Genomic DNA, 144,179 nt, shown 5'->3' with positions numbered 1-144,179 from the left:
CATTTGAGACACATTTTTTTTGCTTTTTTATACATTTTCTAATCGGACATACAAGTATTGTGTTTTTTTGTTAACTTTGTTATTAGTTGTTGATATAACACTTCTAAAAACTAGTTATATTTGATATAAATCTATATTTATGTGGTAATATAATTATAAATTAATACAAAATCGCCACCTTACATCACGCCTTGAAAAACGCAATGGCTCGCCATGGATCATTAAGCTTGAGGCTTGGCATTGCCGCCACGCCATGCCTCATGCCTTTTAGAACCTTGTCAGGTACCATGGTTACAACCATGATACAAGCTACCTTTGTTGTGTCGTTATAGTGTTGCTTGTAAGTGGCAAGCTCCTTTGGAGTTACAGTTGACTCATCGACTTCGATTAGAGGTTTATCGAGAACATATTCTTTACCCTCATATCGAAGAGTCATTTTGAGATTTCGCATCCAGTCCATGTAGTTTGTACTAGCTAATTTCTCATTGGATATGATCGATAGAAGAGTGAAGTTCGAGTTTTTGGTGGAAGATTGAGCAGTAGTAGCATCTCTAAGAGTAGACATCTATATAAGAGAGATAGTTTTAGTTAGTTGACATAAATCCTTAATATTTTAACCCAAGATAAATATTCAAGGCTAGGATCCAAAATACAATTCACAATCAATAAGAGTGATGCCGTAGTCTTATTGCGAATTTATGAAGGTAGGTAAGACAATTCAACAATTCCAATCTATGAAATTCCTAGATCTTTTGAGATTCATTGAATCTTATCAATGTCATGTTTAATCTCAGATTATGATCTTCTATTTGTGACTAGGATATCGATGATCACAAACAGAATGTGAATAACCATGCAAACACGCTTGACAACCTCGATGTCATTTATCATCTCAAATTAATGTGTTGCAAAACTGCACACGGTTCATTAACAATGATAATTTTTGAGTTGTGGCACCATATCAACTTTATAGTCCCAAATTAGTGTGTCTATTAGCCACACATACTCGACTAATGACTTATAAAGAATGATGTGTGTTTTCTTGGATTAGCATACTTTTCACATTTTCCTAAAGTAACTAGATTGGGATTTTAAAAGAAGGTTCTAGTACTTGTATAGCATTATAATTTTAATGAGATTATGTCCTATCAAAATCGTTCAACTAACGACCCTCCACCACTGTGAGAACAAGAATCAATGTGCAAGGACAAGGTTTGAAAACTCAAACCTTGAGTTAATCTTTAAGATCAATGTATGCTCTTAATTAATGGTTCCAGTCAAGGCTTGAATGAAATATTCAGCAAAGTACTTAATATTAAATGAAGTAAACTAGGATTATAATCAATGTAAAGACATTAAATGAACAAGAAGAATGTTATGAAAGATCTTGACTTGAGAGAAAATTGAAAGAGAAGTTAATAGAATTTTTGCTATCTTTGGAGTAACTATAGATGTATTGTTGTCATTCAAATCACTCCTTAGATAGACTAAGCAGGAACATCGAACAAACTTGGAAACATTCCTAGGACTGGTTAATAATCAATCACTGACAACTGATTATCTAAAAGATAAAAAAAGGAAAAGTCCTATGAAACGTTACATCACTAATAAGACAAGAAACATTAAATGCTTTGAACAGACAGCTAATCTCGGATCTTCAATGCATCTCGAAATGATCTCCATCTCGTACTCCATCTCTATCTCGGACTTCACACATCTCAGACTTTGCTGACTTCGGATATTTATTACTTGTGATTGCTAGAGGTTCACTTTTCATGTTTCAACAACCACACAGGAGAATGGTGGGTGAGAGTGGACACCCATTCAACGACCATTTTATAAGTCGTTTTCTTATACCCTCTTTATAGCATGGCTTCGTGAATGATGCTTACTAGCGATTCGACTGAATTTTCTTATACATGTAATATATTAAAAATTTTAATCATATATATTATAAGGTGTATTTTAAAACTTTTTAAAATATGAGGTTTAAATGTTAATTATCTAGATTAAACTTTTAATCAATTAAATTTAGACCAAGTATGATTTAATCTTTATATTTTAATTAAACAACTAATTAAATTAATTTAAATCATTTAGGTATTAAATAATTATTTTCTATTAAAAATATAATAAAATAATTCTAATTTAATCTTAATCCAAACCATTTTAATTTGTGAAAATTAGGGTTGGGTTTATCGGGTTTTAATTATTCAAATTTTAAGGAATTTAAAATAATAATTAAGGAAACAAGATAAACGCTAAAGGAACTCCCCGATTTTAGAAAATAGGGTTAGGGAGGCTAGGGTTTCAAGAAACCCTAGCAAATTCGAATATCTCATGAGCTAGGATTTATTTTCGATAAACTCTAATTCTTCGATTTATTCATTTTATGCAAAATCAACAGAAAACTATGGATCTGATACCACTGATAGGTTTTATAGGTTATAATTCAAAGCACGATGCGAAATAACTTACCCCTTAAGTTCACATGCAACCTATTTGGATCTAAGTTTTCTTTATTGATAGCTATAATCTAATGAACATCAATAACCCTAGCAAACGCTATGTAATTTCAAAATTACAAGAAAGTTAGGATTTACGTGCCTTTTGATTATTATAGAAAATAATAAAACCAATTCCTTTCTTCAAATGTATTAGAAAGAAAGCACCATAAATCCAATGTATCTAATGGTGTGTACCTAAACCATGACAATTAGAACACTTGAGGAGAGAGGAGAGGGAGTTGGAATTTCAGCTATTCCTTTGGTATATGTGATGGACAAAAATGAGGACTCCTAAGGGTCCTATTTATAGCTGATAGGAAAATCCTATAAATCTTAATTTTAAATAATATACTATTCTTTCATGTAGGGTTTCAAAGTACTCCATGGATGATGGCAATGGGCCCCCTTGATGAAGTGGAGGTTAAAAGCCCAATACTTGTCTTTTCCCTATAAATAGTCATGTATTATTCATAATTAGGGTTAAGAGTGAGACAAAATGTAGCCGGTACGTTGTGAGGTTTCTTGTAGAGTTAGATTCTTATTCTTAAAGTGTAATCTGTTCCTCATAATTCAATAAATCGAGTGATCATTCGACATAATCTTCATATTTGTGTTTGTTCTTATTTTCCGCATCTTGTTCATCAAATCTCAATTAGGGTTTTATTCCCAACAAGTGGTATCAGAGCGGGTCTTTGAAGATCTATTGATTTTTGAAGTATCGGTTCTTGGTTTGATGATTTTCTGCACAAGATTTTGAAGATTATTGGTGTTTTGGCGTCTTGGAATCAAAATTATGTTCAAGTTACTGTTCATGAAAATTTATGCTGTTCATCTACTGTTCATCTGGGTATTATTTCAATCCAAATCGTATTTTGTTCTTATTTTCTGTTGGATTTGATCAATTTTTTTGCTAAATCTGTCAATTGCCTCGTAAATCAATTTCTTTTGATTTGGGCCAACGTTTTTGTTCATTACTGTTCATGATCCACTCTTGTGAGCCCTAATATTATATCAAAGAGTTTCCGTTTGCGTCATTTTCTTTTCTACATCATTTGTTCCTTACATCCATCTGTTCGATCGTTCTTGTAGAATCTCGATTATCTCATAATCGATTTCTTGATGAGATTCCTTTGTTTCCTTCAATTTCTGAGTTGATTCATGTATGATGACCGGATTTGACTTATTCGAAATCCTTATCACAACGTTTTTTTTGATCCCACAGATTCATTCTTCATTTAATTGATTTCATGATTAATTCAATAATGGTCAGAAATTGATGATTATTTAGCTATTGTTACTGGATTGACGAATGAGGATGATGTTTTCGGCTGAAAATCGGTGATATGCTTGAAGTTTTATTGAAGAACGATGATAAACGCAATAAAGTTTTATAGATGATGTAGTATTTGATCTTGGAATCGGATTAGATGGTCACGCAATCGGATTGTGTGTAAGTCTTTGTTCTCAATCGTTAATCGAATGAGATTGCTATGAATAGTCAAAGCAGAAAAGTAAAAATTGGAGCAAAATTGGATCATCAAACAAATGTAATTGGATTTGCGTCAGTAGAATGATGATTGGAATGAAGGAGATTGAACTAAACTGGGATGTGTTATGTTCGCAATTGCCAAGTCAAAATTGGTCAGAAAAGTCGTCACCTGCGAATGAAATCAGAAAACAATTGGTATGAACAATGGTCAAACTGAAATGCCAAAGTTGTGATAAGACAAACATCATACCTGCGAACGTTCAGATGTGGAATTGATTTATGGGCTCGCACTAGCATTCGTTGACATGGATTCGCTTTGGGGTGTATTCGATCGAATCGGAATGGACCTGGAATGATCTTGGTGTCGTATGTTAGTGGTTGGAACGAAAGAAGGGAAAGCGAACCTGTGATTGGGTTCGTGTTTGAAATTGGTTCGCTTTGGGTGTGATACTTGGTGTTTAGAACTCAGGGATCGGTATGAAGGCTTGTGCTCAAAACGAACATGGAACGAACTTAGGTTCGGTTGTTAGCACTTGGAACGAAAGCACTTGGAACGAAAGAGGGGAGAACAGAAAGCGAACCCATGTCTTGGACTCGTGGATGTCGTTGATTCGCAGCGAACCTTTGAACCGAGTTTCGTAGCGAGACTGAAATTGTTCGTGATGGTGAACTCACTTGCAATTGTGACTGCGAAAGGCTCGAATTCACATTTGGGCTCGGAACGAAAGTACAAATCGTGGTGGTACCATTCCAGTCGTGTTTTTTAATTCAGTCGCATATATTGGGGATGAAGACATAATGTTACATTTATGGTCCCTGCAACTTTAGCGAATTGACACTTGTGGTCCCTATTGTTTTCACAGCTTGGCAGTTTTGGACCATTTCCAGAAATTGTTACAAATGAAAGAGAATGTGATGCAGATTTATTATTTTAATCTCTATCTTTCAGCAGTGTGACAGTTTCAGCCCATCTTACGAAAAGTTTGCAAATTTAAGGGCTGGTGAACAATTTTGAATTTTTTTAAACGCACATATTTTTCCGTGAACAGAAAATTAAAGATTCCATCAAGTCTTGGCGGTTCGGAAAGTCGTTTTTCGTGATCACGTCAAATTTTCACGACTTTTTCGGATTTTATACTTCATCGTTTATATCATTTTGTCGCGGGGGGAGCATAGTAATTTTTTATCCATTCAAGATCATTCTCATGACCATATGAAGGCTTTATAATCATGTTTTTGATTATAAATCGGGGGAGAATTTGGTATGGTCATTCGAAATTGGATTTGTGACTTTTCAAATTTGAACATTTTTGATAAAGCTTGTGGTAGAATTATGAAGGTAGCTTTTACAGTAGCAGTTCTTCATCGAACTCTTCTAAAGCTTTTACAGAGAAGTATCCTTTACAGTAGCAGTTCTTCATCGAGCTCTTCTACGGACTTGTTATATCTCTGACTTCTAGTATTTTCTCGATCAAGTGGCGTTACGAATCTTAAAATTTGGGTTGTTACATGATAATTTTTGGTGGCTTATATCATTATCTTATTTGAAGATCATTGTGACTTGGAAGGGGAGCTCTTCAAAGACAAGAAGTGATTTGGTTTCTTTGTTCTGAAATGGGTTTTTATGGCGGGTTTGGCTTTATTGAAGATCTTTGGGATTACATTCGAAAATGAAGTTTAAAGACATTACTTCAGTGCTTGGTTTATATATCCTAGAGCCCGTTTTTGAAGACTATTGAAGAATCAAGATTTGTGGATTGCTTCAAATATTCCACGTTGCGAGATCTTTTCTTATTTTCTAGATGCTTGTTTAGGAAGTTGAAGCATTGTCATCCATTCCATACTTTTAGGGGGAGATTGTAGGGTTTCAAAGTACTCCATGGATGATGGAAATGGGCCCCCTTGATGAAGTGTAGGTTAAAAGCCCAAGACTTATCTTTTCCCTATCAATAGTCATGTATTATTCATAATTAGGGTTAAGAGTGGGATAAAATGTAGCCGCGACGTTGTGAGGTTTCTTGTAGAGTTAGATTCTTATTCTTAAAATATAATCTGTTCCTCATAATTCAATAAATCGAGTGATCATTTGACATAATCTTCATATTTGTGTTTGTTCTTATTTTCCGCATCTTGTTAATCAAATCTCAATTAGGGTTTTATTCCCAACATTTCAAATTCAGAACTATCTAGTTTCATAATTATGTACATTTGTTAGTACATGAAAGTGTTCTATAGATAATCCAAGATGTGAAGAGATTCCGAGATGACATAGCGATTCCAAGATGGTCTCTCATTCCGAGATGAAGCATTCACGAGTGAAGACTCCGACATGGAAAAGGGATTTCGAAATCACTTCTCAACCGAGATAAAGATGATGTTCCGAGACAGTTTGTTATCCGAGATGTGAAGACTCTGAGATCATTCCTCATTTCGAGATGGAATGTTGTTTCAAAGGTGAAGTGATATTTAGAGACCAAGACTCCGAGATGACGAGTTCCGAGATGCCTTGGATTCGACACTTTGTCAACTTTCCCTGACAAGAAGAAATTTCTTTTTGTTGTATTCCATTTTAGTATAATGTAGATTCAGAGAAAATCCACTTTATCAAGATTTTTTTCTTGATGCAAGTTCGCTCTATTCTATGTATTTGTCGTGTATTGATTCCTTTTCCTATGAAAGGAGTGTCAACCTTGTACTGAAAACATATCTTTCAGACCTCTTTTGTGCATCAATAGAATCCTTCAATTCACTCTCAAATTTCTATCGATCATCTCTATTAAATTCTTCTTGTTCTTGATTTCTTTACTTTATTTAATCTTCTAGAATACTTTGTTGAAGTTATTTATTTCAAGTCTTGACTGGATCTTAATTACTAGTAATCTATGATATTAAAGATTACTTCAAGATTTGTGTTTGAAAACCTTGTCCGCGCATTTAATATAGTTTAAGCTCTCTCAATTGGTATCAGATCCTAAGTGGTTGTCCTTTGAATCCATAAGACCATATTATAGTTGGTTTAAGATTACCTTGGTATCTTAATCAATTATGTGTTCAGGATAAAAGTTCTTCTATATACCACTTCATATTTAATATCTTAATATCAGTGGCTGCTTCGAATCCTTCTCAACAAATGTATTTAATGCAAATCACAAATAGCATAGGTTTCCCTTCACGTGCCTGATTGATAGTTGTTGAGGAGTATGATCATTGGAAAGTTAGAATGAAGAGATTTTTGGTTGGAAAAGATAATTGTGAAGAGATATGGAGGTCAGTAAAAGAAGGTCCTCATGTTCCTGTAAGACAAGTTGTTAGAGATGTTGTGTCCGTTATCATGGGTCAAGAAGAAACACGACAATCACCTCTCACTATGAATGACATTGACAAGCTCAAAGCAGATTAGATCGCTTTCTCTGAAATGGTGTTTGGTGTTCCACCATCTCTCTTTGAGCACATTAAGTTGTGCAAGTCTTTTAAAGAGATATGGGACACACTTCAAGACTTGTTTGAAGGTTTAGAGAATATGAAGGAAAAGAGATTGACATCCATGGTGAACGATTTCGAAACTTTCATAATTACTCCTGGTGAATCAGTCGCATCTGCAGGTGGGAACTGGGATGACACCGACAGTGGTGTTGTCATCTTCAAACATAATCTCTTAAGAGAGATCTTCTTCAACATTAGGTGAGGAAACATCTTCTGAACTTACAAACTTTGGAGGAGAATCATCCGAGACAATTGGTTGAATCAGGAACATCTCCTTTAACAACAACATCATCATCACCTTGAGGAGTAGAAACAACATAATTCTTAAAATCCTTCATAGCATCGACGGATGGTTGAAGCTCCTGATTGATATCATTGGAAGGATACACGAATGGAATGCGACTGCTAATTGTTCGTTGGCACATTGAAATGAGAGTGAATTCAACCTGTTCATGAGATAACACTGGATGCAATAAGTGAGCCCTGTTAACAAAATCAGCCCAATCTTTGTTAATTATACATGATCGTCCTCTACCTGAACCAGGTATCAGACCAGATGCAACTTTCGAGATATAAGGGATTGGTTTTGTCTCAGAAAGCTTAGAATCAGTGGTAGGGCCTCTGATTGTGCTTGTGAAGCAACGAGAGGGATAATCAAATTGACTCGTGAGTATGTCCTAGGAGGCTCCAAGGGACTTTGTTCAATACCAACACCACCTTGTTAGGAAGGTGCGGTAGTTTATATGTAGACTCCTCGTGTGTATGTGTGTAGATTCTGATATTGAAACTCCGAATTACTGAGTTGGACCCCCCACCAAGCAAAATATCAATGTTGCACTTCTTGCAAATATGTTTTCTAATGGTATTAGTAACAACGTCCTCTGTAAGGGGAGTCCATCCAGGTTATTCGCCGCTTGGTGGATACGAGGTCGCTTCCAATCAACGCCTTCTTCTCTGCTTCATCCCCTAAGGACTGAACCAGAGGATCGTTACAAGAAACACCACGAACGGGTGCACCCACCAAACCTGGGTCAACCTCATTGGCAAAACCCTCGCCCATGACAGTATAAGAAATGGCAAGCGCCAGCGCCCGATCGAAGCTAATGGGTGGATGAAGGATCTCTATCAAGAGCACCTCACGGTACTGAAGATTGCCCTTATAGTTTCCCCGCAAAACCATCTCAAGGGACAATACCCTTTCGATACCCACGAATACAAACAACAAATGATTCAGCAACCCCTTCCGTTTTCTAAAAGTAAAAAAAGGGGGGGGGAGGAGAAGAGCAGTTAACCTCCTTCTCCGCGTAGAAATGAGGCATCATCCCCCGGGGCCGCCAGGCGGCGCTCATTCTGGCTGCTGCAAGGATACAATCCTCCCAATCCTCACCGACGATGCAGATATTCTTTAACGCATATGCCACGATCAGACGGGCACCCCACAATTATGGCGCCCAGGCAGAGAAGGTGGTTACCTGGGGATAACTAAAACTAACCAGGTTGCTATTGACCCACAACTATTTGTCTTGTAATTTCTTCTTAGGCACCTTCTGGTTGATGATGAACGCATGGACGCCTCACTTATGAGAGAAGGCGTGAACACCAGATTGTGTGGATAAGTTGAAGTAAGCCTTGAACACCCAAAATAGGAAGAACACTAAGGGCTCGGCAAGCCAGTTCAAACCACACAAACTTATTCACAACGTCCGGGTTCAGATCGTCCACTGAGAAACCAAATTCACGCATGATCTCATTGAGGAAATTAGTCATCGTTAACCGTAGTTCCGCTTCAAATATTGGGACTGGAACTCCGACTTTACCCAGCGGAGGCTGACTGATGATGGCTCCCTTCCTCGGAAAATGTACCTCATGATCTATCATTGTAACACCCCGTTTATTAAATAAATAAATAAATAAATTAATGATTGTATAGTAGCCTTAAAATAAATAGTTATATAGCAAGGTGTCATTTCGGGGAGTTAACTGGCATAATTTAGAAGTCGGGGGTTAAAAGTGTAAGTTCCGGATTGGTTTTGTAAGTATTTATGAAGGCAGGGACTAAATGGTAACTTCTGGGAATTTATTTGAAGAAATTTTGGAGGCAAAGGGGCTGTTTGGTAAATATTGTACCTAGATTGCAATGGATTTTTAATGTTGGGGTTTAAAGGGTAAATATGGGATTTATTTTGAAAAGATATTTCTGGAGAGGGACCATTTCTGCCAATATGGCATTGACTTTTGTAGGGCATCAGGTATATAGATCTTAAGGAACCCTAACCCTAGATGAAGAGGAGTAGCCGCCAACGCCGGAGGTCCAACAGCCTCCACTCTTGTGTCTCCCCCGACCGCCACCCTCTTGTTCCTCCGACCACCTTAACCACCGCCATGTTAAGCGTCGCAACCAATGTTGTTCCGAGGTTGTTGAATAAGAATGTCGACGTGGGAGGACGACGTTCAACAGAGATGGAGGGAGGGTAGTCGATGCCATCGCCGCCGCCATCCTCGGCCGACGACGCCACTGCTGCTGATGTCCCTTCGACGACAACAGACGAGACCGATGCCATGGTTGTTGTTGCTGTTGCTATTCTAAATAACATTTTCCTCCTGTTTCTTCTCCGCAACCAGTAACCGGCATCCGCCGCCTGCCGCCTCATGGGTTGATGAGCTCGTGGTATTCCTGTTACAACCGGAGAACGATGGCAAATTTCAGGGCTTGTGATTGCGATATGGATGCGTTATGTGGGAGTTATGTCGAGTTAGGGTTGTGAAGAACCACCATGGCGGTCGACCGTTGTGGCTGCCACCGTCAGTACCGCTTCTGTTGCCGTCGTGCGCTACCAGGTGGGTGGCTGGGGTCGTTTTGGGAACATATAGCGGGTGTGTGTGGGTATTTTTGTTAGTGCGTGTTTTGTCTAAACCGGAAAGCCAAAAAAAGGCACAGCTACCACGTGCCATCACCGGCCACCACTAGGGTGGATGTGTGTGTGTGTGTTGTATTAGTGTGTGTGTGAGTTAATTGGGTCTTTGATTTGTAATTGTAATTAGCAAAAAGAATAATGAAAAGAAACTCAAAACTACCATCATGAGGTGGTGGCTACTGCCTCCCGCCGCCACCAGCCGCCATGCTGGGTGGCGGTGTGCGTAGTTGTGCTTGGATTGCTTTTGGAGTGCTTGGACATGATTTGACTAGGACCATAACCACCACCGTAAGGTGGTGGCCGCCATCATGAGCCGCCATGAGACGCCGTTGACCACCACTACCCGAGGTGGTAGTGGGTGGTGCCCGACTAGTGAAACCCTAATGGGCCTAGTGAAACCCTAATGGGTCTAGTGAAACCCTAATGGGTCTAATGAACCCCTAATGGATCTAACGACTTAGCTATTGGGCCTATTGGGTTGGGAGTGGGTTGGAAACCCTAATTAGGGTTAAGAAAACCCTAATTTTGGATATATGGGCCTTGGACGTATCGAGACCCATATTTGGGCCATTGGAATAGAATTGTGAGTTACACCCAATCACACCATATGACTTATCTAGAAGAGTGATGGACTTAATGGATTAAGTCCTTAATGGGTTAAGAGAGAAACACTTAACCCTAATTGTCATTTTATGTGAATCCCTAATTTCGCTTGGGCTATTAATGAGCCATTCAAGAACAACTTTATGGACTAAGGATATATGAACGGGCTTTGGGGTAAGGCCCATATGAGGGGTTGGGCCCAATTTGGAAAATTGAGCCATAGATGGGCCATAGTTTGGGCCTTAATGATTGTATAATATTGGGCCATTAGAATGTCGAATGTTTGGACTGGACTAAATGGTTGGGCCTTATGGTAAGACCTTGTAAAGGTTTGGGCCCAATTTGAAAAATTGGGCCATGTGTTGGGCTTTGACTCATAGTTGACTTTTGGGCCTTTAGATTGGGCCTTGGGCTTGAATCAAGCCAAGATAAGGGTAAAGCAGTCTTTTACCCCAAGCATGGACTTATGGATATATGTTGGAACCCAATTACTGATTGGGTGTTTTTGATGATTGACAGTTCGAGAACGTGTCATCCAGCAGCTAGAGTTTTGTCTACGGAACTTCAGCAGTGTGAGGTGAGTTACCTTCCAGTAGAAGTGGGTCTACGGCCACAATGCCGGCCCACCAGTTGGAGTTGTTTGTTAGATGATTGTCTTTATGATAATTATCTGGTATGCCATTATCTGTTATGTTTGTGTGCTAGGATGCTCTGTGATATATATTAGTAGTAGTAGGGGTGAAATAGTCCCCGGATACCGGTTGAAAGATACCGAAGGGGTCGTCGGAACCCATGCATGCCTAGCAGTACGTTATGTTACGTTATTATGTGGTAGTGGTAGGGATGAAATAGTCCCCAGTTACCGGTTGAAAGATACCGATGGGGAGGTTAGCTCCCGGTTACCGGTTGAAAGATACCGAAGGGGAGGTTAACTCCTGGTTACCGGTTGAAAGATACCGAAGGGGAGGCCAGCTCCCGTATACCGGTTGAAAGATACCGAAGGGGTAGGTCGGGAACCCAGATATGCCTGACAGTATACTTAGGTATGTTATGTTATGTTACTATGTGGTAGTGATCGGGGGTGAAATAGTCCCCGGATACCGGTTGAAAGATACCGAAGGGGTAGGCCAGCACCCAGATATGCTTGGCAGTATGGTATGTGGTATGATGGGGGAAATCACTAAGCTTTGTGCTTACGGTTTTCAGTTTTTGTTTCAGGTACTACATTTTCAAAGGAAAGGAGTCAGATCGATCACAGCGCACACTATGTTTTCTGCACATGAAATCTTTGGGATTACACTCTGATATGGTTTTATGATAATATGTTTTGATTATTGACACTTTGGTTTTGACATGAGATATTATTATGAATGTTTTTATATTGTTGGTTTTATATAATAACTTAATTAAAATGAAATTTTTGGTCTTGAATTTTGGGATGTTACAAGTTGGTATCAGAGCCTTGGTTTGAAGGATTCGGGCACACTCTCGGGTGTGTCTGAACTCAAACTAAGGACTTGGTATGAAAAATTTTCAAAAGTAAAATCATTTTATAAAAAGAATTTGAAAGAGAAAAAGGAACTTTGAAAAAGAACAAGATGTGTGATGCGTGCAATCAGCCGAGCTCAAGTAAGTTTTCCCCAAGATACCCATACATGTTATGACATGTTATGTTATGATATGATTATGAGAACTGCGTGCTAGATTAGGGCTGAGGATCTAGGAGGATGCCTTATATGCCTATAGTATGTGCTTGTATAGTTGCATGCTAGTACTGATCAGTCGGTGATAGGATAGTCTGTTTAGGTTATGCCTGATTGTATGAGCCTTTGAATTGCATGTACAGATTCCTGATTAGAGGATAGAATGGTTTATTTGGAGTATGATGGTTAGATTTTCCATTGTCCGAATGTTTTTTTCTTTGTGCTTTGTGGGACTCTTAGTGATGTGAGTTAGCTACTAAGTGAATATGCTAAGTCACATGGGACACATGCCAGATAGTCTCAGAGTGATGGACTTGACCCTATTGCGCAACTCTAGTTTGAGTCCAACTGTTCTAGGGATGGGTCTTTTACTCGAAGGATTATCTGATCTGTGTTGCATATGGCTATATTCATGAGGTAGCTAGTTGACATTACTGGGAATCTTTTAGCAGCTGAGAACTGGGTGGGTTCGGGAACCTAGGAAAGCCTAGGATATGTTTCAGTGGGTTAGTAGTGAGGTTTAGTGAGACTTGGATGTGCATTAGTTTGAGGAAGTAACTTGGAGGATTCGGGAGGATTGCTGAGGAAAGTATGGATAGGTGTGGAAGGTAGTATTGGGCCCGTACTACTGAAAGAACATGATCCATACTCGAATCGGTGAGCGTCTTGGAGAATCTGAGAAGCTTCTGGGAGGAGTTGTGACCCGGTTTCGGGACAGAGGATGTTCCAGTTATTGCAGCTTAGCCATTGGCAAGTGAGCTAGTGAGCGTGACATGGTGTCCGACCCTGAAGGATATGATTTCCAAGAGTTTGTAGATGCGAGATCGATTTGGAGAACCCTTGGAAGAGAGGGTCGTGCTAGGTGTGTATAGTAGAGGGTCCCGGGAAGAGACCCATGACTTCTGATCATCGGATGAAAGGACAGCAGGGCCGGAGTCGGTGAAGCACGTGCGGGAAAGTACACAAGGGAGTTTGACATTGCAAGGGTTTAGGCTGCTACAAGTGTAACGCGGTTGGTTATGTCAGCAAAAGGAGTCAGGCCCTGGAGTGTCAGACAGGAGAAGTCAGAACTCCAGCAGGCAATGTTGCGGGTATGTAACCTTGCCTTCTTTCAATTTTATCTGCACATTGTTGTGGTAATTGTGATGTGGTTGGGATACTGTAGCGGGAGGAGTAAGTGTATCCCTGGTTTATTTCTTTGCTCCTGTTGGGTTAGATCATCAAATATCGTCATATGCCAATTGCATACCGTGGAATTACCGGTGGTCAGTGTAAGATCGTTTCCCTTTTGCTGGTTCGGGGTGTTTAGTGTTCTCTCGGTTCATAGTATAAAATTGTCGCGGGACAGTTAGGGGCTCATCGGAAGTCCAAAGCCTGTGAATCCTTAGAGTCCTTCAGGAAGGAGGATCCTATTGTTAGTTCCCGTCATCGGGATCGAAAGGGAGTTTCGCACCTTGATCTTAGGTTGATTGAAGTATCTCAGGAGGAGGTGATCAGGATTCCTCCAGATGTTGCAGGTATGTCATCTTCTACTACTACTAGGTGGATGTTGGGAATACGTATCGCTTTGGAATTGTGAATGAGTTTGGATAAGTCAGATCTCGGGTCGGTTTTCTGCTAGTGTCTGGGTTATCAAGGATCATATATGCCATCCTACATGCCGAAAAGTCCTTGATGAACCTACAGAGGGACGCATCTTGCGGAGTGGGTTCTGCGTGTACCGTTATCATTCCAGATCTTGTCGGGATCTGTGCAGGAGTATTAATTAAAGGATAGTCGGTCAGGGTTAGAGAGATAGTTCTTCAGTGAAGTCAACATCCAGTGGTTCTATCATTTGTTCGGGTATGGTTGACAATTCCCTATGGCAGAACTTTGGAGTTCAAGGCACTACCGTTGCTAGGAAAGGACTGGTAGCATGAAGATAGTGGAATCAGTTGCGGGTGTTAGAAGCATAAGTGGTTGGTCATTGGATGTTCAAGAGAATTGTATTTTCGCATGGGCTGTGTTCGGTTAGAGTTTAGTGGTGCTGCAAGATTGGAAGTGGGAACGAGAAATCATCAGCCAATGTGAAGATTAAGGTCTCCAGTTGTCAGCATGGGAGTGTTGGATTAATGTCTAAGTCCATAACTATATTTGGTATGTACTTGACCCGACCCGTCATGGTCCATTTATGTTGCACTTCACCGACACAATTTATATGGATAGTCTTTTGAGAATAGTATATTTATGATTTATATTAATATATTATAAGTTCTAATATATTAATATGGAATCATATTATTTAATTAGTATTGATCAAGAATTCATTTAGAATTAATTAAGTGATCAAAAAGAACTAATTAAATATGGACTCTTATATATATGGAATGGGCCAAGTTCATTTAGGTTGGGCTAAGCTTTCATGGATGGTCCATGGAGCTTTTAACCCATGGATCCTATGTAAATGAAAGGTCATGGGTATTAGGGTTTACATGGATGTAACCCTAATCCTCCATAATATATAAAGGGGTCATTGGCTCACAAAATAGGCACAAGTGTGTGAAAATAAGAGTGGGCCGATTTTAGTGTGCATACATATTCTCTCAAGTTCTTCCAAGGTGTTTTGCTGATTTGTGATTCCATTTGAGGCTTCCACACTATTGGGGCTAAGCTCTTCAAGCTTGAAGACATCAAGCTACATCAAAAGGTATGTCATCTAACTAGAACTTTGTAGTATAGGTGCTTCATAATATGCTAGTTAGGATGAAACCTTGAAATAGTTAATATTTGCATGTATAATAGAGAAAACATAGATCCAAGGTTTATAGGGTTGCATGTACACCATATGAGTGTTAGAATGCTCAAAACCCAACAGTGGTATCAGAGCCATGTGTTGTTTTCTGTTATATTGATGCAAATGTTTTATTTTCAAGTTGGAAAAAAAAGGAAAAAAAACATGACGTTTGTCAAATTTTAAGATAATTACTTGTTTTGTGAAAAACAAATTATTTGTAAAATTTCAATAATTTGTTATATGAGTTGAATTAGGTCAAATTTAGTAAAAGATAAAATGATATGATTATTTTATTAGTTTTAAAAGTTTGATCTAAATGTTTTAAGGAGTTACATATTTTGTCATAAAATTTTGGAGCTCAAAAGTTTTTTTTTAAAGTTGTGATCATAAGGGTTTTTGAAACTTCCATAAGTTATGGATATGAAAGTTTTTTTAAAAAAAAAAAATTTGATTCAAAGTTTTTATGGAGTTACAAAATTTGATGTTAATGTTTTAAGGAATTCCATAACTTGTTCTTAAGTTATGGAACATGGAAAGTTTCATCATAAAACACCATTAATTCCATAAGTTATGGAATCCAAAGGTTTTCAAGAATTACAAAACTTGCCCTCAAGTTTTGGAATTTGAGAAAAGTTTTTTATGAAAAAAAAGAATTGAATTCTAAAACTCTTGGGTTCATAACTTAAACAATTAATTAAATGGTTTTAATTTTGAGTTTAATAATTGGAATTATGATGTTTTGTTGAATAGTTCAAATTAACTCTTATGGACTTTATTAATAGTTAATTAAAGCGTTTAATTAAAAGAGTATTATTAATCCATAAATATATGGTTTTAGTTTAATTAAATTAAAAGTCTAGTTTAATTAATAGATTAAACCACCAAGTATTTTAAATGTCTAAAATACACCCTTATACTATTATAATATTAAAAGTTTAATATATTATACATATAAGAGCAAGTCGTCTTACCATTAGTAGGCCTCATTCACGAAGCCGGTCTATAAGGGGGGTATAAGGTTACTGCCTATAAAATGGCAGTTTAATGGGTGTCCACTCTCACTCACCGCTTCCTTGACCGGTGGAGGGTCGTTAACCGAACAGGTAGGACAAGGACTATAATTCTCCCTTCATTATAAGTATAATGATAAATACTAAGTAACTAAACACTTATAAATTCCCAATCTTAGTTACTTAGGAAAATGTGAATAAGGTGCTAATCCATGAAATTACACTTTGCACTTTGTTTAAGCTGTTAGTGGAGCGTGTGTGGTTAATCGGCACACTAACCTGGACTTAACAAGGTAGGCAAAGGGTAACTTAATGTTTATCATAGTATCGTTGGAGCGTGTGTGGTTAACCGGCACATCGATTGAGGGGTAAATATTAAGGGTACCAAGTATATTTGCATGGTTACTTCACACCTTGTTTTGTGATCCTCGGCATCCCAGTCACAAAACCTGAAGGGCACATTCGAGATTGAAACATGCCATTGAAAAGTTCAATGAATCTCAAAAGAATCTAGGAGTTTCAAAACCAATTAAAACCTAATAATACATTTCGTTTATCTTGGTGGAAATTGGTGAATCGTCATTCACCTACCTTCAAATATTTTATAGCTTGGATTACAGCATCCCTCTTCCAAGTTATAAAATAGTTTGTTGGGTCCTAGCCTTAATATATCATATTGGGTGTTATATTAAGGACTTAAATCAACTTTACGTGAATTTCTCCCATTGTTGATGTCTGGTTTAGACAACAATGATCTTCCCAAACCAAGCTTTCCTAATGAATATGACTTCCCGAGTTTGGCTCATGGAAGTCATACTTCTCTTCCTCCACCTCCTCCAACTATTCTCCCTAACCCACAAGTTCAAGGTCACTCAAGCCCTAATGGCATGCAAGGTCTATGTGTGATCACATCTTAGAGATGAAGTCACATATTGACAAGCCGGGAGAGTTGGGTGTCAAAGTCTTGAGAAAGTTGGATGTTCAATCACTTTCTAAGTCACATAGTGAGTTCCTTTGGGACTACTATGAAACAGACTATGACATGAACCTTAATGATCATATCTATTTGCTTGGTGCTGCTGAATCAGCAATGATTTGGAACGATAGTAAAGCAAGTTTGATTAGAAGATCAACTTCCCAAAAACTTTATGGACAGTGACAATGGTGACACTGGAAATCCAGAAAAAGCATTCTCTTCCCAATGGAAAGGGATTGGCCATAGTCAACCCGGTTGACCAAATGGTAAAGAGAAAGGCTAAGTCTGAGATAGTCCCATTACCAAAGGGTCCATATGTTTATTTTGCCAAAGGAAGGGGCGTTGATTGCAAAGCTGCCAAACTTACCTAAGGATGTTAAAGTCAATAAGTTTGACTCTACATCAGGTAGAGCCCATTATCTAACTCTGTTAAGTTCTATTCTGAGATCCTCATTACATGATGTGACTGGGTCACATGTTGATGTTTTAAGAATCAAAGAATAGAAAGAGATCTTAAAGGAAGTATATGCTGATTCTGATCGCGAAGGTGGATTTTGATCGCATCAGAATTTTGAGCAGTTGCTTAAGAAGTTATGATATATTGCTAAGGAATAGATAACAACAATTTCCATGTGGATTGTAAGGATAAGTTTTTCCGCAAAGTTTTAAAATAAAAGAAAATTGTTTAATTTTATTTATTTGAAGTATCCTTACAATGGCATTTGTGGAAAATTGTTGCTTATATGATTCCACTGACAGCAATATTGGAAAATGGATTTGATTCTTTCAATTGTGGTAGTGTCTAAATTTACCAAATCAGGAAAGTTCCTCATCACCTAAGTTTCAATTGGACCGAAACTTGGAATCATGCAAGTTGAATAGTATGATGAATGAGAACTTTCAAGCATTGGAAAATCAAGACTAATTACTTGTTCACATGGATGTGCGAGTCAAATGAAGGACTAAAGAGATCGAGTACATATTCTTGTGCACTGGTCATGTCCACCACAAAGCTCGTTAAGACTATTTGATTTACTAAATTTTAGTAAATATGGTTATACTTACAAGTTTAAGTATAATTCTGAAACATTGGAAAAGTCTCAATGTATGGTAGAACGAATGGGAAGAATCAAATTAGGCAGAAAGATAAAAGTTTCTCAAATCTGAAAAGATGGGAGAGTACTTTAGTATCATGTTTGTGATCATCTTAATGATTTAGAAATCATATCACAATTAGTCCTCTAAAGGTCATCTTAGTGCATTCTTATGACTAAGAAGAGGAGTCATGAATTGTCGAAATGGTTAGATCTGGAAGATGAGTCATACTTCGTTCCAAAACAATTCTTAGAGTCATACTCCAAGATTGTAACTTGAGTGACATATCTTAAAGAAAGGTTTAAAACACTTGTCAAATGTAAGAGTAAAAGTGTCCTACTCTTGTACATTTGAAATTGGTAAGTTGTGATGTTTTGGATAAAACAAAGACCAACTAAGGCCAATTGTGTGAAGTGTTTGTCTTGATAAAGAATCCGCACTATCTCTTGAATATTTGGCAAGATAGTCTTATATGTCAAGAGGATAGTGGGAGTCTTAAAGATCCTAAAAAGAATTTCAAGAACTAATCAAGAATAAAACCTGAGGTTCTTCACTAGCACACGACTTGAGGTTTATAACCTATCGTGTTGACATATTCTGTGCCCATTCCAGTTAAAGTTGGCTTTGCATAGGAGTTCTGAAAGTTCTCAATTGGTTGCATAACAACTTGGAAGCAATGGCAGGCCCTGTACTGCCAGGTGGCAAGAAGTTAAGATTGCATAAGTTCAATCCATATGAGTTTGGATTTATCATTATCCTTGTCTTGTGACTATGGTTTTGACGATTCACATGGATAAGAACACATACACCATAAAATCTAAGGGTCATAAGGTTTCTCTCCGATTCATGAAAATGATGGTGAGGAAACACTTCCACCAAGTAGATTTGAAGCAGATGGAAAAAGGTCTAAACAATTGAGACTATGATTACGGAATCCCTTTTCATAGTTCTGAAATTGTTTAGACACACATGCATACTATCTAAGGAAAGGTGTATGATTTTGATAAAGTTTTATCAAAGCATCTCGTATCAGAAATCTGAACTTTGGTAAGAAAGTCAATAAAGTATTGATTTCTAGAAGTCCAGCTAATTTCTGAGTACATGTCAAAGCTAGTGGGAGCATAAGTGTTATGCTAATAATCATCATGTTATTGGGAGCATGATAATTATTGTTAGTGTTGCAATTTAGCAATTTTAATTATAGAAAACAAAAGTTTCAATTCGTGAGGCTGCAGGGATTGAAAAAGTTGTTTTGCTATAATTAAGGGAGAGGATATACTTCATTTCAGTTCTAAAGGCTTAGATTGAGACCTTAATCATCTTTAGTCAAGAATATATATATGAATTTCATGTTGGATTGGTTCAACTTAAGGAAATTCTATATATTGCGTTCTCAAAATTCGATTATGATTACGGCATCCCTCTTCATAGTCAAATTTTGAAAACATGGCAAATAAAAATATTGTAGCAAAAGACTGGTCTAGAATCATGTCTTTATGTGAGACATCATGAATCATGTACCATTTGCTTTGGGTACAGGATCGATTGCATGTGCTATAATATTTGTCATTTCTAAATTTTTCCAAATGCCCAGGGGCATTAAGAAGGGAAAAGGTCTAGAATTGGATATGACTAAAATGATTAAGCAATTGTCGAGGACAATATGAGGTTTACCAAAGATTGGTTGCTCAGGGACAGTTGGAAGTATAGTGCTAATTTTGGAAGGACCATATTGACATATTCTGAAAAGAGGCATCTCTTATTCAGAAGTGATAGTCAAAATGAGAATATGGAGTTGTCTCCATAGGTGGAAGTTATCTGTGTAAGATTAGAAAACTTAATGCAAGAAGCATGTCCAAAGCAATGTACTTTGAATATGAGACTTAGTTTCCATGGAGTTGATCTCCATTGGAATACCTTATAATGACTGTTGACAAGTCTTTGTGACTTTGTACATATTCATTACAGGAGGGTCAGTGCATATAAGTTTAAAATCTAAACAGATTTCGATAAATGATAGGAATTTGAAATTCTCACATTTTTCGATAAGGATTTGGGAGTGTGAAATTAGAATCATTGAAATTATGTTCAATTGGTTTATTTCACAAAGTAAGGATCATAGACAAACATAGAGTGCATACTTGGTGTATGGCAAAGCTATTGTTTAAGAAAAACATAGTGTACATGCTTGGAGCATGGGACAACTAGTGTTTTTAATTCAAGTATAAAGTTGATAAAACCGAAACAATGAATAATGAGTAATCAGTATGGTGATAAATAAAAGTGTTTATTTATATTCATAGGGTTTGATACCATATTTGATTCATTTATTCTTGTGTTTCACTTTGCATGTTTTGACTTCCAGAATAACTAAGTCGCTCTTCCTGAATGATTAAGTTATTCAAACCATCCATGGTCGGTCATATGTTGGAAGTAGATATGAATCAAGACTGTCAAGGGTTGGTTTGTAGAGGTCCAAGTTGGTGGACAAAGTGGTGCTACAACACTCATGAGTGCTCATAAGTTATGAGTATTGGATTCAACCCACGCTCATTTGAATCACTTCATGGATTTTATCACGAGTGATCATGAGACGATAATATCTTATATTCTTAAAACCTAGAGATATGAGTTGTTACTATGAGTTGGTTATACATTGATTGCACGAAAACGCATTGGTAACTCGATGTTATAAAACGTGCCTTTGTGTATGATTCAACAAGTAGTAGAACAAGCCATATGAGTCGAAGTTTATCCATTCCTTTTACCTTCGGGATAAAAGCGATATCTGTGGGCCCCTCGATGATTTAGCGATGACACATGTGAGTGCTTGGCCAAGCCAGGATTGATTTGAATTGTTCAATCAGTCAGTCATCATAAATCGAAAATCGGGAAACAACAAATGGACAGAGAGAATGATTATAATCTATGTCTCAGTCCATATGATATCTAGAATGGAGGAATATATGATCCCTTATCTAATGGACAAGTCATTGACAAGGTCAGAGTTCGACAGCGGATTTAAGAGCTACGATTGCCAGTTAGGTTTTGAAGTCATACTCAATAATAGTTTTAGACTTATCCAAGTGGGAGACTGTTGGATTAATGTCTAAGTCCATAACTATATTTGGTATGTACTTGACCCGACCCGGCATGGTCCATTTGGGTTGCACTTCACCGGCACAATTTATATGGATAGTCTTTTGAGAATAGTATATTGATGATTTATATTAATATATTATAAGTTCTAATATATTAATATGGAATCATATTATTTAATTAGTATTGATCAAGAATTAATTTAGAATTAATTAAGTGATCAAAAAGAACTAATTAAATATGGACTCTTATATATATGGAATGGGCCAAGTTCATTTAGGTTGGGCTAAGCTTTCATGGATGGTCCATGGAGCTTTTAACCCATGGATCCTATGTAAATGAAAGGTCATGGGTATTAGGGTTTACATGGATGTAACCCTAATCCTCCATAATATATAAAGGGGTCCTTGGCTCACAAAATAGGCACAAGTGTGTGAAAATAAGAGTGTGCCGATTTTAGTGTGCATACATATTCTCTCAAGTTCTTCCAAGGTGTTTTGGTGATTTGTGATTCCATTTGAGGCTTCCACACTATTGGGGCTAAGCTTTTAAAGCTTGAAGACATCAAGCTACATCAAAAGGTATGTCATCTAACTAGAACTTTGTAGTATAGGTGCTTCATAATATGCTAGTTAGGATGAAACCTTGAAATAGTTAATATTTGCATGTATAATAGAGAAAACATAGATCCAAGGTTTATAGGGTTGCATGTACACCATAGGAGTGTTAGAATGCTCAAAACCCAATAGGGAGATGGATTGAGGTGTCAATCTGGACCATATCTCAAGGGTACTCTTCAGGATTTCAGAGGATGGGCGACCTTAAGGTTTGACTGTTAATTGATCGTTAGCATTGGTCAGCTCAGATTGTTGACAGTGGGATATTAAAAAGCGAGAAGGATTAGGAATCCTTCAATTCTCACATGCTGTGAAGACTTAGTCGAATCTAAGTGGGGGATAATCGATCAGGTATCCAGGAGCAGAAATAGGTGTGAAACTAGGATGAGTTTCGCATCCCCGTCAGTACGGAAGACGGTTGAGTGGTCATCTTGATTGAGGATTGGGTGAGTTGGGAGTTTAGAAAACGTTCCAACATTTAGTTCACGCTTTTCCTTGGCATCGGATAACAGGTTTAGGGAACCAGGTTAGAGGTCCAATTAGAATTCAAGTTCAGTTGAGTGTTAGGTCGAGTGCGTGTTCGACCCGGTACAGAAAGTGTTGTAAGACTACAGGGGTAGCCGTAGCATTCACTAGCAGTCAGACAGTATGGAAAGTGTTGTAAGACTACGGGGGTAGCCGTAGCATTCACTAGCAGTCAGATAGTATGGAAAGTGTTGTAAGACTATGAGGGTAGCCGTAGCATTCACTAGGAGTCAGTTAGCATGGAAAGTGTTGTAAGTCTGCGGGTGTAGCCGTAGCATTCACAAGGTTGACATATAGTGCTAGAGTGTTGTAAGTCTGCGGGTGTAGCCGTAGCATTCACGAGGTTGGCAGATAGTGCTAGAGTGTTGTAATTCTGCGGGTGTAGCCGTAGCATTCACGAGATTGGCAGATATTGCTAGAGTGTTGTAAGACTGCGGGTGTAGCCGTAGCATTCACTAGGTTGGTAGATAGCAGGATATCGTGTTGTTAGAATGCGGAAGGAATAGTAGTACCCACCAGTTCGGGTGCAACAGTGAGGGTATGGAAATCCACGGATCGGATTACGGAATTACCCAGATGGGTTAGATCTGGTTGAGCCAGCGATACGACCGTAGGAACGCCATTACAGCTATGGGATCAGGGAAGCAACAGACCGTATAAGATTGTTTGTGATATAAGACTACCATTGGTTAGGTAGCAATAACTTTTAGCCTTGGATTTGACGACGTCAAGACTCGACATATGAACCTGATCGGTTAGATTAGAAGGTTGTTAGAGCCACAGTGGCATGATAAATAGTGGCAACTAGTTCCAGAGAAGGATTTCGTTCATAAGTCGTGTGAAACGACTAAGTGGGAGTCCTTTGGCTCCGCAGCTAGGCCGGAACGCGATATTTCAGATGATTGGCGAACGAATTGAGACCAAGCAAGTCTCGGTACATTTTGGAAAGCAACCATGTGGCAACATACTGCTTCAAGCAGTTTAGTGTTTCGGAAATTTCAGCATTTGGGCAGTATTAGTAATTGTGTTTTAGGTTGCAAGAACGGACGAAATAACAGATTGCTTGGGTTATGCAAGTCTGTAACACCGTAAATTTTCAAACAAAATTTTCATTTTTAAATCACATAATTCTCATAACACATTTCACAAAAATCCCAATTATTTAATTAACAAAATGTAACTCCATAATTGTTTGATTAATAATCCAGGATCCTCAAAATCATAACTCTTTCTCTTGTGTGTACAATCAAGTCGGTGCCTTCCCGCGATCCCGAGGAGAACCTGAAACACATATCACATAACACGGTAAGCACGAAGCTTATTGAGTTCCCCAAAATATCGCATACACAAATAATAAGCCTCTCATGGCTATAACTCGGCATGGACCCTCCAGTCTCATGCGTCTTGGTGTGGACCCTCCGTCATGTGTCTCAGTGAGGACCCTCCAGTCTCACAACTCGGTTTGGACCCTCCGGTCCCACAACTCGGGTTGGACCCGTCGGTCCTGTCTCAGTGGAAACCCTCCGGTCCCACAACTCGGGTTGGACCCTCCGATCCTGTCTCAGTAAAACACAGAATATAGCATATATATCACACAGACAAAATGCATAATATCACATACCTCAAATAAGCACATAAGACCCTCCGGTCACACATAGATACCACTCATGGTAAGTATAGTGAGAAGACTCACCTCGTAAGAAATCGGATAACCTTGAACTCGAATCACCGGTCTAGCCTCCGCCTAACACATACGATAATTATCCCTAATTAGACTAACCCTTCTACAAGCTCCCAGAAGGGTAAAAGACCATTTTACCCCTCCTTGACCTTACTAGTCCACAAATTGAACAAATCCTAAAAGTCAACCAAAAGTCAACGACAGAGTGTACGCTGTGCGTACCAACTCTCTACATTGGGCGTACTCTGCTGCCATGCATGCATTGGGGATGCTCGACCCCTACGCGGCGCGTATTGGGATTACGCTCAACGTACATTCCAGTTCACTCTTCCTAGTCATTTGGTCTTAATCAGTTAAGACCTTGGCTCATATCACATATCTGGACTCCTTAATAGCTCTTACACCATAAAGTCAGTGACTTTAAGCCTGTGCATGGCTGATAAGGTCACAAACACACAAAACTCTCACTCTCTTATCTCAAAATGCTCATATATCATGCCTGGCTTGATTACAACGTCCAAGTCTTGATTTTTATGACACTACACCACTAAATACACTCAAAGGGGTTCATCATAGTCTATGGAGCTCAATTATCTCATAAAGTCTCCAACGTTTGGGACAAAACCCTAAAATACTCTACTATGATGCACAAATCAAAAGAGTGAGAAAGCTTGGAGCTTTATACCTCTAGATGAAGCTCCCAACTCAGATATGCTCAGATCCAAGGCCTGGACTCTCACTACTTCTTCTCCCAAAGCTCCTTCTTCACTCCAAGAACACACAAAATCACTTAAAGGCTCTCAAATGGACACACACAAGTTCAAGAACGAGGATTAGGGTTTTAGAGGGTTTATTGTTTGAGGATGGTGGCCAGGAATGAGGTCATCTTATTCTTTATATAGGGACACCCCCTCATTTAGGGTTTCATTCTGTGCCTAGTATGCCCAGCGTACCCTCTGGTACGCCCAGCGTACTAGGTGGCTCTACTAAAAAGTCACGCACATGAGTACGCTAAGCGTACACACACGTACGCCCAGCGTACTCAGCTGCCACCTTTTTCAAATAAGGGACCTATCTTGTCAAAACTTCAAAATTCCATAGTTTCATCGATATAAATCCGTTTCCAATGAACCTCATATCCACGGAAATGTGACAAGAAACCCTACGCTTCTAGCAACTCGTCGCAGCCCCGAGGCTTCCTCACGCCCAGGTGCAGCCCACGAACCCTAAACCACAGACGATCTGGAACAGGATGTTACAATCCCCCCCCCCCCACTTGAATTAGATTTCGTCCTCGAAATCGATCCTTATCAACACATAGATCGAATCCAATAACCCGAGAAGCACCACCGAAAGGACCTCATATCATACAACAATCTGTTCCAAAGACACCTGAACCCAACTGGAACTCCCGACCTCGAAGAAGGATAGACCCTTCTGCCGCTGCGGTACACGATCTGTCTCTCTAGAACTTGAAAACTCTAGTGGTCTGTCCCCCTGCCAGACCACCCTCGCAAAATATCATTATGTTAATCGCTCATCAAATAACATACTCTAATAACATTCTACCAATTCTGATTCTCTAATCGATCCCGGTCGTAACTCAAAAGGAACGGAAAGGTCATATCCCACTAAGGACCCACCGCCTGAACAGCTATCAGAACTCTTCTGAAGGAATGATCCTCAAAACTCTGTCCTTAGACACAAGAAAGCGGTCAAGCCAGCTCGAAACGATCCTCTGACACCCTTAATCATAAGCCCCAGTTCCTCTCAAATGTTCCTTCCGACACTTAACACCAGGTCAACTCCCTACCCAACGGTTGGACCTCCAAGGGCTACTCAATGCCCATCCAACAATCAACTTTATAATTCCATTTCGCAATAGCTATCTCAGCCCATCATGTGACCCGCAAAGTTACGAAGTTCGCATTACCTCAAGCGAACTCTACAATCCACTTCAGAAGTCGCCTTACCTCCGACCACTGTCGTCTACTACTCACTAGTTCCAAGCATCTCGTAGTCCTTCCCAAACCAACGAACTGGCCCACTCAAGTCTAAAACACCAGACGGAAACACATCCCTCTCATAATGAGTTCCACCCGAAATCCCAACCTGCTCGTCCTCCACACAGATAGAGCCAAAATCACCCATCAGAGTCTGGTCTGACACAGAATTGGAACCACTCGTTCCAATCTAGCGCTCAACTCATGACCCATGTTCCACGATTATACATATGCATTACACCTCGATCCGCCCGATTCGTGACAGCCCCTCTCTAACTCAAAACACAACGGGTTCCGACCACTGCCGAAACCCCAGTCTCACCCTTGGTTCGGCCCCAAGGCCCTCACAGACTCCTCAGGTAAGGCTACCCAGTCCTAAGAGCCCCTATGTGTCACCCCTGACTAGCAAGGTTGCAGCTCCCGCAGTTATACAACAATCTCTCACTGACTAACAATTGTTATGGCTCCCCGCAGTCTTACGATACTCTCTCTTTGACTCATGTATGTTACGGCTCCCCGTAATTATACGATACTCTCTCTCTCTGACTCATGTATGTTACGGATCCCCATAATCATACGATACTCTCTCTCTGACTCATGTATGTTACGGCTCCCCGTAATCATACGATACTCTCTCTCTGACTCATTTATGTTACGGCTCCCCGTAATTATACGATACTCTCTCTCTGACTCATGTATGTTACGGATCCCCATAATCATACGATACTCTCTCTCTGACTCATGTATGTTACAGCTCCCCGTAATCATACGATACTCTCTCTGACTCATGTATGTTACGACTCCCCGTAATCATATGATACTCTCTCTCTGACTCATGTATGTTACGGCTCTCCGCAGTCACATGATACCCTTTCTCTAACTCATGAAAGCTAAGGCTCCCCGCAAGCTTACGACACTCTCTCACTGACTCGTGAATGCTACGGCTCCCCATAGTTTCACAATACTCTCTCACTTGACGTGGGCTCACCCCATGGTTTTTCCCTGACAGTCCTAAGTGATTACTCCCACTCGGATCTGTTCACTTTCTTATCACTCCACATTCTCATCCACAAGTCATCACCATACTGAGTCCACTAGCTCATGCTCCGTGGTCCAAACGTTAATAGGTACACGCACCCACCCAAATTAAGCATCTCTACTCCTGACAACCATTGCCACAACAAGACACTTTCTTCTGCTAAAATTCACATTTGGATAGCTTCGTCCGATGACAATTTGCTGAAGGGTTCCCACTGGAACAATAGCCACTCGATACTCCACCTGCCATCTCACAAACTTAAGTCTCAAATAATCCCAAAAGTTTAGGGAGTCATACTCAGATACCCCGGTACACCATCACAGAACCTCACGGTGTCTTGTCTTATCCGCAGATCTTCCACTCACGACATCATACTAGGATACCGCAACACACCCTCTTAGAATCTCATAATGTATTACCTCGACCACTGATCTTCCACTCGCATAACTCGCAATCCTCGGAACACTCCAACTCACAAATTGAAACACGGAGGAATCGTTAATGTCAAGAACACGTATAACATGCATCATCCCGCTCTGCACCTTGCCTCATCCACCAATAACCCAAGTCTTCATGTGTCTGCACTGCAGATCTCCATAAACAGTGCTCTGACCGTCCCTGAACAGATCGTTGATCCTCTCAATGGAATACTCAGCTCTTCCCCCACTCATGGTTCGAACCTATCACCAATTGGCATACCAACGGTCTACTCCATAGGCTGTTCCACCAGATACATCACTCTTGACTCGTGGAATCGTACAACGTAGCACTCAATGATCCTTCCGAACGAGACCAAGCAACCCCAAATATCTAGAATCTCAGATGAAATCCTATGAGCCCTCCCAACGCGACTGCCTCTAGTCATCCCGAAATCTCATATTGACACACCGCCGGATACCCCAACTGTACTGAACTAGTCACGATTCTTACTCTGTCAGTAATGTACCATCACATATTGCGTCTCCGACCCCTCGACCAGCACTCCATCTAGTGGATCATCATAAAACAGAGACCTCACTCTCACAGTCGATACACATTGTGGACAACGAGGGCCACCGCCCCAGTATACTCCTCTTGATCACTTGATACTGCTACTAAAAGTATGCCTCCATCAATAAGGCACCTCCTTGTTCTCTTCCATATTATTCCCACTAAATACTCTCTCACGGTATAAGAATTACCTCGCAGCAAACATATTGCCCAAATACTCTGGTAAAAAGGTTGCAACCCAATGCTACCCCACGGGGTTTACCTCCATACCCTGAAACCGGAAGCTCGTTATCTCTTTTGCTTCTCCCAGGAAACGGGGACATCGCAACTCTTGTCACAGAAAGTGACGTCTCATCTATCGGTCGATTGCTCAACTCAGACCGCGATCCTCCAATAAGCGTCATCTCTACTCATCCCTGAGTCTTGCGACTCCAACTGGCATCTCACCAATAAAATCTCTCGGAAACTAACTCGATTTCCCTCTCAAGGTGTGCTCCATTGAAACTCATTCGACATGGCCCTCTGGCCCCACACTCTATCATATATATTCTCAATCTAATCAATCACAACGGGATAACTGGTAAAATCTGAAGCACTAACCACCACGAATCATGGTACTCCAACCATGTTATCACCTCTCAATCTGCCACAAATCATGGTACTCGAACCATGTTATCACCTCTCAATATGCTACGAATCATGGTACTCGAACCATTTTATCACCTCTCAATCTGCTACAAATCATGGTACTCGAACCATGTCATCACCTCTCAATCTTCTACTTATCATGGTACTCGAACCATGTTATCACCTCTCAATATGCTACTTATCATGGTACTCGAACCATGATATCACCTCTTAATCTTCTACTTATCATGGTAGTCGAACCATGTTATCACCTCTTAATCTGCTACTTATCATGGTACTCGAACCATGTTATCACCTCTCAATCTTCTACTTATCATGGTACTCGATCCATGTTATCACCTCTCAATCTGCTACTTATCATGGTACTCGAACCATGTTATTACCTCTCAATCTGCTACTTAGAACCTCTGGAATTCTCCCTGTTTCGAGTATGGGTCCTCTACTTATCACCTCTCAAAATACCACATACACAGATAATAAGCCTCTTATGGCTATAACTCGGCATGGACCCTCCAGTCTCATGCGTCTCGGGGTGGACCCTCCGGTCATGTGTCTCAGTGAGGACCCTCCGGTCTCACAGCTCGGTTTGGACCCTCCGGTCCCACAACTAGGGTTGGACCCTTCGGTCCTGTCTCAGTGGAAACCCTCCGGTCCCACAACTCGGGTTGGACCCTCCGGTCTTGTCTCAGTAAAACACAGAATATAGCATATATATCACACATACAAAATGCATAATATCACATAACTTAAATAACCACATAAGACCCACCGGTCACACATAGATACCACTCATGGTAAGTATAGTGAGAAGACTCACCTCGTAAGAAATCGGATAACCTCGAACTCGAATCACTAGTCTAGCCTCCGCCTAACACATACGATAATTATCCCTAATTAATAGCGGCTCTCAAAAAGCTAGACTAACCCTTATACAAGCTCCCAGAAGGTTAAAAGACCATTTTACCCCTCCTTGGCCTTAATAATCCACAAATTAAACAAATCCTAAAAATCAACCAAAAGTCAACGACAGAGCGTACGCTGTGCGTACCAGCTCTCTACGCTGGGCGTACTCTGTTGCCATGCATGCTTTAGGGATGCTCGACCCCTACGCGGCGCGTATTGGGATTACGCTCAGCGTACGTCCCAGTTTCTCTCTTCCTAGTCATTTGATCTTAATCAGTTAAGACCTTGGCTTATATCACAGATCTGGACTCCTTAATAGCTCTTACACCATAAAGTCAGTGACTTTAAGCCTTTACATGACTGATAAGGTTACAAACACACAAAACTCTAACTCTCTTATCTCAAAATGCTCATATCTCATGCATGGCTTGATTCCAACATCCAAGTCTTGATTTTTATGACACTACACCACTAAATACACTCAAAGGAGTTGATCATAGTCTATGGAGCTCAATTATCTCATAAAGTCTCCAACTTTTGGGACTAGACCCTAAAATACTCTACTATGATGCACAAATCAAAAGTGTGAGAAAGCTTGGAGCTTTATACCTCTAGATGAAGCTCCCAACTCAGATATGCTCAGATCCAAGGCCTGGACTCTCACTACTTCTTCTCCCAAAGCTCCTTCTTCACTCCAAGAACACACAAAATCACTTAAAGGCTCTCAAATGGACACACACAAGCTCAAGAACGAGGATTAGGGTTTTAGAGGGTTTATTTTCTGAGGATGGTGGCCAGGAATGAGGCCATCTTATTATTTATATAGGGACACCCCCTCATTTAGGGTTTCATTCTGTGCCTAGTACGCCCAGCGTACCCTCTGGTACGCCCAACGTACTAGGCGGCTCCGCTTAAAAGTCACGCACATGAGTACGCTAAGCGTACACACACGTACGCCTAGCGTACTCAGCTGCCACCTTTCTCAAATAAGGTACCTATATTGTCATAACTTCAAACTTCCATAGTTTCCTCGATATAACTCCATTTCCAATGAACCTCATATCCATGGAAAGGTGACGAGAAACCCTATGCTTCTAGCAACTCATCGCAGCCCCGAGGCTTCCTCATGCCCGAGTTGAAGCCCACGAACCCTAAACCATGGACGATCCGAAACCGGATGTTACAAAGTCACTCACAATAGGATTATCTGAGCCTTAGCCAAGTATAAGTGACCTGCAGAGATAATTGGGCTTGTAATCCTAATTTATAGTGGGAACCTCGAGTTACCAGAAGTTGAGTAGCCAGTTGAAGGATAAAGTGGACTGGGTTCAACATTGATGATCCAGTATGAGCGGTCTGCCAAGGAGTCAGACCACCTCGAGACTGCAGGTTTCAGACGGAGTAGATGTGATCATGTTGCAAAGAATTCGTTCATCCTCGGGTTTTAGAATCCTGCAAGGAATGGTTTTGGTTGCCTTGGAAAGACTAGGATATGCTCGGGCTTGTGGCCATGATTGTTCAAGTCGTCTGGCGTGTAAGGAATGGTAAGGAATGATTTCGAGGACGAAATCTAATGTAAGTGGGTTAGAGTTGTAACACCCCGTTTATTAAATAAATACATAAATAAATTAATGATTGTATAGTAGCCTTAAAATCAATAGTTATATAGCAAGGTGTGATTTCGTGGAGTTAACTGGCATAATTTAGAAGTCGGGGGTTAAAAGTGTAAGTTCCGGATTGGTTTTGTAAGTATTTATGAAGGCAGGGACTAAATGGTAACTTCTGGGACTTTATTTGAAGAGATATTGGAGGCAAAGGAGCTGTTTGGTAAATATTGTACCTAGATTGCAATGGATTTTTAATGCTGGGGTTTAAAGGGTAAATATGGGATTTATTTTAAAAAGATATTTCTGTTAGGATAAAATCCTTAATGATTGATAAGATTCAAAAACAGAAATCAAAGAAGAACACGACAATCAATCGAAGTATGCTTAATGTTTCAAGCTTCACAGCCTCAGAAGTGCTCGACAAAGAACTTCTACTGTAGAGACATGATTAGGGTTTACAAAAGATTTCCAAAGATAAAAGCGTTAACCTCCAACGGTGCATGCATGCACTATAAATACATAAACCCTAATAAATGAGACAGTTGGACAGCCCAAAACCGTGTACATATTGTACTAAATATTATAAGCCCAATGACGCAACATCTAATACCCAACAAAATCCCCCTTTGCATCAATTGAGGCGAGAGATGCTTCACTGCTAAGTCTTCTTAATTGTCTTGAAGAGTTTGGGTATCACAGCGAGTAGAGTACTGCGAAAGGCGATATACCACCGAATCATATCATTGAAGTTCTTCTTCGCAACAGCATCGTTCAGGCTACACTTGTTAATCGTCTCCAAAATGTGTTCTAAGCAGATCGTGGAGAACAAGTGTTTGTCGGGAAGAGGGAAGAGGCATTTTTGGAAAGCTCCAGGAGCACCAGTCCCACGCTGAACATCACCATCAAGTGGTCTGTATCAATCTTACCCATACGCATTTCACTCATGTCACTAGCTTTTGCAATCGGTTTGACAGTGGGCTTTCGTTTTAGAACACCAACTATTTCAATGTCAAGCTTTGCCACTTCATATATATATGAAACCAACATTCGCTTTAGGTGAGCCAGAATGGGTTCATATTTTTGCTCTTCAATCAACAGGAGGTTGAGCAACATAATCCAATCATGAGGATTAAGATTGGGCAGATCAGTAAGTGTGAATTCGTGTATAACATTTTTTAAGCCTCTTGTTGCCTTGTACTTCGCATTCACAAAGCTTCTTGTAGCGATTGGCCCTGTAACTTTGATTGTTGTTAACTTCTGAGCACTCCAGGTCAGATATTGAGGTTTGGCAAAAGCGAGATAAAAGTCAATTAAGGCTTTATCTACTTTCGCATCAAGAGAAGATACTATTGCAATTGAATCAAAGCAATGAAAGAAGAAGGCTTTACGTGTTATTGGCATGTCGAACTGGGATTCCTTCGTGTTTTCCAAATCAAAAGAAGTAACTGGCTCCAACCAGTGAACACTTGGGAATTCAACTACCTCATGCAACATTCGCTCCAATGTCCACAATGGAAAGAGCGTTTTTCTGCTCTCCAAAGCGTCATGAGCTTCTTTTTCTTTTCGTTCCTTCTCTTCGGCTTCTCTCACAATGCGGGCATTTTCGTTTAACTCATGATCATGATCCTTTCGCTTTAGGTGATCTTCTTCATTATCTTCATCAACATAAACCATTGGATCTTTCCCTTTCGAGCCCGAAGCTACATTAACCTTCGGTTCGTGTTGCTTTGATGATTCCCCTGCCTTTATAGATTGAACTTTCTTAGCTTCTCCCCCTTGTTTCGGAGGGACTGGTGCCTCAGAAACACCTTCTAGTCTGTTAAGAAGAGCGAAAGCAGGATAGAGCTTATTTGCCAAGTGTCTACGAACACTGATGGTCAGAATGGAATCATGTGCCTCAAGGAGATTGGAGAGTAGCGAATTAACATCTCCTACGCATGTTTTCATAACTGCTCGTTCAGACTTGAGCTCCTCAATTTCTTTGTTCGCTTGCTTGAGCTTGATGGTTTGATCTCGGAGTTGAGTGGTGCAAAGAGCAAGTTCGTCCATTATCTTATTTTCAACAGTCAGTTCGTCTTGGAGCTGGGTAAGCCGTGAAGACATAGAAGTGTGAAACACTGTGTTATCAGCGGAGATACCTGTATGACTCTGTTCTAGTTTCTTGTGTTCAGTGCGAAGTGAAGTGTTTAGTTTTGCAACCACATCATTCGCCTTGGAAGCATTCGATTCAGCTGCAGTGCGGAGCTCTGTCATAAAAGTCTTGGTTTCTGAGATTAGTTTATCGACTTTTACAGTCGCTTGTTGACATGAATGAGTGGAGTCTGAAACTTCCTGGTTTGCTTTTGTGAGATTGGCTGCATTTTCTTTGACAAGAGTATCAAGCATACTCTTAACCGCTGCTTCAGAATATGCTTGGCTTGAGGAGGCAGTAGAAGATGCAATAAGAGTATCCAGCTTGGCGTTTAGATCTTTGAGATGCTTCTGAGTGATAGGGGATCACTCTCTCCTTGGACAAAGAATGGACTATAATGAAACGTGTCGAAATCGAGTCAATCAGTACCGAGAAAGTCTTCGGAATCATGTTGAGGTTGAGGAGAAATGGGAGGTGTGGTAGAAGTAGTTGCAAAACCTGAAGTCTTTTCCCCCGCATCAGATGCATTGACATTAACAGGAGGTTCGCTTGTAGTGGCAGTCATTGTGGTAGTGGTTTCAGTGAAGATAGGTGATTATAGAGGAATGGAAGTAGGTGGTTGAGTGGTAACAGGAGGTGGGCAAGGAGCAATTGTCGTAGGAATAGAGGTGGAAATAGGTGATGGTGGAATAGATAAATTTACCTCTTGGTCATTTTGGTTGACATCATCCTCAGATTCGCCTCGATTTGCATCATCAGATTCGCTTTTCGATGAAGATGAGGAAGGGATGCGAGCTTTACGAACTGGCTTCTTGACTCGCTTTCGTTTTCGAGAAGAGGGAGCTGGCTTGGAAGAATCGCCTTTTGACTTTCGCTTTTTAGGAACCTGAGGGATGGCAGATGGACCCTCTTTCGGTTGCTTCAGTTTTCCCCCTTTCTTGACCTTATCGGCTTCATCAAGAGTAAGCTGCATCTCAGGAGTGATGGATCTGGGTCCTGAAACTGGAAGCTTCTGATATTCCCCAATGATCTTGCTTTCCCCAGACACACATCTATACATGGATTCAGGAATTAAACCCACAAAAGAAAACTTGGAGTTGTCAGCAACGATTATCTTGGTAGTGTGAAATGTTGGAATCGATGACATCAGAGAATCTGCCATGACTTGAATGTTGAGCTTCTCGATTGCGCGCTGTACCACGATGGTCCAAAATCGACCATAGGAAATCTCACTATGTCGAGTAGTGGAGTTTGTGCGTTGCACCAGTTGAGCCCATAAAATGGAACCATAATCTAGGTTGATCCCATTGTAAATGCCTTGAAGAGAAGGGTAAATAGGCCATTCCACTGGAGAGGAAGGTTAGATTTCTTGAACTTGGTGATGGAGGTGATGAGATCTATGTACCCCATCTAATAGAACATGTCGAAGATTTGAGCAGTGGAGATCGAATCTGGGTTTACCATTAAATCGTCATAGGCAAGCCCTAGAAGAGAGCAAAACCTAGCCTTCGTGATGGAAGTCTTCTTGTCAAGTAGCTCAAAGGTAATCCATTCCTCCTCCTTGACATAGGATGCTGAAGAGTAAGCTTTTGACAGTAACGACATCAGAACACTCTCGAACTTGGTTAGGGCAATGACCAACGGCGAGTACTTCAGACATTCGACGATCGGCAACATGAATGCATTGTATTTGAATGGAGCCAAATCGAGAATCAAGTTTTGATTATGTTTGATAGTGAGAAAAGATGACTGAGCCGACTGTTCTTGAACTGAGGAAGAGTCAGCCATTGTTGCAGGTCGGAGAAGAAGATGAACAGTTGTGAGAACAATCGCCTTTTAGGTTTTGTAAAATCTTTGAGAGTAGTAAAGATTGAATCATTGATAGAAAGCCCATAGTGAAAGAGAAAAACCAAGCGACGATTGTGTGACGATCCCTAATTTGACGCGTGGAAAAGTGGGATGTGACAACTATAGCGGCTGATAGGGTGTCAGGTGACATCAGGCGGCATGAGAAATGGAACCGTTTTAATTCCACGTGCCTTTATTTTGAAAATCTTATCTTCAATTGCCGCGTCAACAACGTTTATTACCAACGTTACAAATTCATCATAAGTGCATATAAAAGCGAATCTGCGAAACTGAAAAATGCCATAAGTGTCACGAACTAGACTTTTGGAAAATCATAAAGATCTTCGTGCAAGAGTGTGCCAATGATAGGGAAGTAAAGCAAATTATAACTGTGGGATTTAAGTGATGTCAATAAAGACATGAAACTGTGGATCCCAGGCACGAATCTCTTCCTTCTAAGTCAAGAGAGACTAAGAAGTGTCTGTGTGGTTTCCCGTTGAAGTACGATCAATTGTTTCTTAAGAAACAATGAAAGGCTTCTTTTAAAGTTAGGCTAGAAAAGGTGGTTTAATCTTCAATCCAAACTACGAAACGTAACATAAGAAAGAAAGTCAGATGAAGTACTTGTGTGACCGGTGTAGCCATAATCACAAGTAGGTTTGATATTATTTCAGTGACTGGGTGATTTTAGAAATCTCAAAAAAAAAACTAGATCTTATGGGTAGAAAAGTCTTGGTTTTAGAACTATTCTTAAAGATCACGCAAAAAGAAAAAAGAGATTTCATGGTACAATCCACAAAGGTGGAGTTACGTCATTTCCATGGTGAAAGCTAGAACTTTTAATTGTTCACCGTCAATTCATTTATGTGTGTTGAATGTTGGGTTTCACTTAGTTCGTGGTGAACGAAGCTAAGATCATTAACTCAGATGTTTTGTAACCATAAACCTCAGTGGTATGGCTGAGAGTCTCAAGGGTTACAATTATGAGTATGAAGGAAAATGGAGAAAAGTGAAGGTGGCTCCAGAGAAGTAAATATACCTCTGCTATGCGAATATGACCAAGCAGATAACTCTTAACTCAGGATGAGAAGACTATGGTACCTCGTGACTAATGTGAATTTAACAGCCTAGTTTGGAAGAAACGAATGGTAGATTCGGTTCATTAAGGCTTCACATTGAGTCTATTGAGGCTTCGGTCAACATGCAACAGCATGCTTCTAGGGACACTTAGCTAGTACAAAGATATGGAAATTATACCTGCCCCATCATTCGTTTTTTCAATCTAACCTGCAATGTCACTCAAAGAAACAAAGATATTAAACAAGAAAAGAAAATATTTTTGTATTTTGATAATTTCTGAAAAAGAAAGAAAAACAAAACAAAAATAAAATATTTTTGGATTTTAAATTTGGAAAAAACATAAACAAATTATATTTGTATGTATTTTTGAAAGCTTTAGTAAAAGATAAAACGAAACGAGAAAGCCTAATATACAAAAAGATCAGACCACGAGTGTTCGCTTAAAAAATTTAGGCGTGAGATAGGGCGAACGTGCGTCTCAATTCGTGTACCGAAAAAATCAGAAACGAAATAGAGCGAGCGTTCGTTCTATTTCGCTTGTCAAAAAAATAAAAGCGAAAGCGAACAGGTAACCCAAAAGCGAACGGGCTACTTTGAAAGCGAACATGGTTTTGGAACTGACTCAGATTCCATCATTCCCAGTCCTTGGAGTATTCTATTAAAGGATGCTTTCGGCAAGGCTTTCGTGAATATGTCAGCCAATTGGTATGCGGATCGAACGAAATGAATCTCAACGTTGCCGTCTTCTACATGATCCTTGATGAAATGATACCTCAGTGCTATGTGTTTCGTTTTTGAGTGTTGCACTGGGTTGTGACAGATGCGAATTGTGCTTTCGGAATCATAATAAAGCGGGATTCGCTTCATGTTCACGCCATAGTCTCGTAATTGACTCTGAATACATATGACCGAAGAAGTACAAGATGCAGCAGCAATGTACTCAGCTTCGGCTGTGGACAACGAGACGCATGTTTGCTTTTTGGACTGCCATGTGACAAGTTTTCCATCGAGAAATTGGCATCCTCCAGTTGTGCTTTTTCTGTCTAACCCGCATCCTCCAAGACCAACATCTGAAAACGCTTGTACGAAGAAACCTGATTTTATAGGATACCATATACCGAGTGAAGAGGTTCGTTTCAGATATCTAAAGATATTCTTAACTGCCACCATATGAGGTTCGCGTGGATTAGCTTGAAACCTAGCACAATAACAAACAGAAAACATAATATCTGGTCTACTGGCTGTTAGATACATTAGAGATCCTATCATTTGGCGATAAAGAGTCATATCAACTGCCGGTTTTTCCAGAGATGGTGTCAGTTTCGTTCTGAATGCCATTGGAACCTTCACTTTGGAGTCTCCCGTCATGCCGAACTTAGACAATAAGGTCTTCGTGTATGCTTCTTGATTTATGAAAATGCCTTCTGGTCCTTGTCTTATATTCAAGCCAAGGAAAAAGTTAATCGGGCCCCTAGAGCTCATCTCAAATTTAGTTTCCATCAACTTTCTGAATTCAGCTGTTAAGCTAGGATTCGTAGAGCCAAAGATGATTTCATCAACATACATTTGGACGATCATTAAGTGGTCACCCTCTTTCTTGCGAAAGAGGGTTGGGTCAACCAAACCTTGTTTAAATTTGGACATTTTAAGGAAGCGAGTGAGAGTTTCATACCAGGCTCTTGGTGCTTGCTTCAGACCATAGACTGCCTTGTCCAATATATAGCAGTGATCGGGATACTTCTCATTCACAAAAACCGGTTGTTGTTCCACGTATACGGTCTCTTCTAATTCTCCATTTAAGAAAGCTCACTTAACATCAATTTGAAATATGTCAAAGTTCTTGTGGGCTGTATTTGCCAAGAAGATGCGAATAGATTCCAACCTTGCAACAGGAGCGAAGGTTTCTTCGTAGTCGATGCCTTCTACCTAACAGTATCCCTTAACCACGAGTCTCGCTTTGTTCCTTATAACATTGCCTTCTTTGTCCATTTTGTTACGAAACACTCATTTCAGACCAACCACAGATGCATCCTTTGGAGTGGGAATCAATCTCCAAACCTTATTTCTTTCGAACTCATTTAGCTCATCTTGCATTGCCTGTACCCAATCAGAGTGATCGAGAGCAGCATTGACAGCTTTAGGTTCTATCTTGGAGACAAACGAATTAAATATGCAGTATTCCACTTGAGAGAATTAAGCAGTTTGTTTTGCTTTTAGTTGAGATCTTGTAAGAATTCCTGCAGATGATTCACCAATCATTTGTGTTTTTGGATGATCTTAGTCCATTTTGTTAGTGGATGGTAATTTGAATCATAAGATGGATCTAGTTCAGCATTCACGTCTTCGAATTCTGATTGAACGTCCGTATCATCATTCGCATCTGTATTCTCCCCCTCGAATGATGAGACAGTTTCAAAGACTGGAATCACTTCTTCCCCCCTCGACTGGACTTTCGTGTGTTACAACTGGACGCGAATCCTCCCCTTGGAGAGGTGACCCTGATGGAGATGATGAACTCTCCCCTGGGATGGATCATTCGATTTATGTGGAGTAAAAGGCTCCTCTTGAGGACTTGCAGTGGAGTTAGAACTATCCCCCTCGAGTGTAGTGCTCGTGTTTTGAGGCTTATACGCTGATGATGGCTGATTGTGCATGTCTTTCGCAGCGCCATCAATTATCTTCTCCAATTCATCTACCTTATTATCAGCTGCCTTTGCTTCAGATGTGATGGCCTTCTCAGGTTCGTCAAATAGAAGCATGAATTCTTCATAAAGATTGGCCGATGGAATGGTCACTTGGTTCGATTGAGGAAAGATCTCTTTAGCTTGACTATCATTCGCTTGTGTCTTCTTTAAGTAATTGTCATCGAACGTGACATAATAGGCTTCTCCAATCTTTTTGGATCATATATTTAGAACCCTATATGCTTTCGACGTTAGCAAATATCCCAAAAAATGCCATCATCAACCTTCGCATCAAACTTATTCCTTTGTTCCTTTGAATTGAAAATGAAACACCTGGAACCGAAAACATGGAAGAACTTGATGTTAGGTTTTCCTTTATTGATAATTTCATAGGGAGTGACAGCGAATCTTTTATTGAGAAGCGATCTGTTTTGTGTAAAGCAAGCGGTGGCAACAATATCAGCCCAGAAGTAAAGAGGCAGTGATGTGAATGAAAGCATAGTCCTGGCTGCTTCACACAATGAACGGTTTCGTCTTTCAACGACCCCGTTTTGCTGTGGAGTATAGGGAGCAGAAAAATTACGAGATACTCCATTAACGGTGAGAAATGCATCGAACTCTTGGTTCTTAAATCCATACCATTGTCGCTTCGAACATTGCGAACCACCTTTCACAGTTGTAACTCAATCTGCTTGATAAAGTCTTGAAGCTTAGGAGTTGCTTCAGATTTCTTCTTAAGAAAGAACACCCAAGTGAAACGAGAAATATCATCTACAATAACGAGAATATATTTGTTACCGCCGATACTTTCGATTGCAGATGGGCCACAAAGATCGATGTTTTGTAGTTTGAGTGGCTCAAGAACCTTCGTGTTCACTATAGTTGGATGACTTTTCCTGCTTTGCTTCCCCATTTCGCAGGCGGCGCAGAGATGATCCTTGTCATATTTCAAGAGAGGAAGACCTCGCATATGATCACCAACAACTAGCTTGTTGATATCTTTGAAGTTGAGGTGCGAAAGTCTCTTATTCCACAACCAACTATTGTCTAAAGCAGCTTTAGAGAGTAGACAGATAGAAGGCTTCCCTCGTATCGGATTGATATTCAATGGATACATCTCGCCTTTGCGTTTTCATTTAAACAGCACTGTTTTCGACTTCTTTTCGATAATTTCAGATCCTTCATCGTCAAACGAGACCTTTAACCCAGTACCAACCACCAACTGCGAAACACTTATTATGTTGTGTTGCAGTCCTTCAACATATGCCACTTTGCGAATTGAGAATTCGCCATTCGTTATCATGCCATATCCTTTGATTTACCCAAGTGCATTGTTACCAAACTTCACGAGACCACCATTCTTCAGTTCCCTATATTCTCTCAACTCCTCTCTTCTTCCTGTCATGTGACGCGAACAGCCACTGTCGATATACCATTCAGTGCCAAACTGTTCGTCACGTATAATCTGCAAAAATTAAGCAGATTTAGGAACCCAAAGGTGTTTGGGTCCTTGTGAGCCTTTTACAACAACTGGATAAGTAATAAAGAGATCAACCATAAAAGTTCATTTTATTAAGGTTGTTTGGTCTTTCTTCTTTATTGTGAAAACCTTGATACGATTATCTTTCTGGTTCGCTTCTTTCAAGTTAGTTTGGTTTTGTTTTTGTTTGTTTTTAATTTGATTTTTAACAAACTTTCGCTCTTCCTCTTTAGATTTAAAAGGAGTGTGGGATTCTGAAACAATCTTCGCCTTCCCTTTATCGTGTCGTGAGGAGGTGGAAGAGTGCGAAATTCCAGATTTGGAAACGAAGGTGGTTTTGGGAGATGACTTATGATTTGAAGGATAGGATGGTTTGGAGACAGAGGAGTTGTCACTGATTTCATCTTTGGTTCCACTTGAACTTCCTTTTTCATAGGTGGTATTAACCCTGTTTAAAGGTTCAACTACATACCTCCCTTTAACTCTCCAAGAGGTCTTCTCAGATAGACCTACTGTTTCGTCTGCATTGTCAATCGGGGTGGACCAGAAGTGCTCATCACACCCATCATCATTATCAGTTTTGACTAAGAATGTTAGTTCAACAGTTTGACATTTAGTTACTCCATTAACTGCAAAGACTTGGTTAAGTGTCGCTTGGACCTTTGGAAAGACAGTCGCAACTTCCTTTAGAACCTTTGGGTTATTTTGATAAAGATGTGCGAATTCAACCTAATTTTCTTAAATGAGAGTTTTCGCTTTTTCAGGTTCGTTTTTAAGGAAATGCGAGCAGTCAACCTCATCTTCTACAGAAATTTCACTCATTTCACTGTCCTCATCGAATTCAGAAACATTTTCAACATTTAATCTATTGTCTGAACTCAATTTCAAACTTAATAAATCAAATTTCTGTACAGTTTCGGTTTTGATCTTTAACCTGTCATTTTCATCGAGTAACTGTCTCAGCATGTCCTTGTGGTCTTTGGACTAAATATATGAGTAATTTTTGTCAAGTCCAATTTTATAAGCATCTGAGGTTTTGTCCGATAAGACGATGGATTCACATTGATAACAATCAACATCAATTTGATCTTCCTTTAATTCCAAAAATGGCAAGATCATTTTATGAATTTTCTTACCAATTTCACATTCCAAATGCAATTGAGTGATATTAAAATAAAGCCTCTTAGCAATCAAACAAAAAATGTTACGTTGTTTTAAAAGCTTTAAATTGTCTCGCTGTAAATAAATAGACTCGTCCCTAGACCTAGAAATCTCAGACTCTATCTTCTCTATCCACATCCTCCGTTCCTCACTTTTTGATGACACCCTACTGATTTGATTGGTTATGTTAGCGTTTGATAGGCGACTTTGTTTCAAACTTTTACTTATACTTGAAAAGGTGAATTTTAAATCGTTTAAATCAGTTTCGTAATTAGATACAGGAACATTAAGAGATTCAAGAATGGAATGTACATTATTAATCAGCTGATCACATTCGCTGATTTGTGGAAGAATTGGCTTCGCAGTGAAGCAGTTGTCATCATTTCTTCCATTCGCTTCTCCTTGTCCTCCATCTGTTACATACCCTCACATTTGTGATACGTCATTTGTTACCATAAAATACTTACCGCCCACATGCGAATCCCCTTCATTCACCATAAAGCTCTTTCCATGAGTAGGCCTTCTAACCTCTTCATCCTCTGAATCAGTGGACCATACCTCCACTCCACCGAACTCATCATCATCATTATTACCCTGCACAATCAAAGCAGGCATTGATTTATCAACTTTCCTTTTCTGCTTGATTTCCTCAAGCTTGCGAAGATAGTAGGCCTCATCATCTTCTCCCTCTTTCTTCTCATTAAATCGCCTCAGCATGCACTCTTTAGCCAAATGATTCTTGCCATGACAATAGTTGCAGTCATAGCCTGAATCACCTGCAAGCTGTTTCTCTTTCTTTTCTTCTTCCTTCTGGAAGCTATTCACTTTCTCCTCCTTCGCTTTTTCTGAACTATAGCTTCCCTGCCAGTTTTGGTTTTTGGAGGGAAACTTCTTCTTTGCGAATCTCCTGGGATTCGACACCATCAGAGCGAACTCTTCATTTGTAAGCTCAGTGTCAGAAAGATTAGTCTCATCTTCATCCTCAACAATTTGCTTCCCCTTTGCAACCAGTGCCAACGTACCCATGCTAGACACAACTTTCGCTTCTTTTGTCACCTCACTTTCGTGTGACTTCAGAATACCTACCAGCTTTGCTAAGGTGTAATTTCGGAACTGATCATGAGCCTTCACCGTTGATACCACCGCCATCCATTCAGACCTTAACCCATTCATAAACGTTACCTTCTGCTCGATGATTTCACGTCCAATGCCATGTTTTGTCATCCTGCTCAAAAGATTATTATAGCGATTAAACGTTTGACTAAGATTTTCTTCAGCCTTTTGCGCAAAAGCACCAAATTCAAAAAGCAATAGTGTTTGAGTAAAATGCTCTAGATCTGCATCTGTTGAGTAAAGCTCTTTAAGCCTGTCCCAAATGGCTTTGGTTGTGTCACAAGAACTAACAAGACGATAGGTATCAGCATGCAATGCGAATCTGATAATTCTCATTGCTTTGATGTTGCTTTGTAGTTTTTCTCTCTCATCTTGAGGAACTTCCTTGACATCAAGAAGAAGTCGATTGAGATCAGTTTGAGTTTTAATCACCCTTCTTGTTCCAGAGTGAAAAAAAGCTCCAATAGTGATAGCTTGCCAGATTAAATAACCATTATCTTCTAACCCTAGAACATAATCTTCAAAGTAAAGTGCCCAGACTTCATATTCGCTGGGAAAGAGAATGGGAATCCTTGTTGTTGACCTAATAGTGCTGATGGAATTGATCTGAGAATCGTCGTGCGACATTTTGACAAGATCTTTGTAACCTGTTTAAGAATCAGACGTGTAAAAATTTAGGGTAATATTGGGATCACAGTGTCAAGAACACAGAGATGACGACTAAACAGGATCCAATATTAACAGAAACCCTAGTAGCTTCTTTTAATAGAAGAGATGCGTATATATTACACAGTCTCCTTCTCTGATACCAATTGTTAGGATAAAATCCTTAATGATCGATAAGATTCAAAAACGAAAAGCAAAGAAGAACACGACAATGAATCAAAGTATGCTTAATGATTCAAGATTCACAGCCTCAGAAGAGCTCGACAAAGAACTTCTACTTTAGACGCGTGATAAGGGTTTACAAAAGATTTCCAAAGATAAAAGCGTTAACCTCCTACGGTGCATGCATGCACTATAAATACATAAACCCTAATAAATGAGACGGCTGGACAGGCCCAAAACCGTGTATATATTTGACTAAATATTATAAGCCCAATGACGCAACATCTAATACCCAACAATTTCTGGATGAAGAGGAGTAGCCGCCAACGCCGGAGGTCCAACAGCCTCCACTCTTGTGTCTCCCCCGACCGCCACCCTCTTGCTCATCCGACCACCTTAACCACCACCATATCAAGCGTGGCAACAACTGTTGTTCCGAGGCTGCTGAAGAAGAATGTCGGCGTAGGAGGACGGCGTTCAAAAGATATGGAGGGAGGCTAGTCGATGCTACCGCCGCCATCCTCGGCCGATGGCGCCACTGCTACTGCTGTCCTTTCGACGACAACGGACGAGACCAACGCCATGGTTGCTATTGCTGTTGCTATTCTAAATCACCTTTTCCTCATGTTTCTTCTCCGCAGCCAGTAACCGGCATCCGCCGCCTGCTGCCTCATGGGTTGACGAGCTCATGGTGTTCCTGTTACCACCGGAGAATGATGGCAAATTTCAGGGCTTTTGATTGCGACATGGATGTGTTGTGTGGGTGTTTTGTCGAGTTAGGGTTGTGAAGAACCACCATGGTGATCGACCATGGTGGCTTCCGCCGTCAGTATCGCTTCTGTTGCCGCCGTGCGCCACCAGGTGGGTGGCTTGGGTCGTTTTGTGACCATATAGCGGGGGTGTGTGTATTTCTGTTAGTGCGTGTTTTGTCTAAACCGGAAAGCCAAAAAAAAGGCACCGCCACCACGTGCCACCACCGGCCACCACTAGGGTGGCTGTGTGTGTGTTGTATTAGTGTGTGTGTGTCAGTTAATTGGGTCTTTGCTTTGTAATTGTAATTAGCAAAAAGAATAATGAAAAGAAACTCAAAACCACCACCGTGAGGTGGTGGCTGCCGCCTCCCACCGCCACCAGCCGCCGTTCTGGGTGGCGGTGTGCTTAGTTGTGCTTGGACACGATTTGACTAGGACCATAACCAACACCGTAAGGTGGTGGCCGCCGCCGTGAGCCGCCATGAGCCGCCGTTGACCACCACTACCCGATGTGGTAGTAGGTGGTGCCCGACTAGTGAAACCCTAATGGGCCTAGTGAAACCTTAATGGGCCTAATGAAACCCTAATGGATCTAAGGACTTAGCTATTGGGCCTATTGGGTTGGGAGTGGGTTGGAAACCCTAATTAGGATTAGGAAAACCCTAATTTTGGATATATGGGCCTTGGACTTATCGGGACCCATATTTGGGCCATTGGAATGGAATTGTGAGTTACACCCAATCACACTATATGACTTATCTAGTAGAGTGATGAACTTAGTGGATTAAGTCCTTAATGGGTTAAGTGAGAAACACTTAACCCTAATTGTCATTTTATGTGAAACCCTAATTTCGCTTGGGCTATTAATGAGCCATTCAAGAACAACTTTATGGACTAAGGATATATGAACGAGCTTTGGGGTAAGGCCCATATGAGGGGTTGGGCCCAATTTGGAAAATTGGGCCATACATGGGCCATAGTTTGGGCCTTAATGATTATATAATATTGGGCCATTAGAATGTCGAATGTTTGGACTGGACTAAATGGTTGGGCCTTATGGTAAGACCTTGTAAAGGTTTGGGCCCAATTTGGAAAATTAGGCCATGTGTTGGGCTTTGACTAATGATGAAGGTGTTGAAGAACAAAATAGGGCTTCTGAACAGAAGCAGAGGCAAGCATGTTGTCCGAATGAAGAAGAAGATAGGTAGGAAAAGAGGTTGAAAGGGGCTGGCACCATGCATGCTAGAGCCGAAGCCATGAAGCTGATGAAAGCCCACTCGAGTCCTCAATGTTGACTCCATATACCTTACTCTTGGAGAAATTGATTTCCAAAGGAGAGGCAAGTGGCACATGTCACTACTAGAAAAAATACTTTCCTTGACAGACAAATTATGACGTACAACAGTTTTATGACAGACATAAAAATGTCTGTCATTAAAGTTTGTCATATTTCATAAAATATAAATAGTCTATGACGGACAAAACTATCTGTCATAAATTTATGTCGTATGTTAATTTGTTAAATTTTAAATAAAAAATAAACAATGTGCATTTTAATGTATGAATTGATTTGTTTTTTATGAGTTAATAGGATACGCAAAAAACACTATATATATATATATATATATATATATATATATATATATTACTTTAATTCTTAACACAGTTAAGAACAATTTACTTCTTTTGTTTCATATTTTGACACATTACTTTGCTTCCTTCTATAATTTATCCATGTTTTTCGGTTTTTGATATTTTGATAACCTTATTTTGCTCGGTTGCTATAATGTATCCCTGTTTTATTATGTTTCATATTTTTGACCAAATTACTTTGCTCCCTTGCTATAATTTGTCCCTGTTTTTTAGTTGTTTATATTTTGATCATCTTATTTTGCTCCGTTGCTCCTCTGTTTGTCATGTTACTCGTTTCTCTCTAATCGATACTCATTTTGTATAACCGGATCAAGTGAGGGTGTATTTTGCTCATTTTATAAATGCAAAATGATTTTAGGGATTTATAAAAGGAAATCTCATGGAGGGACTGTATTTGTTTAAAAGACTAAATTAAGGAAAATTTAGGGCTTTTAATTGCCCTTGACTTCAACGACCGGGAAAGAAAAGGGGCATACAAACAGACGAGCTTATGAACGATCATAGTGAGGGGGAAAACACGAAGGAAACACGAAAAATGGGAGGGGTTCGATGGTTCTTCAACAATCGGTAGGGTGGCCGTCGTCGGCGTCTGGCTCGACCGGGGAAGAGAGGAGAGCGAAGGCTCGCAGCGGCTAATCCGGAAGCCCTAAACGATCGCGAAGAGGGAGAAGAGACGAAGGCAGCGAGGCCTTCTCTTTCTCGTCTGGCGATTTCAGACCGATCACACTCGAGTGGCGAGCTCCGGTGGTCGACTAGACCGAAGAAGGACGTGGGCAGAAGCAGTGACGCTGCTGTGGGGTTGACTTACGTATTGAATCCCATTTTCCTAATGCTCCAAACTAATAACTTCTTTTTTGTTTATTTGAATTAGGAAATGTCGATTGATACTCCAACGATCGATCAAATACAAAGGTAAGGTTCTATCGAATGTTCCTACATCCAATAATCTTTTAGTTATGCATTTACTTCATTTTTTTTACTTTTAATTTTCATGAAAATGCTATAAGTAGTTAGTGATATATTGATTAGGTTAAAGGCATATCGAATGATTCACTTGAAGGCTTTATCCTGCTAAAGAATTAGTCTAATAAATATGTCTTGCAAATTCTGTCCACTAGGTGTTCGATATAATGCCAAGGTGAGTTACAGACTTACAGTTTAATGTTTTGACTTTTTATTGAATAGGTTGAATATCATTGATCAAATAATTCGACTTTTTAGTGAATTCTATTGTTCTACATTGAATATTATCATTATTTATCTTTTTTTTGTTTAATTGTTTGGTTTTGGCTTATTTTAAAGCTTTTGCACCAAACAAATGATTTCTGATGGGGCCAATATTCTGCTTCTGTACAGGGCCATTCTCATAATAATGATTTTACCTGGGTAGAGTCATCTTGACTATTTTTAGCAGTAGGTTTGTCTTATACGCAACTATTCATCTTAGACGATATTTTCCAAAGAAAGTTTTGCGTGAAGCTATGCACTACATGTCGAAGGTTTCATACTCAGGTTGATAAAAATCATTAATTTGTTCTAGGAGCTGCTAGATCTTGCATTCTTAGGGAGGAAACCATAAAGTTAACTTCAATGAAGGCATTCGGATATTCCAGTTTCATCCCTACATGACAATCCTGTAAGTGTTGAGTATTTTGCTTTTTATAAGTATAAAATTATAAACACTTTTCATTGAAAACAGAATGATAGAATCAAATGGTGGCCAATTTATTATGAATAGAATGAATGGATTAGGAAAGTCCAACTTTCTATCAGCAGTACAATTGCATCTGATGAAACTACACACCTCAAGGTTTGAAATAATTAAATAAAATTAGTTGTTCACGAATGTTGATTTTTTGTTTTATAATTTATATTAAAATGACAATGTGGACCTGTGGTGGAAACACTCGCGTATGATATACTGTTGGAAGCTGCCATGTGAGCACAATGTTTCCATACACGTAACTTGTGGGTGGTTGAACCTTGGAAATGGTTACTCACAGAGTTTGCTGATTATTATGGAGTCTCAGAATCATAAACCAAACTCAGGTACTTCAGTTTTCTTGATTAATAATAATAATGAAACTATAATCTCTTATTTTTACTAAAACTTTATCATATAAAACGTTGTTTACGCATCTTTCACAGTCAAATACTTCTCGAACCTTTACCTTACCATTTAAGTACCTAAAATACACTTTAGTCAACATCAAACTTTATTATAACTGCATGTTTATATAGAATTCACATGAAACATATTTTTGTGCTATGTAGTTGAAGATATGCCCATGTTACATATTAACATAACTGTTACTCTTAACAGCACTCAGGAATGTTTCAAGGCATGATGGAGCTCTCATAAGTAAGTTCATTTGACAGCAAAGTTATCATCAGTTGGATCAAGCAATCCATGGGAACTTAATATAGCCTCACCAAGTGATGGTTGGCTTTACTGTGTCAGGGAAGGACATTCTGGAACAACACAGATTCCTCATTTTGATTGGACAGGGTATATTGTTTGACAAAGCTTCCTATTCTTTTTAACACATTCCTCAGTTTTATCTGAATTATCTTTTTCATATGTCCTTATATTTTTGCAGACCATTAAGGCCTTATCCCATATCAAAAAAACGTGTAATACCTGCATGAATTGAGCTACCTGATTGGGCAGTTGATGTAAGTCATTAACAATCATGATATGTTTGCAGACGTTTTAAATTCATTAGATGTATTTTTCTAATGATATTAAATGTGTAACTTTGTGAGAAACTCCAAAAATCGAGCTCAATAGTGATCTGCAACATCTTAGTAAGGCCAGTGAAAGTTTTGGGAATGATTTCCCAAAACCAGATATTGTCATATCAGGTTTTATTTTGACTTAATGACTTAATGTAAGTAAATCCATTAGTTAATTGATGGACTTGAACTGTTTTACAATATTTACATATATAATTGTTTAATAGTTTATTGCTAATATATTAATTTGTCTCAGTTTTGCAGGGAAGAATGAATATACATATGTCGAGCTTGCATGATAGGGTGCTTGAAAAATGGGATACTTATGTTATAAACTTTATTTACAAGTGATATGTATTTGACAATTACTTTTTGATGAATTTGGAATGTAATTTTGAATGACACTATAGTTCGTGTAATTTAGACAATAAATTTGTAATTTAGTTTGATTAATATATATATATATATATATATATATATATATATATATATATATATATATATATATATATATATATATTTATATATAATGTAAAACCATGACATACAAAGTATGTCGTAAAACTATGTCAAAAATCATGCTGTACAGAACATGTCGTAATTTGAAGTCGTAAATGTCTGTCATAATTACAAAAATGTTACGAATTATGACATTCAAAGCCAGTCGTAAATGTATGTCAAAAATGAATGTCATGTATGTATGTCATAATTGTTGGTCATAAAGGTCTGTCGTAAAATTTATGACAGACCAAATGTTTGTCATTTTCTTTTATGACATAGCTTTCAATGACAAACATTTGTCTGCCATGTATAGGCATTTACGACGGACATTGTCTGTCAAGAAAAGCCTCTTTTCTAGTAGTGTGTCATATGGGTTATGTAGTGATTTTTTGTTTATCTATGTTGATGTACATATGTTTGCGATGTTAGCATAACCAATATATTATTATTATTATTCTTATTATTATTATTATTATTATTATTAATAAGGGGGAGGGGAGGGGCCGGTGGTATTTATTTTAAAAATAAAATAGGCATTTATATATGATTGAAAATAATCAAAAATACTGATAAATCAATATTAACATGTCTAGGATGCAATTTTTATAAATATAAAATTAAAAGACTTTGACGGTAAAAAAAAACAGAATCATTGTTAATTATAAAACTAAGTTTAAAAATAAAATAAACATGGGAGTGAAGTTGGTCATTACTGTAAAAATCAACATTAAATTGTTTAGGCTGGGGGGAGTGGTGTCGACTGCATCGAGCTCCGCCTCAGCTCCGGCTAAGGAAAGAAGGAAGGAAGGAAAAAGATAGGAGGGAGTGGTTGTCGAGTGAGGAAGAAGAGAAGGAGATTGCAATGGTGAGAGGAGAGAGACTCGGTAAATACCCACCGAGTTTGGCCACCGAACTTGGCATGCCGAGTTCGTGGCCCAGTGTTCACCGAGCCCACGTCGGATTTGGCAACCGATGCCGACTCACACTCCATGAAGTCTTAGAAGTCATCTTTATAAATATAAAATTAAAAGAATTTAAAAGTAAATGACTATGATGAAACGAAATCACGTTTAAACTAATCATCAAGTTATGGAAATTTAAAGTAGAAACGAATTGAAGGGAGGAGAGTGGAATTGTTGATATGTCATTGTATACATGAAACTTGGAAGGCCCGCATCCAGAATGGATTGGATGCCAACTTTTTCTTTCTTTTTGTGGGTGAATTTGATGTTATGCCAACTTGCTTACTGCTTTATCCCATTTCTAAAAATGACACGCTTTTCCTTTCTAAACAAATAGTCTTTTCTAGTTTTAGTTTAACTTTCTTACAAAATAAATATGACAAAATATGAATATTAATTAAAGCTTATATTTCTATCCACCAATATTCACTGTCAAAATAACATTGATTTCTCTGATAATTTTTATAATTTATAATATAATATCTATTTAAACCGAAGAAATAACATATATCGAAGAAAAAAAAAGCAATAAGAGGATGACACCCCACCCGCACCAGGAAATTAAAGGAAAAGGTACAACAACAACATCATAAGTCTTCTCACCCACACAACTTCCATTATAATTTATAACCCTTTTCCTTTTTCTTTTTCAATTTTCTATATCCAAATACAACTTTCAAATGCATTAATTTTAATACAAAAATACATTCACCTTTTCATCTTCCTCGAAACACAAATCTAAACCTATATGTCACACTTGTTTTAACAAAAAAAAGAAAAAAAAAAAAAAAAAAAAAAAAAACAGTTAAAATGCTTGTTTATTAAATTATACTTCAAAACTAGGGAATCCATCTATAAAACCAATAAATTTGGGGTTTGGCCATTAATAGAATAAAAATGCTATAAATCTTTGTTGTCATTTTATGAATTTATCTCTTCCCTTATCATCCTAAATTTTAATTCCTTGCTCAATTTCATTTTTCCTAATACAGTCCAACAAATTCCAAAGCAAGCCAAGCGGTAATGTCATTTTGCGTAAAACAAGAATTCTTAAAATAGAAATAGCAATAAATACAAGTAAGTAAGGCCTTCCTTCTTTCATACGATAAACTTAACTTATTGAAGAATTAAACAAAAGTAATATATATATATATATATATATATATATATATATATATATATATATATATATATATATACAAAGACTTGGACGCAACAAAAATATGTGAGTTGAAGCCTCGATATCTCTAGAATGTGGTTGTAAAATTTGTAATAATAATAATATTTATTTGTTGATTGTGTCAATAGCGTGTTTGAAATAACAGAGTGTAAGGGTTGGTTCCTATCTGTGCTGCTGACATATTATTCCAATTATCCACCTCACCGATCTCATATCATCATTCGCTATTTCCGGTTTCACAACGTAAAACCCTTCTTCTTAAGCAATCCAACCACCATCTTCAATTCATGTGTTCTCATTCATATCAACAACAACAACAAACCTTATAATATTAATTAATTAATTAAACATCATATCATGTATTTACACTTTCCATATCCGTCTCTTTCTTTCTTTTCTTTTTCTCACATCCCAAAAAAAAGAAAAAAAAAATACAAATCATATGGTATACAATCAAATATAATTGCACCCGCTAAAACTTAAAATCAACAACAATCTTCATATATAAGTGTGGATCGATCGATCATGATCAAACTGCAACTGGATCAAGCTTTGAAGCACCAGATATGGTGGTGGTGGTGGTGGTGATGGTGGTGGTGGTGGTGGTGGTAGTTGTAAAAGAAATCGTCTTTCTTGATCAACCCTTCAACATTGCAGAACTGTTGAACGTCACAAGGTATGTTGATGGGTCCACGGTGATCAAAACCGTATTCTTCCTCAGCCTCCTTCAAGAGCTCCATGAAAAGCGGATGATAGATGTAGATTACGGGTATAACGAACCTCTTTTGCTCTTCTCCTTCATGACCCACCATTACAGCCATACATCCCTTTGGTATAGGAGTACTGTTACTCATATTCTGATCTTTCTTCATGGACTCCGACTCCTCGTGATTACGATGATGATGATGATGATGATGATGCAGATGCAGATGAAAACTCAAAAAATGCTTATCTCCACTACCCATCAAAATTTCCAAAACCAAACGACTAAACAATTGACAACTACAAAAAAAAAAAAAAAAAAAAAAAAAAAAAAAAAAAGCGAGAAATGAATTATGGAGGAGGCCGGGGTTAGGAAGAAAGTATAGAGAAAGGCCAAGGATCAGAAGCGGAAATCGCAAGCAAGAAGCTCGTCAAGCAAGAGTCTGTTAAAGATCTTGGAATGTTGCTCATGGCAGCATATATATGTATATCTGATCTCAAAAGAGTTTCTAGCTTTTCTTGTTGGTTTTGTTGATGAAGAGCGGAATTTGAAGGAGGAGTGGGTGGGTATATATAGAGGGTATAAGCTAAGCAAGGGGCAAGAAAGTGAAAGTACGTAGTAGAAGGGGGTGGGAACTGAGATATGGGAAGGTAGATTCTGGAACTGCCGGTGTCTTTAATCATACGCAAAGAGACGGATGATCTGAAACCGTCATAACTTGGGGTGGTGGGTTTATTAATAAATCGGCTATCTTTTTTTTTTAATTGTTAATTATTATATTTTTTCATGTCAAAATATGTTTTTGTTTGCCAATTGCGAATTTATTAATTGGTAAAATATTGATCTAACACTTGGTTGACACTTGACAAAGTAAATACTCTTAGCGCATACCCACCCCTAAAATATATTTTTCCCCTATTTCTTTCTCCGTTTTTTCTCCAATCCTATTCATTTCCATCTTTATTTTTTAAGATACAAATACTATTCCTTTATATTTTAGAAAAATACTATTCATATCTCAAAAAATATAGTTGAAGTTTTGGTTGTCAATTTTTGTCTCTCTCTTTTTTATTTTATATATTTCTAGTTTATTTTTATCTGCTAATTATAATTTAAATTCAATATTTAATATTTGTAATACTATGTTATATACTAATTTATATTAATTAATCATAAATATAGACTTTAATATTTATTTATCGAAATTATATAAAAAATTAAATATATATACTAAATATTTGAAACACGATAACATAACTTATAAAATATAGAAATTGAATATGATCGTGATATTTATATATTTATTATAAAATTAATCTTATTTATTTAATAATCATTTATAATTAATTAATAATTAATTTAAATTTATTATATATAAATATTTTATTTATGATAATATAATTTGTAATATTATTGTATTTAAAAAATATAGTATATATTTGTTAAAAACTAAGACCACCATTATACTTCAAATGTTGCGTCTAAGTCATATCCAAACTCAAAATAAGGTTTGACGAACTATTTATTTATTTATTTATTTTTATTGGAAATATGCATATAAACACATTTAAATGTTTATATACATGCATGCATGCACATTTAGTGTTTTTTTTCAAAATATTTCAAAAACAATGCAATAATGAAACTCTAATAATAGCATTTAAGAGAATCACAACTTAAAAACGTAAAAAAAACACATAAAACATAAATGTGCTTGGCATGCATATTTAGATGTGCATATATGCATATTTCCAAAAAAAAAGTTCGTCAAATCCTTTTTTTTATTTTTTACCATGGATCTCTCTTAGATGCAGCTATGGATAAGGCTCTACGCAGGGCATAGATCTAGGTGTAAGCCATGTGTAGCTCAACAGGAGTTTGACCGTTGACTTTTTGACCTGTTGACTTTTGGTCAACTATGAGGATTTAGGATTTGGAAGGGCAAATGGTCTTTTGCCCAAGTAAGGAATGAACTTGGAGTTGGACTTGTTGAGTTGGGATAATTACCTTAATTATTAATTAGGGTTTGACTTGATATGTATAGTGTGAGGAGGTACTCTGTAACATCCCAAAAACTCAAAATCAAAAAATTTTGTTTTTATATTAAATAAACCATCAACCAAACATGTCTATCAAACCATAAGAAAATCAGAGTATGTCAATATTCATTCAAAAGTACATCAGAGTTGAATAAGTTGAAATCATGATGTGTGTAATGCGATCATCCCGAGCTCTTCCATTTTGAACCGGAAGTACCTAAAACATTAACTAAAAACTGTAACATCCCGGGTTTCAGGTATCTTCAAATCCTTCCCTTGGTTTTAAATTATCTCAATTTGGTCCTTGGATTGTAAGGATGTAGCCCTAAGAAGCCCTAGTGGCAAAATGGTAATTTTGGAGCAGGAGTTGTACGTTGAGTGTACATGTGAGTACGCTAAGTGTACTAGGACGCGCCCTAGTACGCTGGGTGTACTTATGTTCGAGTAAAACCCTAATTTTTAGGGTTTGAGGGGTATTTAAACACCTTTTGGATCATTTAGCCTCATCCTTTCAACCTCTAATCCCTTGAGTCGTTTTTGGCAAACCCTAACCCCATAAGAGAGTGTGTTAAGCTAAAAGTGTGTTCTTTGTGTTCTTAAGGAAGAAGGAGTTGCATCAAGGAGATTAGAAGTTGAAGCAAGCTTGTGGATCTTGGATCATCACCTTCTTGGGAAGCTCCAGAAGGTAAACAGTTGCTACCTTTATGCTTGGTTTGCTTGGATCTCATTTTGGTAGCTTTATGATGTTCTTTTTGTCCCAAAAGTCCCATTGTTATGCATGTTTGGTTTTGGGCGTTTTGGGTTGTCCTTTCAGACCCTAGGAAGGGTTCTAAGCCATAAATGTACCACCCGGAATCCAAAAGGCCAATTAAGGAAAGAAAAACCCCAAGTCAAGAGGTCTACTCGTCGAGCCCGGGGGATGACTCGACGAGTATGGGTGAGTTTTGGGACGCGGGTTAAGTGAACTACTCGACGAGTTGGAATACCAACTCGGCGAGTTGTTCTGGGTTTGGGAAACCCTAAATTCAGACTTTTATCCTCTATTTAAGCATCTTATTCTCCTCCCATCAACCCCATTTTCAGTCTACTTTGCCCAAACCCTAATCCACGAAACCCTAGTGCCTCTCATGAGCTTGTGAGCCATTTATGAGTGTTCTTGAGTGCGTGGAAGCTTGAAGAAGAAGGAGAAACCTTGGGGATACAAGAAGAGGCTAGTAGATCCAGAAACCTCTTGCACTTCTCATCATTTCCTGGTAAGAAAGTTCCAACCTTGATCATTATGCACTTAGATCTCTTCTTTGTCACTTTATAAGGGTTTATGGTCCAAGTATCCTAGCATGTGAAGAATAGACGTCCCAAAGGCTTATACTTTCATATCTAGAACCATTAAGGGTTGTTATGGCATAAAGGTGCAAACTTTATGCCATAGGAGTCCCCATGCAAACAATAGAGTGTTCTTTTGGCCTCTTTAGCTCAAAAGGCCATGTATGGAAGGAAAAAGGCAGGAGCTTTGAATGTTTATGAGATGTTTGGGTCCAAATCTATGTTTGGATGCATTAGTTTGGTGTATGGTTGGCTTGTGGACCAAGATCTAGGCCCTTAAGAGTTAGGGTTTGAGTTATATCCTTTAAGTGAGGGTATTAACGGGTAAAGTTGGAAACTTTACCCTCCTAAGGTCATTTCCAGAGTGTATTCGAAGATTGGAGCTTAGATATTAAGAATAGTGGCTTAATCCATTAAGAAAGGCTTAACAGACTGAAGAACTCGCCGAGGGAAGGACTCGACGAGTTAAGATGGTAATGTCCCGATTATGTACAGAAGGAACTCGACGAGCCCGTGAAAGGACTCGACGAGTTGGTTCGTGGTTTCGCGACTATGAGTAGCATGGGAACTCAGCGAGTCAGGGGGAGTAACTCGACGAGTTGAGTCAACTCGGAGCGTTAACTTTGACCGTTTTTGACCAAAGTTGACCTTGTTTGACTTATGAAGGCAGTTGGACAAGAGTATGTGAGGTGTGGAACGGTCTTCTACCCCAGTGAAGACTTATGATTAAGTTATAAGAATCCCATACTTATTTAAGTTGTATGATGATCGGTAGCTCGGGGAGTCGCGAGATCAGCAGTTCAGGGATCTGCCAGCTAGCAGTGAGGGGTTTATTCGCGAGATTCGGCAGTCAGCTTGTGAGGTGAGTCTCCTCACTATTTGTATGGGTCTAAGGCCACAATGCCGCCCCATTTAGTTTATGTATGGTAGGAAGACCCGGGGGTTAGCCCTAGGCACTATGTATGAAAGACCACGGGGTGGCTCCTGGCATACAGTATGTTATTATGTATGATAGGAAGACCCGGGGGTTATCCCTAGGCACTATGTATGAAAGACCAGGGGGTGGTTCCTGGCACACAGTATGCTATTATGTATGATAGGAAGACCTGGGGGTCAGCTCTAGGCAATATGCATGGAAGACCAGGAGGTGGATCCTGGCACACTGTATGCTCATTAGCTAAGTATAGTAGTATGTATGCTAGTTATCTTTGTGATACTTGCATGGAAGACCAGGAGGCGGATCTTGGCACTTGTCGGTAAGACCCAGGGGGTGGTCCCCGACTTGCAAGAAAGACCACGTGGCGGCCCGTGGCATAACAACAAGACTCTGTGCGGCACATTGCACCTTATTTGATGTATGATTGATATGTATAGCTCACAGTATGTATGGCATGTTTGGCCCAGTTGATATGTATGGTATGTGGTATTTGAGGAACTCACTAAGCTTCGTGCTTACGGTTTACAGTTTTGGTTTCAGGTACCTTCAGTTTTCAGATAAGGAGCTTGGGTCGATCGCATCGTATTCACCCATATTATTCCGCATTATGTGATCTTTGGGATTAGACTCTGATATTTATTTTAAATGAAATGTTTTCAATGTGTGGGACAAGGTTACTAAGTGTTTTCTTCTGTTACAAATGAAATTTTGGTGTTGAATTTTGGGATGTTACAAGTTGGTATCAGAGCCTTGGTTTGAGGGATTCGGACATACTTTCGGGTGTGCCTGAACTCAAACTGAGGACTCGGTATGAAAGTTTTCAAAAGAGAATCATTTTTTTATATAAAAAGGGTTTTGAAGAGAAAAAAAGGGGTGATGCGTGCAATCGATCGAGCTCAAGTAAGTGGTTCCCAAAATACCAATACATGTTTGTTATGTGATATGATATGATTATGTGATTCGCATGCTAGATTAGAGCTAAAGATCTAGGAGAGAGGCCTTGTATGCTTATATGAGCTTGTAGATTTGCATGCTAGAACTTATCAGCCAGTGATAGGATGGCCTGTTGAGGTTATGCCTGATTGTGTGAGCCTTTGAATTATATGCTAGTATAGATTCCTGATAAGAGGATAAAATGGCTTGTTTGGTTAGATTTTCCGTTTGTCTGAATGTTGCTTTCTTTCTGCTTTGTGGGACTTCGAGTTATGGGAGTTAGCTATTACATGAATACGATAAGTCACATGTGACCAGGGTTGAATAATCTCAGAGTGCTGGATTTGACCCTATTGCGCAACTCTCGTCTGAGTCTAACCGTTGTAGGGACGAGTCCTTTACTCGAAGGATTATCCGAGCCTTATCACATTTGATGGTATTCATGTAGTGGTTAATTATCATCACGAAGAGTCTTTCAGCAGCTGAGGACTGGGTGGGTTCGGGAACCTAGGAGAGCCTAGGATATGTATCAGTGGGTTAGTAGTGAGGTTTTGTTAGACTTGGGTGCATCAGTTTGAGGAAGTGACTCGGAGGATTCGGGATGATTGCTGAGGAAATTATGGATAGGTGTGGAAGGTAGTATCGGGCCCGTACTACTGAAAGCACAAGATCCATACTCGAATCGGTGAAAGTCTTGGAGAATCTAAGAAGCTTATGGGGAAAGGACCCTTGGTTATATTTTGACTCTTGGAATGTCGTATTTCAGTTGGAGATGAGCTCTCAGGGAGATGGTCCAGGTTCGGGTTCTAGCTCAGGTGCAGATGATGATCTGATTAGCGAGCAGTTGCGAGAGTTCATTTCATCAGAGATCTCTCGCTGTGTTTCAAAGATAGTGGATGAGCGCTTGGGCGCATTTCGTACGGAGGTGATGACTCTCATTGGAGCTCGCACACTGACTTTCCGGGAGTTTCGTGCTTGTGGAAATCCTGCGTTTCATGGGGAGAGGGATCCCATTATCAGTAGGAGGTGGTTAGCAGATATGGATAATGCATTCAGGACGAGTTTTTTCCGTGAGGAGGCGAATGTCAGATATGCTTCGTGCATGTTGAAGGATCGAGCACGTAATTGGTGGGAAGAGGTCGGTAGTGAGTTGGGTGATGATGCGGTCGATGCTATGTCGTGGGATGACTTTTCGACCAGATTTTGAGATGAGTTTGCACCAGCGATCGAGGTACAGCAGTTGGCGCGAGAGTTTCTGGATCTCCGACAAACTACAGAGACTGTGGCAGAGATCACTGCCAAGTTTCGGGAGAGGGCACTATTGCTACCGCAATATGTAACAGACGAGGAGATGAAGAAAGTGAGGTACATGACATGCTGCGGGATGACATCGGGAAGTTTGTGAGTATTTCAGGGTGCAAGACCCTGAATGATATGATCTGTAGAGCCCGAGAGCGAGAGATTGATTTGGAGCACAATGAGAAGATGAAGACAGATCAGGTGCACATTTTGGAGGGTCCCGGGAAGAGACCCAAGACTTCTGACCACCATGCGATAGGTCATCAGGACCGGAGTCAGTGCAGCACGTGCGGGAAACCGCACAAGGGAGTTTGTCGTTCCAGGGGTGTAGGCTGCTACAAGTGTGGCAGTGTTGGTCACGTCAGCAGGGATTGCCCTCAGGGGGCGAACCCATTGTGTTTTCACTGTGATCAGGTGGGCCACAAGAAGGTCGATTGCCCGAAGATGAGGGGAGGAGCAGGGAGTGTGTCTGTTCCAGTTACTTTGAGGATTACTGATGGGTGAGAGGATAGGGCCTTGCAGTGACAAGCGAGGGTGATCAGGATTCTAGCAGACCATGTGGCAGGTATGTATCTTTTACTCGGTTCGGTTCTATCTGTACTTAGAATTTATTTTCCCGCATTGATTGGGAGTAGTGTAGCTATGGGTTATCACTCTGCTTGTATTTGGATTATATTTTCAAGAACATCATATGCCAATTGCATACCGAGAATTATTAGTAGTTAGAGTAAGGTCATTCTTCCTTTTGCTGGTTCGGAGGTGTTTAGTACTATTTTGGTGACAGTTGAGGTCGGTTCCGGAGCATTACGTGACGATCTGCGGTCAGGGTTCAGCAGGACGATTATTCACCAAAGTCAGGATTCGATGAGGTTCAGTCTTTGTGCTAGGGCTAGCTTTTAGAAGCATCAAGAGAAGCAGTCTATCGCTGAAGAAGTTGCCCAGAGCATCGGCTGATTGGACTTTAAGGTTGAGAGGGACATCAGGTTAAGCTCTTGGGGTCATTAGTGTTGGGATTTCAGAAAGCGTTCATCTAGTCTTCAGTAATTGTGCGATCTTTAGAATGGGATAGTAATGGATCACTAGCAAGACTGAGCGTTGGTAGTCAGTGTGTCTATCGTTTAAAGAAGGAAGGAATGGGAATCCTCCAACGCTCGCGTGCTGTGAAGACTTAGTCGAATCTAAGTGGGGGAGAAACAATCATGTTACAGGAACAGGAGCGGTTTTGAAACTGGGATAAGTTTCGCATTCAGGCTAGGAAGAAAGGTGGCCCAAGCGGTTGTGTGGCGTGAGGATAGTGTAAGTTGGGAGTTCGGAAAACTTGCCAACATTGAGGTCGTGTTCCGTGATGATTGATAGCAGGTCTTAAGAAATCAGGATGGGGATTTTAGTCAGGACATGAGTTTAGCTTGGGATATTAGATCGTGCATGTATGCTCGATTATGGGTGTGTTCGGATTAGTAGTCAGCGAAAGACCATGGTCAGCGGTTGAGTAGTAGGAAAATGATATAAGACTACGAGATAGCTGTAACATTCACTAGTAGCCGGTCAGAGTGGAAAGTGTTGTAAGACTGCGGGATAGCCGTAGCATTCACTAGTAGCCAGTCAGTGTGGAAAGTGTTGTAAGACTACGCGATAACCATAACATTCACTAGTAGCCAGTCAGTGTGGAAAGTATTGTAAGACTGCGGGATAGCCGTAGCATTCACTAGTAGCCAGTGCTAGCTGTTGTGGTATGAATCATTTGCAGCAACAATAACACCGATCGAAACGGAGTACACTAACAAGAATCACATGATACTCTATCTCCCTAACGAATAATTCGTATGAATACAACCTAACAAATGTATTACTAAAAAGATACGTTGTCGTCATTCGATGTCGATTGGTATAGTCCTCACTTTCCCGATTAAATGGCTACGAAAAGACCCTTCGCCTAACCCACTGAATATCGAAAACCTTCATCTCTCAAAAGCGCAAATCCGACACGGACCTCCGGGTCATCTCTCGCTACGAAACCCCAAAACACTCACCGTAGGAGTATTATACCTTCCGCACCTTCTTATTCCTAGTAAACCCTTCGAGAATAGCACACGTATAACAGGACAAGATCAAGCACAAAAGCTTGGGACGAATACGGTTAGTCTATCACTACTAAGTGTATACGCAAGGATAATATATAATTAAGATTCTATGGACATTGGATGTGTGTTTCCGCCCTACTTCCTGTTCCTTGTCTGGTTGTGGACTTGGGGCGGAGTCACCCATCCAACTGTCTTACCAATCCTAATTACATACGACCTATATGCGCAACTTAACGATAGATGGACCAGGTACGAGTCCTACCATGAACTTCGGGACAAGGCCATCCAGGAGTGTGAATGAACGTTCTACCATCCAAATAAGTCTAGTCTCGTAAACCGAACCCATATGCTCCCTACCGACCTAATCAAACGAGAAACACTAAAGCAGACCCTATGCAGCGCTCCGAGGGGAAGTTATTACTTACAACTTAGTATAGATTCGAGAAAGACTGAGAGCATCTCGAAGCCGACAAAAGAACTACACAGATAAGGGACGCAAACCCTCGGAATTGCAGGTTGGTGACCGAGTTCTACTGAAGGCCTCACCATCGAGAGGAATGGTATGTTTCGGTAAACATGGGAAACTAAACCCAAGGTACATCGGGCCATTCGAAATCCTTGATAGGATTGGCTCAGTAGTATACAAACTCCAACTGCCCCAAGAACCTAATAATGTACATCCAACCATCCACGCGTCAAATTTAAAGAAATGTATGTCCGACGAGACTCTTGTGATACCTCCCGACGAAACCAAAGACGCATCCCTGTTGTGAAGATCTGATTGGATCGTGAAACAAGGACCCGAGTTCACCTGAGAACACGAAGGCCAAATAAAGCAAAAATACCCACATCTATTCCTCAACCCTTGACGTCCCACTCAAAATGCAAATTTCGGGACGAAATTCCTTCTAACGGGGGGATAATGTGACAACCATCAAATTCAAGCCAAGGTCAACAAGTCAAACCTAATTTGTACTTTAATGTTAAAACTTATTCTATGTATAAAAATGTACATTTGTATGTCAAGGAATCAAATGTCTCGAAGAATCTATGTGTTATCAATGTAAAAACCCTAAAAAGGGAGTTAAACACATCAAAACACGACTAAGGACCCTTTCGGGGACTTAAAACAATCATAAACAAAGCATAACGGGGTTCACGAACCTTGCATTATGAGATTATAAGATAATAATGGCTAATGTGAAATCTCTCCCAAATCTCTCCAAGTATGTGAAATCTCTCCCAAATCTCTCCAAGTATGTGAAATCTCTCCCAAATCTCTCCAAGTATGTGAAATCTCTCCCAAATCTCTCCAAGTATGTGAAATCTCTCCCAAATCTCTCCAAGTATGTGAAATCTCTCCCAAACCTCTCCAAGAATGTGAAATCTCTCCAAGTATGTGAAATCTCTCCCAAATCTCTCCAAGTATGTGAAATCTCTCCCAAATCTCTCCAAGTATGTGAAATCTCTTCCAAATCTCTCTCAAACTTTTTATAGTCATTCGGGTCATCCCGACCCTTAACTTGGTCAAAAATCACGCAAAACGGAAAGATTTCTCGAAAAACAGCCATATAGAACCGAAACCCCTCTTAGGAACCGAAACCCCTCTTAGGAACCGAAAGTCCACTTAGGAACCGAAAGCCCTCTTAGGAACAGAAACTCCCCTTAGGAGTCGAAACCCTCCTGTCAGAACCGAAAGTGTCAGAAGACTCTCGGACCGAAACCTCAACGGACCGAAGATCAGCAGCGAGGACCGAGCCTCGGCTCCCCCTGCGAGACCCTCGCATCCCCTTCGGACCTTCGGACCTTCGGACCCTCGGTCTACTCTCGGTTCCTTCTTCTTCCCTTCTCTCGGTTCGTAACTCCTAAGAGCCGAACCTCGCAGGTTCGGTTCCTATTGTCCGGTTTTCGACTACTTTCGCCTCCTAAGCCCGTTTTTGACGGGATTTTTTCACCAAATTCATATTTTTATCATTTTTAACCCCCAGAACTAATATTTTAATTGTTTTTCAAGGATTTATTAATTAAAAATCATTATTTTATAATAAGAAGAATATTCTACCCCACAAGTGGGTCAAGTGTGCCCACTTGCCTCCCATGTGTCACTTTCTCATTGGTCCAACCTTATCCACATCACACAAACCAAGGCAAACATCCCTTCACCCTAGCCACTTGCTCCAGCAACCCTCCATATAAGGAAATGCCTGGGATTTCCTTGATCTTTTACTTCACCATCAAAATTATAGACTTCTTAAACCATCAAGAGGGCATCTTTTCTCTCAACTTTCAGCCACACTTTTGATGTATTCTTGAGTCATTCATTCACTTATTGGTAAGTATTTCCTTCTAACTCAAGTGTTATTACAAGATTTCATAACACTCTTTGATTAACGACTCATATCTTCACACCAAAAATCGTTCTTAGGATCATCCGAAACTTCGTGTGTTCATCAAGTGCTCTAGACTTGAAAACTCATCATCTTCAACCTTCCACTCTTCAAGAAATCACTCAAGGTGAGTTCATACCCCTACATTTTCATGTTTTCTTCAGTTTTCAGGGGGGGAATACAAGTTAAAATACCAAACACTTAACTAAATTCAAACAACAGCTTTCATTAGAAAAGTTGAGTCTTATTCACGGACTGTTTTGACTGTCTTAAACTTAATATATTTCAAAACTGTTTAATATTCAAATAGCTCAGGTTCATACCTTTAAAATGCCTACTTGCACATCTCTATACGATTTTCCTACGATTTATGGTGATTTTTACAAAACTGCCTATCATTTCAGAAACGAATTCGGACCAGTCTGTGAATATGAACATTTTAACACAAGTTAAAGACTTCTACAAATCATAATAAAAATTACGAATAAACTAGACACATTTTATGAACTCTCAGAATTTACGGATTCAGTTTTCGACTTCGTATGATTTTTCTATGATTTTTCTAAAAACAGTGCAGAAAGCTTAAAAACTAGTTAACAGCTTATAACTTTCATAACACTTTGTATTATGTTGAGCAAAGTGTATAACAATAAGTTCTAAATATTGAATGTGTTTTCTTGTTAGTTTATCATCATAAACTGAAATTTAGTCATTCATGATAAGATTCTTCATTCATTTAGAACACATATAATAAGCTATAGTAAGCATAGTTTATGGATTCATAGTACTAATGTATTTTCATAAAAGAGTTCTTTTACATTACAAACGTTGGATAAACTATAATAGGTATAGTTTATGTATCATTTACATTTCAAACTTATTTACCAAAGGTTTTCAATTCAGTTCACGTAAATCTGTTAATGAATAAATTTGTGAGATGTTCCCTTCGTGTTACCTTCATGGTAGAAAATCAAAAGTCCTGTAAATTGTAACCAGAGTCCCTTGTAGGGAGAGCGTGATAGTTATGTATAGATCTATATTGGGTCTGACAAGCCCGCACCTAAGCTGCTTGCAACAGCTAGACCGGCAGGTCTGTGGTGACAAATGTCATTTCGTTTCCGACGCCTGAAGAACGTCGTATTACAAGGCCGTCTGGGTCTTAGCATGGTTACAATAACTCACATGTGGTATTAACAAATCATAAGATTTACGGGTTCTTACTTTTAAATTAGCGAGTTATGTCGATTTAACTCACAGGAAATATCTTTAAGTATGGAAAAACACTTGTCTTCGGTCCTGGGATCTAGGACCACCTGACTTTAAAAAGGGTTTTATGCCGATTTAAAATCGCTTTTATATCTTTAAGTATGGAAAATACTTGTTTGTTTTCGGTCCTAGGAGTTAGGACCACCCAACTTTAAAAAGGATTTTATGCCGATTTAAAATCGCTTTTATATCTTTAAGTATGGAAAATACTTGTTTGTTTTCGGTCCTAGGAGTTAGGACCACCCAACTTTAAAAAGGATTTTATGCCGATTTAAAATCACTTTTATATCTTTAAGTATGGAAAATACTTGTTTGTTTTCGGTCCTAAGATTTAGGACCACCCAACTTTAAAAAGGGTTTTATGCCGATTTAAAATCGCTTTTATATCTTTAAGTATGGAAAATACTTGTTTATTTTCGGTACTGGGATTTAGGACTACCTAACTTTTATAAGGAAAATATATGATTTTCTTTGGAACATATTTCTATTAAAACTACATAAAGCTAGAATTGTTAGACTTCAGCTACAATTGTTAAGTGTATATAATAGAGTTATATAAGAATCTAGTCACAATCGACCTAGAATTGGTGGGCCCGCCTCATCTCCTGTTCCTTGTTTGGTTGTGGACCTAGGGCAGACCCATTATATTCAACGGTTTATTCAACTTAAATTTTATATAACTTATATACAATGGGCGATTATAGAAGGAATCTATGGGTACCTCTAGGGTTCATTATCGCATAACATAGAAGCATTCATTTTACTTAATAAAGAAAATATTGAATTTTCTGGAAACATACTTTGTCGCTTTTACAAGGAAAACGGTTTCTTTCTCAAACAAAACTCTTATGAACTCACCAACTTAATTGTTGACACTTTTTCAAACTACTTGTATTCTCAGGAATTCAGTGATAACAGGAAATCAACCGCTTTTGAGGATGGGACGTTAAATCGTCAAACATTTCATTTTTGTCATCATAAGTGTAATTGTTTGGAAACATGTAAACACATACTATTGTATAACTTTTTCAATTATATTTATGATGGTTGTATTCACTTTGGGCACTATTATACTCATTGTTGTGATACTATACATGAAGTCCTCCACCCCCGTACGTTTCCGCCATCCTTGGTTTGGGGGTGTGACAGATTGGTATGAGAGCATTGTTTATAGTGAACTAAGTATATTGAACCACATAAGATATACAAACTATAAATGCATTGGGACTTAAGTCTCTGATTTAAACATTTTCAAATAACTATACTTTTAGAAATAAATAGTTTCTTGTTAAAAGTATAAGTACATACATGCATACCGGTTTAGTGCCACGTCTAAGGAAAACACAAAAGTTAAAAATAGAAGAGTTGTGCAATGTGAATATGCCCTGGGATATGCAATCAAGTCTGGGAGGAATATAGCCTGATCAACTATATTCGTCCGAGAAGTGACTAGTATGTGCCGGGGGATAGTCATAGTGGACAACGAGTCTATCAACATACCAACACCCATACCAGAAAATCGTTAAACAACTAAACATAGTATTTAAAATACTATAGGAGTATTTTGTGGTAGTATAACTTATGTGAAAACTAAACTGATTCTTGCTAGTAGGTCTACAATCACTAAACGGATACGCTAAAGTTATATATAACCTGGATATGTAACTGGTATGCACCATGTCATCATAAAAGTAACTAAAGAGGATCAAACCCCTATAAGTATTTCTAGGAATATAATTATTATATGCCTCTTACCTCACCCCTATTATCGCACGGACATCATGGCAAGATTTTACTTACCAGGAGACCCCTACTTTCCGAACCCGGAAAGTTAGTGGGTGATGAGGAAAAGAGTCGAAGATAGAGCCAGAGGTCGACAACTCTCCTTACATAGCCAGGGCTCTCGTGAACCGCCTCGACTACATCGAACATGTGCCCCGTTGGGCAGCATTGATCAAGGGATGGAGTCGCCATCAGCAACAGCAATCGCCATTTGGGGACGAATTGTCGTGAGCAGAGTTCATTTTACTCACAAGACCTGGTAGATTAGGCCTATGAGTATGCGTTAGTGTTACTCCCCTCCATGTGTAGGCCCGACCCCGCGAGTTAGTGATTACACTAGTCGAGAGATTTATTTGCAGTCCAAACCTTTCCTTGCAATAATGTGGTGTAGACCTGCATCAGGCTCAAAACCTTTCTCTAAAAGCTAAATATACTAGAATCATACAAATGAAAGGGGCATGCGTATTATTTTCATTGGGAGCAATACTACTAAGAATTCATAAGTTTATTATATATAGACCCTCATTATGAATTGTTTTCAAAGGACACCAAAAACATTGGAACACGATACACTCAAGACTAAGATAAACTAAGTGAGATAACTCCTGACGTATAAACCCTTATTCAATACTCATTATCATCTCGCCTTTTTTTTAACCTCATAGTTGAAAGGTTCCGTAGACCTATAGGGTGCGATCATACCAGCACTAATGCATCGGGTCCCATCAAAACTCCTCAGCCAGGTGTGTTTGGACAAACATGATCCCAAGATGAGTAAAGCTTAACGCCCGTACAAAACCTACTTCTACCCACTACCATAAACTCCGTCTCCAGAACGTTAGCAGAAACATCAAGTATAGTTCAGTAAAGTGCGAAATTTATATATGTGTATATAAATGATAAGGGTATAACTAGAATCATCCCCACTCACGAAATCGTTTCTCCCCATGCAACAGAGTTATGTCTTCACAAGGAGGTAACCATCCAACAAGCGAGGCAACAATCCTGCAGATAGATCCTGCTACTTTTCAAGCTGCAGTCACGGCAGCCGTGACAGCCGTCATGGAGCAACTCAATGCTAACAACGCCAGCAGAGATGGAAGCGGTACCGACAATACAAATCGTTGTAACAATCAGGAACACCGGCGGGTGTCTGCTCATGAAGGCGCCTTAGGCCACAAACCTACGAACAAGAAGCGAAAGTTTTGGAACAAAAAGGAGCACAACCAATCTTAAGGATTCGCTAAAAGACAACAACCCATGGCCACCCCTGCCATTACAACAACAGTCACGACACATGCCTCGGCACTAGCCACAAGGTCTGTCACCCAATTACCGGCCAGACCATATAAGGGATCACTCCCAAGGTGTAACAAGTGTGGCTACCATCACCATGGAGTTTGCCGGGTGATGCACTGTAAAAACTGCAACAAGGACGGACATATTGCTCGCTTCTGCAGGAAACAGACCCAACACATCGCTTCAATCACCAACATCAGTGTAAGTCCAGTATGCTACCTATGCGGTGGAACGGAACACTTCAAGAGAGACTGTCCAACTGAGAGGAATGACGGGAGAAAAGGAGGAACGTGACAAACAAACCAGCAGGAGCAACAAGGAACCTTTTTAGGACTTTTGTAATGTTTCTAACGACAAAAACGTTTAAGTACCATATGTTTGTAATGAATTTGGTATGTTTGCTAAAATTACCATATATCAAAAAGTAGTTAAAATACTCTCTCGTCCAATCAAATCAACGAAACTTATATATGATCTTAGGATCATTACCAGTGAGCTGGGATAACTTGGTATATACATCAGGGTTAATCATAATCAAAATACTACAGACTTAAAGCAAATAATTCCGTCCTGACTCCTATTCCATGTCTAGTAGTGAGATTAGGGTAGAGCCACCCACTCGACGAGTTCATCAATACCAATTTACATACGACATACATATACCGATCGACCATAGAATGATCGGTCGGGGTTCATGATATAAGGAATCACTACTAGTATTCAGAACACACTTACTACCAGTGCTAGCTGTTGTGGTATAAATCATTTGCAGCAACAATAACACCGATCGAAACAGAGCACACTAACAAGAATCACATGATACTCTATCTCCCTAACGAATAATTCGTATGAATACAACCTAACAAATGTATTACTAAAAAGATACGTTGTCGTCATTCGATGTCGATTGGTATAGTCCTCACTTTCCCGATTAAATGGCTACGAAAAGACCCTTCGCCTAACCCACTGAATATCGAAAACCTTCATCTCTCAAAAGCGCAAATCCGACATGGACCTCCGGGTCATCTCTCGCTACGAAACCCCAAAACACTCACCGTAGGAGTATTATACCTTCCGCACCTTCTTATTCCTAGTAAACCCTTCGAGAATAGCACACGTATAACAGGACAAGATCAAGCACAGAAGCTTGGGACGAATACGGTTAGTCTATCACTACTAAGTGTATACGCAAGGATAATATATAATTAAGATTCTATGGACATTGGATGTGTGTTTCCGCCCTACTTCCTGTTCCTTGTCTGGTTGTGGACTTGGGGCGGAGTCACCCATCCAACTGTCTTACCAATCCTAATTGCATACGACCTATATGCGCAAGTTAACGATAGATGGACCAGGTATGAGTCCTACCATGAACTTCGGGACAAGGCTATCCAGGAGTGTGAATGGACGTTCTACCATCCAAATAAGTCTAGTCTCGTAAACCGAACCGATATGCTCCCTACCAACCTAATCAAACGAGAAACACTAAAGCAGACCCTATACAGCGCTCCGAGGGGAAGTTATTACTTATGACTTAGTATAGATTCGAGAAAGACTGAGAGCATCTCGAAGCCGACAAAAGAACTACACAGATAAGGGACGCAAACAATCGGAATTGCAGGTTGGTGACCGAGTTCTACTGAAGGCCTCACCATCGAGAGGAATGGTATGTTTCGGTAAACATGGGAAACTAAACCCAAGGTACATCGGGCCATTCGAAATCCTTGATAGGATTGGCTCAGTAGTATACAAACTCCGACTGCCCCAAGAACCTAATAATGTACATCCAACCATCCACGCGTTAAATTTAAAGAAATGTATGTCCGACGAGACTCTTGTGATACCTCCCGACGAAACCAAAGACGCGTCCCTGTTGTGAAGATCTGATTGGATCGTGAAACAAGGACCCAAGTTCACCTGAGAACGCGAAGGCCAAATAAAGCAAAAATACCCACATCTATTCCCCAACCCTTAACGTCCCACTCAAAATGCAAATTTCGGGACGAAATTCCTTCTAACGGGGGGATAATGTGACAACCGTCAAATTCAAGCCAAGGTCAACAAGTCAAACCGGTCAAACTTAATTTGTACTTGAATGTTAAAACTTATTCTATGTATAAAAATGTACATTTGTATGTCAAGGATTCAAATGTCTCGAAGAATCTATGTGTTATCAATGTAAAAACCCTCAAAAGGGAGTTAAACGCATCAAAACACGACTAAGGACCCTTTCGGGGACTTAAAACAATCATAAACAAAGCATAACGGGGTTCACGAACCTTGCATTATGAGATTATAAGATAATAATGGCTAATGTGAAATCTCTCCCAAATCTCTCCAAGTATGTGAAATCTCTCCCAAATCTCTCCAAGTATGTGAAATCTCTCCCAAATCTCTCCAAGTATGTGAAATCTCTCCCAAATCTCTCCAAGTATGTGAAATCTCTCCCAAATCTCTCCAAGTATGTGAAATCTCTCCCAAACCTCTCCAAGAATGTGAAATCTCTCCAAGTATGTGAAATCTCTCCCAAATCTCTCTCAAACTTTTTATAGTCATTCGGGTCATCCCGACCCTTAACTTGGTCAAAAATCACGCAAAACGGAAAGATTTCTCGAAAAACAGCCATATAGAACCGAAACCCCTCTTAGGAACCGAAACCCCTCTTAGGAACCGAAAGTCCTCTTAGGAACAGAAAGCCCTCTTAGGAACAGAAACTCCCCTTAGGAGCCGAAACCCTCCTGTCAGAACCGAAAGTGTTAGAAGCCTCTCGGACCGAAACCTCAGCGGACCGAAGATCAGCAGCGAGGACCGAGCCTCGGCTCCGCCTGCGAGACCCTCGCATCCCCTTCGGACCTTCGGACCCTCGGTCTACTCTCGGTTCCTTCTTCTTCCCTTCTCTCGGTTCCTAGCTCCTAAGAGCCGAACCTCGCAGGTTTGGTTCCTATTGTCCGGTTTTCGACTACTTTCGCCTCCTAAGCCCGTTTTTGACGTTTTTGACGGGATTTTTTCACCAATTTCATATTTTTATCATTTTAACCCCAAGAACTATTATTTTAATTGTTTTTCAAGGATTTATTAATTAAAAATCATTATTTTATAATAAGAAGAATATTCTACCCCACAAGTGGGTCAAGTGTGCCCACTTGCCTCCGATGTGTCACTTTCTCATTGGTCCAACCTTATCCACATCACACAAACCAAAGCAAACATCCCTTCATCCTAGCCACTTGCTCCAGCAACCCTCCATATAAGGAAATGCCTGGGATTTCCTTGATCTTTTACTTCACCATCAAAATTATAGACTTCTTAAACCATCAAGAGGGCCTCTTTTCTCTCAACTTTCAGCCACACTTTTGATGTATTCTTGAGTCATTCATTCACTTATTGGTAAGTATTTCCTTCTAACTCAAGTGTTATTACATGATTTCATAATACTCTTGGATTAACGACTCATATCTTCACACCAAAAATCGTTCTTAGGATCATCCAAAACTTCGCGTGTTCATCAAGTGCTCTAGACTTGAAAACTCGTCATCTTCAACCTTCCACTCTTCAAGAAATCACTGAAGGTGAGTTCATACCCCTACATTTTCATGTTTTCTTCAGTTTTCAGGGGGGAATACAAGTTAAAATACCAAACACTTAACTAAATTCAAACAACAGCTTTCATCAGAAAAGTTGAGTCTTATTCACGGACTGTTTTTACTGTCTTAAACTTAATATCTTTCAAAACTGTTTAATATGCAAATAGTTCAGGTTCATACCTTTAAAATGCCTACTTGAACATCTCTATAAGATGTTTCTACGATTTATGGTGATTTTTACAAAACTGCCTATCATTTCAGAAACGAATTCGGACCAGTCTGTGAATATGAACATTTTAATACAAGTTAAAGACTTCTAAAAATCATAATAAAAATTAAGAATAAACTAGACACATTTTATGAACTCTCAGAATTTACGGATTCAGTTTTTGACTTCGTATGATTTTTCTATGATTTTTCTAAAAACAGTGCAGAAAGCTTAAAAACTAGTTAACAGCTTATAACTTTCATAACACTTTGTATTATGTTGAGCAAAGTGTATAACAATAAGTTCTAAATATTGAATGTGTTTTCTTGTTAGTTTATCATCATAAACTGAAATTTAGTCATTCATGATAAGATTCTTCATTCATTTAGAACACATATAATAAGCTATAGTAAGCATAGTTTATGGATTCATAGTACTAATGTATTTTCATAAAAGAGTTCTTTTACATTACAAACGTTGGATAAACTATAATAGGTATAGTTTATGTATCATTTACATTTCAAACTTATTTACCAAAGGTTTTCAGTTCAGTTCACGTAAATCTGTTAATGAATAAATTTGTGAGATGTTCCCTTCGTGTTACCTTCATGGTAGCAAAATCAAAAGTCCTGTAAATTGTAACCAGAGTCTCTTGTAGGGAGAGCGTGATAGTTGTGTATAGATCTATATTGGGTCTGACAAGCCCGCACCTAAGCTGCTTGCAACAGCTAGACCGGCAGGTCTGTGGTGACAAATGTCATTTCGTTTCCGACGCCTGAAAAACGTCGTATTACAAGGCCGTCTGGGTCTTAGCATGGTTACAATAACTCACATGTGGTATTAACAAATCATAAGATTTACGGGTTCTTACTTTTAAATTAGCGAGTTATGTCGATTTAACTCACAGGAAATATCTTTAAGTATGGAAAAACACTTGTCTTCGGTCTTGGGATCTAGGACCACCTGACTTTAAAAAGGGTTTTATGCCGATTTAAAATCGCTTTTATATCTTTAAGTATGAAAAATACTTGTTTGTTTTCGGTCCTAGGAGTTAGGACCACCCAACTTTAAAAAGGATTTTATGCCGATTTAAAATCGCTTTTATATCTTTAAGTATGGAAAATACTTGTTTGTTTTCGGTCCTAGGAGTTAGGACCACCCAACTTTAAAAAGGATTTTATGCCGATTTAAAATCGCTTTTATATCTTTAAGTATGGAAAATACTTGTTTGTTTTCGGTCCTAAGATTTAGGACCACCCAACTTTAAAAAGGGTTTTATGCCGATTTAAAATCGCTTTTATATCTTTAAGTATGGAAAATACTTGTTTATTTTCGGTACTGGGATTTAAGACTACCTAACTTTTATAAGGAAAATATAGGATTTTCTTTGGAACATATTTCTATTAAAACTACATAAAGCTAGAATTGTTAGACTTCAGCTACAATTGTTAAGTGTATATGATAGAGTTATATAAGAATCTAGTCACAATCGACCTAGAACTGGTGGGCCCGCCTCATCTCCTGTTCCTTGTTTGGTTGTGGAACTAGGGCAGACCCATTATATTCAACGGTTTATTCAACTTAAATTTTATATAACTTATATACACTGGGCGATTATAGAAGGAATCTCTGGGTACCTCTAGGGTTCATTATCGCATAACATAGAAGCATTCATTTTACTTAATAAAGAAAATATTGAATTTTCTGGAAACATACTTTGTCGCTTTTACAAGGAAAACGGTTTCTTTCTCAAACAAAACTCTTATGAACTCACCAACTTAATTGTTGACACTTTTTCAAACTACTTGTATTCTCAGGAATTCAGTGATAACAGGAAATCAACCGCTTTTGAGGATGGGACGTTAAATCGTCAAACATTTCATTTTTGTCATCATAAGTGTAATTGTTTGGAAACATGTAAACACATACTATTATATAACTTTTTCAATTATATTTATGATGGTTGTATTCACTTTGGGCACTATTATACTCGTTGTTGTGATACTATACATGAAGTACTCCACCCCCGGACGTTTCCGCCATCCTTGGTTTGGGGGTGTGACATATTGTAAGACTGCGGGATAGCCGTAGCATTCACTAGTATCTAGTCGGCAAGGGAAGTGTTGTAAGACTACGGGATAGCCGTAGCATTCACCAGTGGCCAGATAGCATGAGAAGTGTGGCAAGACTACGGGGTGGCCCGTTGCATTAGTTAGCAGATAATGTAGAAGTGTTGTAAGTCTATGGGGTGGCCCGTAGCGTTCACTAGTTGGCAGATACAGTAAGAACGTTGTAAGACTGCGGGGTGGCCCGTAGCATTTGTATATTGGTATAGTAAGACTGCGGGGTGGCCCGTAGCACTCGTCAGTTAGCATTCGTATATTGGTATAGTAAGACTACGGGGTGGCCCGTAGCATTGATTAGTGGTCAGTTAATATGGGAGCGTAAGACTGCGGGGTGGCCCGTAGCATTCGCATGTCCCTATTCGGCAGTAAGAATGTATTAGATGAATGATCCACTTGTGGATTTCTTCAGATGGTTTAGACCAGGGCAGGACAGCCCGCGCGGATGTGAGTAGGTCACCGTACGATTGGATTCGGGAAGCGGTATGCCGTTGAAGACCAAGAGTGATGTAAGGCTACAACGGTTCTTGTAGCATTCACCTTTGTAGTAGGCTCGGTGACAACGAGTAGTTAGACGGTGTGATCGGGAGGATCAACAGGAATAATGGAGCCATGAGTGGCAAAGTGGATAGAGTAGTTTTCGATAGCCGAAGTTTCTTCGGAAGTCATTGGGAGCGACTGAGAAAGTGTTCTTTAGTTCAGTAACCGGTAAGAGTCCGGTATTCCAGATAATAACAGATCGGTGGGGACCAGGGTGGTATCGGTTCATCCGGAAAGTGGATAAGAGACAGCAGGATCATCGGACAGGTAGTGATAAGAGAACTCTGGAGTAGAGCAGCTAGTTGATCAGGAGATGCAAGGTCGTTAACATCAGGATTAAATAATCTAAGAGGTAATGATTTGACTATGTTGCGCAACTCTAGTATGAGTCTAACCGTTGTATGGATGAGTCTTTTAGTCGAAGGATTATTTGATCCATTTGCTGGGAGGGGTGTTCGACACCGGGATATAACAGGAGGAAGCATTCAATAGGTAACAGTGAAGTGACCGACACTGGGAGTGACTGGAGACTTAGTTACAACGAAGGATCTGTCCTTCACAGAGATAGGAAAGGGCGTTGTTTATGTTCAGTTGCCTTGGGAGGGCCATGGACTGCGCAGAGAAAAGGGGTGAACCCCTTGGATGTCAAGTGTAAGTACTCGGGGAGTACCGGAAGAATTATCGGATAAGTAAGAGCGATGTACTCAGGATTGTTAGTAATTAGGGTGCTCATGAGGTTTTACCTCCAGGGATTTGCTTTTGCGGAAAGACCGAACGAAAGGCCTATAGAAGCAGTCCTCTGAGGATTGGACCGAGCAGACGAAGTATGCATCTTATAGGAATGTTGTGAGAGGTTGCGGGGTAGTTGGCTATAGCGAACTTCGAGGACAAAGTCTAGTTTAAGTGGGGGAGAGTTGTAACACCTAGAATCCAGAAGGCCAGTTAAGGAAAGAAAAACCCCCAAGTCAAGAGGTCTACTCTTCGAGTCCGGGGGATGGCTCGATGAGTAGGGGTGAGTTTTGGGACGCGGGCTAAGTGACCTACTCAACGAGTTGGAATACCAACTCGGCGAGTTGGTCTAGGTTTTGGAAACCCTAAATTCGGGCTTTTGTCCCCTATTTAAGCATCTTATTCTCCTCCCATCAACCCCATTTCCAGTCTACTTTTCCCAAACCATAATCCACGAAACCCTAGTGCCTCCCATGAGCTTGTGAGCCGTTTATGAGTGTTCTTGAGTGCTTGGAAGCTTGAAGAAGAAGGAGAAGCCTTGGGGTTACAAGAAGAGGCTAGTAGATCCAGAAACCTCTTACACTTCTCATCATTTCTTGGTAAGAAAGTTCTAACCTTGATCATTATGCACTTAGATCTCTTCTTTGTCACTTTATGAGGGTTTTTGGTCCAAGTATCCTAGCATGTGAAGAATGGTCGTCCCAAAGGCTTATACTTTCAGATCTAGAACCATTAAGGGCTGTTATGGCATAAAGGTGCAAACTTTATGCCATAGGAGTCCCCAGGAAAACAATAGAGTGTTCTTTTGGCCTCTTTAGCTCAAAAGGCCATGTATGGAAGGAAAAAGGCAGGAGCTTTGCATGGTTATGAGATGTTTGGGTCCAGATCTATGTTTGGATGCATTAGTTTGGTGTATGGTTGGCTTGTGGACCAAGATCTAGGCCCTTAAGAGTTAGGGTTTGAGTTATATCCTTTAAGTGAGAGGATTAATGGGTAAAGTTGGAAACTTTACCCTCCTAAGGTCATTTCCAGAGTGTATTCGAAGATTGAAGCTTAGATATGAAGAATAGTGGCTTAATCCATTAAAAAAGGCTTAACATACTGAAGAACTCACCGAGTCCAGGGAAGGACTCGACGATTTAAAATGGTAATGTACCGATTATGTACAGAAGGAACTCGACGAGTCCGTGAAGGGACTCGACGAGTTGGTTCGTGGTTTCGTGACTATGAGTAGCATGGGAACTCGGCGAGTCAGGGGGAGTGACTCGACGAGTTGAGTTAACTCGGAGTGTTGACTTTGACCGTTGACTTTGACTTTGACCTAGTTTGACTTATGAAGGCATTTGGACAAGAGTATGTGAGGGGTGGAATGGTCTTCTACCCCAGTGAGGACTTATGATTAAGTTATAAGAATTCTGGTCTTATTTAAGTTGTATGATGATCGGTAGCTCGGGGAGTCGAGAGATCAGCAGTTCAGGGATCTGCCAGCTAGCAACGAGGGGTTTATTCGCGGGATTCGGCAGTGAGCTTGTGAGGTGAGTCTCCTCACTATTTGTATGGGTCTACGGCCACAATGCCAGCCCATTTAGTTTATGTATGGTAGGAAGACCCGGGGGTTAGCCCTAGGCACTATGTATGAAAGACCAGGGGTGGCTCCTCGCACACAGTATGCTATTATGTATGATAAGAAGACCCGGGGGTTAGCCCTAGGCACTATGTATGAAAGACCAGGGGGTGGCTCCTGGCACACATTACACTATTATGTATGATAGGAAGATCCGGGGGTTAGCCCTAGGCAATATGCATGGAAGACCAGGAGGTGGCTCCTGGCACACTGTATGCTCATTAGCTAAGTAGAGTATTATGTATGCTAGTTTTCTTTGTGATACTTGCATGGAAGACTAGGAGGCGGCTGTTGGCACTTGTCTGTAAGACCTAGGGGGTGGCCCCCGACTTGGCAAGAAAGACCATGTGGCGGCCCGTGGCATAACAGCAAGACTATGTGCGACACATAGCACCTTATCTGATATATGATTGATATGTATGGCTCACAGTATGTATGGCATGTATGGCCCAGTTGATATGTGTGGTATGTGGTATTTGGGGAACTCACTAAGCTTCGTGCTTACGGTTTACAGTTTTGGTTTCAGGTACCTTCAGTTTTCAGATAAGGAGCTCAAGTCGATCGCATCGCATTCACCCATATTATTCCGCATTACGTGATCTTTGGGATTAGACTCTGATATTTATTTTAAATGAAATGTTTTCAATGTGTAGGACAAGGTTACTAAGTGTTTTCTTATATTACAAATGAAATTTTTGGTCTTGAATTTTGGGATGTTACAATAAAAATAAGGTCCCTTTAGCTAGTTTGGCTCCATGCTTCTTGTAGAAGGTTTTAATGGATTAAGACCATGTATTAAGACTTTTTGGACGTTTAAAGTCATAAAGTTGGAGACGTTATGACTCTGGGGTGTATTTGGACCATGGAAATGAAGTTTAGGCATAAGTTCTTAAGCCATTAAGTACTTATTGAAGTTTTGGGCTCTGCGAGGGTACGCCCCACGTAGAAGGGAGTACGCCCCGCATACTCGGTCAATGTCCCCGTAATGCAGTCAATGCGAGGCTTGCGTACGCTGAGCGTACCTCCGGAGTACGCCCCACGTACTCGCATGGTTCAGCCATTTCGAGTTAACTCGACTGGGTTGACTTGGTTAGGTTGAATCGGCTGGGTTTATGGGTTTTGACCATGTTTGACCAAGTTTGATTTTTAAGGGTATTTTGGGTATTATTGGGTTTTGATGGAATTGGTCAGTTGGTAGTTATAGTTATTTGAGTAGAGAGTTGAGATTCGGAGTCGGGCCTTATCAGTTCTGTGCTACTTGTGAGGTGATTTTTCCTCACTATACTTTCGGGTCAAAGGCTCCAAGGCCGACCCATTGGTTTGATAACCTGATATTGTTGATATGTTGAGTATGGGATAGATATGCATGTTAGTTTTGATATGCTAGTCTGGTAGATCTGTAGGATTACATGTGATACTGTCTGTTTATCTGTATGTGATATTATCTGTTATATGTCGACATATTGTGTGGGTTGGGTTGAGGTTGTACTGCTCCATGTTGTAGCCAACAAACCCTGGAGCATACCATTTATGAGCTGAGGGCCAAGGAGGGCATACCAGACTCATACTGAGGGATCATGAGCATTCCATATACGAGCTGAGGGCCGGGAAGGGCATGGCAGACTCGTACTGAGGGCTTAGTGGTGTTCAGTTCGAAGACTGATCAGGACGGGGAGCAAGCCAAACATAAGCTGTGGGCCCAGGGGGCAAGCCAGACTTATGTTGTGGGATCAGGGGTAATCCAGTCTGTTAGTTGTGGACCCATTGCGTCCTGTTATTATGTTTATGCTATTTGCTTGTGTATTGGTATATTGGGGGAAACTCACTAAGCTTTGGGCTTACAGTTTTGGATTATGTTTCAGGTACCTCAGAGAACCGCGGAAAGGCGAAGGCATGATCGTGCACCTCATCATGTTTTGTTTTCATGATTTTCGGATTTCTCTGATATTGAACATGTTTTGAAAACTATTTGTAAACAATGATGATTTTTGGGTTGTTATAAAAGTTTAAATTTTTCATGAATTTTATGGATGTTACAAGTTGGTATCAGAGCCTTGGTTTGAGTGAATTGGAGGAACACTCGTGTGAATCCAGTCTCAAACTAAGGAAAAAGATTTAAAATGATTCTTTTTTCAAATTGTTTTCAAAATAATCAATGAGGATGCGATGTGTACGATCATCCGAAGCCAATAAGTAGACCCCAAAATATCATACTGTTATTTGATATTGTGATATGTTAGAACAAAATGCTAGTGATAGGCTATGGATATTCAGGATTTTTCAAGATAAATTTGCCTGATTATATGATGCCTGATAACCTAGGGTTCTTCTCTAATGGAATTGACATCATTACTGTAGTTGCTTAGTGTATGCATCATGATCATGCATAACTAAGATTTTATAGCCTAAGAATGTTTGGTCTGGCCTTATTTCATGTTCTTGTTTGATGAATGGCTTAGGGTAGGATCAGATATTCAACTGTCTATAGGGTCCAGTGTTATGTATGGCTAGCATACACGAGTGCTGCAGGGTTGGTGGAAGTTTCATGGTTGAGTGGTGTGCGGTCAGCCGACCAATTTTGAGATATATAGCCTTTCTCTAGGTGAGGATTGAGCGTATGAGTAGGCTTGTGAGTATTGTTAGGGTGTTGTGATGATCCTCTGAGACAGATACGGGTAGGTTTGGAAGGTGGTATGGGCCCGTGCTACTGAAACCATAGGATATGTATGCGTAACAAGGAAGTCACAACCCCTAGGACTATGTTGGGAGTTGGTTCCCCGTTATGATATGCGAGTTATCTGATACCCTCCTGGTTTATTTTCAGTATGGTGACTACACGTCGAGTTGAGGCAGGATCCGGTTTGGAATTAGGAGATGACCGTCAGGGTGAGTCAGCTGCGTTGGATGACAGGATCAGGGAGATCCTGCAGGAGGAGGTGATTGCTCGTTTCCGAGCTCAGTTTCCAGAGATGTTTGGGTCCATCAAGACCGCCATGATTGAGTACTTTAATGAGCGCTATGCTGCTTTGTATGACGCTACTGCTACTATAGCCACTGCAACCGTTGCGGCTGTAGGGGTTGGATCGGGTCGGGTTTTCCAGTATCGGGACTTCGAAAATATGAAGCCCCTGACTTTCGATGGAGTGCAGGACCCAATCATCACCATGAGGTGGCTATCTGATGTGGAGGGATGCTTCTTCACTTGTTCATGTCCAGCTGACCAGAAGGTCAGGTGTGCTTTGAACCTTCTCAGGACCGGAGCGAAGGATTGGTGGAGGCTTGCTACTAGTTCCTATTTTGCTGAGCAGAGAGCTGCTGTGTCTTGGGAGCAGTTCTCTGAGATGTTCTGCTCCCGATATATTCCACTGGTGGAGCGAGAGAGGTTGGTCCAAGAGTAGCTGGATTTGAGGCAGGGTTCTGAGACAGTGACGGAGATCGCCAAGATGTTTACGGAGAGGGCTATGTTCTGTCCTGAGTTTGTTGTATATGATCAGGCTCAGATGACCCGTTACTTGAGCATGCTCAAGACGGAGATCAGATAGTTTGTTTCTACTCAGCGCTATGGTACATTGTTGGAGATGCAGGAGGCCGCCAGGTGGCGTGATATTGAGATTGATTTACAGACGAGGGAGCAGAGGCTGGCCTCAGCACAGTCACAGCCTGCGCCAAAGCGGTTTAAGGCCGCTGATGTCAGATCTGGGGGCCGGAAGGGCCGTACTTGTGGGAAGTGCGGTAAGGTGCATGAGGGTGCTTGCCGATCATCATCTGGGTTCCAAAATTGTGGCCGGCAGGGCCATATGGAGAGGGATTGCTGCCAGCAGGCTCCAACACTCAGTTCCAGGATTTGTTATTATTGTGACCAGGTTGGTCATGTGAAGTCCAACTTCCCATCGCTTGCTGCTAGGCCGGCGCATGCTCCAGCGCCAGCTACTTTGAGGATCACGGATGGGAGTCAGGGTAGGGTGGAACCCCCGAGGGCTCGAGGTCGTGCTTTCCAGCTTACTACAGAGGAGGCCAGAGTAGCTCCTGATGTTGCGACTGGTATGTTTCCATCCCTTATTCTGTTGATTATGTTTTGTGTTATGCTTATGTCTGTACCTCTGTTAGGTACGTTCCTAGTGAACTCATTTCCTGCTCTAGTGTTGTTTGACTCGGGTGCGAGTCAGTCTTTTGTGTCTCGATCGTTTAGTAGGGAGTTTGATATGTCCATTGGAGAGTTAGAGTTCCCGTTGCGAGTCTCTATCTCCAACGAAGACGGGGTTTCTGCATCATCAGTATATCATGGTTGTATTCTGGAGATTTTCGGGGTGCCTTATCCGATCAATTTGATCCCTATGGACTGGCTGATCCGTTTCGGTGCTATGATTGATTGTGAGGGCCAGCGCGTGGTAGTTCGAACCCCAAGTTGGGGAAAATTGGTTATCTATGGAGGGGGCAACAGGATGGGTTCAGGGTTTTGTTCTGCATCCAGGGCTTGGCAGTATATTCAGCACAGGTGTGCGGATTATTTGGCTTATGTGGTGGATACGCGTGTTGGGGATCAAGTTTCAGTTTCAGAGGTCCCAGTTGTGAGGGAGTTTGCCGATGTATTTCCGGAGGAGCTACCCGGTGTGCCTCCTGAGAGGCAGGTCGAGTTCAGGATTGACCTTGTGCTGGGTGTGGCCCCGATTGCCAAGGTGTCGTACCGCTTGGCACTGCCTGAGATGCAGGATTTGTCATCTCAGCTGCAGGAGCTGCTCCACAAGCAGTTCATCAAACCGAGTAGTTCTCCGTGGGGAGCGTCGATTTTATTTGTCAAGAATAAGGATGGTTCACACTGGATGTGTATTGATTACTGGGAGTTAAACAAGCTAATGGTGAAAAACCGTTGTCCCCTTTCACGGATTGATGATCTCTTTGATCAGTTGCAGGGTGCATCTTGGTTCTCCAAGATAGATCTGAGGACTGGGTACCATCAGGTCAGGGTGAGAGAGGAGGACATAGAGAAGAATGCGTTCCGGAATCGTTATGGGCATTACGAGTTTGTGGTGATGTCCTTCGGGCTCACCAATGCGTCTGCGGTATTTATGGATTTGATGAATCGGGTATGCAGGCCGATGCTCGATCGTTCGGTTATTGTGTTTGTTGATGATATCTTGGTGTATTCTAAGAACAGAGAGCAGCATGAGGAGCATCTTCACGAGCTTCTGGGGGTTTTGAGGCGAGAACAGATTTATGCTAAGTTCTCGAAATGCGAGTTTTGGTTACGAGAGGTTCAGTTCCTTGGACACCGTATTAACCAGGACGAGATATTTGTCGATCCAGCCAAGATCGAGGAGGTGATGCAGTGGGAGGTTCCGAAATATCCCTCAAATATCAGGAGTTTCGTGGGGTTTGCAGGGTACTACCAGAGATTCATTCAGGATTTCTACAAGATTCCAGTACCCTTCACTCGTCTGACGAGGAAGGGAGTGGATTTCCAGTGGGGCCTTGAGCAACAGTCAGCATTTGAGACCCTTCGTCAGAGATTATGTGAGGCCCCGGTTTTGACCCTCCCATAGGGAATTGAGGATTTCGTGGTATTCTGTGATGCCTCCATCACTAGTTTGGGGGCGGTCCTTATGTAGAGAGGATGGGTGATAGCATATGTGAAAGAACCGAACACTAAAACTACCATAAAGCCAAACATGCTACATGCATATTCATAATTATAATTCACATTAGTGGTCTACATACAAAAGCATGGATACAAACCAACTAATAGGGTTTTTACAAAGTTTAATAACTAGTTGTATAAATACATAACTTCCCAGGAATTTATAATACATATACATATATGTATACCAAGTACAAACGTAGTAGTGCCAAGTACTCTAAGTCCTCCAACAAAGCCTGTCTCCTCTGGATGCTTATCACATGAAATAGTTAAACACTGAGAGGGATAAGCGGGTGTCGCTTAGTAAGTTCAAAAATAGATACAATATAACGCTATTCCATATACATAACAATATGACAGGAACAAAAAGAAACAAAGGACAACAAAGGCTTATATGTGTATCAAATGAAGGGCTTTCCAAATCAATCAACGGTTAGATTCAAGGGATTACAATCAATGAGACACAATAATTTAGGATCATAAACATCATAAATTCCAGCCCAATTAGCACATAAAACACAATTCCTTTTTATCATGTTGCTAGAATATACAGGCTTTCAGCCCTACCTAGCCCAAAGCCAATACCAAAGTGATACGAGTCATGCTCTACATGGCCAAAGGCACAAATCCAATACCAAAGTGATACGAGTAATGCTCTACATGGACAAAGGCATCAAAATCCAATATCAATTAATAACCACTTAGATCAATAACACAAGAAAGCACATTGCACATATAACACATAACATACAATTGTCCCTATATTGAACTCACTGTGTTGTAACCGAATGTGGCGATAGAATTCTGAATTCTGGTGAAATTACACCATCCCCAGGCCTCTAAAACCTTCAATTATACCCCTGGAGTTCATAATTCAAATTTCATAAGCAATTACTCAACTAATCTCAAGTTATGTTGTTTTCAATTTAGAAATTTTAGTTTTTGTTCTTTGTATAGCTATCACTTGCAGATCTGTTTTACCCTTCTTAAATATCAAAATAACTAACAAATTCTAAATATTAACAAAATAGAGGCTTATATATTTTCTAATGCCATTAACCTCACATTTTTATGATTTTTCTATAATTTACTATGAATTTTACAACACGACATCCCAAAGCTGTCAAAATGTCCCAAAGCTGTCAAAATTCAGCCTTACTGCACTGAACATATAACAATTTTCACCCATCTTAAGTCCGAAATTAGATTTTGGTGTTAAAACAAAAATCAAAGTAGACATTCTCATCTTTCCATGGATATATAGCACATATCCATACGATTTTTCTACAATTGTTGGTGATTTTCACAAAAATGGGACAATTATACCCTTTATGATTTCATTTTACCCTTTACATGATCAAAACTCATGATCAATATCACTAAGTGTTAGGATATTAATCCTTGAATGATCAATTCAATTGAAAAAAGATTATAAACAAGAACAAGACAATGATTCAAAATGTGCTTAATGATTATAAGCCATAGCCTCAGAAGAACTCGATTAAGAATTGCTACTGTAGAGGCGTGATTAGGGTTACAAGAATAATTGCCAAAGTTGTAAAACACGGTGCATGCATGTACCTTAAATACTCTAACCCTAATAAATGACGGGTGGACAAGCTCAAGCCCGTTTACATAAATGAACTATTAAATAAGACACAATGACGCAACACAAATTACCAACAATCTCCCCCTTTGCGTCCATTGAGGCGAGAGGCTCTTCACTGTTGTGCCTTCTTTGTAGTCTTAAAGAGCTTGGGAATGACTGCAAGAAGATGCATACGAAAAGCAATGTACCATCTTATCATATCATAGAAGTTCTTCTTCACAGCTTCGTCATTTAGTTTACATTGGCCTGTGATATCCAAAATGAACTCTAAGCAAACTGTAGAGAACAGATGCTTATCAGGCAATGCGAAGAGGCACTTCTTCAAGCTAGCTCCCGAACCACGATGAAACATCACAGTCCAGTTCTCTTTTTCAATCTTCCCCATCTGCATCTGATTGATGTCTTTTGTCTTGCCAGTAAGGGGATCAGTGGGTTTCCTCTTTAGAACCGAAGCGATTTCAATATCAAAGTTCGCCACTTCATAAATGTACAAAATCATCATTCGCTTTAGGTGCACCAAAATAGGTTTGTACTTCTTTTCATCTCTCAGGAGGAAATGCATCAAAACGATCCAATCATAGGGATTTAGGCATGGTAAGTCAGCCAAGGAGAATTCATGAACAACACTTTCGGATCCTCTTGCTGTTTTAAATTTGACGTTCACGAAGCTCCCTATTGCAATTGGCCCTACGACCTTCACAACAGTAATCTTCTGTGCACTACAGGTGAGGTATTGAGGCTTGGTCTGGGACAAGTAGAATTCTATCAACGATTTATCAACATTCGCATCAGATGCTGGAGCATTCACAGTTGCATCAAAACAACGAAAGAGAAACGCTTTCGGAGTGATGGGCATGTCAAATTGCGAATCTTGTGAATTATCCAGATCGAAGGAGGTTACAGGTTACAGCCAATGCATGCTCGGATTATCAACAACCTCATTTATGATTTGCCCCAAGGTCCATGGTGGAAAAAAAGTCTTTCGACTTTCCAAGGTGACCTGAGCTTCGCGTTCTGCTCGCTCCTTTTCTTCTGCTTCTCTCACAATGCGAGCATTTTCATCAAGAAGTTGATCGCGAGCCTTTCGCTTCAATTTGTCAGATTCACTTTCTTCCTCATCATCACTATTCACCAGTTTTTCTTTGCCTTTGGAACCTGAAACCACATTAACCTTCGGTTCACTTGAGACTTTCGGCTTTCGCTCATCATGAGCAGATGGTTCTTTTGATGAATCTCCCCCTTGTTTTGGAAGAACGGGAGTCTCCGAAACACCCTCAATTCTATTTAGCATGACAAGAGTAGGACGAAACTTCTCAGCTAAATGCCTTCGAATATAGATTGTTAGAATAGGGTCATGAGAATCGAGAATGTTGGAGAGCAAGGCATTCACATCACCAACATAGCTTTTAACAACTGCTCGCTCAGACTGGAGTTCCTTGATATCTTTGTTGGCGTGGGCAAGTTTGGCTACGTGAACTTTGATTGCAGTGGTGTGAGCAGCAAGTTGGTCCATAATGGTGTTTTCAGCTACCAGCTCGTTAGCAAGCTTGTTCAGCTTTGTAGAGATTGAAGCTTGAAACTCAACGTTATCTTTTTGCAGACCAGTACAAATTTGCACAAGAGCTTCCTTCTCCTTTCGTAGTGTGTTGTTAAGACCCACAATCGCCTCATTCGCCTTAAGTGTGTCAGACTCAGCAGATGTTTTTAAGGTGGTCATGAAGGCCTGAGCTTCAGAGAGGAGCTTTTTTGACTTTTTCAGTCACCTCAGTACACAAAGCAGCAGAATCAGAAACTGACTTATTTGCTTTGTCCAGATTCGCCTGATGTTCTTTCGTCATTGACTGGAAAAAGGCCTCAATTGCTGCTTTAGAATAAGAATCACTGGATGAAGCTTGACAAGAATTTATTAGCGAATCTAGCTTCTCGGTGATAACTTTGAACTGGTGTTGAGTTACACGGTCATCATCATCGCTATCCTCCTGAAATTTGAATGGACTAAACTGAAAAGATCTAAAAGCGAACCCATCTCCCTTGAAAAATGTATCTGAATCATCTTGCCTCAGAGGAGAAATTGGTGGTGTTGAATGACCAGTAGATAAACCTGAAGCTCCTACCTCCGCATCAGATGCGTTGATAGTAACAGGAGGTTCATTGGTCATGTTCGTCGTGGAGGTGGTAGCAGTAGAGTCAGTGGATATAGGAATGGAAGAAGCAAGAGTGGTTGGAACTTGCGAACTAACGGGACGTGGACATGGTGCAATGGGAGAGGGAATAGATGCATTTTCAAAGAAGTCATCAGTAATAGGAACTGAGACTGGAATCTAAAGAATTACCTATGGGTTTGTAGAAGTAGGCTGCGAAACCTCTGGTTGGGAAGTGGCAGTAGTATCTTCGGTTTGGATAGGCTCTTCCACTTCAAGGCGAACGTCTGATTGAGTGTCAGACTGCGAATGTTTGCTCTCACTTGGGGTTGGAGATTTGGTCTTGCGAGCTGCTTTCTTTGTGTTTTGTTTCTTGGTTGGAGGAGGAGCTGGTGCAGAGGAGCCAACTTTTCCCTTTCGTTTCTTGGGGGTTGCAGCTGCTGTTGAAGTACCTTCTTTCCTCCTTTCTTAGACTTATCAGCCTCTGCTAATATCGCTCTCATCTCATCAGTCGAAGGACGAAAGCCTGAGACTGGAATTTTCCTGTAAGCCTCAAGTATCTTGCTAGTAGCAGGAACAGAGCGAAACATGGCTTCAGGAATTGAACCTACGAACGAAAATTTTGAGTTGTCAGCTATGATGAATTTCGTAGTGTGAAAGGACTGAAATAGCAGAAATGAATGAATCTCGCATCACCGGAAGTTTAAGATTCTCAATAGCCCTTTGAACAACAATTGTCCAGAATCGAGCACATGAAATCTCACTGTGTCGGGTTGAAGAATGGGTACTTTGGACTAACTGAGCCCAAAGAACTGCCCCAATGTAGATGTTTTCCCCTATGTAGAGCCCATACATAATGGTCATGAACAGTTTGCTGGCACAGTCAGAGCCAGTCACACGCTCAGAGAAGCTCTTGAATAGTAAAGTAAAAAGCCCATTCCATTGAGGCGGCAGATTAGGTTTCCTGAAATTTGAGATGGAGGTTAGGGTTTCTTTGTAACCCATTTGGTAGAACATCTCCATGATAGCGGCGATTGTGATGGAATCAAGGTCTACCAAATCAACAGTGAGTTGAAGCCCTAACAGAGAGCAGAATCGAGACTTAGTGATTGAGGTTTTCCCGTCGAGAACTGCGAACGTGATTCTTTGTTCTTCCTTGATGTAGCAAGAAGATAAGTAAACCTTTGATAGAAGGGACATTGGAACAATCCCACACGTTGTCAAGGCTTTAACCAATGGTGAGTATTTCAAGCACTCGACGATTGGTAACATGAAGCTGCCGTACTTAAGAGGATCGAGATCAAGAATCAGGTTTTAGTTTTGCTTAATTACAAGAAGTGATAACTGCCCTGTTTGTTCTTGAACAGAAGGAGTTTCAGAAGATCCCGCCATTGATGATTTCTTGAAGAAGAAGACGATGAACAGTTGAGAGCTTTTCGATTGCCAAAATTCTTTGAGAATATTTGAGAGTGGTAAAGAGAGATGTAGCATCAGAAACTCTTTATACCGTTTGTTAGGTGAGAGAAATCCGGAGAGAGATTGTATTGGGCACTGAAAAGTCGCCTGTAAAAGCGTGATTTGACAATTGTTACGTCAGAAACGTGTGTCAGGCGGCGATAAAGGATACGTCAGTTCAAACTTTCACACGCCCATTTGAATTCTTATCCATTGGAGTGTCACGCCAGTTTTTCCTTTCGCATTTAAGAGTATACCACCTTTCGTATTGAGAAGCGAACTTTCGCCTTTAAGAAAAATTGAGTTGAACTGCGAAACTGAAAATGAGTGTAAGTACCACGAACCAGACTTTTGGAAAATCACAAGGATCTTCGTTCTAGAGTGTGCCAAAGATAAAGAAATAAATCAAAGCATATGTGTGGGATTTTAGTGATGTATAATTAAGACACGCAACAGTGGATCCCGGGAAAAGATCTCTTCCTTCGAAGTCAAGAGAGACTAAGAAGTGTCTGTGTGGTTTCCCGTTGAGTTACGATCACCTGTTTATTAAGAAACTGTGAAAGGTATCTTTTCTTTAGGCTTTACAGGGTGTCTTTAGCTTCAACCAAACTCCAAAACTTGATATAAGTACGAACGTTCGGAAGAAGTACTCGTGTGACCAGTGTAGTCAGTTGAACGAGTAGCTTTGGAATTATTTTAGTGACTTGGATAGATACAAAAATCTCAAAAAAAAAAAAATTGGATCCTTTTGGAAGAAATGTCTTGGGTCTAGAGCATTTCATCAAGATCTCACAAAATAAAAAAATATTTCTTGGTACAAACCACGAAAGTGGAGTTTCGTTAATTCCTTGGTAAAAAGTCTAGAACATTGAATTGTTCATCGTCAATTCATAAAAGTGTGTTGAATTTTGGGTTTCACTCAGTTCGTGGTTAAACGAAACAAAGATCATTAACACAGATGTTGTGTAACCATAAACCTCAGTGGTAATTTCTGAGAGTCTCAAGGGTTACGTTCATGAAAGCGAAAGTGATGGAGAAATGTGAGATGGTTCCAAAGAAACGAATGTACCTCTGCTATGCGAAAGTGATCAAGCAGACAACTCTTTACTCAATATGAGAAGAGTAAGGTAGCTCATGACTTATGTGAATTCGTAGCCTAATTGGGAAGAAACGATTGGTGTTATTGATTCATTAAGGCTTCAACATAAAGTCATCGAGCCTTTAGACAACATGCAACAGCATGCTTCTAGGGACACTTAGCTAGCACTTAGATAAAGAGTTTTATACTTGCCCCATCATTCGTGTTTAAAAAGTAAAGATTTTGCTGTCAAACCTACACAAATAGTTAATGAAAGAAATAAAAAAAATAAAAAAATATTTTTGAGTTTTGAGTTTTGCTAAAAAAAATAAATTGTTTTTGTATTTTGATATTCTTGAAAATAAATAAAATACGAGAGAAGAAAAAATAAAAATAAAGAAAATGTTTTTGTAATTTTGCATTTCTTAAAAAAAATAAAAAAAAATTAAAATAAAGGAACAGAAAAAAATAAAAAATAAATAAAATAGAGAGAAAATAAAATATACATAATGTACAAAAGGATATAAACCGATCCAAACCACGAACGAACAGTTGATCATCAGATATGCAGAGCTTTCGCGTGAAGTTGCACGATAAACAAGGGTTGCGAATTACTGTGAGCGTTCACACCAATTCGCATGGAAAAAGATAACTGCGAATTACTGCGAGCATTCACACCAATTGGCATGACATGCTCTGGACTACGAGTGCGAAAGTACATCCAAAAACGAAAGTGTCATTATGAATGCGAAAGTGGTTTTGGAACAGATTCAGCTTCTATCATTTCCAAGCCTTGAAGAATTCTATTGAAGGTTGTTTCAGGCAAGGCTTTTGTGAATATGTCAGCTAACTGATCAGTAGATCTTACGAAGTGTACTTCAACATTACCATCTTCCACATGATCCTTGATAAAATGATACCTCAGTGCTATGTGTTTCGTTTTTGAGTGTTGCACTGGATTATGACAGATGCAAATGACACTTTCAGAGTCACAGTATAAGGGGATTCGTTTCATATTCAGACCGTAGTCACGAAGTTGGCTTTGAATCCATATGACTTGTGAAGTGCATGAGACTGCAGCTATGTACTCTGCTTCAGCAGTGGAGAGAGATACACAAGTTTGCTTTTTCGACTACCAACTTACGAGCTTGCCATCCAAGAATTGGCATCCTCCCTTCATACTTTTTCTATCCAAGCTGCACCCTCCAAGATCAGCATCCGAAAATGCTTGTACGAAGAAACCTGAGTTTGATGGATACCATATACCAAGTGAGGACGTTCGTTTTAAGTACCTGAAAATGTTCTTGACAGCTACCATGTGGGGTTCTCGAGGATTTGCTTGGAACCTAGCACAATAACAAACGGAAAACATAATGTCTGGTCGACTAGCTGTTAAATACATCAATCCTATCATTTGACGATAAAGGGTCATATCAGCAGCTGGTTTTTCCAGAGATGGTGTTAGTTTCGTTCCGAATGCCATTGGAACCTTCGTTTTTGAGTCTCCCACCATTCCAAACTTAGCGAGTAGGGTCTACGTGTATGCTTCCTGATTTATAAATATACCTTCCTAGCTCTGTCTTATGTTTAATCCAAGGAAAAAGTTAACTGGACCCATTGAACCCATCTTAAATTTCGTTTCCATTAGCTTTCGGAATTCAGCTGTTAAGCTGGGGTTAGTTGATCCGAAGATAATGTCATCAACGTAGATTTGGACAATCATTCAGTGGTTACCCTCTTTCTTGCGAAAGAAGGTTGGGTCAACCGAACCTTGTTTAAATTTGGACATTTTTAAGAAATGAGTGAGAGTTTCGTACCAGGCCCTTGGAGCTTGTTTCAGACCATAAACTGCATTGTCTAGAATGTAACAGTGATGAGAATACTTCTCATTTATGAAGCCAGGTGGTTGCTCCACATACACTGTCTCTTCAAGTTCCCCATTCAAGAATGCACATTTGACATGCATCTGGTATACTTTGAAATTCTTATATGCCGCATAAGCCAGAAAGATGCGAACGGATTCTATCCTAGCAACAGGCGCGAAGGTCTCTTCGTAATCACTCCCTTCTTCTTGACAATACCCCTTTACAACCAGTCGCGCTTTGTTTCGTATAACGTTTCCTTCTTTATCAAGCTTGTTGCGAAACACCCACTTTAACCCTACAACGGATGCATCCTTTGGAGTAGGAATCAGTCTCCATACTTTGTTTCGTTCGAATTCATTGAGCTCCTCCTGTATCGCTTGTACCCAATCCGAATGATCCAGAGCAATCTGAACATTTTTGGGTTCGACTTTGGAGATGAACGAATTAAACATGCAATATTCTACTTTGGAGAATAAAGTTATTCGTTTCGCATTTTGTTGTGCTCTTGTAAGAAATCCTGAAGACGATTCGCCTATTACCTGCGTTTTTGGATGATCTCTAGTCCATTTAGTCAGAGGAGGATAATTAGTATCATAAGAGGGATCCAATTCAACATTTATGTCCTCAAATTTTGACTATACATCCGAATCATCATTCGTATTATCTTTCTCCCCCTCGAATGATGAGTATGTCTCTTCTACAGTTGTCGGATTCTCCCCCTGGAGTGGACTTTCGTGGGTATATTATGGAGTTGGGTGCTCCTCCTGAAAGGTTGCATTGGAAGTTGATTCAGAACTCTCCCCCTGGAATGTAGCATTCGTGTCATTTGGGTCATTCACACTTGGTTGCTCTTTGTGCATATCATTTGCAGCGTCGTCGATTATCTTCTTTAATTCATCGACCTTGTTGTCAGCCGCTTTGGATTCGGAAGAGATAGCCTTCTTTGTTTCATCAAATAGTAGCATGAATTCTTCATAGAGATTGGATAGTGGAATCGTAGTTGGGCTTGGTTTAGGAAAGATCTCTTTTGATGGACTATCATTCACTTGAATCCTCTTTAAGTAGTTGTCGTCGAACGTGACATAATAGGTTTCTTCAATTCGTTTTGATCGTTTGTTAAGAACCCTATATGCCTTAGAGGCCAGCGAATATCCCAAGAAGATACCTTCGTCAGCTTTAACATCAAATTTGTTCCTTTGTTCTTTAGAATTAAAGATGACGCACCTGGAACCAAAAACATGAAAAAACTTTATGTTAGGTTTTCGTTTATTTATGATTTCATAGGGAGTGACAGAGAATCGTTTATTGAGAATTGAACGGTTTCGGGTGAAACATGCTGTCCCAATCGCATCAGCCCAGAAATATAGTGGCAGATTCGCAAAGGAGAGCATGGTTCTTGCAGCCTCACACAATGATCGGTTTTGCCATTCAACGACTCCGTTCTGTTGTGGAGTGTAAGGATCCGAAAAGTTACGTGATACTCCTTTCGCAGTCAGAAATTCTTCAAACATCTGGTTTTTGAATTCCAGCCCATTGTCACCGCGAATATTTCGAACCTACTTTCGCAGTTGTAATTCAATCTGCTTTATGAAGTCTTTGAGCTTGGGAGTGGCTTCAGATTTCTGCATAAGAAAATAAACCCAAGTGAAACGAGGAAAATCATCTACAATAACGAGAATATACTTATTACCACCAATACTTTCAATCGCAGACGGACCACAAAGATCGATGTGCAAAAGTTCGAGTGGCTCAATGACTTTCGTATTCACTATCATAGGATGACTTTTCCCGCTTTGCTTTCCCATTTCGCATGCAGCACAAAGATGATCCTTGTCATTCTTTAGGAGAGGAAGCCCTCACACATGATCACCAAGAACAAGCTTGTTGATATCTTTGAAGTTAAGGTGCGAAAGTCTTTTATGCCATAGCCAACTATCGTATGTAGGAGCTTTTGTTAGAAGGCAAATGGCAGGCTTCCCTCGTATCAGATTTAATTTCAACGGATACATCTCACCTTTGCGTTTAGACTTTAGAAGAACTTCTTTGGTTTTCTTTTCTATGATCTCAGAACCTCCGTCGTCAAATGAGACCTTTAATCCTGTGCCAACGACCAACTGCGAAACACTTATAAGATGGTGTTGCAGACCCTCAACATAAGCAACTTTACGAATTGAGAATTAGCCATTTGTTATCATCCCGTAGCCTTTGATCTCTCCAAGTGAGTTATTCCCAAACTTCACTCTTCCACCATTTTCAGATCTCTATATTCTCACAGTTCCTTCTTTCTTCCTGTCATGTGACGCGAACATACACTGCCGATATACCATTCAGTGTCAAACTGTTCGTCACGAATTACCTGCAAAAATTAAGCAGATTTAGGAACCCAAAGTTGTTTGGGTCCTTGTGAGCCTTTTACAGAAAGAGGGAAAGTAATTACAAGATCAACCATATAGGTTCGTTTTATTAGAGTGGTGTTATCTTTCTTTGTAGTTTTAAAAACCTTGATTCTCTTATCTTTTGGGTTAGTATCTTTTGTGTTAGTTTCGGGCTTCTTGATTTGAGCTTGATGATCTGAAACCAGCTTTCCTTTTCCCTTAACATATTTCGATGTCTCGTTAGGATGCGAAGCATACTTGTTTTGTGAGTGTTGAGGTTTTGGATATTCCACAGGGCTTTTTGGCTTTGAAAGAATAGGTTTTTGAAAACCTTTTTGTTGTGGATTGCGAAACTGACTTTGCAACGAGCTCTTTGGGTTCGCATTTGATGCTACTTTCGCATTTTGATTAAGAGATTTTTCAATGCGAACGAAGTTGGGATTTTTGGATTGCCAGAATTGTTTTTTTTCATTGATATTTTTGTTGTATATCACGTTCCTTTGATGTTTCTTGGCTGCAAACTGTTCCGAGGATTTGTGAATGTTGGCTTTCGCTCTTGGCTTTCTTGCTAGAGTTTCGTTTTGCACAGAAGATGTTTCGCTAGGAACATTCTTAGTTCCACTGGGACTTCCTTTCTCGTAGCTGGAATTGACCTTGTTTAAAGGTTCTGCTACATATCTTCCTTTTACTCTCCATGTGTCCTTTCTGATAGACCGACTGTTTCGTCAGCGTTATCGATAAGAGCTGACCAAAAGTACTCATCACATCCATCTGCGTTGTCTTCTTCAACTAAGGACGTTAATTCAGCAGTTTGGTTTTTGTCATGTCCTTTCATTGCGAAAACTTGGTTGGGAACAGTTTGAACTTTAGGAAAAAAAAACAGTCGCTTTCACTTTTAAAACTTCAGGTTTAATTTTGGAAATATGTGCGAACTCAACTGAATCGTCAGATATTAGGACTTTCGCAGGGACATGTTCGTTTTTAATGAACTCAGAACAGTCAACCTCATCCTCTACAGAAATTTTGCTCATATCACTGTCCTCATCAAATTCATATGTATTTTCAACATTAAGCTTGTTATCTGAACTTAACTTGGTACTCAATGAGTTGAACTTATGTATAGTATCAGATTTAATTTGTCTTTTGTCATTTTCATCCAAAAGCTGCTTTAACATGTTCTTATGGTCTTTGCACTTCATGTATGATTCAATTTTGTCCAGACCTATCCTATAAGCATCTGAAGTTTCATCAGACGAGACTATGGATTCGCACTTGTAACAATCAGCGTCAATTTCATCTTCCTTTAATTCAAGGAATGGAAAGATCATTTTGTGAATTTTATTACCAATCTCACAATCAAGTTGCAACTGAGTAATGTTAAAATAAAGCCTTTTTGCAATCAAACAGAAAATATTACGTTGTGTCAAAAGCATTAAATTGTCTCTTTGTAAGTAAATTAAATCATCCCTAGATTTATCTAAGTCGGACTCAATCTTCTCTATCCACATGCGTCTCTCCTCACTCTTCGACGAAATCCTGCCGATTTGATCGGTTAAGTTAGTATTTGTCAGGCGAGTTTGTTTTAAACTATCACTGATACTTGAAAATGTAAATTTTAGCTCATTTAGACCAATTTCGTATCTGGACACAAGTATATTGAGTGATTCAAGAATAGAGTGTACCTTATTGATCATCTGATCGCATTCGCTGATTTGCTCAAAAACTGGTTTTGCAGCGAAGCAACTATCACTCCCATATCCATTGTCAGTGGCATATCCTCGCATATATGACACATCACTTGTCACCATGAAACACCTTCCTCCAGAATGTGAATCCTCCTCTTTCGCAACGAAACTTCTCCCATGAGTAGGCCTGCGAACCTCTTCGTCTTCAAAATCTGTGGACCAGACTTCCACCCTGCCAAATTCATCATCAGCTTCTTTTTCCTGAACAATTAAAGCAGACATTGAATTACCAGAGTTCTTTTTCTTCTTTATCTCCTCAAGCTTTCGGAGATGATAAGTCTCATCGTCTTCTCCTTCCTTCTTTTCATTCAACCTTCGCAACATGCAATCTTTGGCCAAGTGATTTTTGCCATGACAGTAGTTACAATCTGTAACGCCCGGGATTTGAGGCTAAGCATTTTAGATGATGTAATATTCTTGGTCAACTATTGTAACTCTTTTAATGTAATAAAGATGAAATATTTGAGTATTTTGTGAATTATGTGAATTTATGTGCTTATTATTTAATTATAAATGTATAATTAATAAAGAATAAAAATAAGCGTCAAAATTAAAGTATGAGATAAGCCCGATATCTTTACATAAAGTTGTAGTGGTCGAAACAAGGATTCCGGAGATATAAAGAACGCCGAAATCCGAGTTATAACGAAGAAGTTATGACCCGTCAAAGTTTCGTGATGGAACCGGCACGATACCGGGAAGCGTAAATAGTGAATTTACGATAGAGCAACTTTTAGCCTTAGGAATCTAAACGAAAGTCGTAGACTACGTTAAACCGAGAGCGTCCATAAAAAGAACGCCCAAATCTGACTTCGTATGAGGAAGTTATGATTTTTCGAAGTTTCGGCTTAGTAGTGTACAGCCCGAAGTTTGAATATTAGATCGAGCGGTTTTTAGCCAACACAACGTAAACAAGAATCGAAGATCTCGTTAATAGTAGCATAATGATAAAAAGACAGACGAAACCGGACGTCGGATGAAGAAGTTATGAATTTTTAACGGACCAATCCCGTTCCGGCCTGTTAAAAATATAACTTTTAAAGTAAACTCAAAATTAGCAGACAGACGAAACCGGACATCGGATGAAGAAGTTATTTCTCAAAGATCGATCTTAGGTCAGGATATCATCAACTGAAGGTGAGAGATCAGGATATCGAGAAGACTGCGTTCAGAACGAGATATGGACACTACGAGTTCTTGGTTATGTCGTTTGGACTAACCAATGCTCCAACAACATTCATGGATTTGATGAATAGGGTTTGTAAACCATTCCTTGATAAGTCTGTGATAGTGTTCATAGATGACATTCTCATCTACTCGAAAAGCCAGGAGGAGCATGGCCAGTGTTAGGATTAAAAACCCTAATTGTGATTTGATGAACAAGATGCGGAAAATAAGAACAAACACAAATATGAAGATATGTCGAATGATCACTCGATTTATTCAATTATGAGGAACAAATTACACTTTAAGGAATAAGAATCCAACTCTACAAGAAACCTCACAATGTGGCGGCTACATTTTGCCTCACTCTTAACCCTAATAATGAATAATACATGACTATTTATAGGGAAAAGACAAGTCTTGGGCTTTTAACCTACACTTCATCAAGGGGGCCCATTGCCATCATCCATGAAGTACTTTGAAACCCTACAATCTCCCCCTCAAAGTATGGAATGTATGACAATGCTTCAACTTCCAAAACAACCATCTAGCAAATAAGAAAAGATCTCGCAACGAGGAATATTTGAAGCAATCCACAAATCTTGATTCTTCAATAGACTTCAAAAACGGGCTCTAGGATATATAAGCCACGCACTGAAGTAATGTCTTTAAACTTCATTTTCGAATGTAATCCCAAAGATCTTCAATAAAGCCAAACCCGCCATAAAAACCCATTTCAGAACAAAGAAACCAAATCACTTCTTGTCTTTGAAGAGATCCCCCTCCAAGTCACAATGATCTTAAAATAATCTAATGATATAAACCACCAAAAATTATCATGTAACAACCCAAATTTTAAGATTCGTAACGCCACTTGATCGAAAAAAATACTAGAAGTCGGAGATATAACAAGTCCTTAGAAGAGCTCGATGAAGAACTGCTACTGTAAAGGATACTTTTCCGCAAAATCTTTAGAAGAGCTCGATGAAGAACTGCTATTGTAAAAGCTACCTTCATAATTCTACCACAAGCTTTATCAAAAATCTTCAAATTTGAAAAGTCACAAATCCAATTTCGAATGGCCATACCAAATTCTCCCCCGATTTATAATAAAAAACATGATTATAAAGACTTCAAATGGTCATGAGAATGATCTTGAATAGATAAAAAATTACTATGCTCCCCCGCGACAAAATGATATAAACGATGAGGTATAAATTCCGAAAAAGTCGTGAAAATTTGACGTGATCACGAAAAACGACTTTTCGAACCGCCAAGACTTGATGGAATCTTTATTTTTTGCTGTTCAAGAAAAAATATGTGCGTTAAAAAAAATCCAAAACTGTTCACCAACCCTTAGATTTGCAAACTTTTCGAAAAATGGGCTGAAACTGTCACATTGCTGAAATTCTGGGACTGAAAAGGTAATTCTGCATCAATTTCCCCTTTAATTGTAACAATTTCGGAAATTAGACTTAAACTGTCACTGTGCTGAAAGTTTGGGGACCAGAAGTGTAAATCGGTAGTCGTCTTTCCCATTTGAACGGATGAAGGCAACACCAACAGTGATAAGTTATGATCCCAAAAAGGAAATATGTTCATTGTTCCAAATAATTCTGATCAATTGGTTCTTTGATTTCGTTTTTCATTTAGAGACTTCCGATCTCGGTAGCAACATCCAATTTCTTATCGATTTCTAATTTTGATTTCCAAATCCAATTCCGACTGATGTCCTTGATAAATTTCGACACTGACTTCAGAAATTTTGAATACCGATTCGACTCGACAGTAATTCCGAAATCAAGTTCTGAATTGAAAGCTTTTAAGTTCCGATTCCGACCAGTCTTCATAACAATTCCGAAAATGGTTCTAATTCCGAACACTTCCACTCCGATTACCTCCATCAATTCCGATCATAAAATTATCGTCGCACAACATTCCTTCGTTCCGATATCAGGTTCTTTTCAATTCTGAGCATTCAATTTCATAATCGTTCATTCAGTTCCGATTCCAAAAAAGATTGATTCTTTAATCTAGTTTTTCATTCTTTTGAATTCCAATCGACATGGTTCCGATCACATTCACCGTTCCAAACAAAATTTTCACAATTTCGATTTGATCTCCAAAACGCAAATCAAATCTGATTCCTTCATTGATCTCGAAAAACATTGATCATCGGAACCTAACGCTTGACAAACACCGAAATCATCTCCTCAAATCGATTACCAGATTAATTTAGCAAATCGCACACAAATTATCTAATTCAGACCTCAAAACATCCAAATCAATTTAGCAAATCGCACACAATCAGCGATTCACGAATATGGATTCTCAAACAAATCGACGCAAGAAATAACAAGATCGATCAAATATCGGTTACGGTATGAATCGAAAACAGGAAACATGAAAAATCCCGCACTCAATCTAGAACCCATCATTGAAAAGATTATATCATTGAAAGAATCTGTTGTCAAAATTATGAAAGGTACGAACTCAATTTGCAATCGATCAGAATATAAGAACGCTTAATCGACATACTGTTGAATCCTTAATTTGAATAAAGAATTTTGACTTGTGAATTGCGATTTCAACAACAATATAAGGGCCAAACGATGAACAATAGTAAAAAATAATGGGCTCAAGAACAATATAGGATCCAATCTATGGCTAAATCAAGGGAAATAGATATCGAAAGCAATAGAATAATATTGGATTAAACAATTGATTAGATCCAAACACTGAGTAAGAATGAAATACGAGATGGATTAAAATAATACCCAGATGACCAGTAAAATACACCATAAATCTTCATGAACAGTAGATCGAACAAGAATTTTGATTCCAAACCGCCAAAACACCAATAATCTTCAAAATCTTGTGCAGAAAATCATCAAATCAAGAACCGATACTTCAAAAATCAATAGATCTTCAAAGACCCGCTCTGATACCACTTGTTAGGATTAAAAACCCTAATTGTGATTTGATGAACAAGATGCGGAAAATAAGAACAAACACAAATATGAAGATATGTCGAATGATCACTCGATTTATTCAATTATGAGGAACAAATTACACTTTAAGGAATAAGAATCCAACTCTACAAGAAACCTCACAATGTGGCGGCTACATTTTGCCTCACTCTTAACCCTAATAATGAATAATACATGACTATTTATAGGGAAAAGACAAGTCTTGGGCTTTTAACCTACCCTTCATCAAGGGGGCCCATTGCCATCATCCATGAAGTACTTTGAAACCCTACAGCCAGCATCTACGAGAAGTGTTGGAAGTCTTGAAGAAGGAGAAGTTGTATGCAAAGTTCTCCAAGTGTGATTTTTGGATCCGAGAAGTCCAATTCTTGGGTCATGTGGTTAACCAGGAGGGAATAATGGTTGACCCAGCAAAAATCGAAGCTATAATGAAGTGGGAACGACCGAAGAGTCCCACGGAGATTCGAAGCTTTCTAGGATTAGCCGGATACTACCGACGATTTATCCAAGGCTTTTCTTCGATAGCTGCTCCGTTGACAGCTTTGACCCACAAAGGAGCTACTTATACATGGAGCGAGAAGCACGAAGAAGAATTCGAGAAGCTAAAGAAGAAATTATGTGAAGCACCGATTCTTTCTCTACCCGATGGAGTTGAAGACTTCGCGGTCTATAGCGACGCATCTGGAGTCGGGTTGGGTTGTGTTATGACCCAAAGAGAAAAGGTGATAGCATACACATCTCGACAATTGAAGGAGCACGAAAAGAACTACCCCACTCATGATTTGGAGCTGGCAGCGGTAGTATTTGCCTTGAAAATATGGAGGCATTACCTCTATGGCACAAAGTGCAAGCTTTTCACTGATCATAAGAGTCTCGAGTATCTCTTTAATCAGAAGGAATTGAACATGAGGCAACGACGCTGGCTGGAATTACTCAAGGACTACGACTGTGAGATACTTTACCACCCTGGTAAAGCAAATGTTGTTGCTGATGCTCTAAGTCGAAAAGTCAATCTTGAAAGAAAAAGGCCAAGAGCGTTGAGAATAGAAGTTGTCTCGACGATTGTGGAAAGTAGCAAGAAAGCTCAAGAAGAAGCTTCAGAAAAGAATGACCGAAAAGAAGAACGTTTGGGAAAGACGTTGGTATTCGGTACAAACTGTCAAGGACTGAAGGTATTCCAAGATCGGATTTGGGTACCTAAGACGGGAGGAATAAGAGATCTTCTGATGGAATAAGCTCACAAGACCATGTACTCGATTCATCCCGGTAGCACTAAAATGTATAGGGACCTAAAACCCTACTACTGGTGGCCGACGATGAAGCTCGATGTTGCGAAGTATGTGGCCGAGTGTGTAACATGTGCGAGAGTTAAGGCACAACATCAGAAACCGTATGGGAGTTTAGAACCTTTACCTGTACCCATGGGTAAATGGGAAGACATCACCATGGATTTTGTGACTAAACTACCCAGGACGAAGAATGGTCACGACATGATTTGGGTGGTCGTGGAGCGTTTCACAAAGAGTGCACACTTCATAGCTGCCAACGAAAGTTGGTCTATGGATAAGCTTACAAATGCTTACGTGAAGGAAATCGTGAGACTTCACGGTGTTCCTCTAACGATTGTATCCGATCGTGATAGTCGTTTCACGTCAAGGTTTTGGAGAAGTCTACAAGAGGAATTGGGTACGAAGTTGTGTTTGAGTACTGCTTACAATCCGCAGACTGATGGTCAGAGCGAAAGAACGATTCAAACGCTTGAAGATATGTTGAGAGCATGTACCCTCGAGTTCCAAGGTAACTGGGATGAGCACTTACCTTTGGTAGAATTTTCCTACAACAACAGTTTCCACTCGAGCATCAAGATGGCACCTTATCAAGCCTTGTACGGACAGAAGTGTCGTACGCCGTCTTGTTGGCTTGAGGCCGGAGAAAAGCAGTATATGGGCCCCGAGATAGTCCATGAGGCTGCTGAGAAGCTGAAAGTGATCAGGGAAAGAATGTTAGCAACTCAAGATCGTCAGAAGAGCTATGCTGACAAGAAAAGACGACCGATGACCTTCGAAGTTGGGGATTCGGTTTTGCTTAAAGTCTCACCGTGGAAGGGACTTATAAGTCCAAGGTTTATTGGACCGTTCAAAGTTCTTCAGAAGATTGGGAACCAAGCTTACAAGCTGGAATTACCCGAAGAACTCGATGGTATGCATAACACCTTCCATGTGTGTTATCTGAGGAAATTCACGGGAGAAGTTCCCGACATAATTCCAATCTCAGAATTAAGAATGGATGAAAACAAGAGGCTGATTGAAGAGCCCGAGGCAATTGTTGACCGTAAGACTAAGAAGTTACGACGCAAGATGGTCGACTTGGTGCTAGTCCGTTGGAAACATTCGAACGGGCCGAATCTCACTTGAGAAATAGAGGATGACATGATGAGTCGCTATCCGCATCTGTTTGCTAACGCATGATTCCGAGACGGAATCATCCTAAGGGGGAGAGAATTGTAATGCCCGGGTTTCGAGGCTAAGCATTTTAGACGATGTAATAGTCTAGGTCAACTATTGTAACTCTTTTAATGTAATAAAGATGAAATATTTGAGTATTTTGTGAATTATGTGAATTTATGTGCTTATTATTTAATTATAAATGTATAATTAATAAAGAATAAAAATAAGCATCAAAATTAAAGTATGAGATAAACCCGATATCTTTACATAAAGTTGTAGTGGTCGAAACAAGGATTCCGGAGATATAAAGAACGCCGAAATCCGAGTTATAACGAAGAAGTTATGACCCGTCAAAGTTTCGTGATGGAACCGACACGATACCGGGAAGCGTAAATAGTGAATTTACGATAGAGCAACTTTTAGCCTTAGCAATCTAAACGAAAGTCATAGAATACGTTAAACCGAGAGCGTCCATAAAAAGAACGCCCAAATCTGACTTCGTATGAGGAAGTTATGATTTTTCGAAGTTTCGGCTTAGTAGTGTAGAACCCGAAGTTTGAATATTAGATCGAGCGGTTTTTAGCCAACACAACGTAAACGAGAATCGAAGATCTCGTTAATAGTAGCATAACGATAAAAAGACAGACGAAAACGGACGTCGGATGAAGAAGTTATGAATTTTTAACGGACCAATCCTGTTCCGGCCTGTTAAAAATATAACTTTTAAAGTAAAGTCAAAATTAGCAGACAGAGTCTAAACAAAAGTTGTAGAGTACGTTCCCGCCTACGCGTGGATATAAAGAACGTCGAAAACGGAGCTCGTATGCAAAAGTTATGATTTTTAGAAGTTAAGTGTGCAATTTGCGAAACTGTGATGACGCGTTGCTTGCTTCCCACGGTCTCGCATCCGATGAACGCCACCTCGCCTCGCGTCCAAGGCTGGTACGCCCCGCGTCCAAGGCTGGTACGCCCAGCGTACCTTCGGACCAGATCCTCTTGCGAGTGCGAGCCAGCTGTGCGAAGCTGGCACCCTTATCCGAAGTTACGCCCCGCGTAACTTGCTGAACGCCCCGCGTAGATCCGAAGTTCCGACCCTATAAATACCCTGCGAGGGCTGCCCAGGAAATGACACATTTTCACAACTCTTTCTCTCTCTACTTTCTCTTACTACCCCTTTAACCCCCCTAAACCCTAGGAAAAATCCCAAGCACCCTAAGGAAGCCCCGAGGCTCCCGGAGTCCCGAGAAAAAGGGTCTTTCGGTTCGGAAACGCTGCTCCGAGCAAGACCCGGTTTTCTTTAAAATTCGCTGTAAGTGAGCTACACCTACGCAATTTTTAATATAACTTTTAAATAATTATAGTAATGTTATTAGGTCCTTAAAATAATTTTTTGGGCTATTATTATGAGTTATATTGGGTGTTATTTAACGCTTATATAATAATAATAATAGCTAGACTATTAATTAGTCGCGGTTAACGTTAAAACTAAACTCTAGTGGTATTGATACTAGGTTTTGGTCAAGGAAAAATTGTTTTGAGATAACGAAGTGCTGTTCGAGTACCGAGTCACCACCTTTCAGGTGAGTGCATAGTTACTTTCATCTTACACATAGATATGAAGTATTTAATATAAATTACGTGTTATGTGTGCATATTGTCTGAATACTTGCTGTCCATGCTGATGAAAGATTTTTATACATGTTTTAAATGATTTAAACTGTATATGTATTTTATATCTACAAAATGTTGGGGTAAAACATGGGTAGATGTAATAGACGATGTGTGATAAAATGAAGAGAGGCCTCGATGTTGTTGTTGTTGATTCCGTCATTTAGCGGAATATGGATGACAACCATGGACTCTTCTAGACAGTCCAGTGGAACGCTAGCAGGCTCGCAACCTGTAGGTGTTTGTGAACGATGTGTTCACCGGTGTACTCCATCCCCCTCATGGTTGCCTTTAGGACATTTATTGCTGAGGAACCCCCTTAGCAGTACTGTCCATCCCGATGATGATCCTTAGGCTAGGTCCCTTATGATAGGTGTTTAGGGACGTAAAGTGAGGATAACGGGAACGGGTAATCGGTTTATTGTTGGTTGATGAAATTAATAAACTTATTTATTGTGGGTTGAAAACCCTATGTGCTCACCAGGCTCCCAAGCCTGACCTACTCAGTTTCATGTATTACAGGTAGTGGGGCTCGAGCATAGATGTGATGTTTTGGATGAGGGATTACAGATATAGGCCTGTAGATATGAAATAATGTAGTAAGGCTTATATTGTACTGTTTACGCTTTTGATCTGTATCGAACATGACATCCCGAGTCTTTTAATGAAATACATTTCCTTGGAAATGCATTTGATAAATCTTTATCATATTTTGTTTTGGGACAAATTCCGCAACACCTTTATTTAAAATGTTACTCTGATTTTCAAACAAGCATAAACAAAATCGGTCTTTTCTGGCCGTAAAAATGGGGATGTCACACAATCATAGCCAGAGTCACCTGTTGACTTCTTTTCCTTCTTTTCCTCTTCCTTTGTGAGCTATTCACACTATCCTCTTTTACCTTCTCAGAGCTGTAGCTTCCCTGCCATTTTTGGTTCTTGTTGGAAGGAAATTTCTTCTTTGCGAATCGCTTCGGATGTGACACCATCAATTAAACTCTTCATTTGTAAGCTCACAATCAGAAAGATGAGATTCTAAACCATCCTCAGCTACTTTCTTGCCCTTCGCCACGCGAGGCAAAGATCCCATCCCAGATACAACTTTTGCTTCTTTTGTCACCTCATTCTCATGTGACTTCAGGATTACAACAAGCTTTGCCAGAGTATAATTCTTGAACTGCTCATGTGCCTTGACTGTAGACACCACCGCCATCCACTCAGATCTAAGCCCATTCATGAACGTCACTTTTTGTTAAATAATTTCGTGTCCAATGCCATGTTTCATCATCCTACTTAGAAGATGATTGTAACGATTGAAAGTTTGACTCAAACTCTCTTCAGGCTTCTGTGTAAAGGCACCAAACTCTAATAGCAAGAGTGTTTGTGTCGAGTGCTCAAGATCTGTGTCTATAGAGTAAAGTTCCTTAAGCCTATCCCATATAGCTTTGGTTGTGTCACACGAACTAACCAAACGAAAGGTGTCAGCCGACAAAGCAAATCGAATGATTCTCATTGCCTTAACATTTCTAATCAGTTTTTTTTCTCATCTTGAGGGACATCTTTAACATCAAGAAGAATTTTGTTGTAGTCAGTTTGAGTTTTAATGACTCTTCTGGTTCTAGTGTGAACAAATGCTCCAATAGTGATGGCCTCCCATATCAGATACTCATTGTCTTCTAGACCAAGAACGTAATCTTCGAAGTGAAGCGCCCATACTTCATATTCATTGGGGAAAAGAATTGGGATCCTAGTGGTCGATCCAATGTTGCTAGAAAGTTTGATGGCGTTGATGTGAGAATCGTCGTGCTGCATGATGATATACCTTTTGAAACTTGTTAAGAATCAGACGTGTAAACTGATGCAGTTTTAGTGTAATATTAGAATCACAGAATAGCGTCAAGAACATTGTGATGACGGCTGAACCAGATCCAATATTAACAGAAACCCTAATGACTTTATAAACAGAAGAGATACGTATAGATTACACAGTCTCCTGCTCTAATACCAATTTTTAGGATATTAATCCTTGAAAGATCAATTAGATTCAAAACAGATTATGAACAAGAACAAGACAATGATTCAAAATGTGCTTAATGATTATAAGCCACAACGTCATAAGAACTCGATTAAGAATTGCTACTGTAGATGCATGATTAGGGTTACAAGAATAATTGCCAAAGCTATAAAACACGGTGCATGCATGCACCTTAAATACTCTAACCCTAATAAATGACGGGTGGACAAGCCCATGCGTGTTTAAATAAATGAACTATTAAATAAGACACAATGAGGCAACACAAATTCCAACACTAAGTTCTTGTTTTACAATGATAACACTGAATATTTAGTAATCCATGCTAATTCAATTATAAACCATGGGTTTCATTACTAATTTTCAGTAATTACTCTTAAACCATGATTAATTCTCAAGTTTACATGTAGTTACTTGATTTCCATTTAAGATTCTAGGTTAATAACATAAAATCATGCCTAATCCCATGAACTCAGTGGTAAATCCACTTTTACCAAACCCTAATCTCTTAATAACCCACTAATTACAAAGGTTAATCCAAAAATTAAGAGTTCATACATTGATTACTAAGCTTGGTACTTCAAAAATACACCAAATCTTGATTTAATCTTCAAAACTTGTTCAAGATTGATCATGTAGGTGAAAATCTCCGATAGTGATGGTGAGGAACTGAAAATGGCAGAAAAATGAGCCAAAATCGTGTTTTAATGGGTAAAAACCCGAGTTGGGTCGGGTTTGACCCGGTTTGGATACCCGTTTTATCCATAAACACTAAAAATTGCATAACTTTTCGCCCGGAACTCCGTTTTCAATGAGGTTTTCGCCTATACGTTTCTAACGAGATAATTTACAACTTTCAATAAAAATATACCAGAAAAGACCTTCCAATAAAATCAATTTTATATATTTCCAACTTAGACGTTATACTTTCATTAATTCCGATAGTTGACTTTTTGATCGGAATCACATAAGACTTCCCCATCACTTCCAATACCTTCCAAATGATTCTATACTTAGTTTAACTTCAAATCTTATAAAACTATTTTGTTAGAACTCAACGCTCAAAACCATATCGAAAAATGGTGTTTTTAACACATATAATTCTATTTCATTATAACTACGTACTTTAAATGTTTAAAACCACATAATATCTAATAATATTCATTTTTAAACTAACACGCATATGAAACATGATACGCGAACAAGGTTAGTAAAGTGTATGTTACAAATACCTCCTCCTTTTGAGGACTTCGTCCCCGAAATCACGACGATTTAAACAAATGGGGATATTTTTCTCTTATCTCGTTCTTATTTTCCCAAGTATAATTTGGGCCTCGATGATGTTTCCACTTGACAATCACTAACTCCACTTCTTTATTACGCAAATCAACCATTCTCTCATTTATAATCTCTTTTGGTTCTTCTACATATCTTAATTTATCATCCAGTTTCACCTTTGATAACGAAACCGTTTCATCATATATGCTCAAACATTTACGCAGATAACTCACATGAAACACATCATGAATACCTACCAGATTTTCAGGTAATTCCAAACGATATGCTTGCTTACCAATTCTCTAGATGATTTTGAAAGGGCCAACAAATCTAGGAGTCAATTTTCTTTTCTTCCCAATTTGCATAATGCCTTTTCATGGGGATACCTTCAGCATTACAAAATCACCCACCTGGAATTCTATGGGTCGTCTCCTCTTTTCTGCATAGGACTTTTGTCGATCCTGGGCCGCTTTCATTCTTTCTCGTACAATTTGAATCTTATCAGTGGTGTCTTGAATCATTTCAGGCCCACCAAGGATTTTCTATCCTACATCACGCCAACATAATGGAGTACGACATTTACGCTCATACAGTGCTGAATATGGTGGCATTTTAATTGAAGTATGGTAACTGTTATTATATAAAAATTTAACAAGAGGTAAGTATTTGTCCCAGTTACCACCAAAGTCCAAGACACATGCACGATGCATATCTTCCACTATTTGGATTGTTCTCTCAGTCTGACCATCTGTCTGGGGATGATAAGCTGTGCTGAGAGCAACACGAGATACCAATTCACGTTGCATACTGGCCCAAAAAAGAGAAGTGAAGCGATTATCACGATCTGAAATAATCTTTAGTGGCACACCATGTCTCGCAACAATTTCATCCAAGTATACTTGTGCGTATTTCTCCATTGGAGCTATTTCACGCATGGCAAGAAAAATGTGCACTCTTAGTCAGTCGGTCGACAACTACCCAAATGCTATCATTCTGTCTTGCAGTCTTTGGCAATTTGGTAATAAAATCCATGGACATCTCTTCCCATTTCCACACAAGGACACTAATACCTTATGGACTTCCGTATGGATTTTGGTGCTCCGCTTTGACTTGTAAGCATACTATACATTCCTGCACATATCTTCGAATGTCTCTCTTTAATCCGGGCCACCAATAATCAGCCCGTACATCATGGTACATTTTACTAGTACCCGTATGTATTGATAGTTTAGACTTATGGTGTTGGGGGTCAGAAATGGCATCGACCAAGTCCTCGCACGATGGCCTGGAGTGCCGCAATAGAATGCCTGGTCCTGGAGGGCTGAATGCGCTATATGGGTAAGGTTGCGCCCTTTCTAACACCAATTGGTTTTAGATCAACCGGTAGTGCTGATGCTCAACAAGTGGTATCAGAGCGAGTGGCGAGGGTTCTATTCTCTCAGGGAGCAATTTCTGAGGGGGGGATTGTTGGGGGTCAGAAATGGCATCGACCAAGTCCTCGCACGATGGCCTGGAGTGCCGCAATAGAATGCCTGGTCCTGGAGGGCTGAATGCGCTATATGGGTAAGGTTGCGCCCTTTCTAACACCAATTGGTTTTAGATCAACCGGTAGCGCTGATGCTCAACATATGGGCTTCATCTAAAGTCTTCTGTCTCAATCCACCAATCTTTGGAATCCATAGCCGATTCTTAAATACTTTCAGTCCGCGTGGATCATCAAGTAAAGTATCAGCATAATGTACCATTCATTCCTTCTTCACATTTTCTGGCTTTAAGGCCTCTACTTGCCATTTTTTAGCTAATCAAGAATAGTAAACTTTACTGTAGTGTGAGTAATAACATAACACACACTAGTATGATAGACCTTTCTGCTAAGTGCATCTGCAACTACATTGGCACTTCCAGGATGATACAAGATTTCACAGTCATAATATTTGATCAACTCCATGGCCCGTTGTTGTCTCATAATCAAAGTTTGCTGACTGAATATATATTTGAGACTTTTGTGGTCGGTAAACAATTGGCATTTTGTACCATAAAGATAATACCTCCAAAGTTTTAGAGCAAATACCACTGCAGTGAGCTCGAGGTCATGAGTGGCATAGTTCTTTTCATAATATTTCAGTTGCCTTGAGGAATAGGCTATGACTCTACCACGTTGCATCAACACACAACCGAGTCCTAACCTTGAAGCATCGCTGTACACGGAAAAATGATTATCACCTTCTGGGAGTGATAAGACTAGAGCATGAGTCAAAAGATCTTTTAAAGTTGAGAAAGTTTTTTCTTGGGCTTCACCCCATTCAAATTTTGCTTCATTTCGTGTAAGACTTGTGAGGGGTACAAATATACGTGAAAAATCTTTAATGAATCTCCGGTAATACCCGCGAGACCCAAGAAACTACGAACTTCAGAAGCATTACGGGGCGCTTCCTAATTCTGAATGGCTTCAATTTGGTAGGATATATGGTTATACCATCACCAGAAATCACATGACCAAGAAATTGAACTTGGCGAAGCCAGAATTCACATTTTGAAAATTTATCATATATCTTCTCCTTTCGTAGAAGCTCTAACATTTCACGAATATGAATGGCATGATCAACTTCAGACTCGGAATAAATGCACTTTATTATTTTATTAACACTATAAAGCATGAAGTAAAAACGTAGAAACAAAAAACACAACAAAATATACCTTTTTGCAGAAGCATGAGAGGAATGAAAACAACTGAGTCTTGAAAGTTTGGAGGGATAAGAAAAAGTCAAATTAACATATCCACTACAAATTTAGTTAGGATAGATAATCCAGAAAGTTTTAGGATATGTTTATAAATTTAAAATTAGGATAATGTAGATGGTTAGTTTCGAAAAAAGGATAAATTTTATCATAAATGAGTTGTTTTTTCAAATTAAAAAGTTATATTTTTCCATTGGTTAAATAAAATGCTAATAATTAGTAAAAGTTATAAAAAAAATATCAGATATATGAGTGTTAGCATTTAATTCTTTATATAAAAACAAATATACATGACCATTTTATTTTGATTATTTAAATTCAATAGGATTCGTAAAATCATAAAGATAATAGCAAGATTAATAAGATTTTAAGATACTTTCAAATTTTGTTTTTGTTTTTTTATCGTTTATTGAGCTAAGAAATTGTGAATTTTCATTGATTGTTATTAAAAGTTATAGTGAGTTATATCAATATTTTATAAAAAAGTAAGAAAAGAAATATTGTGGTAAATTATAGTTCTATCTTTTTATGTATTTAAACTTAACACTATATCATAAAAAAACCGGAAGAATCTTTTTAAACCAAAGATTAGATTTAACTGTATGTCATTTTAAAGTATTATGCATTGAAAATTTACCAATTAATAACATTCTACTTTCGTTTTAATATGAACTAAAACGAAAATAAGGTGCTTAATTGGAAGATTTTCAAAGTTGATTGGTTTACGTATGTAATATAATGTGAATCCAATTAAAGCATGCCATAATTTGAAAAAAGTTAAATACTTTAATATTATCATCAGCCTTTAATATTACATATCTTTTCTTAAATACTTTAATATTATCATCCTGAAAATCCAAGTTATGCATTAACTAAGTTTTGTACTTCAAAATTTATAATTTTAGGATAAATTTTATAAATATAAAAGTAAGTATAATGTCATTTATCTCAATATGGGTTCTTTTTATATATTTATAATATCCATTAATTAAATTTAAAATTTCAAACTTTGTAGTTAGTTTGTATAGATAAATAGGATTAGTTATAAAGGGATAAGTAGGATAATGTAAATCTAAATTATTTAGTTTTTAATTTGTGTTTTTCGAAATTTCTAAATTTAAAAGCTGAAAAATGTAAATATAAAAATATCCATGTTTTAAATTATAGAATTATACATTGATTATTTAGAATGTATATTAATAACATTTCATAAAGAACTTACCTGATAAGTTTTATGTTCTATAAGGAACCGAGAAAGAGAGATTGCAGGCAAAAAAGAATGCTAAAATGTTGAATATTTCGGGTCCTCTTAGCACAAAAAATACACAGACACCCTTAAAGATAATAGAAAGAGGGAGTTTGTATATGTATCGATTTGTTTTCTGTTGTATTAGAGAGAGAGAGAGAGAGAGAGAGAGAGAGAGAGAGAGTAATATTGTGTATGTATGTAAACACACACACACAAACACACACGATTAATCGCATTGAAGATGGAGAACATACATGTTATGTTTTTTTTTCTGCAAGAACCAAGAGAGATAGAGTTTATTTATGGACAAAAACACACAAACACACACACACACACATATAAATTCATAAATAACATACTTGTTGCGTTTTATATGTGCAAAAAACACACAAACACACCAATAATCGAATTCACAAAGAACATCAATGATTATTTTTTTCCTGCAGTAATCGAGCAAAAGAATTTTAGATATTAGGGTTTTGGATGATCGACGGATTAATGTTTCAAAAAGTAGTGGATGGGAAGCTTTGGAATTTTATACTCAATCAGATCACCTGAAATATAGGGAAGGCAAGCGATTCTAATCCGTAACTATTGTCACGTTTTAATAATTTCCTATAAATTCACTTTGACTGATTCATAAATGTTGACCAAGTACTACTTATCTTATCTCATAAATTTTAAATATTCAAAGTTTGATAGACCTTTTATAAACATTGACCAGATTAGATTTGAAAGCATAAATTCATTGTACATGATGCACTAACGGTTTGTACCTCTTAATTTTCAGCCTTTGACCAAATTTGCATAATAAGGAGTATATATATATATATATATATATATATATATATATATATATATATATATATATATATATATATATACTAGCCGTTTACCCGCGCCAAGCGACAGGTGCGAATAGTTTTTGTAGACATAAGTTTTTAGAGGTGATTAGTGTTTTTGTGCAAATAGTTTACTACATCTAAACATTTATTAGTAAGAGTCATATTAACATAAACAAAATCAATAATAATTAAAAATAAAAAGTTGAGATTCTTTGCAAATATAGATAAAGACATGATTGATTGTTTATTATTAATCGTGCAACATTTTTTTATATACTATGTTTGATGTAAAAACTTAATTGTCATTGAATTGTTTGTCATGACACATGATATATCTCTGGATAATGTCACATAAAGTTGGTTATGTAGCCGATTCAGGAAAATAAATACCTACATTTAGGATTGTTTGTCCTTGAGCTTTATTCATTGTCATCGCGAAACACAATCGAATTGCAACTTTTTTCCTCTGTAGCTTTAATGGGAACATGTCATCATCAGACGGACATAGATGAATCAGTGGCAAAAATACCTCTTTCCAACATGTTGATCAACAGGTATTTCAGTATCAATGACATTATGTTGAAAACTTTTACATATCAATCGGGTGACGTTACACAATCCATTCGATGTGTCAAGATTTCATAACAGTATTATCAGCCATCCAACTTCTAGTCGAAGGTAATGAGGGGGTAAACCAATATTAGTGAGCGTGTTCAAGAATTTCCTAAGATAAAAGTTATTTATATCGTCTATGACTTCATCAAAAGTTCCACTTGAGACAGTTCTGTGAAATCTTCTTTTTAATTATAGTAACACATTTGATGGTTTGAAACAATGATATCCTTAGAATCCTTAGAACAACGTCGTAAAAGTGGACAATGTGTGAAAATAAATTAAATATCATGCTTATGAAAATTTAAAAGAACATAATATTAAATAATATAGTTATATAAAATAAGTTTTACATTAACATATTATTTGAATTTACAATATTACAATGTTTTTATTAAAAGTGTCAAGCAATGAATGGACGGACAGATTCAAACTAATTTAAGTAATTTCATGAATAAAAAATTAGTTAAATTGCAATGTTATTACAAAAATGACATTTTATAATTGTTGTATGCTAGTTTTATTTTTGTTTTTAGAACCATCTCATTTTTCAACGAATCTAATAATATAAGAAAATTGAAAATAACAAAAATTATAACATTAAAAATTAATGATTAGCTCGTAAATTAGAATGGACATATAATATGATCAACTATTAAAAATAAACAAAAATATTAGATGTGTTTGATAGCTATTATTCTACGGGTACAAATAAAGAATATAAAACAACAAATTCTTATTATCGCAAAGTATTCAACACAAAATATGAATAAAGAAAGGATCCAAATGCACTTCTTGGCCGTAAAGTGATGGATTCATGTTATTAATTTAAACATTGTTTATTGTGAAAAACCAAATCGATGCATGCAAAGTGTGCAATTTACTGAAGAGTGCCTCTTACATATTATGAGAGTAGGATAATATTGTTTATAAATTAAATAGAGCTAGTAAATTGACTACAGATCAAGTGATTGCTATATATGTAACTACAAACAAAAATTGAAGAAATCTGTCAAATATCTTAGTTGCAAAAGAGATGTACATCAACATGCATGAGAAAAATACACAAAAGTAAATGGTCAAAGATAATTTAAAAAACCATCAAGTGAAATAAGTTTATTAGATAAAAAGAGTACTTAGAAGACTTTAATGAGCTTTAGTTCACCTCTTCTCTTTATCTCAACACCTTTAAGATCAGCAAGGGTACCATTGTCATTAAAAACAACATACCGTCTTTTATTGATTTCCTCTATTCTTTCGAAGCAACAAGAATAATTGCCTACATTCACTATATATATATATATATATATATATATATATATATATATATATATATATATATATATATATATATATATATATATATATATCATGGAATAACAAATAACTGTGAAAATATGATGTCATTTTCGGGATTTAACAAATTACATTTTATGGTCCATCCATTTCAAATTCAATTCACCAAATTATGTTCTCTTTGGTCAAAAGTCACATGACAACCATACTTCAAGCAAAATATGATGCAAGAAAAAATAATCTTTTAACAAAGTTAAAATACGTGGAATAAGATACAATTTGTATCTGTATCTACACAGCAAATTGGTACCCAAACAAACAGATATGCACATACAATAAAATATGATGCAAAAAAAATAAGTGAACCATCAGTTGTTTGTTTCCTTGTTTCATGTGTAAAGCAACCTAAAATCAAACTTACTAAAGTAGAGTTCAAAAAGCTACCAGGCCTCATATTAGGAGACCCATAAGAATCTTTGCAAAGAAAATTATAAGTTTCACTAAAAAAGCAGCATAAGCAAAATATAAAGTGAAAGAAAAAATATAATACTTTAAAATGTTCAGAAGAATCATGAAGTAATTTAACTGAAAAAAAAAACTAAATAGGAATAGAAGTAATTCCACTTGCACATGAACATAAGTGGATTTTCCATAATTTCACCTTGCTGCAAACCAATGACATGAATCCATATATCTTTCAGATTGTACTGTCACAACTTAAGTATCAGTTTTAACAATTGGCATGCCTCAAAGAAAGAGTTACTAAAAAGATATTACTTTCTGCTGATTAAAGTTTATATGAATGCAAAATCTACCCTAGACATTGATTATGAAAAAAGTAAAAAGAAGAATACCACAATCATCATCATCATCATCATCATCATCATCCTAGTAGGGAGGTGAAGTTGAAGTGATTCCATTCTCAACCTGCTCAGAAGAGCGCTATTCAGCTAAAGCTTCCCTAGACCACTATTTCCCACTTGAGAATACCTCTAATGATCTGCTATAATCGAACCCAACCAAGTTAACCTTGAAGACACATTACATAGAATATCCAAGAAGAATAGATGATTTTCTGCAAACATTTATACACCATTAATGATAGATTAAATGTAGATAAAAATATTCCCTTCAAAGTTCTAACCTGAGACTGAATAGATAGATAGAAACCGACCATTAGCAATGCTCAGCAAGAAACATATTCCCTTCAAAGTTCTAAGCTGAGTTGAATCTGAGGCTGAGAGTTCAAGCATAAAAACGGATAAAAACTGAGATTCGATTAAACAAAACAAAAACTAAAGGAGAAAATCACAAGATCGAATATGAGATTGAGCAATGAAGCAAAAAAGAGAGGTTCAAATTTGAGACTGAGATCTGAAGCACAAAGATGGGCGTGAGTTTAGATACCGGGTAGTAAAGCAAAGAAATCCAAACCTTTACTCATAGAACCCATATCTGGTTCTCCTTCAAAGTTACTCTTCTACCTAAAAATCAAAATCAAGTTTTATTGGAAGGAAAAAGTATAAATCAATAAGATTTGGTTGTAACGTAACAGATAGTCAAGATTTATGTGTAAAAAACGTATATAGAAGCATACATGGTTCTGCTTATGGCAACAACGGATGCAGATGGTGACCTACAGAGGAGATGTAAGTGCAGCTTGCGGTCAGTGGTGCGAGGGCGGATAATAGGTGGTGGTGGCGGAGAAATAAACAGGTAACACCGATTCGTGGTGGTAGTGCATTCTTCATTGTTGGGGAAGCGGGCGGAGGAAATCTAGGGTTTAGAGAGAAAGGGGGTTTCAAAAGATGAGGAGCATGTTTGAGTTTGTTTTTCTATATAGGAGACGTTACACAAATTGCAATGGATATTAAGCTAAAAAGGTTTGTACATAATATAATAATATTTGTACATCTTAATTTTCAAGAAATGTCCAATATGTTTTATAATATATTAAATATATATATATATATATATATATATATATATATATATATATATATATATATATATATATATATATATATATATATATATGTTTTGGTAAAAATTACACAAGTACTAATCAACCAAATTGAATGAGAGGCTCTGATGTTCAGATTGTGTAATAGCAAATAGTAAAAGAAAGTGACACAATGGTTTACAAGGAAAACCCTTGATCCTTTCTAGGATCTCCGGCATAAACCTTGGGAGGTGATAATGATCACATGCCTTGATGATTTTATTGATATAAAATGAAGATTATAGTGAGTTCTTATGTAACATCCCGAAATTCAGGTTCAACTATTTAACCCTTCTCTTTTGTCAAGTTGTCAAGATTAGCCCTTGAGTGGAAATTGTAGCAAATGAGTACGCTGGGCGTACTCAAGAGTACGCTGCGCGTACTCATGCGCTTATTTTAGACGCGGACTCGCCTAGGTACGCTGGGCGTACCCAGGGTTACGCTGGGCGTAATTGGCCCAGGTGCAAAACCCTAATTGTGGCTTGAGGGCTATAAAAGGAATGAGATGGTCTTGTCCCCAGCCACCATCCCTCATAGAGAAACCCTAGAAGAGCAACTTTATCGTTCTAAAGCTAGTGTGTGTGTTCTTGAGCAAGAAAGTGCCTTTGTGTGTTAGTAAAGAAGAAGAGGAGGTTCTTGTGGAGGCTAGAAGTTGGAGTACAAGCTTGGATCTGAGTTCTACAGAGGGAGGAGCTTCACTTGGAGGTATAAAGCTCAAAGCTTTCCTTGTTATTTTTGGTTTGTGCTTTATGGACCATTTCTAGGGTTAAAGTCCCAAAGGTGGAGACTTTATGAGCATAAAGGACTCCATGGACCTAGATCTGTCCCATTTCAGTGATATTTGTGTTATAGATCCATAAAGTTTCCATCTTGGTCGTTGATATGAGGTCATGCTTGTATTATGAGCTTTCTAGAATTGGGTAATGGAATGTTATGGGTGTTAGTGACTTGTCCAGCCATGCAAAGGCTTAAAGTCACCAACTTTATGGATTAAGAGGCTTAGAAATGGTCAGATCTAAAAGTTGGACGTGGGTCTTAACTGTTTAAGACCTCAAGAGCTATGGAGTCTGAAACTGGGAGTTACGTTGGGCGTAATCCCAGTACGTGCGGCGTAGGGAGTCGCGTTCCCCGTTTCTGTGAGGTCGCCGGGTACGCCCAACGTACAGGCTTGGTACGCGCAGCGTAACCCGGAGAGTTGACTTTTGTTGACTTTTAGGGTTTGGTCAACAATTGGACTTTTGGGACCATTGAGGGGTAAAATGGTCTTTTAACCTTCCGAGAGGACATAGGAAGGGATTAGTCTAGCCTTGAGAGCCGTTAATGATTTGAAATAATTACTTTATGTGATTAGGCGGGGCTAGGTCGTTGTTTCGAGATTCAGGGATATCGAGCACGTGAGTTACTAGACATCATACGAGGTGAGTCTTCTCACTATACTGTACCTGGAAGGGTACTTATATGTGACCGGAAGGTCTTGTATGCTATGATGTATGTGCTATATGCGGTTATGTGATATGTATGTGCTATGTATGATTATGTATGATATGGACCGGAAGGTCAAGAGGTTACGGACCGGAAGGTCGATACACCGGGATTTGGGACGGGAGTCCCCTGAGACACATGGATCGGAAGATCCTACAGATTTGTGGCCTGGAAAGGCGTATGTGTGGCATGTGGTATTTTGGGGAACTCACTAAGCATTTATGCTTACAGTTGTTATGATATGTGTTTCAGGTACTAGCGAGGACCGTGGGAAGGCGTCGACATGATCCGTACACACTTATGGAGTTTATGTTATTGAGACTCTGGGACATGTTTTTGTTATGACACAGTGACACATTATGTTTTGTGATTATCATGTGAATGAAAGTATGATTTAAAATGAAAAATTGTTTTGAAAATTTACGTTGTTACAAGTTGGTATCAGAGCCTTGGTTTGAGGGATTCGGGTGCATCTTCGGATGAATCTGAACTCAAACTGAGGAATTAAGGAAATTTTTCATAAAATAGACAATTTTTCTAAAAGAGTAAAAGATTTTGAGAAAGGCAGAAGGAAGCAGTGTGTACGATCAGCCAGCGCCCGAACGGTGATTTCCCAAAATACCCTTACATTATGTGTTATGAGACATGTTATGATATGATATGCATGCTAGAGTTGGCTAGGTATTCATATTAGGACTAGAGTGACCTGATTTTGTGATGCCTTAGCCTAGGAAGGATTTTGCTGCTATGTGATGCTTGAGAGCGAGTAGGTAGCAGTGAGGAGCTGATGAGACGTCTACCGAAGGGTAGCCTATGCCAGTGAGATATAGAGTACTTGTGATTTGGGATCCAAGGAGGAGGACTTAGGGTGAATACTGATGCGGTGTGGACGGTAGTATAGGGCCCGTACTACTGAAGACACCGGAGCAGTGCGCACTCTAAGTAAGAATCCATTGGGTACCAAGGAACAAGTAGGGTTGAGTTATCGAGTGCGAGTATGCTCGAGCGAGTCTCTGATATTCTTATGTTGTATTTCAGAGACATCATGGTTGGGACACGCCACAGACCTGAGTCGAGCGGCGTGAGTGACGAGGAGGTTCGTCAGATGATCCACGATGAGGTGGCGGCGGCGATCAGGGCCGAGATTCCGGAGATGTTTGGGTCTATCAAGACCACACTGATTGAGACTTTCGATGAGAGGTACGCCGCGGTGATTGAGGCTGCTGCTGCTGTGGCTGCTGCAGCTGTGGCTGCTGCCAGACCTCAGGGAGGTGACTCGTTGTTGCTTCGAGAGTTCAGCGACACGAAGCCACCAGAGTTTGATGGGATGCAGGATCCGATCGCTGCGATGAGATGGATTGCTGATATCGAGGGATGCTTCTACACGTGTTCATGTCCGGAGCATCTGAGGGTACGGTTCGCATTGAACCAGCTTCGCTTGGGAGCGAAGGACTGGTGGAAGTTCGTGACGGCGAGCTTCACTCTTGCAGAGATTTCAGCGGTGACCTGGGAGAGGTTCACCACCATGTTCAGAGACGAGTATGTTCCCCCGGTGGAGAGGGAACGGTTGTTACAGGAGTTCTTGACCCTCAAGCAGGGTACTGATTCGGTTACTGTGGTTACGAGGAAGTTTCATGAGAGGGCGGTGTTCTGCCCTGAGCAGGTGTCTACTGAGCAGGCACGTATGAGCCGGTATTTGGGCGTTTTGAGGAGGGATATACGGGAGTTCGTGTCGAACTCGACTTACCGGACATTTGCTGAGCTTCAGGCAAATGCCCGGAAGAGGGAGATTGAGTTGGAGACTCAGGCCAGGGAGGAGGCCGAGTCTCAGAGGATAGATCGGCGGCCGGCACAGTCTCAGCCGGCAGCCAAGCGGGCCAAGTCCGCTGATACGAGATCTGGAGGCCAGAAGGGTCGCACTTGCGGAAAGTGCGGCAAGGGGCATGATGGGGTCTGTCGATCGGGTGCTTGCTACAAATGTGGCAAGGAGGGGCATATCGCCAAGGATTGCCCCAAGGGATTTATGGTTTGCTTTCAGTGCAACCAGGCTGGCCATCGGAAGGCCGAGTGCCCACAGTTACATCAGGGATCAGCATAGGGATCTGCCCCTGCTGCTAGGGTTACCGAGGTTCGGCCAGTGAAGGCCGAGGCACCAAAGGCTCGTGGGAGAGCTTTCCAGTTGACAGCGGAGGAGGTACGCGCAGCGCCCGATGTTGCGGCTGGTATGTATTCCTTATTTATTTATGTTACGTTGAGATATTGTGCTTATATGATGATATGTGTAGGTACTTTTCTTGTGAGTTCTGTACCTGCCTTAGTGTTATTTGACTCGGGTGCGAGTCGATCGTTTGTGTCGATAGCGTTTAGTCGGCACATCAGTAGCAGGCGAGAGGCGTTGAGTCGACCTCTGCGAGTTTCCATAGCTGACGACCGAGCGGTGTATGCTACGGAGGTGATGCGAGGATGTGTACTCGAGATCTTCGGTGTTGAGTTCCCGATAGATCTGGTCCCGATAGCGATGGGGGACGTGTGTGTCATAGTGGGCATGGATTGGTTGAGCCGATTTGGGGCTGTGATAGACTGCGAGCGACAGTTGGTGACGATACGAGACCCTAGTGGGGGAGTACTTACGGTGTACGGCGAGGGTACCCGATGTGTGTCAGCGTTTTGTTCAGCTGCCAGAGCGAGACATAGTTTACAGCAGGGCTGCAGCAGGTTTGTAGCCGATGTGTTGAACACACGAGAGGCCGCTGGGAGGCCGAGTTCGGTGGATGACGTTCCGATAGTGCGCGAGTTCCCGGATGTTTTTCCCAAGGAGTTGTCGGGGGTGCCTCCCGAGAGGCAGGTAGAGTTCCGCATTGATTTGGTTCCGGGGGCAGCACCTATCGCCAAGGCGCCTTATCGCTTTGCGCCGCCAGAGATGCAGGAGTTATCCTCGCAGCTTTAGGAGCTGCTGGGGAAGGGGTTTATTCGACCGAGTAGCTCGCCATGGGGAGCGCCGATCCTTTTTGTCAAGAAAAAGGATGGTTCACACCGGATGTGTATTGATTACCGGGAGTTGAACAAGCTGACGGTCAAGAACCGTTATCCATTACCGAGGATCGAAGATTTGTTCGATCAGTTGCAGGGAGCGTCTTGTTTCTCCAAGATTGATGTGAGGTCTGGATATCATCAGATGAGAGTGCGTGATGAGGATATCCAGAAGACGGCGTTCAGGACTCGTTATAGGCATTACGAGTTTGTGGTGATACCTTTCGGGCTCACCAATGCACCAGCAGCGTTCATGGATCTCATGAACAGGGTGTGTAGACCAATGTTGGATCGTTCGGTGATCGTGTTCATCGACGATATACTGGTGTATTCGAGATCTAGAGAGCAGCACGAGGAGCATCTGAGAGAGATTCTTGGGGTATTGAGGACGGAGAGGCTTTATGCCAAATTCTCCAAGTGCGAGTTCTGGTTACGGGAGGTCTAGTTCTTGGGACATCTCGTCAACCAGGAGGGGATTTTAGTCGATCCGGCCAAGATTGAGGCGGTTATGAGTTGGGAGGTGTCGAGATCTCCCACCGAGATCAGGAGTTTTCTAGGACTGGCCGGCTACTATCGGAGATTTATCAGGGATTTCTACAAGATTGTCGTGCCTCTCACCAGGTTGATCCGGAAGGGTGTTGCTTTTTCATGGGGTCCGGAGCAGCAGACCTCGTTTGAGACACTTCGCCAGAGATTGTGCGAAGCCCCTGTGTTAGCCCTCCCAGAAGGGATGGAGGATTTTGTGGTGTATTGTGACGCATCGATATCGGGGTTGGGTGCGGTGCTTATGCAGAGAGGGCATGTAATAGCGTATGCATCGAGGCAGCTGAAGCCTCATGAGACGAGGTATCCCACCCACGATCTGGAGTTGGGGGCAGTGGTGTTCGCCCTCAAGATTTGGCGTCACTATTTGTATGGGGTTCGGTGTACCATTTATACGGACCATAAGAGTTTGAAGTATCTGATGGATCAGCCCAATCTGAACATGCGTCAGAGAAGATGGTTGGATGTGGTAAAGGATTATGATTGTGAGATCCTGTACCACCCGGGCAAAGCTAATGTGGTAGCCGATGCGCTGAGCCGTAGGGCGGAGAGTGCCCCGATTCGAGGCACTTGTATGAGGTTGACAGTGATGACCCTGGTGTTGGACACCATTCGGGAGGCCCAGGCAGAGGCCGTGATACCAGAGAACCTCAAGAGGGAGCGGGTGATCGGGCAGGTGTCCGAGTTCGTGACGGATAGTCGAGGGCTGATAACCTTTCAGGGCCGGATTTGGGTGCCGTATGCAGGCGGGGCACGTACCATTCTGATGGAGGAGGCGCATAGATCGAGGTTCTCGATCCATCCCGGGGACACGAAGATGTATTTGGACCTGAAGAAAGATTATTGGTGGCCCTGTATGAAGAGGGATGTCGCGTGGTTTGTTGAGAGGTGCTTGACCTGTCGCAGGGTTAAGGCCGAGCACCAGCGTCCGCATGGAAAGTTGCAGCCGCTTGAGGTTCCCCAGTGGAAGTGGGAACAGATTTCCATGGATTTCATCACCAAATTGCCAAGGACCGCAAGGGGTGTCGATGAAATTTGGGTGATCATCGACCGGCTGACGAAGAGCGCGTATTTTCTTGCTATCAGTGAAAGCTCTTCTGCTGAGAGGTTGGCAGAGTTATATGTGAGAGAGGTGGTATCGCGTCATGGAGTACCGATCTCAATTATGTCTGATGGAGATGTACGTTTCACTTCCAGGTTCTGGAAGAAGTTCCACGAGGAGTTGGGTACGAGATTGCATTTCAGTACCGCCTACCACCCACAGACGGAAGGGCAGAGTGAGCGGACGATTCAGACGCTCGAGGCCATGCTTCGAGCATGTGTGTTGGACTTCGGGGGAAGTTGGGACACGTACTTGCCGTTGGCTGAGTTCTCCTACAACAACAGCCACCATTCTAGTATTGGCATGCCTCCCTTCGAATTGTTGTATGGGAGGAGGTGTCGGACTCCTATTTGCTGGGGAGAGGTAGGGCAGCGTGTGATGGGTAGCACTGAAATAGTGCTTCAGACGACAGAGCAGATACAGTAGGTTAGACAGAGGTTACTGACGGCTCAGAGTCGTCAGAAGAGTTATGCGGATCGGCGACGATCCGAGCTGGAGTTCCAGGTGGGGGACTTCGTACTCCTGAAAGTGTCCCCTTGGAAAGGAGTGATCCGATTCAGGAAGAGGGGCAAGCTGGGGCCCCGGTACATCGGTCCGTTCATGGTGACCGCGAGGGTGGGCAAGGTAGCATATCGGTTGGAACTACCTGCGGAGTTGAGCCAGATTCATGATACCTTCCATGTGTCTCAGTTGAGGAAGTGTATAGCCGACGAGTCGGCAGTGGTGCCGCTGGAGGACATTCAGGTGGATGCGAGCCTGAATTATGCTGAGAGGCCAATCGCGATTGTGGATCGAAAGGTCAAGGTTCTGAGGAACAAGGAGGTGCCCCTGGTTCAGGTTCAGTGGCAACATCGGAGGGGGTCTGAGCTGACCTGGGAGACAGAGTCAGAGATGCGGGAGCAGCATCCGGAGTTGTTTTCAGCATGAGACTTCGAGGGCGAAGTCTGGTTCTAGTGGGGGAGAATTGTAACATCCCGAAATTCAGGTTCAACTATTTAACCCTTCTCTTTTGTCAAGTTGTCAAGATTAGCCCTTGAGTGGAAATTGTAGCAAATGAGTACGCTGGGCATACTCAAGAGTACGTTGCGCGTACTCATGCGCTTATTTTGGACGCGGACTCGCCTAGGTACGCTGGGGGTACCCAGGGTTACCCTGGGCGTAGTTGGCCCAGGTGCAAAACCCTAATTGTGGCTTGAGGGCTATAAAAGGAATGAGATGGTCTTGTCCCCAGCCACCATCCCTCAGAGAGAAACCCTAGAAGAGCAACTTTATCGTTCTAAAGCTAGTGTGTGTGTGTTCTTGAGCAAGAAAGTGCCTTTGTGTGTTAGTAAAGAAGAAGAGGAGGTTCTTGTGGAGGCTAGAAGTTGGAGTACAAGCTTGGATCTGAGTTCTACAGAGGGAGGAGCTTCACTTGGAGGTATAAAGCTCAAAGCTTTCCTTGTTATTTTTGGTTTGTGCTTTATGGACCATTTCTAGGGTTAAAGTCCCAAAGGTTGAGACTTTATGAGCATAAAGGACTCCATGGACCTAGATCTGTCCCATTTCAGTGATATTTGTGTTATAGATCCATAAAGTTTCCATCTTGGTCGTTGATATGAGGTCATGCTTGTATTATGAGCTTTCTAGAATTGGGTAATGGAATGTTATGGGTGTTAGTGACTTGTCCAGCCATGCAAAGGCTTAAAGTCACCAACTTTATGGATTAAGAGGCTTAGAAATGGTCAGATCTAAAAGTTGGACGTGGGTCTTAACTGTTTAAGACCTCAAGAGCTATGGAGTCTGAAACTGGGAGTTACGCTGGGCGTAATCCCAGTACGCGCGGCGTAGGGGGTCGCGTTCCCCGTTTCTGTGAGGTCGCCGGGTACGCCCAACGTACAGGCTTGGTACGCGCAGCGTAACCCGGAGAGTTGACTTTTGTTGACATTTAGGGTTTGGTCAACAATTGGACTTTTGGGACCATTGAGGGGTAAAATGGTCTTTTAACCTTCTGAGAGGACATAGGAAGGGATTATTCTGGCCTTGAGAGCCGTTAATGATTTGAAATAATTACTTTATGTGATTAGGCGGGGCTAGGTCGTTGTTTCGAGATTCAGGGATATCGAGCACGTGAGTTACTAGACATCATACAAGGTGAGTCTTCTCACTATACTGTACCTGGAAGGATACTTATGTGTGACCGGAAGGTCTTGTATGCTATGATGTATGTGCTATATGCGGTTATGTGATATGTATGTCCTATGTATGATTATGTATGATATGGACCGAAAGGTCAAGAGGTTACGGACCGGAAGGTCGATACGTGTAGGACCGGAAGGTCTACCGGGATTTGGGACGGGAGTCCCCTGAGACACATGGATCGGAAGATCCTACAGAGTTGTGGCCTGGAAAGGCGTATGTGTGGCATGTGGTATTTTGGGGAACTCACTAAGCATTTATGCTTACAGTTGTTATGATATGTGTTTCAGGTACTAGCGAGGACCGTGGGAAGGCGCCGGCATGATCCGTACACACTTATGGAGTTTATGTTATTGGGATTCTGGGACATGTTTTTGTTATGACACAGTGACACATTATGTTTTGTGATTATCATGTGAATGAAAGTATGATTTAAAATGAAAAATTGTTTTGAAAATTTACGTTGTTACATCTTAGTAAGAATGAGTAAATAATTTCATAGAGTAAGCTTAGACTAAAGAACAGTGTGTCGTGTGCAGATTACAAGTGTTAATTTATAGTCTAAACTAGGCAACAAGATGTCCGATATTTCCGGGATCCTCTATGACCAGCTTCATGAACGTTATTTGACCAAGTATTCCGGGTCTTCAGCATAGTTGAGATGATTCTTCGTTGAGAATTGGTCTTCCCTTGAATACTTCTGCACACATGCTAGTTATAGACAAAATATGACCGTTATAAATATTAATAAAAAATAATAACGGTAATTAGCGGGGATCCTGATGCAGCTGAGGATCCTGGATATTTGAGGATCCTGAATACAGGATCCTGGCCCTAACAATTGCTTCCAAGTTATTCCTGAAAATATCGAGGTTAGTTTTGTACATATTAAAGGAATAACTTAAAGTAAATAGGTAAAAGGAATTTAAAATTAGTCTTTAATGGACAAGTCTTATCTTTATCGAGATAATCAAGAAATGGTCAAATCATCTCTGTTGTCTTTTTCTAGCTATAAATGAGGGCTTTCGGTAACTCCTCTTTTTACTCTTCCAAGTCGCCATCATCTCGTTGTGAAGGTAATCCTTTTTTCCTTTCATTTGTTCTTCCGTTGTTTTGATTTTCCTTGTCATGGCTAAGAAAACTAGTCATTCTCAAGCTGGCATTGTTATTCCTTCCGAGAATGATTTTAATGATCAAGGAACTTAACCTATGACGAGGTTTGTTCTTTTGACAGTGAAGACATGGAATCGTTGAAAGCCATCGGGGCTTTCCCTTCTGATGTGGTTTTTCGACCTTTCGAGGCTACCGTTCAACCTGATTTTGTGTCTCCAACATGGGTTTGTTTTCCTGAATACCCATTCACTCTAGGTCTAACTTATCCTTTTACTCGTATTATTCGTGATTTGTTTCTGTGTACCCAAATCTCCTATATCCAAACTATGCCTATGGTTTGGAGGATCCTCTTTTAGATTGATCACCTGAATCTGTCCAAAAATATGGACATTGGATTGCCTGAGTTGGCCTTCATCTATGATCTTTCTACTTTCAGTTCTTCTCGTTTCCTGTTAAGAGTTAAGATAAACAAACCCCACCTCATTCTGAAATCTAAACAAAACAATGGCGCTTGGAAAGAAAAATATTTGTTCGTGAGACGCGACTCGATTCCTGAGGGGGATTCCCTGCCAAGGTCATGGATTAAAAAGGGTAGGAAACAAATTTAGATATCAAGGATCCTGAAATTTACTTCCCTTATTTTGTTTGTTTTGATGCAACGTTTAGGTTTGAGGAGCTTATTCCTGCCGCCGGTGACTCTGAGGACAAGATTTCCAAATTTCTCACACTTCCTGCAGTTGAGAGGTCGTTCAAGCTTGAATATATCAGTCTTTAAGAGGGTTCCTCCACTACTACTTCTATGGCCACTGGTAACATTATTTGTCTCGAATATGTCTTTTTAGAGGATCCTGACTTGATAGGGATCTCTGGCAGGTTCTAAGACTACATGGTCCAAGGCCCGCTTTGGTTTGGTAGATCTTGAAGATGATATGACTAGTGGTTCAATCAAAGCGAAACAGGAAAGAGGTGTCATTCTTCCTCTTCCCAAGAGATCTCATATAGATCTTATGGTTAATGCTTCAGGATCGCGAAAACGAAAGACTTCTGAGGCTGTAGACTTCAGCTTAGAGAACATCAGCATCGAGGATGGTCTTGGGAAGTTGTCTTCATTTTCCCAAGCTATAAGAATTCTGCATAGACATTATTTATATCAATCTATCATACCTGTTATTTTTTCATGCTGATGTTTATGTTTCTTCTAGGTTTTCGATCACGTTTCCCATGTTACCAACGACCTCAGGGTCCGTGTCGATAAAGCGGAGTTTGTTCTAAAAGAGAAGGAGAAGACATGGAGGGTCACCAATAAGAATCTTCTCCAAAGGGTGGAGTTGTTGAGCAAACAGAAATTTGAAAAGGAAGAAGAGCATCTTGAAGATCTCGAGGAGGTAATTGCCGATGCAAAGACAAGTGCTACGATAGCTATTCTGCAGGATAAGATTAAGTTGGCTGAGGATCTGGAAAACATGAGTTCTTGGGACGTGGAGGGATGGAGTAAGGCGTTGGCCAAGCTGATCGATAAGCCTGTTGTTGCCAATCAGGATCCTGTGTTGATGTTGACCAAAGGATGGGAGAAAAAGGACACGACCGATGATGACCAGACTAAGGTCTAGGCCTGCAAAAAACTGGTTCAAGTAGTTTTTGTTTTTGTTAGTGATGTAGGACAATTAACCTTTTGGCTGGGTTGATGTGCAACCCTTTCTTCTTTTGAATGATATGGTAGCGTTTTCCTTTTATATGGTTTTTCTGCATGGCTGATTGTCTTCGAGTTTCTCTTTAAGCTTCATGAGTCTCTGAATTTTAGAATTTATTGAGGATAAATTCCAACTTAGGAGAGAGCTTTGGTTTACTGTTGAGAATGAGGTTCCTTACCAATGAAGGTCGATAAGGATCCTTAAGGGTAAGGATCTTTACTGTTAGAGATCCTAAAAATAAGGATCTTAGATCTCATAAGGGAAATTTCTCCTTAGGATAACCTGTTTAGATTATAGACTTCGACTAAATAGATAACATGTTAATGTTATATTCTGGGGAGGATCCCAACCTATGATGTAATTCATTGGACAGATAACATGAAAATGTTACAATTCGACTGTATTCTCTGGGGAAAATTCCCAACGTGTGATGACATGAAAATGTTATAGATCATATGTAATTTCTGGGGCAAAATACCCATCTTTGATAACATGAAAATGTTATAAGCCTTAAGTAGTTACTAGGGTAGGATCCCGATTTCTGGAAAACATGAAAATGTTATAAACCTTAAGTAATCACTAGGGTAGGATCCCGATTTTTGGATAACATGAAAATGTTATAAACCTTAAGGATCTCAACTTGTGTTCAAAGATAAGAGGGTTGCCAAGCCACTGAATCGTGAAATGATCCCCTTACCCGTATCCCACAATTAGATATCATGCATCCAAGCGAGGTGTATAAAACTTAGTTTGTATGAAAGAGGTAATTAGCTCTTTAAACCTTAGAGGGGATTAAGTACCCTTAAGTGTGGGAGAGATGATCAGTCTCTAGTTTGTGTACATGATAGTTTAGAGATTACATTGTTAAACGGAGTTTACCAAGTATTAAGATCTTCATGTGTCAAGATCCTTGTGTTTCAGGGTGCTCAAATATGAGGATCCAGATGTTCCAGGATCTTTAATTGTGAGGATCCTGATGTTTCAGGATCTTCACTTGTGAGGACCCTGATGTTTCAGGATCTTCACTCTTGAGGATCCTTAACCATACGTTGTTTTGCAAAGCAAACATTAGCTAGGGGTGGGCGTTAGTCTACCTAACGCCCATCTGATGCTTAATTTAGTAACGTATTCGAGGAGAAAATCAGTAATAATAAAAAAATTTAAGGTAAAGAACATGTGTACCTTGGATTTGTTGTGGATCAGTCGACCCTACTTACATGTAGAATACTTTGAGGTGTATTGCATTCCAGGACCTTGGCAGAACGTCTCCTTTGAGTGTTTCTAGCCAAAATGCTCCTTTTCCTGCTTGAGCATCTATAAGATATGGTCCTTCCCATTTAGGAGCCAATTTTCCAGTACTAGCATCCTTGGTGTTTTGGAATGTTTTCCTTAATACCAACTCTCCTATTTGAAACCTTTTGACCCTTATATTCCTATTGTAAGCCTTGGTGATTCTTTATTGATGAGCAGCAATGCGTATTTTGCCAAGATCCCTACGCTCGTCAATAGTGTCAAGATCCTGTGCTAGGATCATGTCGTTATTCTCTTCGTCTTGCAGCAAGTATCTTGCCTTCGGGATCACTACTTCAGTAGGGATTACTGCTTCTGTTCCAAACACCAAAGAATAGCGGGTCTGACCTGTGGCCACTTTGGAAGTGGTTCTATCTGTCCACAAAACGAAAGGAAGTTCTTCTGCCCATCTTCCCTTCTTTTTGTCCAACCTTTTCTTTAAATTGTTTAGTAAGATTTTGTTGCTAGATTCCGCTTGACCATTAGCTTGGGGATGGACAGAAGTGGACATTATCATTTTGATTCCCCAGCTTGTGTAAAAGTCTCTTGTCCTCTTTCTTATAAATTGGGATCCATTCTCGCATATGATTTCATCCGGGATCCCGAACCTGGTCAAGATATTACGTTTAATAAATGATACTACCTCTTTGTCTCTTACCTGGAAAAAAGCTTCAGCTTCGATCCATTTGTAGAAGTAATCAGTCATCACCAGCATGAAGACTTTTCTTCCTGGGGCTACTAGTAATTTTCCTACTATATCCATCCCCCATTTCATGAATGACCATGCGGAGATAATAGGATGTAGAGGTTATGCCGGTTGATGCAGGATGTTGCTGTGTCTTTGGTAAGCATCACACTTTTGAGCATGTAGAAAGGAGTCTTTCTTCATGGTTGGCCAATAGTATCATGTTCTTAGTATTTTGGAGCATAAGGATCTGCCCCCGGTGTGATTGCCACAATCTTCTTCGTGTATATCCTGTAAGACTTCTGCAGCTTCAGGATCTTCCAGGGCATCTAAGGTATGGACCTGCCATAGATTTTTTGTAAAGTTTACCTTGGATTAACACGAATCTCGAGACTCTCGTCCTGAATGCTCTTTCACTTTTTTCTTTTGTCGGGATTGTGCCATTTTGGAGATACTCCACAATGGGTTGGGTCCATGATCGCGGACTTCATCGAGGATCCTTTCCGTCGGGATCCCTTTGAGGAAGGATCCTAGAGTCAGGATCTTCAATAACTGCTATGCTTTTCGGATGTTTAGGATCTTCTGATTTGTCGGAGAGGGTTTCTATGGCTAGGGTTATTATGTGGGTTATAGGAATCTTCGTCTCGGGTGGGATCCTAAGGGAGGATCCTAGATTGGCTAATGCATCTGCTTTTGTGTTTTCCTCTCTGGGAACTTGGGTTAGGCTAAAGTTTTCGAAATCAGAAGCTAATTTTTTGAGGATCTCTAGGTATAATGTTAATTTTTCACCTTTCACTGCATAACATCCATTGTAGTGATTGGTTAGTAATAAAGAATCAACAAATACCTGAAGATCCTTGATTTTAAGGTCCTTAGCTAATTGTAGTCCCATGATGAGTGCTTCGTATTCTGCTTCGTTGTTGGTAGTGCGGAATTCAGAACTAACTGCCTGGGGTATGATGTCCCCATGTGGAGACTTTAGTATGATCCCTAGGCATGTTCCTTTCTGATTTGAAACTCCATCTATGAACAACGTCCATTTTCCCAGGTGTTCATCTTCTAGGAGTTGCTTGGTTTTCATGTCTACTTTGTTTTGTAGATCATCACTAAAGTCAGCCACAAAGTCTGCTAATGCTTGTGATTTTATGGCGGATCTTGGTTCGTATCTGATGCCAAATGTGCTTAGCTTCACCGACCATTTTGCCATCCTTCCTGACATTTCTGGTTTTCTCATGACATTCTTGATAGGATAGTTAGTTTTTACATGTATACTGTATGTTTCGAAATAGTATCTTAATTTAGTAGAAGCAATTACTAAGGCAAGAATTAATTTTTCGAGGTGAGAGTATCTGGTTTCAGGATCCAGGTGACTTTTAGTTACATAGTATATAGGATGTTGATCCCTGTTAAGATCCTTGAACAGAACGACACTTACCGCGTTTGAGGATACTGAGAGGTAGAGAATAAGTGGTTCTCCATCTATAGGCTTCACCAATAGTGGAGCAGAGCTTAGATCTTTTTTGAGTTCCTTGAAGGCTTTCTCGTGTTCCTCCATCCACTCAAATTTCTTGTTCTTTTTCAAGATATCGTAAAAGGGCTTGCACCTTTCTGAGGATCTTGAAATGAACCTGTTGAGTGTTGTTACTCTTCCGGTTAGCCTTTGGATGTCCTTTGTTGAAGATGGGGATCTTAATTCCATGATTGATTTGATCTGTTTCGGGCTTGCTTTTATCCCTTTTTTGGTTACCATGTATCCAAGGAACTTGACTGACTTCATTCCAAACTGACATTTGAGTGGGTTCAGCTTCATATTGTACTCGTCCAGGATGTCAAACGCTTCCTTAAGGTCTCTAAGGTGATCTTCGGCTTTCATTGACTTCACTACCATGTCGTCAATATAAACTTCCATGGTGTCCCCCAGTTTGTCTTTGAACATCCGGTTCACCAATATTTGATATATCACACCTGCATTTTTAAGACCAAAAGGCATTGCGGTGTAACAATATATACATGTTGGTGTTATGAATGTAGTATCTTCTTGGTCTGATGGTTCCATTTGGATTTGTTGGAATCCTGCTGAAGCATCCATGAAGGTCAGGAGTTCATGGCCAGCCGTCACATCTATCATAGAGTCAATATGCGGTAGAGGGAAAGGATCCTTAGGACAAGCCTTTTTAAGATCCGTGTAATATACACACACTCGCCATTTACCGTTTTTCTTTTGTACGACAACCACGTTAACTAGCCATCTTGGGAACTTTACTTCCTTGATCATCCCTGTTTTGAGGAGCTTCTCTACTTCCTCTTGGATGATTTGATTCCTTTCAGGTGCAAACTTCCTTCTCTTTTGGTGTATTGGTCTGGAAGGATCAATATTAAGTTTATGAGTAATAATACTCTTGTCTATACCTATCATATCTTCGTGTTTCCATGCGAATGTCTTGCTTCTGGTTCTTAAGAAATTCAGTAGGCCCTGCTCGATCTGCTCATGCATTGAGGATCCTATGAGGACTTTAGCTTCAGGATCCTCGATGCCCAGAGGCACTTCCTTTAAGTCTTGTGTTGGATTAGATGTCTAAGCCCATAACTATTATTGGTTTGTACTTGACCCGAGAGTAGCATGGTCTATTTGGGTTGCATATCATCAGGATAATTTGTTAGGATGGATTCGTGAGAGAAGGTTATATATGATTTGTTAATATATTATAAGTTATAATATATTAATATGAAATCATATGTTTTAATTAGTATTGATCAAGAATTAATTTGGAATTAATTTTGTGATCAAAGGAGACTAATTAAATCTATGGGGACTAATTATGGTAATTAGTTATATTTATATGTGTTGGGCTTATGATCCATGTTGGATCAAGTTTATGTATGGATACATAAAGAGTTGGGCCACATGAACCATGGATCATAACACCGGATTTGGGTTATACCCATGACCCTTGGAATCCTACATATAAATATGCCCATTCATAGCCAAAAACGCCTAGACTTGTACTTGGAGTTCATGGAGGTGTTTTTGGTGCATGGAGATTCTCTCTCAAGAGCCACATTTGTTCATGATGTGTTGTGACTTCATTTGAGGCTTCCACACTATTGGGGCTAAGCTCTTAAGGCCAAATACATCAAGACTTCAAGCTACATAAAATGTATGTTACCCTAACTAGTATCTTGTATGGTATATGTCAATTGCATGTTAGTTATAGGCTTAATACATTGGAAACATCATTGCATGTATAATTAGTGAAAACATAGATCCAAGGTATTTAGGGTTGTATGTGCACCATAGGATGTTGTAGTATACCATAGATCCAAGGTATAGTTTCATATGTTCATCTTGATGCTGTGAAGAAAATTGAAGATTAATGCTGAAGCCAAGCTGCCGATGAAGATTTACAAGAAAAGCCAGCTACTTTTTAGGGGGAGTTTGTTGGGACAGTTAGAAATGAAAGCTATAAACCAAGGGGGAGATTGTTGGGTCTAAAATTTGGTTTATACTTTACTTTTCTAGGAAAATGTATTTTTATGTCTATGACCGTAAACAACTTGGTGTTTACGGCTATATACGTGTTTACGGTTGTGTTTACGACCGTGAACAGGTTTACGGCCGTAAACCCATTCACGACCCATGTCTACTATAAACGTGTGCAAAGCTTGGTTTAAAAAAAAATGGAGGCTAGAGAAGGAGAGCATAGTGTAGAGAGAGAAAGTTAGTGAGAAAGGAGCTTAAGTGTGTGTGTGTGAATCTCATGTAAAGGAGCATCATTACATTCATCAATACATTGAAGATTCATATTATTCTTCCTCTCCTTCTTTTCTATATTGATCTGGAATCATCCGTTTGATTGGGATTCCGCACCATCAAACAGATCTGATTGATACACAAGCAGATTGGGGACTTACAAGTGGTATCAGAGCTTGGATTGTATCAATCATTTTTGTCAGATCTGGAGCTTATTTGATCTTATTTTTGAAGGATTTCTGAGTTTTTGGATAGATCTTGGCAAAATAGGGGGGGTTTGTTCTTCTCGTTTTTGATAAAAACGAGTTTTTGATGGAGTTTTGGAGCAAAAAGAGGTGAAAAATGTTGTTTTTCACGTAATCTGCGAATTGTTTACGGCCTTTGAAGATCATCGGTTTACGGCCGGAGTTTACGGCCTCGGAGTTTACGGCCTCGGAGTTTGCGGTCGGAGTTTACGGCCTCAGAGTTTACGGTCCGAGGTTCACGGCCAGCCTCGCCTCGGGTTTACGGATCAGCAGCATCGCACATGTACGGTCCTGGTTTGCGGTCTGCAGCCTCGCACGTGTACGGTTCTCGGACGTTTGCGGTCTTCGGTGTACGGCCGTACACGGGAGTCCGACTTCGGAGTTTACGGCTCAGCATCATATGTCCTCGCAGCGTGCTTCCATTAAAAAAAGAATCGATTTTGGGGGTTGCCAAGGATCGAACCCGGGTCCCCTGCTGCATCAGCCACACGCCTTACCAACTCATCTAGCTTGCTAGATGTTATATCCCTTCGCTTTTTAATTCAAATATCGTATCTGCACTTCTTTTTTTTCGCATTTTTTACACATTCAACCCCAAAATCAATTTTTTTTTATTTTTAAATTTCATTTTCAACCCAAAAATTTTAGTTTTTAATTTTTGACTTTTAATTTTGACTTTTTACTTAAAATTTTGACTTTGCCTTTTAAAGTTTGACCTTTGACTTTAAACTTTGACTTTTTCGTTTAACCTTCAAAATTTCAAATTTAGCTTTTCGGTTTGACTTTTTAAGTTTGACTTTTAAGTTTGACTTTTTAAATTTAACTTTTAAGGTTGACTTTTGAGTTTTTAGTCATAGGACATATTTTTAAAACAATGAGTTCTTCAAACACCAAAGTCAATGAAATTTCTTGTTCTCAAACATGCATTGATAATGTTAAAAATTTACTTGAGCATATCGAATTATTACACAGAGAGAACGAGGACCTAAAATACGAAGGATATCAACTTAGGAAAGGTCAAAAACCCCTAAAAGAACAATTAGAGAGCAAAACCAAGGACTTCCAAAAACTAAAAGAAGAATACAGTAATAAATGTGCAAACTATAGATTTGTGACAGAACAACTTGCTGAATTAACTGCTGAACTTGACACATTGAAAAATAAACTTGAAAATGCAGATTTTAATTTCAGAAAATTTTATGTGTCAAGTGAAGTAGTTGCATCAATGATGGAAAATAGTTTGAGATTTAAAAATAATCAGTCAAAGGGTTTAGGGTATGATAAAGTGCCTCCTCCTTTTAATCACACCTATCAGTATAACCCTTTGAAAAAAAGGAAATGGACAGAGAGGCACATCTCAAATATGGCAAACCTGCTGTATTTGTGTCGGGATGTGGTCCTCAGGTTGCAAGTACTAATGTTTCTACTTCTTCTTCTGCAGATCAACCACTAAGTCATTGCAAGCATGCAGCCGAAGATAGTGTGTCTGATAATAAAATTGTGTCAAAGTCTGACGACTAATTTTTTTTTGATATATTTGATGATATCTTTGATAATTCTGCCGTGGTTGTGCCAGAAAGTGTTGAGCTGAACGATTCTAATGCTTCTACTTCTTGTGCAGGTAAAGTAACGGAAGATGAGAACAAGGAGAAAACTATTGAACAAACCAATGTCTCCTTGAACTCTGAATCTATTGCTTCGAACTTAGTTGCTTCTGATCAACCTGCTGTTGAGAAATACATGCCACCAAAACAAGCGAAACAGAGTGCTTGTTGTAACTGTGCTTGTAGGACCAACAAGAGACAAGGCATGGACATGCCACCAGGGGCAGGAAGAAACAACTTCCCAGTGAAGAAAAAGACTTGCTTTCACTGTGGAACACCTGGACACATTGCCAGACATTGTCCAAATCGCGCTTATGTTCCCTACTACACACAAGGGTGGCAGAACACGCCAAGAGGGAGATTTTCCAATAAAAATCCCTCAAGGTCACGTTCAGACCATGGCGACTGGAATGCCACGAAGGGCAAGAGTTCAACTCCCAATGCCAAGAAATCAACTCCCAAGGGCAAGAAGGGAATGCCGGCCCAGAAGCCAATTTCAAGAAATGCTCCAACGAAACCAAAACCGGCTAGGTCAAAGTCATCTAGATGGCCGACTTCAAGTTCCAAAGCCAGTGCTAAAGCACCCAACCGAGCGAGCAAGAAATGGGTTAAACCCGACTACAGATGGGTACCAAAGGTTCAATCTCCCAAATCATCTAATGCGTCTAATATTTCTTCATCTTCTGTTTGTGATAAGAATGATATGTCATGGTAGAGTGTTCCTTGCAAAGATGACAAAGGTCGACCCAGTTTCAAAATGGACTGGGTTCCAAAGACCAACTAATCTGGCTCGGTGTCGGAGCAGCTATGGAGGCATATCATCAGAATTCGGTTTGGTGGTAGTGGCTGCTCCTGGCACATGATAGGAGACATCTCTAAACTGTACAACATTCAGAACTTTGTTTGAGAGTATGTGTACTTTGCGGGAAAGGAAGAAAGGAGAGGATCACAAGGGGTTTGTGCTTAATGATGTGAAGAATTTTCGGATCTGTTCTGAGATTATGCGTGTTGTTCTCAGACCTTCTGGATGCAAATTCAATCAGTGACTTATGGTTTGAGTTTTCTTCTCTATACTCCTGAGTGTATCTTAAACTGATTCGTTTTGAAGACAATCTTTTATTTTCTTATAGTTTTTCGTTAGTAGGTATTGTTTGGGAAGTGATATGAAGTATAGTGCTAAAGGGAAATTTATGATGCGTGTAATGCACTAAAGCCGAATTGTCTAGACTCTGTATTCAATGTGCTGGTAGGCACAAAGGATTTAAAAGGACTAGACATTGATTGACCATGAAAGGACTAGACAATATAGACTTAGATAGTTTCATTTGGACTGACCATACGACGCTCGGCTAGATTGAGCAGTGAGATAAACACGGGAACCCACGAGATACACTAAATTAATACACATCTAGAACTGTGACTTAACTCTTCCTTGATGTATGGACTCATGTCCTTAATTCCGATATTGATAGGGCAACTGGGGGGTTCTGATAAAGTAGGTCTGTAGGAAATTATTTTCTTGCTTTCTATATGTCAGTCATATGTTGCTTCCTTTGCGTGATTGGAACATATCCGACCTGGAATGCAACATATGCAACTCTATCTCTATGCATTTTCATATCTATGAAATTATTTCTATCTGTTAGCCATATGTTGTTCCCTCTGCATGATCGGAAGATCCGACCTGGAATACAGCATATGCACTCTACTATCTCTCTAAACCCCTATCTATGTTAGTCATATGTTGTTCCCTTTGTGTGATTGGAATACATCCGACCTGGGATACAACATATGCACTTCTATATCTGACTTCTTTCTTAATGATTGAATACTCACCTAAAGTAAGAATTTCTTTGGAAGTTCTTGATTACCGGGGTATATCGGGAAGTGAGAAACACGTTCTAGTTCATCTAAAATTGAACCATTTAATAGGTTGTCTGTAGATCTTACTGCTTAATTTAAGTGGACAACAATATCCTTGGTCGTCGTCAGCTAAATGTCCATTTAGGAATATAGATCACAATGACTTGTCACTTATAATCTGTCCAAATTGTCAACATCCTTTGTGTTTAAGTGGACCACAATACCGGTGACGATTTAACACTTAATACACGGTTGATTCTTGATGGATTTAGCATATTTGAGGTCGCCTTGATCATACCCACACGAATAAACAAACAATTTCACGAAAAATTGATGAATCAAGAATCGAGATAGAGAGACAATCGGTGAGGGTGTTTACGGCCGTATACTGAAAGTGAGAGTGAAAGGGTGAACGGACGCCAACTGTGGTTTATATACCTGGACCCTACCCGGTCCAAGTCTAGTGGGCTACAAACCCAAAGAACTTCAAATCGAAGCCCAATGCCACAATTTATTTAAAAATAATACATTTTGAAGACTTAAAAAATAAAATAAAATTAAATTAAAATTAAAAATAAAATAAAATCTAAAATTTTTTAACTAAACTATATTTTTAATTTTTTTTTGTTTTTTAGCAAAATAAAAAAAATAAAAATAAAAATAAAAATAAAAATAAAAATAAAATTTAAATGAATTAACACTAATTTCTCTTTTACCAATGCTAATAATATTTTTGTGATATTGGGATCAAAGTTATTAGACAGTCTCAATCCGTTTATCGGTACCTCCCCCTTCATGAATAGATCTGACCAATCGCCGGTATTGTGGTCCACTTAAACATGAAAGATTGTGACAAAAATAGGACATACTACAAGTGACAAGACATTGTGACCTTACGTTCATAGATAAAATTCCTAAGGACCATTCATCTGACGACGACCAAGGATATTGTTGTCCACCTAAATTGAGCAGCGAGATCTACAGACAACCTATTAATTGTTCAATTTTAGATGTACTAGAACATGTTTCCGGCTTCCTGATATACCCCAATAATAAGGGACTTCAAAAATACTCCTTACTTTAGATGAGCAGACAATTATTATGGGAGAAGACAGATTTAGAATGCATATGCTATACACCCAGGTCAGATCTCTTCCAATCACGTAGAGGGTGAAACATATGACTGAATAGATTTAGAGGGATTGAGAAGTAGAATGGTGCATATGCTGTGTACCAGGTCGGATGTATTTCAATCACGCAGAGGAGACAACATATGGCTTAAGATAGAAAGAATTACATAGAAAGGAGATGCAGAGAGATAGAATTGCATATGTTTCAGTCCAGGTCGGGTGTATTTCAATCACGCAGAGGAGGTAACATATGACTAACAGAAAGAAAGCAAGAAAATAACCTTTTACAGACCTAATTTATCGGAATTCCCCAGTCGCCCCGTCAATACCGGAATTAAGGACAGAGTCTGCACATCGAGGAAAAGTAAAACCACGGTTCTAGATACAAATTATTTAGTGTAATCCGCTGATTCCCATGTATATCTCCCTGCTCAACCTACCCAAGTGTCATACTGTCAGGCTAAATAGAACTATCTAAGTCAAGATTTGTCAAGTCTCTAGATACCTTAAGTTCATCTATGCCTAGTCAAGTCCAATTAAACCTTTTGTGCCTACCAGCTCATTGAACACAGAGCATAGAGAATTCAACTTTGGTACCTTACACAGATTCAAATTGCCTGTTATCACATATTGATATCACTTCCCATCACATCACCTACAGACCAGCTATTTTTGGATTTTCTATTTTCTATTTTTTTTATTTTTTTATTTTTGATTTTTCTGATTTTTGTTTTGTTTTTATTTCTCCCCCTAAATTTGTGCATAGGAGAGTATGGAATTTAAATGTGCAAATTTAAACTATCCTAAAACAAAAATCAGTCTTCAAAACGGATCATTTTCAAAAATCCCACAAGCACATCGAATCGAGCTTTGTTAAACGGTTTTGTGAACAAATCCGCCACATTGTTATTAGTGTGGATTTGTTCCAACCAAATGAGCGAACGCTCAAAACTATCTCTGATAAAATGTACTTTGATGTCGATGTGCTTGGTTTTTTGATTGCTGGACTGGATTTTTAGCAATTTGAATTGCAGCATCGTTATCACAAAAGATGGGAGTTTGTAGAAAATTCAAACCGTAGTCCATTAATTGATGTTGAATCCATATGACTTGAGAACAACAAGCAGAAGCAGCAACATATTCCGCCTCCGCCGTTGAGGTAGACACTGTTTGTTCTTTCTTACACTGCAAGGACACCAGCCGGTCACCAAGAAATTGACAGCCCCCAGATGTTGATTTCTCGTCAAGTTCACACCCTCCATAATTGCTGTCAGCGAAAGCATATAAATCAAAATCAGAATTTTTCGGATACCAAAGACCCAATTTTGGGCTACCTTTGAGATACCGAAAAATTCTTTTGACTGCAATTAAATGGGAGAGTTTAGGATTAGCCTGATATCTATCACATTGAGAAACTGCGAACATGATCTCTGGCCTGCTCGCAGTTAGATACATTAGCGATCTGATCATCGATCGATACGTGGTCTGATCTACGGATTCGCCTTCTGGATCTGGATTCAACAGGGGTCGTTCAGCCATCGGCATCAAGGCAGGCTTTGCATCTTTAAACCCGAACTTCTCAAGCATATCATCAACATATTTGCCTTGGTGGAGCAGGATTCCGGTTGAACTTTGACGTACTTGCAAACCCAAAAACATCGTCATCTCCCCCAAGGAACTCATCTCGAACCGCTTCTTCATCACAGTCTCAAATTCCTTGCAAAGCTTTGGACACGTCGAACCGAATATGATGCCATCGACATAGATTTGCACCAAAATGAGATCGGCATCAATATGCTTTATGAACAGGGTTTAATCGTTCCCCGCGTATAGCTGTGCGCGAGCAAATGCTCTGTAAGGGTTGCATACCAGGCTCTGGGAGCTTGATGTAACCCGTAAAGAGCCTTGTGCAGCTTGTAGACATGATTCGGAAACTTGGAGTCGACAAACCTAGGAGGTTTATCAACAGAGATTTATTCCTTCACTGCGCCATACAAGAAGGCGGTCTTGACATCCATTTGGTAAACCGTGAAGTTCATGTAGGAAGCATACACAAGGAAAATGCGAATGGCCTCCAAGCGAGCAACCGAAGCATAAACCTTAGTGTAGTCTAGACCCTCTGTCTGCCGGAATCCACGGACGACCAATCTTGTCTTGTTGCGCACAATAACCCCTGAATCATCTTGCTTGTTCTGAAAGACCCAACGTGTGTCAAGAGACTTCTTGCCCTTTGGCAACTTAACCAACTGCCAAACCCCGAGTTTCTCGAACTGATGTAACTCCTCATGCATTGCATCAACCCAGCTGGGTTCATTCAATGCCATTTGGACGTTCTTTGGCTCGATCTCGGAGATAAAGCAAGAGTAAAGACATGTGTTGACGTCTCCACTCTGACTCCTCGTTTTGACACCGTCTCCCAGTGGCCCAATGACATTCTCGATCGGATGATCGCGTTGTAGTCTTGTGGGGGATCTCATGGCAGATATCATCAAGCGAGACAGGAAGGTTGTGAACATTGACTAATCCGTCATTTGTTGAAGGTTCCGCCTCAGACGATCTGGGACCATCAAAGTGGCTTGCCACGTACTCGTTCGCAATCGGCTCGGGTAAGAGAAGTTTCATGAAAGTTTGAGTTGCAGCGGAAGTATCTCCGGATATGAACTCTCTTTCGACAGGAGTGAGCGGGGTAGCATCAGCATCTGGATTTTGTTGTTGACTCGGAGATTCGGAGGAAGTACTTGGAACAACTGTATCCACCATAGGAGTCGTAGAAGGTACCACATGTGGTCTGTAGACAACATCCTCCTCTTCATCTTCAAGAATAGCCTTCGAACCTGAGGAAGTACCTGACACAACATCTGAAAACACATCAAATGATTTAAATAGAGACGCGTAATCAAATAACTAGTCAGGACCGACTCGGGCGTCAGTCTCGTTCTCCTCCAGCCAGCGCACATCATAGGATTCCACAATTTGTTTTGTTCTTTTCTTGTAGACCCTGTATGCTGTGCGTGCGGCGTATCCCACGAAGTAGCAGTCATCGGCCTTCGAGCTGAACTTCGGGTTGGAATCCAAGTGAAGGAGGGTGCAAGGACATCCAAAGATACGGAAGTGAGTAACCGATGGCTTGTGACCGTATAGAATTTCATATGGGGTCTTCATCTGAGCTTTGTTGATCAGGACCCGGTTCTGAACATAGCAGGCCGTGTTGATTCCCTCGGCCCAAAAGAATACCGGAAGTTTGGAGTCACAAAGCATCGTCCTTGCGGCTTCTTTTAACGTTCGGTTCTGCCGTTCAGCAACACCATTTTGTTGCGGTGTGTGAGCAGTACTATATTGACGCACGATCCCCTTTTCAGCACAAAAATGATCTAGAACGACATTCTTGAATTCTGTCCTATTATCAATTCTGAGCGCCTTCACCTTCTCGTTGGTTTGGTTCTCAATCATCACCACAAACTTCTTGATTAGGTCAGTTATCCCAGACTTGTTGGACAAGAAGAAAACCCACGTAAACCGCGAGAAATCGTCTATCACAACCAAACAGTATGAACTTTTGTTGATGCTGAGGACGTTGACCGGACCAAATAAGTCCATGTGCAACAATTGGAGAACTTTGTTGATCGATTTGATTTGTTTTGGCAGGTGTGGCTTCCGGTGATGTTTTCCTTGTGCGTATGCCACACATTTTTCAAATTTAATGAAGTCTTTGACTGGGAGTCCAAGCACGATCTCATTCTTTGCAAGTCGATTCAGGTTCTTTGCGTTAGCATGTCCGAGCCGACGGTGCCATAGCAGTGCATTGTGCTCGGAGACTTTGGAGAAGAGGCAGGTGACTTGTTCCAGGAGATTATGCTTCATGTCTATGATATAAGCGTTCCCGTCTCTTTTTGACTATACTAGGATCCATTCTTCATGTATGAAGATGCCTGGCTTCAAGATCAGACATTCTTTATCGGTGAAGTGTGTAGAGTAGCCCTTGTCACAAATTTGAGAGACGCTCAACGAACTATGCTTTAACTCGGGCGCGTAGTTGACGTTCTCAAAGCTTAGCACTCCATTGGTAACGGTTCCTTTTTACGTGATCTTTCCTCCATCCCCTCCCGCGAAGGAGACATATCCCCCATTAAATGTTTGAATGTCATGCAATTGAGATATGTCTCCTGTCATGTGCCGGGAACAACCGCTGTCGACATACCACGGTCTGGCGACATTCCTCCGCAGCTGTTCCTGCACGATGCACGGGATCGGTAAGATTTGGGGACCCAGGTCATTACAACCCTGGGTTTACCCTTGAAATTCACATATATTTCTTTTTCACTTTTTGATTTTGAATTACTATTAGATGCACCGTCAGAAGATGAAGATGATTGAACAATTGAAGATTTGGGAACCCACTGGTAATTAGGTTTTGAAATATTTACAGGTGATTTAGAAATATTTTTCTTTTGTTTTGAGCGTTTAGACTTTCGGCTAGGATTAGTTGAAGATCCAGACGCAGTCTTTGACGATATCGACCTTGGCTTAGCCACATTCGATCTCGTCAAGTCACATGTGGCTGTTTTAGTAAAAACCTGTTTATTCGTTTTAAGTTCATCCCTTTTCTTATCATTATGAACTTTCCAATCATCATCACGAAGACGAGATCTCGAGGAATTTCTCGTTAGAGACCTTCCTCGAGACTCATTTTCTCTTCTCGGTGCAGAAAAATGTACAAATGCCCTATTAGGACAATTGCAAGCAATGTGGCCGACAATTCCACAGTTAAAACAAATTTTCTTTTTATCATGAAAACTGGTACCGCCTTTTTCAGTTTTTGTGCTCTTATTGACTCTTCTAACTTTCCCACACGTGCAAGTGCATGAGTCAGATTGTGTGACAGGTGTTGATGTAGTGGATGTGCTAGTGTCAGATTCAACATTTTTAACAAAGACAACACCACACTTATCAGAAACATTAGAGTTTGACACTAAATCATCACAAACCAAAATATCAGTTTTAATGACAGACACAAAATCAACATTGTTCAAAATAGGAACACCAAATTATGACACAAAATTATTTTCAGACACTTTCTCTCCAGCCTCTTGTTTTTCCTGACTTAAAGACGGATCTGCACAGGAAGTAGAAACGTTAGTATCTTTTTTCGTAGTACTGCTTTTTGTTGCCTGTGCAGCTGGTTTACCATACACCATAAATGGCTCTCGGTCAATCTCCTCATGAGTCAAAGGTTTAGCAGCGTAATTGTGATTGAATGGGGGAGGAACACTCTCATAACCTATTCCTACTTGCTTTTGGTCCTTCCACTTCATTTTCTTTTCAATTATTGTTGCCACTTTCTCACTTGACACACCAAATTTTTTAAAGTTAAAATCAACATTTTCAAAACGTATCTTCAATGTGTTAAGTTCCTCAGTGACATCAGCAAGTTCTTTCTGAAGATATCTATAATTGACACACTTGTTGCTATAGTCCTCCTGTAGTTTCCTGAAGTCCTTAGTCTTGGCCTCTAGTTGTTCTTTCAATAGTTTCTGTCTTTTCTTAAGTTGGTACCCCTCCCATTTAAGGTCCTCGTTCTCCCTCTTTATCAATTCAATTTGCTCACGTAAAAATCTGACAGTGTTAATACAAGATTGAGAGCACGAGTTTTCACTGACCTCTGGCTTTGCAGGCTCTGGGGTAGTCTGCACCATAAACGCGAATTGTAGTTCCATCATCTCCGCCTCTGGGTCCACCTCAGCTTCTCCTTCTGGGACATAGTTGATCTAGGCAAGGTGAGCATTTTCAGGTCCTGAGATGTTCAGGGCCTGGATCTGATCTTCCCAGTCAAACGACTGAGCCACCACTGCAGGATTCGCTGTCTGATTGTTGGTGGTAGCTCCCCGGCTGCTTCCTACTGGCACCATGGTTCTTTCACTATTTTCCCTCCTGTCTGGCTTTGGTCATTCTCTGGCAAAGTGACCAGGTTCATGGCAGTTGAAACATCTTAGTTTTCCCTTGTTGAAACTGACCTTCTTTTCCGAGTTCATTCCCCAGTTGTTCTTGCCTATTTTCTTTGCGAATTGTTTGGCCCTGAACACAGCCATGGCAATTTTCCATGGGATATCCATCTCCTCGACATCTTCTGGGTGTATTTGATTCAGGTCAGCAAAAGAGAGCTGAGGAGGCAGTTCCCCAGCCACAAAGGCGTTATAGCAGTTAACAAGTCTGGTTGCTAAATCCATGTTTTCATCATTTTCTTTGGGAGTAGGAGCAGGAACAGGTGCTTTCGAGGAGGAGGCTGCTTGTGGATAAGACATTGAAGGTTGAACACTTTGCATGGGTGGAGTAGCATAAGATGGTGGTTGAGGAGCAATAAAAGGTTGAACTTGGGAAGTAGTGAAGGATGAAAAGGCACTGTTGGATTGAATACCGAGGTTAGCAGTTGAGTATGAATTCATGTGATTGATCTCCGTCTGCTTGTCATCCAGGTCGCAAGCTTTGATTATCGCCATGGTTTCAGCGATACTCAGACGGTTGAGGTCTTTCGTCTTCTTGATCACTGAGATGTTCATGTCCCTTGACATTGGCAGTGAGTTCAGCAGCTTCTTGTTGATTTCAGATATGGTGACCAGAATACCAGCAAAGCTCATCTTAGTAGTGAGAGTGATGAACCTCTGCAGTTGAGTTTCCAATGTTTCACCCAAAACATGATTGAACATATTAAACTTCTGCCTCAGCATGTCCTGACAACTCTGTTTCATATCCTCATTCCCTCCGTACACCTTGATCAGTGCTTCCCAAAACACTTTTACAGAAGTATATTCTCGGAAACCCTGAGCAATCTCTGGTGATAGGGCCATAGTGAGTGTGGCAAGTGCTTTCTCTTCTTGTTCAATTTTATCAAATTCTTCATCAGTGTACTCTTCAAACTCCTTGTCAACGACTGTTCCATTTTCGAGTGTTGTGGTGATTCTTACAGGTCCTTTCAAGATGCATCTCCAAATCTTGAAATCTTTCATTTTGATATACTTTTCCATGAGATATTTCCATTCTGGGAAACCCTCAGCAGATAGCAAGCGTGGGATGCGCGTAGTTGTGCCCATAACGGAATCAAGTTCTTGGTGAGCAGCAATGTTTTGAGAGTCCATTGTTTTGTTTTGATATTTTTTAATTTTTTTTTAATTTTCTTGATTAAATGAAAAAGAACTTGAAAAACAAAGTGTTAGAACAAAATAGTGTTCACGGTCGAAATCTGTTCACGACCGTACACACAATCACAGGTCAAACGTTTACTGCCAACAATGCTTCACGGTCCAAGAATTGTTCACGGTCAATTTTAGATGAATATTCACGGTCAAGCAATTGATCACGGTCAAACAATTGTTCACGGCCTTACACAATGAATTCTTCACAGTCAATGAATGAAACACGGTCCAACAACAGTTTACGGTCAAAGGAGATGAATGGTTCACGGCCGTATATTCCGTTCACGGCCGTACACACTTCAACAGGTTGAAACCGTGAATACTTAAACAACAGTTTTTCTAGCAGATTCTGATCCTTTTGCCTTGAATACTCGAAAAATGCAGATATCCAGCAACAAAGCACGAATCAACCACGGAAATGAAGAGAAAAC

At 39.8% G+C, this 144,179-nt stretch overlaps 1 pseudogene; it reads right to left on the bottom strand.

Annotated features, from left to right (window-relative positions):
* Window positions 1–52,079: 52,079 nt before the first annotated feature.
* On the bottom strand, window positions 52,080–53,104 carry LOC145161723 (auxin-responsive protein SAUR15 pseudogene; annotated as a pseudogene).
* Between the last annotated feature and the right edge of the window lie 91,075 nt (window positions 53,105–144,179).

Source organism: Lactuca virosa, chromosome 2 (assembly GCF_052849685.1).
Source record: "Lactuca virosa cultivar CGN04683 chromosome 2, Lactuca_virosa_CGN04683_v6, whole genome shotgun sequence".
Classification (NCBI taxonomy): domain Eukaryota; kingdom Viridiplantae; phylum Streptophyta; class Magnoliopsida; order Asterales; family Asteraceae; genus Lactuca; species Lactuca virosa.
This window is presented reverse-complemented; position numbering and strand designations above follow the sequence as displayed.